At 34.0% G+C, this 121,896-nt stretch overlaps 12 protein-coding genes and 1 pseudogene across 32 annotated transcripts; 3 read left to right on the forward strand and 10 right to left on the reverse strand.

The window, feature by feature from the left end:
- The first annotated feature begins 10,145 nt into the window (after positions 1–10,145).
- Positions 10,146–13,825, forward strand: LOC122276606. 3 transcript variants are annotated; one of them, XM_043086455.1, is made up of 6 exons: positions 10,335–10,477; positions 10,560–10,678; positions 11,427–11,466; positions 11,583–11,743; positions 11,830–12,579; positions 13,222–13,825. In XM_043086455.1, exons 2-6 carry the CDS (start codon positions 10,661–10,663, stop codon positions 13,447–13,449), a joined length of 1,197 nt encoding a protein of 398 aa, XP_042942389.1. In that variant the 5' UTR covers positions 10,335–10,477; positions 10,560–10,660; the 3' UTR covers positions 13,450–13,825. The 3 variants fall into 3 exon arrangements, with proteins under 3 accessions (XP_042942388.1, XP_042942389.1, XP_042942390.1); XM_043086456.1 differs by having other exon boundaries at positions 10,344–10,477; positions 10,571–10,678; XM_043086454.1 differs by lacking the exon at positions 10,560–10,678 and having other exon boundaries at positions 10,146–10,477.
- A 3,799-nt stretch (positions 13,826–17,624) lies between these two features.
- LOC122276355 (RNA polymerase II C-terminal domain phosphatase-like 2) lies at positions 17,625–27,087 on the reverse strand. Of its 3 annotated transcripts, XR_006228838.1 has the most exons (17): positions 26,610–27,087; positions 25,813–26,286; positions 24,938–25,148; positions 24,518–24,675; positions 24,337–24,407; positions 24,129–24,234; positions 23,908–23,997; positions 23,574–23,715; positions 22,965–23,323; positions 22,799–22,856; positions 21,416–21,546; positions 21,269–21,322; positions 20,821–20,917; positions 20,026–20,186; positions 19,784–19,875; positions 18,978–19,051; positions 17,950–18,019 (listed from the first exon to the last, which is right to left on the reverse strand). XR_006228838.1 is itself a non-coding variant. In XM_043085998.1 (16 exons), the coding sequence occupies exons 1-16, from the start codon at positions 26,877–26,879 to the stop codon at positions 17,914–17,916; spliced, it is 2,562 nt and encodes an 853-aa protein (XP_042941932.1). In that variant the 5' UTR covers positions 26,880–27,087; the 3' UTR covers positions 17,625–17,913. The 3 variants fall into 3 exon arrangements, 1 of the variants encoding a protein (XP_042941932.1); XM_043085998.1 differs by lacking the exon at positions 19,784–19,875 and having other exon boundaries at positions 17,625–18,019; XR_006228837.1 differs by having other exon boundaries at positions 19,784–20,186.
- Positions 27,088–35,272: 8,185 nt separating this feature from the next.
- Positions 35,273–38,492, forward strand: LOC122276164 (clathrin light chain 3-like). The gene is made up of 3 exons (XM_043085695.1): positions 35,273–35,773; positions 35,988–36,141; positions 37,919–38,492. Exons 1-3 carry the CDS (start codon positions 35,397–35,399, stop codon positions 38,291–38,293), a joined length of 906 nt encoding a protein of 301 aa, XP_042941629.1. The 5' UTR covers positions 35,273–35,396; the 3' UTR covers positions 38,294–38,492.
- Positions 38,493–38,672: 180 nt separating this feature from the next.
- Positions 38,673–43,030, reverse strand: LOC122276163 (putative serine/threonine-protein kinase). 3 transcript variants are annotated; one of them, XM_043085693.1, is made up of 7 exons: positions 42,732–43,030; positions 42,464–42,607; positions 41,359–41,471; positions 41,068–41,278; positions 40,430–40,667; positions 39,442–39,592; positions 38,673–39,148 (listed from the first exon to the last, which is right to left on the reverse strand). In XM_043085693.1, exons 2-7 carry the CDS (start codon positions 42,546–42,548, stop codon positions 38,792–38,794), a joined length of 1,155 nt encoding a protein of 384 aa, XP_042941627.1. In that variant the 5' UTR covers positions 42,549–42,607; positions 42,732–43,030; the 3' UTR covers positions 38,673–38,791. The 3 variants fall into 3 exon arrangements, with proteins under 3 accessions (XP_042941627.1, XP_042941626.1, XP_042941628.1); XM_043085692.1 differs by having other exon boundaries at positions 42,719–43,030; XM_043085694.1 differs by having other exon boundaries at positions 42,476–42,607; positions 42,719–43,024.
- Positions 43,031–46,889: 3,859 nt separating this feature from the next.
- Positions 46,890–50,451, reverse strand: LOC122277307 (protein BSP1-like). The gene is made up of 5 exons (XM_043087261.1): positions 49,889–50,451; positions 49,710–49,785; positions 48,717–48,828; positions 47,550–48,488; positions 46,890–47,360 (listed from the first exon to the last, which is right to left on the reverse strand). Exons 1-5 carry the CDS (start codon positions 49,977–49,979, stop codon positions 47,115–47,117), a joined length of 1,464 nt encoding a protein of 487 aa, XP_042943195.1. The 5' UTR covers positions 49,980–50,451; the 3' UTR covers positions 46,890–47,114.
- Positions 50,452–50,637: 186 nt separating this feature from the next.
- On the reverse strand, positions 50,638–55,068 carry LOC122277308 (protein yippee-like). Of its 3 annotated transcripts, none has more exons than XM_043087263.1 (6): positions 54,248–55,068; positions 53,863–54,002; positions 52,832–52,875; positions 51,434–51,542; positions 51,293–51,348; positions 50,638–51,217 (listed from the first exon to the last, which is right to left on the reverse strand). In XM_043087263.1, exons 2-6 carry the CDS (start codon positions 53,956–53,958, stop codon positions 51,130–51,132), a joined length of 393 nt encoding a protein of 130 aa, XP_042943197.1. In that variant the 5' UTR covers positions 53,959–54,002; positions 54,248–55,068; the 3' UTR covers positions 50,638–51,129. The 3 variants fall into 3 exon arrangements, with proteins under 3 accessions (XP_042943197.1, XP_042943198.1, XP_042943196.1); XM_043087264.1 differs by having other exon boundaries at positions 53,863–54,033; positions 54,248–55,067; XM_043087262.1 differs by lacking the exon at positions 54,248–55,068 and having other exon boundaries at positions 53,863–54,241.
- A 603-nt stretch (positions 55,069–55,671) lies between these two features.
- Positions 55,672–61,363, reverse strand: LOC122277576 (mitochondrial inner membrane protease subunit 2). Of its 5 annotated transcripts, none has more exons than XM_043087610.1 (6): positions 60,829–61,363; positions 60,591–60,737; positions 58,639–58,842; positions 58,496–58,568; positions 56,985–57,153; positions 55,672–56,052 (listed from the first exon to the last, which is right to left on the reverse strand). In XM_043087610.1, the coding sequence occupies exons 3-6, from the start codon at positions 58,787–58,789 to the stop codon at positions 55,945–55,947; spliced, it is 501 nt and encodes a 166-aa protein (XP_042943544.1). In that variant the 5' UTR covers positions 58,790–58,842; positions 60,591–60,737; positions 60,829–61,363; the 3' UTR covers positions 55,672–55,944. The 5 variants fall into 5 exon arrangements, with proteins under 5 accessions (XP_042943544.1, XP_042943542.1, XP_042943543.1 ...); XM_043087608.1 differs by having other exon boundaries at positions 58,639–58,837; positions 60,829–61,356; XM_043087609.1 differs by having other exon boundaries at positions 58,639–58,837; positions 60,591–60,743; positions 60,829–61,356.
- Positions 61,364–61,921: 558 nt separating this feature from the next.
- On the reverse strand, positions 61,922–66,263 carry LOC122276309 (methyltransferase-like protein 2). Of its 5 annotated transcripts, none has more exons than XM_043085927.1 (9): positions 65,904–66,263; positions 65,374–65,605; positions 64,768–64,907; positions 64,379–64,412; positions 63,826–63,901; positions 63,138–63,315; positions 62,956–63,045; positions 62,714–62,813; positions 61,922–62,382 (listed from the first exon to the last, which is right to left on the reverse strand). In XM_043085927.1, the coding sequence occupies exons 1-9, from the start codon at positions 66,186–66,188 to the stop codon at positions 62,240–62,242; spliced, it is 1,278 nt and encodes a 425-aa protein (XP_042941861.1). In that variant the 5' UTR covers positions 66,189–66,263; the 3' UTR covers positions 61,922–62,239. The 5 variants fall into 5 exon arrangements, with proteins under 5 accessions (XP_042941861.1, XP_042941862.1, XP_042941860.1 ...); XM_043085928.1 differs by having other exon boundaries at positions 61,922–62,370; positions 63,826–63,913; XM_043085926.1 differs by having other exon boundaries at positions 63,826–63,913.
- Positions 66,264–87,983: 21,720 nt separating this feature from the next.
- LOC122276311 (chlorophyll a-b binding protein CP29.1, chloroplastic) lies at positions 87,984–89,191 on the reverse strand. The gene is made up of 2 exons (XM_043085931.1): positions 88,620–89,191; positions 87,984–88,475 (listed from the first exon to the last, which is right to left on the reverse strand). Exons 1-2 carry the CDS (start codon positions 89,112–89,114, stop codon positions 88,116–88,118), a joined length of 855 nt encoding a protein of 284 aa, XP_042941865.1. The 5' UTR covers positions 89,115–89,191; the 3' UTR covers positions 87,984–88,115.
- Positions 89,192–90,977: 1,786 nt separating this feature from the next.
- LOC122276312 lies at positions 90,978–94,794 on the forward strand (annotated as a pseudogene).
- Positions 94,795–96,162: 1,368 nt separating this feature from the next.
- Positions 96,163–106,916, reverse strand: LOC122276681 (E3 ubiquitin-protein ligase AIRP2-like). Of its 2 annotated transcripts, none has more exons than XM_043086564.1 (5): positions 106,478–106,916; positions 104,899–105,138; positions 104,686–104,752; positions 104,340–104,574; positions 96,163–96,575 (listed from the first exon to the last, which is right to left on the reverse strand). In XM_043086564.1, exons 2-5 carry the CDS (start codon positions 105,031–105,033, stop codon positions 96,365–96,367), a joined length of 648 nt encoding a protein of 215 aa, XP_042942498.1. In that variant the 5' UTR covers positions 105,034–105,138; positions 106,478–106,916; the 3' UTR covers positions 96,163–96,364. The 2 variants fall into 2 exon arrangements, with proteins under 2 accessions (XP_042942498.1, XP_042942497.1); XM_043086563.1 differs by having other exon boundaries at positions 104,899–105,049; positions 106,478–106,904.
- Positions 106,917–108,827: 1,911 nt separating this feature from the next.
- Positions 108,828–115,962, reverse strand: LOC122276680 (protein root UVB sensitive 5). 4 transcript variants are annotated; one of them, XM_043086559.1, is made up of 15 exons: positions 115,600–115,961; positions 115,383–115,442; positions 114,891–115,045; positions 114,590–114,690; positions 113,740–113,798; positions 113,492–113,538; positions 113,332–113,410; positions 113,164–113,236; positions 112,863–112,952; positions 112,033–112,092; positions 111,803–111,916; positions 110,165–110,225; positions 109,955–110,073; positions 109,785–109,877; positions 108,828–109,727 (listed from the first exon to the last, which is right to left on the reverse strand). In XM_043086559.1, exons 1-15 carry the CDS (start codon positions 115,758–115,760, stop codon positions 109,485–109,487), a joined length of 1,515 nt encoding a protein of 504 aa, XP_042942493.1. In that variant the 5' UTR covers positions 115,761–115,961; the 3' UTR covers positions 108,828–109,484. The 4 variants fall into 4 exon arrangements, with proteins under 4 accessions (XP_042942493.1, XP_042942494.1, XP_042942495.1 ...); XM_043086560.1 differs by having other exon boundaries at positions 108,828–109,715; positions 115,600–115,960; XM_043086561.1 differs by lacking the exon at positions 110,165–110,225 and having other exon boundaries at positions 109,573–109,715; positions 109,955–110,084.
- A 741-nt stretch (positions 115,963–116,703) lies between these two features.
- Positions 116,704–120,922, reverse strand: LOC122277684 (vacuolar cation/proton exchanger 3-like). Its single transcript, XM_043087773.1, has 12 exons — positions 120,542–120,922; positions 119,965–120,032; positions 119,803–119,831; positions 119,257–119,453; positions 118,923–119,138; positions 118,317–118,445; positions 117,996–118,112; positions 117,829–117,882; positions 117,611–117,727; positions 117,405–117,495; positions 117,242–117,308; positions 116,704–117,117 (listed from the first exon to the last, which is right to left on the reverse strand). Exons 1-11 carry the CDS (start codon positions 120,812–120,814, stop codon positions 117,247–117,249), a joined length of 1,353 nt encoding a protein of 450 aa, XP_042943707.1. The 5' UTR covers positions 120,815–120,922; the 3' UTR covers positions 116,704–117,117; positions 117,242–117,246.
- Positions 120,923–121,896: the final 974 nt, after the last annotated feature.

Genomic DNA, 121,896 nt, shown 5'->3' on the forward strand with positions numbered 1-121,896 from the left:
CTTTGCATGTGAACTAAAGGCTAATGCCCCCAAAGGGCCCACTGCGGGACCCATCCACTCATTTAGCCTTGCGCGAAGGGCCACAAGCAAGTGGCATGAACTTAGATGGCCAATTTTAACATGCCAACTCTTATACTCTCGTATATAAGTAGAAAATAAAATATGAGAGAGTGAGAGAGAGAGAGAGAGAGAGAGAGAGAGAGAGAGAGAGAGAGAGAGAGAGAGAGAGAGAGAGGTTTAAAGCATACAACTTTGTTGTTGTTAAATTGTTGTTGAATACATAACATAGTGAATGGGGTTAGAAAACCAACATAAAAAAAAATACAATAAATCAATGATACTAATTGATAATGATTGATTTACACAATTAACTAAAGATAGTAAATAATAAATTATATTACCATACATATTAGAATATTATGAATATATTATATAATAAAAATGGTAATAATTTAGCATTCCCCCTCAAATTCAAGATGATGATGAAGTCGTCATCTTGAGTTCGTAAATAAGATCACATTGTTGGCTAGATGGATTAGACTTAGGGATTTGACTGACGACCAACAAAACGTGTCTCTGTGGCACGTAGCGCAAGTGCATAACTGGCGGGCAAAAACAAACTTTAGAAGGACATGTGGTGAACAAAAAATAAAATACTAAATAACATGTTGAATATGAGACTTATTACAAACAATGATTCGCTAAGTGCATATAGTAGGAAACATTTAGAGGACGTGTGGTGAATAGAAAAGAACACAAAATAGTACGTTGAATATAAAACTTATCATGAACAGTTATCCATTACGTAAGTGCATAGGAAACCCCTGGAGAACGTCAATTTCTAAAGTTTACTTTTGTGAGATCTATTTACAGATCTAGCACATATTCTTCATACGTAAGCAACTCTAAAGTTGCCCACTAGTCTCCTCTTATTCTGTTCTTTTTTCTACTCTAATCTCCTCATCCTTTCTTTCTTCTCACTTGCCAGTCTTTTAACTTCAGCCAAAACAAGCCATCTATAGCCAAACCAATTAGCCAACATCATATGGCCAGTTGTACATAAAATGTCTTACATATGTTTAGGAAGTCAATTGTAGCACTTATCAAATGAGGAATCATGCATACAAGTACTAGTATATCAAATATGTCGGACTTGTGTGTGTATATATATGTGTGTGTGTAGATGATGATTAGAGTTCGATTGTTGGAAAATATTTCAGTTAATAAGTGATATATATATATATATATATATATGCAAATGATTTGTAAACTAGAGAATATGTAAAGTAACAAGAACAAATTAGAAAGAGAGAACTCAGTGTTGAGGCACGATGTGATTGACACTTTCCTTAGAGTAGATTCCGCCGCCTCTAAATTTAAATATGCACTAGGTTTCTTGACAGTCTACTCCTGAAATACAATAAAATCGATTCCCGTTAATCTCCTTATCGATGCACATGAAAGGAGGAGGTAGTGTTTATCTAATTTTGTAGAGATTTTTTTACTTCTTCAATTTGAAGGTGGGGTTCCCTATTTATTAAAAATGAAATGACACATGTGAAAAGTCATAATTGGAATGAAACAACACTTGCGAAAAGTCATAACTTATTTAAATGAAATTGTATTTGTGAAAAGTCACAACTAAAATGAAGGAGCACTTGTGAGAAATTACTTCTCAAATATTAGAAAATATATTGAAAATGTTTCTAATTCACCAAAGGGTACCAACTTTTATTTAGTTGACAAGCGGTTAAGGCTCCTATTTCCAATAGGCATACATTGGTTCAAGTCACCATGGTACATTTTTATTTAAATCTAGACAACTAAACCGATACATTGAAAAATGATAATGATTCACATTATTTTTTTTACTTAACATTAAATATTTTAATCATTTTTTAAATCTAAAAACCAACAATCCCCCACCTAATTAAAATATTTTAAAAGACCGAATAGAACTAAATTTTCTTGAAAATTAATAGAGGTAGCTTGCGGCTTTGAACATCTATTTAGTGTTAGCGTGTTTCTATCTAAAAGATCAAAGGTGAACCAAGTCTTGAACCAAAATCTTTTAACTTAGGCTTTCCCACACCACACACATAGTACCACATATATCATGTTCCTTTCAAGGTGGTGCATAAAGGTCGTGCACCGTATCTTGGATTCATGGGCGCTCTGGGAAATAGACTAATTACCATAGACTGCGGCCCCACAGTCACACTCACATAGGTGAGTCTTCTAAGGGTACATGCAATCCAATACCTTGCCTTAGTCCTGAACTCATTCAAAGCATTTCGCTTTTCCTTTGCCATTGCATTTGTAGCACTCACACCCTAGGGATGAACCCATAATAATATTTTAATAGTGCTATCTAGTCACTCAAGTAATTTGTTCTTCCCATTGAACCTTCTTCTTGCGATCTCTAATCAGGAAGGCTGGATTACCGCTACCGGAGACCTAATTAATGGGTTTCAGTCCCATCTCCCTTGATGTACGTATAACCTTCAACTTTGCTAGTCCTTATGTCAAAGAATCTGTTAAGTTATCTTCTGACTTTACATATTCTAAAGTCAAGTATCAATTCTTTATTAGATATCTTATCCTAGAATGCCTGATACTCAAATGTCTCAACTTATGATTAAAATGTTTATTTTTACAAACACTTATCACAGTTTGATTGTCACAAAGAATAGAAATTGTTGTCATTGGCTTTTTAGCTAGTGGAATTTTTTATAATAAATTCTTAATCCCTTCTACCTCATGTCTGGTAGTATCCAAGGCGATTAATTTAGCCTCCATGGTAGATCGTGAAATCAAAGTTTGCTCGTAAGACCTTCAAGTTACAATTGCTCCACTAAGAGTGAAAATATATCCACTCATTCTCTTACTATCTACCATGTCAATTATCTAACTAGTATCACTATATACTTCTAATACAATGGGATACCCAAAATAATGGATACCATATACCATGGTTCCTCTCAAATATTTAAAAATTATGTCCAATGCCTTTGAATGAGAATCATCAGGCATACTATACTGAGTTTTGCTACATATAAACACAGTCACACACTAATCTGTGTACCAATACTGATTTATTTATACTTAAAATTTAAATTAACACTGTTTTCAATAAAATCTACTTTTTGACCAATCACATCACATTAGTGCATAGATTAGTGTACAATTGTGCTTGCAACTATATTTTTCCTACTAGTATATCTGTTAAGTCTACTCACAACATATGAAATATCACGTTTGGTAGAATTAACAATATACAACAACGTACCAATAATCTAGGAATATCTCAGTTGTGACATGGGATCTCCAAAATTCTTACTTAAATATAAACAAGGATTAAGAGGAGTACTTATTGGTTTGCATTCAAATCTCTTTATTTTTTTTAAGAATCTTTTCAATATAATGAGATTGATTTATGCTAATACCATTACGAGATCCCATTAACTTAATACCAAGAATTACCTGTACCTCTCCCATATCTTTCATGTCAAAACTCTTAGATAGAAAGTTTTTAACATCAAGAACAATATATATATTAGTACCAAATATGAGAATATCATCAACATAAAGACATAGTATTATGCATGCACCATCAACTATTTTAGTATATAAACATTTATTAGATTCATTTATCTTGAAATGATCATAAGATAAAATTATTTCATAAAACTTTTGGTGCCATTATTTAGAAGCTTGCTTTAAACCATAGAGAAATTTAATAAGTCTACACACTTTTCTTTGCCATTCTAGAACCACAAAACCCTCTGGTTAATTCATGTAGATTTCTTCTTCTAAATCACCATTAAAAAAAGCGGTCTTTACATCCATTTGGTGGACCTCAAGTTTATGAATTGTAGCTAAAGCAATTAAAACATGAATTGTTGTTATTCTAGTAATAGGAGAATACATATCAAAATAATTGATACCCTTTCTTTGTGTAAAGTCTTTTGCAATCAGCCTAACTTAAATTTATCAATAGTACAATTAGGTCTCAATTTCTTTTAAAAATCCATTTACATCTAGGAGGAAGATCACATAAGTTCTAGGTGTCATTAGTCTTAAGAGATTCCATCTCATTATTTACAGCTTCTTTCTAGAAAGCAGAATCAATGGAAATCATGGCATCCTTGAAGGTCAGAGGATCTTCTTCCACATGATAAGTATAAAAATCATGTCCAGAATCTTTTTCTTTTCTCACTTGTTTTCCTCTTCCAAGTTCATTTTCTAATCCAGATGAATTCTTAGGATTAGATATAATGGTAGGTTGACTACTTGTGGAAGGAAAACTTATTATAGGTAAAGATCTTTCTACTTTATTTTTAAAAGGAAATAGATCTTCAAAGAATGTTGCATCCCTAGAATCCATGATGGTGTTGGGATCAATACCTTCGACTTCTGATTTGATAATCAAAAACGTATATGCAAGACTATGTCTAGCATATCCAATGAATACTACATCTATTATGTTGGAACCTAGTTTCATTTTTTTAATTTTTATAACATTATCCTTTGCAAGACAACCCTAAACTGTAACAAAATTAATATTGGGTATTCTACCCTTCCAGAGTTCATACGATGTCTTGTCAAATCCCTTGAATGGTATCCTATTCAAGATAAAATAAGATACAAGTATTACTTCTCCCCACCATTGCTTAGGTAGGCTAGAAATAGAGAGCATGCATTTAACCATATCCACCAAGGTTCTATTTTTTCTTTCAAAAACACCATTGGATTGAGGAGAATATGGAGCAGTTTCCTCATGTATAATACCATTCTCCTCATAGTATTGAAACAATTGATTAGAGGAGTATTCACCTTTTCTATCAGACCTGATAATATTAATCTTTCTCTCCAAATAGTTTTCAACTTCAGTTTTATAGACGACAAATTTACTAAAAGATTCACCTTTTGTTTTTATCAAGTAAACATAACAAAATTTGGACATATCATCTATAAAAGTACTAAAGTATTTATTACCATATTTAGAAGAGACACCATTTAAATAGCAACCATCACTATGAATTAATTCAACTAGTGACGAATTTCTACAACAGATTTAAGTAGCTTTTTAGGTTGTTTCAATTGAACACATACTAAACATGGAAGATCAAACAAGATGCAAATATTGCTTTCCCCACCATTGCTCAGGTAGGTCAAAACTAGAGAACATGCATTTAACCATATCTACCAAGGTTCTATTTTTCTTTCAGAAACACCATTGGATTAAGGATAATATGGAGCAGTTTCCTCATGTACAATACCATTCTCCTCATAGTATTGAATCAATTGATTATAGGAGTATTCACCTTTTTTATCAAACCAGACAATTTTAATCTTTCTCTCCAACTGGTTTTCAACTTCAGTTTTATAGATGATAAATTTATTAAGAGACTCACCTTTTGTTTTCATCAAGTAAATATAAGAAAATTTGGACATATCATCTATAAAATTAATAAAGTATTTATTACCACCTTTAGAAGAGATACCATTTAAATAGCAACCATCACTATGAATTAATTCAAGTAGTGATGAATTTCTTACAATATCTTTAAATGGCTTTTTAGGCTGTTTTGATTGAACACATATTAAACATAGAAGATAAAACAAGATGCAAGTATTGCTTCCCCCACCATTGCTCAAGTAGGTCAAAACTAGAGAGCATGCATTTAACCATATCTACCAAGGTTCTATTTTTTCTTTCAGAAACACAATTGGATTAAGGAGAATATGGAGCAGTTTCCTCATGTATAATACCATTCTCCTCACAGTATTGAATTAATTGATTAGAGGAGTATTCACCTCTTCTATCAGATCTGATAATTTTAATCTTTCTCCTGAATTAGTTTTCAACTTCAGTTTTATAGACAACAAATTTACTAAAAGATTCATCTTTTGTTTTCATCAAGTAAACATAACAAAATTTGGACATATCATCTATAAAAGTAATAAAGTATTTATTACCACTTTTAGAAAAGACGCCATTTAAATAGAAACATCACTATGAATTAATTCAAGTAGTGATGAATTTCTTACAATAGATTTAAATGGCTTTCTAGGCTGTTTCAATTGAACACATATTAAACATTTTTCATCCAAATCAACAGAAACTTTTGGAATAATCTCTAAATCCATCATTCTTTTAACATTATGATAATTAATATGGCTAATCTAGCATGCCATATTGAAGATGAATATGTAGAAAATGCAAATGTATTACCATAATCATATTTGTCGGTTACATTATTTTGAATATTTATTACAAATAAATCATCTCTCACATAACCTTTCTCCACAAATGACCTATATAGTTACAATAACTTTATTGGATTGAAATAACAATGTGTAGCCTGCCCCACTAAGTAAAGATCCACTAATTAGGTTTCTCCTCGCTTCTAGTACGTAAAACACTTCTTCTAGAGGAAGAGTATTTCCATATGTTAGTTTAAGTTTAATTTTTCCCTACTCCAAATACTACAAAGGTGGAGTTACCCATCATTACTTTCATACCACTTATATTGGTTCATCAGTTCCAATAAAGTCAATCTCGGAGAGCACCATATGAGCTTGTGTGTTAGGTGATCTTAGTTGTTCATTGTCTTGGTTTTTCCTCTTCTTATAGTAACAATTTTTGGCCAAGTGACCCAGTTTATTATAGTTAAAATAAATGGGTCTCTTATTATTTTTGTTAATATAAGACTTTGATTTCAAATTGTTACCATAACTATTTTTACCCTCATTGAATTTGGACTTCTAGTGTAATGGATTCTTATATGTTCTATGGCCTTCTACAATATTTGTTTTAGACTGTAAATAAGATACCAATGGTAGGACAGGATCATTTTCCAAGTGTTGTGCTTGGATCCTAATGAAAAAAATTAAGGTTTCTATGGTCATATCTTTAGTCTTATATTTAATAGATAGGCCAAAATTCTTCCATAAAGAAGGCAATTTGTATATTATACAAGCAACTTGAAGATGCTTGGTAATACCCATTCTTCATTGGCCCAACTAATGGTAAATGATAGGAGTGTAACCGGTCCGGTTTTGGATAAAATTTAGGACCGGACCGGTATATACCAGTTGCAAATGATTTTCAAAAACAAATTACGTACCCGCTATACCCTAAACCGGTACGTCCAGTTTTATCGGTTCCAGTCCAATTCGGTTTGATTTTTCAATTTTAATAAAATGCAAATTTGTCATATATAAATATTAGTAATACTATTGATACTAATACTATTAAGTTACTAATACTTAATACTAACATAAAAATTCCCATTATGGAATATCACTTATATCACTTATATGATCATTGATTATATCACTATAGTATCATCTAGTGATAATGGCATTAGTATAATTACTAATGCTATTAAGTTACTAATACTTAATACCAACATATTATGATAGTTAACTATACTTACATCATCCTCACTATATATTATACTATTATAGTGATATCACTATAGTGTGTATACATATATATATATAGTGAGGATGATACTCATGCTATATCATTATGGTGATATTAATGCTATATCACTAGATGATACTATAATCACTATAGTATTATATCATTATAGTATCATCTAGTGATATAGCATTAATATAACTACTAATACTATAATGATTTATATAGTTGTTTTATGTTTATATATAGTGATATTAATGCTATATCACTACATGATACTATAGTGATATCACTATAGTATTATATCATTATAGTATTATCTAATGATATAGCATTAATATAACTACTAATACCATAATGATTTATATAGTTGTTTTATGTTTATATATAGACTTAAAAGTGGATTAGTAGATTACTAATCCTATTATGTATTTATCAAAAATTTAAAAGAATATGTTGAGAATTTATTATGCCATAAAATATAATTAATATATTTTTTGTTATTAACAACATATGACCAAACAAATTACAAATATTCATATTTAAGGTTAAGATCTTATGTTGTAAATTATAATATAAAATTATTTCATATATGATATATAATTGTATATATTATATATAAAAAATTCATATATAATTATATATAAAAATTATATATACATAAAATATTTTATATAATATTCAAAATTATATAAAATTAATTTTTATATATTAGTTTTTTCACAACCGGTCCGGTCCGGTCCCGGAAAGTAGGAAACCGAAATCAAACCAGTTCCGGCTAGTTTGCACAACATAAGAACTGGTTCTGAAACCGGACCAATTATAAACCGGTCAAATCGGGCCTGTTCACCGATTTACAGGTCCAAAATTACACCTAAAGATAGTTAACTCATGGGCTTGCTCTACTACAGATTTGGAATAATTCATCTTAAAGCCAAGAAATTGACTTGTGGTGTACTTATCCATTCTGGCATCTTGTAGACCATATTTTTTTTATCAAAAGTGTTCCAAATCTCTTTGGAAGATTTAATATGTAAGTAAACATTAAAAAGTGTATCACTTAAATAATTTAAAATCCTACATCTACACAAATTATCTTTCTTTATATATGTTTGCAATTCAACAGTATGTACGACATCATGTAAATCATTAGAAGAGGGATAATTTTCAATAACAAAATATAATCCAAGTATTGTAAGAAAGATGAAAATCTTTCTTGCTAATACTTAAAATTGACTCCTCCAAATTTCTCAGGTGAAATAAGTTCGTTTGAAGTCATGATGACAATTAATCGAATAAAACACACCTCTAGTTTAAGAAAAAGGTTTATACTTTAAGATTGTTGGAAAATATTTTGGTTAATAAATTATATATATATATATATATATATGCAAATGCTTTGTAAACTAGAGAATAAGTAAAGTAACAAAAACAAATTAGAAAGAGAGAATCCGGTGTTGAGGCACGTTGTAATGGATGCTTGCCTTAGAGTAGATTCCGCCACGTCCAAATTTAAACAGGCACTGCTTCTTGACAGTCTACTCTCAATATACAATAACATTAGTTCTTATTACTCTCCTTGTCGGTGCACACAAAAGGAGATTCTCAAACCCGAAATAAAATAACCAAAATCCAAAGAAAGAGAGACAAGAGAAGGATGAAGTATTTCTCTAATTTTGTAGAGATTTTTTTACTTCTTCAATTTGAAGGATGGGTTCCCTATTTATAGAGAATGAAATGGCACATGTGAAAAATTACAACTGAAATGAAATGACACTTGTAAAAAGTCACAACTTATTTAAATGAATGGGTATTTGTAAAAAGTCACAACTAAAATGAATGAGCACTTGTAAGAAGTCATAACTTCTTAAATATTATAGAATATATTGAAAATGTTTCTAATTCACCAAAAGACACATCCATTTGTTTGGTTGGCAAGCAGTTAAGACTCCTATTCTAAATATGCATGCATTGGTTCAAGTCATTATGACACATTTTCATTTAAATCTAGACAACTAAATCAATACATTGAATAATAATAATAGTTCACATTATTTTTTACTTAACATTAAATATTTTAATATTTTTTTAAGTCTAAAAACCAACAGGTGTTTCCTAGAGAGTAAATATTGAAAACTCTCACTAGACTTGCTAACAGAGTAAAATAGAATAGTGATATTGTTTCTAAAATTCTCCACGATCACCTCTGCCACGGAAGGATCATTAATTTTCTTTTGGCCATAGCTATTTTTCTGTGAGTCAACCTCAAGCATTTTTTCGGTTTTTAGACTTGAGGAATTCATTAAGTTTCTAAAATTTATTTTTTGGTGGTTAACAAATTAAGAAGAGGCCCAAGCCCATTCATATCCAACCGACACTGCCATATGGGTCGGGCTTAAGTATCAGGACGGGAGGCGAAAGTCTAGGCCCGATTAAAATTTCGGGCCGAGGTTTTAAGCAGCTTAAAAGCCCTGACTGGTCCCTGATAATTTAAGGACTCAGGTGGGACACGTGACGTGACGCCACCAACCTTCATAACCAACGGTCCAGATTCATTGCCGTGTCACCCGACTCACCAGACTGACCTTTTAATTACGCGAAAAGTGAGAGGCCGATTCAACCCATGGCGGTACGTGTCGAAACGGCATGTGGATTCCGGTACGTTCTTTTATTATTTTATTGTCATTATTATATATATCGGCCCAAATCCAATAATGGCCACCAGAAGCAGATTAGCTCTCCAAGTACGCAAACAAAAAACGGACGCACAAAAATCCAAACTACTACTTCTCGAAGTAGCTGGGTTGCTGTTGCTGCCACCGAGTTGCTGAAGAGTTTTGAGCGATGAGAACCCTACCGAGTTCAACCTCCAAGATCATCTTTGACAAGTTGGTTGTTCCACCCAAAGAGTGTCTTCTTCTTAGGCCCGAAACATGTTCCCTGCTGCGGTCGCAGAAAGTTGTCAATTTTGGGTTATTGCATTTGATATCTGTGCGCCACAAGGCCGCACACCCAGTGGCCACTTCTATCTCCTCGGAAACCCAGGTCTTTTTTGGATAGTTGCTTTTGGTTTTACGAAACAATTTTGTTTTCGTTGTTTCTGAGAAGAAAAATGTGATTTTTGAAGTGTTGAGTTAGGTTTGCTATAGAGAGAATGGTTAAATCACCGATCCTCCCTCAATGTAAAAGCAGATAGGATTTCTTGGCTATAAGATATACAAAAACGTTATGCTTTCTTTTTCCCAGGTTTGCTCTCCATCTCCCTCTGGTATCAATGAACAGAAGATCAGGCTTTTTGTTAAAATCTGTATGTATGTTTGTATATGGCCCGCCATAAAATCCTTTCGATCCTTTGCTTTCTCTTATGGTTGCTGGGTTCATAAGATCTTGTGCTCTTTCTACGTTTTAAGGAATCTTATGAACGCTTTTATAACTCGGAGCTTCTTTTTAGTGTTTTACTTGGCAGCAGGGACTAGTTCTTTTATTTGACTCATCTAGCCAGGTAGTCTTTGGCATGGTAAATTGGTGGAAACCTATCAAAATCTTTTTAACAGTGTAGATTGAATGCCATATTGACAAATTTTACTCCTTAGGAAGGAATAAAAATCATCGCAAAATAGAGAGATTGATAATTTGTTTCTTCTTCTTTTTGTGTGTCCGTGTGTGTTTGTTAGTTTGTTTGTTTGTTTGTTGGTGCTTGTTGATGAAGTAACCGACAAACAAGATACTGTACTCGCATGGTTAATACTTTTCTTTAGCATATTCTGTTCTTGTTTGCCCTTTTTCCTCAATCCAAAAAGCTCTTCAGTTAGAAATCGATGAGGAAGACTCAGAAATGGATTCCTTTGGTGGACATTTAAGATTCTCCATTTGCTTTGATCTCTCCAATACTTGAATGGGGGGCTCAATGGTTTCCATCAGAATAAATATTTTGGGAATTACAAAAAAAAATAAAAAATCAATCTGACTTTTGTATCACATTCTCCCTGTGCAGGCAGACTTGGAAAATGCAGAAACTCAGTGTCAAGAAACTTGTAAGTTGTAACCAGTCTGTAGAATTTTCCTACGATCAAGAATCATGCTACTTCCTATTGCTCTTTAGCATTTTGCCACTATGTTTAGACTCTCAATGCCACCTCTGCTGTGCCAGATCAATCAAAGACTGTTCATGTAAGATTTCAGTTACAAAAACGGTGTATATATGGTGAGCAATTTCTGTTAGTAGGTGATGATCCTATGTTCGGCCTATGGGACCCTGCAAGAGCGATTCCATTGAATTGGTCAGATGGTCATACGTGGACTGTTGAGCTGGTGAGTAGAAAAAAAATTAGTGAAAGACTAGAAATATTTTAATTAAAGACAAATTGATGAAGTACTTTGTCATTGTTTTCAACTAGGATATACCTGCTGGAAAAGCAGTCAAGTTCAAGTTCATACTAGAAGAAATTACTGGGAAAATCGTGTGGCAACCTGGTCCAGATCGAATTTTTCAGACATGGGAAACTGAGAATACGGTCACCGTTTGTGAGGATTGGGACAATGCTGAGTTTCAGAAGATAATAGAGGAAGGGCAATTAGCTGACCCAAATGAACACACTATGGTTGACTCGCAAATGATGATTGTTTCTGAGAACTTCAGTCATCCAAAAGAGGAAGTGGCATCTCATACGAACCAGGGATCTGCCATTGCATACAGCGATACAACTCCAGCTCAAAAACCAATTACAGAACCACACAAGGAAAAACTCATTGCCGATAACATTACTCCTCTGCAAGAGAAGCCCAAAGTTATTGTTGCAGATAATATATGCTACTCAGATGAGAACTCCAAAGTGAATGCTAGTAGTAAATTGTTCGGTGCAATAGTTAGTGACCCAAAAGAGGAATCTACAGCAATCCCGAACGAGGTTGCAATAATAGCGGAGGAGCTTCTTGAAAATAATGGCGGAGTTTTGACAGTCGAAAACCCGGGAAGCACACACATTGAAGGAAACCTGATTAGTCATGGAGGCCCTGTTCTGGATCCTGTTTTGACTCCATTGTCAAAAACGCCAACTGAAAAAGCAAGCGAAGATGAAACTGAGAAAACAATTGCATTTGATGCCTCTGTTGGAGCCTATGAAGCTAAGGATGATATTGTGCCAGAGGTAACTGCTTGAAGAGTGTAGTCTTCTTTTCTCTTCTCTTCTTCTACATCTCTACCTAAGCCAAAAATAATACTCCCTTCCCATAAATCGCAACATATTCAGGATTAGGAGATACACGTTGCTGAAGTTGTATGTTCTTAAGATGATAAATGGCAAGGCATCCCTTTTTGTTGTGTCAATATTGAACAATTGCATCTGATTCTTTGTACGAATCAAACTGGTAGGGTCAATTAACAAATTAAGTATTTACTGTATGCAACTAGAGCTTTTAAGCTAGTCAAAGGACCAAGTTTTCACATTTTCAGATGAAATAGTACTATAATCTGAAATAAAAAATTTACTACCTAGAATATTTGTACAGTGTTCTTCATGCATTCTATCAGATTCAAAAGTTTTGTTTTACAAAGTGCACTCTACTTCAGTTACATGAAAATTGAAATGGGAATTAACCACTCAGCAATCCGGTGCATGCTGCCTTATGTTAGTGATTAGATGTGAGACCGTTTTCCACTTTACTGCATTTTAATTTAAAATGTGCAACTCTCCCAAGAAGGAAATTAATAAGCTGTTCTATTGTGGATGCTATTCTTTGTCATCTTGTCTTTGTTCTTCTTCTAAGTACTGAAACCTAACCAAATTCAGTTAGTGGAGAAGCAAGAACCAGATGCTGAATCACCTCAACGAGCACATTCCAAAATTTTCAATGAAGAGGAAGAAAAGCTTGAGACAGAATTTGAACAAAAGCTTCATTTACCAAAAAGAGAAGAGCCGTCTTACTCAGAGCAAATCGACAATGTTGTATTGCAAAATGACATCCAATGGGGTCGCAAAACACTGCAGAAGTTTCTAACTAATTTAGGATTACTTTAGGATCAACTTAAAAGAACTTGGATGAAATCCTTCTTAAAGTAACTCAAGCTTATGACTGTGCTGCTTCGGCTAGAAGATGGAGGCATTATTAGTTGTTGTATGTACATATGAACTTTGTTTCCTCAGCATGGTATTGGTTGTAGGCTATTGTAAGAGTGTGCTGATTTGGTATTTCTTCTACGGTTAGGATGGTCTTATTCATACAGCTATATCTTTTCAGTTTTGCAAATTGAATTGATTATAACTATTTCTTAGGAACCCAAAACTAGTTCTGAATGTCAACATATGTATCTATGAATATCTGTATGGTTCTATGGATGTGATATCTATTAAATATACAGTTTTGGAAGCACGAAGCTTTGCTTCTGTTTATACACCATCTTTTTCTCGACGATATTTGATAACAGTCAAAACTTTCCATAGTCTTGTAATTTCCTAATGCATGCTTTTTGATTTTGACAAATGATATTTGCAATCGTGATTATGTAAGCGTCGTATAGTCTTTTAAAAAAAATGAATTAATACGAAATTCACATGAAAAAAATTAATTTTTTAATCTTAGATTTTATTTTTTTTTTAAAAATGATTATGCGGTGTTTGTATATTTCATGATTGTGTGTAATATTACTTTTTTATTTTTTAAACTTTAACGAGTTTTGGTTTTATACAACTTATGCTACAATACTTGCAAGTTACATTGTTACTGTTGATAGATAAGAGTTGTTTTGGAACACTTTGTAAAAGGATTTTTTTTTTTTTTTTTTTTCATGAAAATGTTATAAGGTTTCTCTAACATATCAAGTTGTAAAATGGACAGCAACACCGGAGACAAGTAGAGGCATAAAGAGAATTGAGATTTCGGTTCTTGTGTTGTAAAATGTGAGAAGAAAACTTCAGTGTCTGTTTTCAGGACATTTGATTTTTAGAATGAATATTTATTACATATTTTTTTATTTTTAAATAATAATAAATATGTCACATTATATATAACTGAATGTCACATTATATATTACCGTATGTAAATAAGAGGGTGACCTAATGTATACCATTATTTAAAAAAAAAACGAGCTGTGCACGCGCTCCCAGAGAATCGACATTTAACCTGGAGACCACGTTACCTTAAAATAAAATTATTTGTTTTGTTTTGTCAGTAACGAGAAAAAATTATATGGACATTTTGGAACATCGTAATTAATGTCAAACGGACCTTGTACGTACGTACGCATCTGCATGCTCACTCACTTTCTGTGGCATCTCGAGGTAAGGTCGGTCAGCATGAAATTCGAGGTGTGACCTTTACCCCCAAAAGACGAAACGAACATTAATTAGTTCCCATTGGGAAACCAAATTTAGGGGCCACTAGCTCCTAATTAATTGCATCGGTCGGTCAAGCATTAAGGCAAAGAGCTATCGCATACCTTCTTGCTCAACATACCAAATGAAATGTGGATACTAATCAATGTGACACTCTTATCCAGATTTTATATCTTCTATGGTGTTGCTAGACTCTTATTTGTTGTAAATGATTTTGATGTTTACTCTGTCTGTGGGATGACCTTCTAGTGGGTTGATTAATGTATGAAGTTCATTTTATCAAAAATTAAAAAAACATCCTTAGATTATAACTCATGAGAATTCATTCCATATATCAAAATTTTTTATTAATTAATCAGAGTAACAGATTAAATACGAAGTAAAATAACAATATCAACCTTATGTATAATTAAAAAAAATTAATAATAAACCCTACATTCAATATGAAGTTTTTCCATAAGAATTATTGGTTTGCCATTATATTACATTCATTATAAGTCGGGGTGACGTTATCATTCTATCCTTAATTTCAGTATAATTCAAGAGCCAATTCACAACCAAAAAAACTTAGATTTAGAAGTGAAATGTCACTAATAATTGTTTTTTGAGTATAATTGAGATCGAGGGGTAGTTTATGAGAAATTTTTGTAATTTCAAACTTCGTTTAATTACACAATTCAAATGAAATTACATAATTAAGATGAAATAAGATAAAATATTTTGTTAAAAACTGAATAAAATTTATTATAATATATAATTTTTTAATATTAATTTTATTTTAAAATATTAAAAAAAATTAAAATTTTTACTATATTTTAAGAAAAATTTTTCAAAAATTATAATAATTATATAGTATGAAATAGTTAGATTTTGTATAAGCCAAACCCATCCTTTCACTTAAAACAAGAGAATATTTTTTTTTCTTGGAATTAATGAAAAACCAGCTTTATTCCAATTTGGCTGTTGCTCAACTCACGTCATATATTCTAATTTGGTCCATAAAACTTAATTTGTAGGGGAAAAGATTTAACTTCCTGCCAAGACAAAAAAAAAATCATCGAGTCTTTGCTTTCACCAAAATCAGAACATCAGCCAAACCTTTGCACCCAGCTTGAACGTTATCTCCATTCACGGCTATAGGAAATATTAAACATCCACCTATATTTCCTTGAGAAAATATTGTAGCAACTGTTTAGTTCAGAAACTCTATGCTATTCTCGCCACCCATCCGGCTATTTGGCTGTTCTGCCAGCTATCTTGTATTTGGTGTTCATTTACATTCTCTTTAATACTTCTTTTTAATAAGAAAGTATTTGCATTAAACTCAAAAAATAGGAATCCAGTAATAACCAATTTATTGAAATTGGGTTGATTCAAGACAAATTTAAATTGAATATTTAAGGGTTAGTTTAAAAAATAAATAAATAAATACAATGCAATTGGAGCATTTAAACCATGTGTACATGAGTTCAACTTTTGAATTCATTAATTAATTTCAATGAGAATATAATTATAATCTGACCTGAAACTTGCTCGTTTCTTTTTTGCCTTCGAATAACACCTTATTTACAAAGAAGATAATACTTTAGCTACCGTGTATAGTCACACATATAAATCAAAATACCCCTAATTGTTTCTCTTCAACTAAATAAAGTAAAGAATTTTAAGTTTACTATCATTATTACCAACGCAAGGATTAAAAAGTTTGTTTTGCTCTTAAGAAACACCGATATGAAATGACTAGAGTTGATTTGAATGATTCATTAATCGGCTGAAATGACCAATTGAACTGATTCTGTGATTGAATGAAAAATATATACACTAGCTTCGATTTGGTAAATTTCTAATTAATTTAAGTTAAATCAACTGAATGATCTTAACCGAATCATTTTTTGGAACCTTGATTCGCATGTCACCAAGAAGAAAAAAAGAAGTTCAATGCCAGACATATCTCTGGGGGTAAGGATCCCTAATATTCAATGGAGTGGTGGGAACCACGAAGAGTCCCTTCTCACTCACTTTCCAACATTACAGACCCCTACAATTCTAGAGCTTATATTGATCTTCCTACACGTTATAGGATATCCTAGCCTCAAGGCTAAATATCCTTTATGATTCATGCCCGAACTTGGACTAGTCCGAGAAAGAATAGCCACATAAAGTAACTGTTACAATATATATGTGTGTGTGTATACATATTTTTATAGGCAAGCTCTTATAATATTTATTGAACATTTGATATTATTTGTAATACTCAATCGAGCAACAATAAATCATAACTTAAAAATCTTAAATCTTCATATGTTTGTGATGCTTTCACATTTTTTTAAAAATTTTAATGTATCACATTGAAGACAAATGTATTATAATTTGTGTATATCATCAATAAAAATATAGAAAATTTTTATATAAGAAGCAACCTTCTAAAGTCTGGTATCAGGTAGTGTTTCAGTTAAATAGCATCCAAATACAAAATTAAAATGATAAATTTATATGGCTTAAAAATTTTCTCTTATTTAATTTATTTTTCCTGTTCATATCAGTTAAAAAGCATGTGTGTAACCAAGGACATACTTGAACAAATCTATTACTGATACATACTGGAAAAAATATTACAAGAAACCATGAAATCTTCATGGAAAAAAACAAGGTAACAGAGTGATATAATCAAACATTATGAGTGTATCGCATAATTCAACCTATATTCAAATTTTGTATCATCAGATTTGTTATTTTTATGATAAAGATGTGTTGTATCCTATGATAGATTCCCATTTAAGATAACGCTTCAATTATATATTGTAAAACTTGCAATTCTAATACTCCAAAGAAAGGAAATCCAGACAGATCAGCCGTCAACGGAACACTGGGGCAACAAAATAATTTCAATTGCGATGTTACTTGGGAAGCCTATATAAAAATAATTCTCCATTGATTTAATATCCACTAAATAAACATGAGAATGTAGGGCATCACACGAAAAAAGAAAATGGAGCCCACCTTTGCAAGCACATTTAATTTCAAGAATTTTTCGCCTCAGCATCAGCTAACGCATGGGCAAAAGAGATGCTGAACTATATAAAATGCATAACATACCTTTGGAGAGCTCAATAACCTTCTGTCCAAAATATGCCCGAGTCTTATGATTTCTCATGATATGGGATGCCCATTCTTCTGTTGTCGAAAGGAGGGTAGGCTCTGTGGACCATGAAATACCTCGTCCTTTGATCGTTTACTAGAAATAGAAGTTGGCAACCTGGAGGATGGAATAACCAAAATAAGAAACCGATAGCAGCCATATTGGCACTTGAATTAAAGGCATTGTTTAAAACATGCGCTTAAGTTATAACACTCTAGATTCATTATAGCCTCCCTGTTGAACCCAATACAAACGTGCATCTACATTCAAGCACAGAGTGAAACGAAATAGAATGAATAGATAAACGATGAAAAATTCATGAAAACGAAATTAGTACAAAGGAAGAATGCAAGTAATGCAATAGCACCTTGGACAAGAATAAGCAGCACTACCAAAAAGAAATAACTCTGGCGAAAGGTTTGCGGGGCGAGATGGACATGACTGTTTAACACTTCAAAGAAACCTACCAACTTTCAAACACCCCTCCATTTTTTTCTTTTACAGGAAGCCTAGAAATTAGAATATATCAACACTTTTACATGATGCACCCCACATTTTGTGCCTTACTGACATCCAGCAAACAAACAATAAAATGTATGCAGGAAAACCATGCTCTATGAAAGTCAAATGGTGGGGCACGAGAGACATTTTACAAATAAGAACCCCAAAAATACAACATTAATAGTAAAGTAAAATAATACTATATTTATAACATCCATAACCAAGCTCCAGACCCTCAAACACCCATCTATTCTGCCCCCTCCTTCCTCTCCAGAGAGCCCATTAATAAGCACAGAGCAATATTCCACGTAACTGTTGTTTTTTGAGTTAAGACAGAGATCCATCCAAGCAAATCAATCAACATCATTTACAGAAAAATCCATAAAATAATTGCTTGAAATTCAGTCAAAAAAATCATAGGTGATACCATGAATCAGCAGGAAACTATCCCTTCCTGGATACTCCAACCCTGGAACACTCAGTAAAAAATGCGCCCTCCCTCCCACACCCTCCTCTTTATTCAGGCATAACTTAATATTGAAATAAAACAAATAAACCGTTTGTCTTATGATACCTTGGGGAATTGGCACGCTTTTGCACTTGCTGATTTAATACATTAGAAGGACACCCAGGTTCACTTTCACTGGCCTGAAAAGCGTTGCCATCAAGTACAGAGGATTAAAGCAGGTCTTCCATGACAAAAACTCTTAACACTAACTGCACCATACATCAATGGTTTTCATTCTTCCATAAAATAAGTCTGTTTAATGTTTGAGGACCATCACTTGGTCTATTAAAAATTGGCTGATCAGACAAGAGGACACCACACTTAGTGTCCACCTGGACACAAAACAAGTTTCAGAAAGAAGATGATAAATTTGATTAACAGAATAATACAACATGTAAACAATAAAATAATTATTCATAATAATATATGAAATTGAATGATAAAAGTATCACTTTTCGAGTATTGTATCATTTGATGGTGCCATGTGAATCACTGCAGGCATAATTCTAATTGTTTTGTGAAGTAGGTTCCATTCATTTTTATTATCAACTACATTTTCTTCCAAATTAATTTCAGATTCATGGTTTTCTACATTTCTAAAATTTCTGGAATCTGTAAGCCTATGACCAAGCCAAGTCGTGACCCCACCGTCCAAGTCCATAAATCGCAGACCAGTATTTGCATGCAAAACTCAGTTGGATGTCTTTTTCAATTACAGAAATTAAAAGATTATCATGAATTCATGCAAATACCAAGTAAACATGATGAATGTTCAATGAAATCTTAAGATATAAATATAAAATAGCTGAATTGACTACAAGGGAGTACTTGGATAATGGGTAGAGACTGGGGACTGATCACCAAGCCCTTACCTCTTTATTTAGATATATTGGAGCCTGGGTAAGGCAGCAATAGCAGACATTAAGCCAGCTCACTTCCCTTTCAGTGATTTTAGCTCTCACATCTGGGTGCAATGCAAAATCCAAAAAAGGAGCGGTTTCTCTCCATGTAACCAATACCCCTCATCTGGAAAATTCTTGCCTACATACCCTTTATCCAAGCATCACCTATGTAATCAAATCAAATATGGAAGGGCATCATCAGAAATTCCCACCTCAGAAGTGCTTTCTCTGGGCAACCCATCTTCTCTTAGGGGTTCATCTGCTCCAGGACTGAAGATATCCCATAGAAATCCATTTTCATTCCCAAGAGAAAGCTTGTCAAAATCTGTGTCCATGGCCCCAGTATGAGGTGCAATGTATGCTACATATTTTTCTGCAATTCATGGGGAAAAAATAATAATTCAGAAGCATAGCATTTATGATGCCATTATCCAATAGCCAGAATCAAATGGCAATAAGTGCTGAGAAGGATGTCACTACTCAATAATCAAAATCAAATGCAAAAAAAAATGACATTAACTTCCTTGTACACCAGAATACTGAAAGATTACAAGTTTATTCTACTTCTCTATCAAACAACAAAAAGGAGGCATGCCATATCCCAAAAACACCAACAGTAGGAGACAAACAAACGTAGCCTTACTTCTAAAAGAACCAGTTACCCCTCACCTCTCACCCAACACCCAATAAAAAGATTCAACATAGATTCACTCACCAATCAAGATCCTCTTCTTTATCTCGCCAATACATTCACACTCCTTATTCCTTAACTAAAGTATACAAATTTCTACTCATCAAAAAAGAAAGACAGAAATTATGAAACTAAATTATACTTTTTTTGTTAAATGAATGTTTATTGATATCATATCAGTAGGCCTAATCTCCACAATTTCTAAGGACACATTTCAGTAAAAGAAATAATTGTTAAGAAAGTATATCTAGTATAAAGTCAAAGGCAGCTTAAACCAGATAACTGCTGCAGAGAATGAAAAAACAGATGATTTTACCTGCTAAGCTGTGAAGGGCATTTTCAGCAGCTTGTTGTTGAGCATCTTTCCTTGTCTTGCCCATTCCAACCCCAATCTTCTCGCCAGTGAACAAAACCTGCACCGTTGGATAAACAACATGAGTTTTTTCAAGTCCAAATACTAGACATAATGTTTCCTTGGACCTACATAAGTTTTAGAAAAATTAAAAATTAGAAATTATTTAAAATAAAAAAGGAGGGAGGGAGGGCACAGATTTTTGCAGCTAACCACCTAGTTGGGACTAAAAGCTAGATGGGTTGAGTTGCATATTTGTGAATGCAAAAACAAGAAATAGAATCTGTTACCATTGCCTACATTTCAATTTGTCACCTTATAATACACATCAATGAAATAACATATATGTATATATACACTTTTTAGTACAGAATCAAAATAAGTTTCAGCAAGGAAACATGGTTTCACTGACCTCAACAGAAAATTGCAAATCCTTACTGGTGCTGACAACAGACCTGAACTCGACCTGCATGGTAGGATAGAATGTGGTGAATAGCACGGAAAAGGAGAAGGAAAAAGGGAGCAATGTATCCCTGGTAAAGCCAGAATGCATTTGTACCTTGGAGTTGCATCTTCGTCCAATCTCTTGCAGTACTCCAATAGATAAAGGAGAAGGTAGCATGTTTGATTTTCCAACTTCAGTTTGAATATCTCTGCTAGTAGACACCTGATTTTGAGATCCAGCAACGTCTGCAAGAAACCTCAATCAGCAAATCGACAATACAAACATGTGTTGACCATTGTAAACAGGGCATCATCCATAATGTTTTATTCAAGCTTGTCATTTACAGAAAAGGCTATAAAGATTGTAAGGGCTCATTTGGGAAGTGAGATGTGATGAGGACTCTGTGAATAGTAGTGAAATAGTTTGAGTTAAGATGTTTTATTAGGTTTTGGGAAATGAGAGAAAAAGTTGAATAAAAATATTATAAAGTTAAAATATTGTTAGAATATAATTTTTTAATATTAGTTTTGTTTTGAAATTTGAAAAGTAGTTTTGTTTTGTGTTTTTATTTTAAGTTTGGGAAAGTTATAATGATTAGATGAAAAAGTTAAATATTTGAAATTGAAAAGTATTTGTGTTTTGAGTGATGTTTGGGAAGGAAATTATGAGAAGTTTTGAGATGAGATGATATGAGATCATCTCACTTCCCAAACAAGCCCTAAAAGATCAGATTGACCCTCCCGCCCCTCTGATGTCAATGCAGGACAAAATCAAATGCAAAAACATTAAAAAGCCAATAGGTTAAATTTCTAAAATATTTAGATAATGCAGCACAGAAGCATAAAGTGAAGTTTAAGCATTAAAAACGATGAAATAACATACAAAAGCAAAATATGGAAACTGAGAAACCATCCATGAAATAATTCATTAGTAGCAAACTGGCATGTTAAAAAAGTCCCCAAAGATCTTTTGGCATGCTGGAGAGGTATTACGGGGACACCACAGATTGCAGCTGTTTGGAAAATGGCCCCTATTTGTATTCTTTGGTGTATTTGGAGTGAACGTAATGAGAGACTCTTTGAGGATCATGAACGTTCCTTGGAAGAGTTTAGGAGTTTTTTTTGGAAGACTCTATTTATGTGGGCTATTGGGTTGGATTTAAATGGGCTTAGTTTTCATGATTTTCTTGTAACTGTTACTAGTCCTTAAAAAGGTGTATGCTTTTGTATACCTCTAGTGTACTTGGGCTAAGCCTATCCCTTTATCAATGAAATATCATATTACTTATCAAAAAAAAAAAAGTCCCCAAAAAGGGAACAGATGGATGGTACATTGAAAAGTTTTTATGGTCAAAAGGAAAGATATCAATGGGTAGTAGCTAAAAAGTAAATTAATGCATGATAAGGTAATATCTTTGGAAGTTTTCATACATCGAGAACCAAACGTTAACCTTGCTTGATGGACAATGTGAACACATGATTTTGCTAGTTCCCATACCTGATAGCAGACTTGCAGATGGAAGATTTTGTTTTAGCATATCATAACTAGCACATGCCTACATATAAGCAAGACAAAAGACGCTTTAGAGTGCCCTCTACAGTAAGAAAGATTGTCAAACTAGATATTAATTCTCATATAAGCTTGAGGGATATCCAGAACAAACCTCTTCAACCTTCACTTGGGATGTTTGTGAAGGTGTAGGCGTAGGCGTAGGCATAGATCCTGGTGTGCTAGGTGAAAATGGCTTTTTATCAGGTTTCAGCACATCAGCTTCAGGAACAAATCCTGAAGGTCGACTATTTAAATGCCCTCGATTAATATCATCTTCCACCAACCAGCCTCCCTGTGGCTGCATCAATGATCCTGATTGTGTAGGCAATCTTGACAAAAGGGGGGGTTCACCTGAGCTTTGAATCCTCGAATCTAGACCATGCTTCATAGTGAGGAGTCCTCTCTTCATATCATAATCACGATCAGAGGAGATGCAATCTCGTCTAAGTGGAGCTCCAAGCAAACCAGGTTCTTCAAGATAATTGAAGGCATAACATGAGATGACAAGAAGAAAATATTGTCAGTACTGTATATCAAACTTGAAAAAACATAAATTTATTTATTTTTTATAAATAAGGCCTAGCCCAAGTACACAGGGAGTATACAAGTGGAAACACCTAGATACAAGCTAAAGACTAGGAGCTAGGAAATGCTAAAAGAAAATCATTTAGATTTTATTAAGGCAAGTACATAAATTTATTAGGATAAAGGAAGCAAATACTCTGAGAAGGCAACAGTGTTCTTGAAGATGCAGGGCCAATGGCATTCGGCAAGATTGCAACAGGTGGCTTAGAGGCCTCATGTCTTAACTCAGAACTATTTGTCAATGAATGAGTAGCTGAATCATTAGCACACTTCTCGTCCTGGAAAAAAACATAAGGGAATGGAAAATGAAACTAAGTTATCAAACTTCCATTATGCTAGGGTACATAGAGAGCAGCAACAGAAAAGACAGTTTCATAAGAATAGCAACAGCCAATCAAAAACTATACCAAATGATTATTTTGTACTCATATTGCTCACACAAACAAGAAGCCAATATACTAGAATCCTACCGTTAGGTTGAATCTGCGTTCAACTTCAAGACCGTTCATTCCTTCGCTTATGGGAGCATTAGTATTGCCATTTGGTACAAATCCAGCATCCTGACATTCAACAATATTTTATCATAAAAATTAAAAAGAACAAAAAGAATACTTGTTGACAGCTAGCTAAAGCATACAAAGAAAATTGGGCGAGTTTCATCAATGGGTTGGGAATCAGATCAATGAAATACCTCTGATATCATGTAGTTGCTAACATCAGGAGCAGGAGGTAAATTTACCACCTCATCCTCATAAAAGATCTCCGAGATTCTCCGTAATAAATTCTCATCAAATTCTCTGAATGTAATCATTACATATATAAAATTGAAACTGTAAGCCAATTGTCATCAATGAATGGTTAAATAAAATGCTATTAGCTTGCAAGGTAACTGCTCTTACTTGAAAAAATAACCTCTGACATTGCATGCAACGTTTCTTGCTACACAGAGGACTGGAACAGCATGGGCGGTCTATTAAATCAATAACTCAACCAATCAATCAAATATAACATTTTAAAAGAAAGGAAATTAAAGAAATTCTCTCAATAAATATAGATATTAAAAAAAACATAATTTAGTACCTCTGCTTGAGGAGCATAATAAGGAGTGAATGCTGGAACCACATGAACTCGCGGTTGGTCCTTATCTTCCCAAACCTTAGAACGGTCATCAATTACCATTGCCATCTTTGGATGGCACATGGCATCTTGGAAGACATTTAGCAAAGATTTCCTGGAGCCTACCCAGTCAGAACCAAGGAAGGAATGTCAAATATTGATGTAATGTCTAAAAAGAGGAGACCACCATGAGACAGCTGAGAATCTAAAGAAATACAACTTCATTTAGCAAAATTGGAAAATGGAAGAACAATGTTCGCTAATTAAACATCCCAACATGTATCACAATATATTTTTTGATGGTGAAAAAATAAGAAAAAAAACAGGTATCACAAAATATAAAGATTCCAAATGTAATGTTCTCGAGATGATATCAATACTTGCCTGATTTGACACAGATAACACGGTCCAAAAGTTGCTTTGAACCTATAAGATGTGCCTCCGGGTCAAGAAGCCTCCACATTTCCAGGGCATAATCTCTTTCTGCCATTGTACACACATAAACTTCAAACCGTTTCCTTCCTTTTGCAGTTAAATAACTTCTCAGGTCCTCCCATGCAGGTCGTAACCTCACAAGCACACTGGTATCACGATTCTACCATACGAAAAAAACAACCAGTCCTTAGAAAAGGAAAATATTACATTTTAGAAAGTATAAAAATAACCATATCAACGTGCCATAAACATATTACAGGTTCACTTCCTATTAACTTCCTATCCATAAATTCCATATCAGTGGATTAGTATTAGTCATACTATACAGGTTCCCAAGTTCTCGCCAAACTAGAAACCTGGGAAACAGAGTGGTGATGGACAGAGCATAAATACAGTTAAAACCACTACGTGCTACCGCAAGAAGCTTGGCCAGTCCAAACTCCCATATCATCCAGCAGATACCATGTAAATGCTTATTTGGGTTTCCCAACACATTGTAATACGTAAAATGGTGTCATTACAGCAAAAGCTCTTAACTCAAAATTTCGTAATTCATAGTGATCTTCTTCTTTTTTTATCAGTAAAAAGAATAATATTGATATTAAATAATGACTTGGGATCTAGTATTGCTATAAGGAAAGCTCATTTTCTATGCATAGGGATCTTCTTCTTTTTTATAGGTAAAGAATATTATAAATATTAAATAATGCATAGGGATCTAGTATTGCAATAAGGAAAGCTCCTTTTATATGAAATATCAATCATCTCGCTAAATGAAAAAAGAATATGGGAACAAACAAATAGAGTGAAAGAGATAATCTTACATCAGGATTGATACGAGTGAGGACAATATTCTTTTCTTGCAATCTAATTACTGGCCGAACAACTCTTTCAAGGTTATCGGATAGTGGTGGAACCTCCTCCAATTGAGCATTAAATGGCTTCCCATTATTATCTACCACGGTGTCGTTCTCTGTGTACTGCTTCAATAGCGCTCGATCATCCATGTACCGCTTCATTTCGGCAGTCATTACTGACGCACGCAACGAATCATTCTCGCGTACAATCCAACTTCGAATAGCCTCAATTCTATCCTCGAACGACTTCATGGTGTTCGCAACAATGAGCGTCTCGTCGAGATCAAACACGATTGCCAGGCAACGTAAATTTAGCATTCCTAAGCTCGCGTCATACAGACCTGCAGGAACCGCATAGCACCAAAAGCACGGAAACTTCTTCTGCTTACTTGGCATTGCCACCAAGTGAATCTCTTCGTCTCCAATCAATACCACCGCCGTCTATATAACCAAATCAAAAAATTTCCAAAACTCGGTTTAGTTTTCAAAAAGTAATCTAGAACATAGAGCATATATTTATTTTGTTTCCAGTATTTCCAGTTTCCAGTTTCTAAAAATGTATAACATAAACCGGATTTAGGTAATCAAAAAGTGATTGTAATAGGTCCATTAAGTAAAGGTTCTAACAAACCAACACTCAGAAATCAGATTTTTCAAACTTTTGCTACATTCTCGGTGACAAAATAATAAAAGGAAATCATTTTATGAAAAAAATTTCTCAACAGGGAAAGAAAATGGTAAATGAAGCAGATTGAGTGGGGAACCTTGAATTCGTAGAAGCAGGAGGCGTGGAGATTGATCAGACGGGACTGTTCGACCGGCGAGGACGACTCGAGCTTGCACCGAACGGAAAACGAAGAAATCGTTTGGAGAATTGAAAGCGGAGGGCATCGTTCACTCTGTGGCGATATATGGTGGATACGAATCTCGTGATTCGGGAACTGGAAATTCTGGTCCTTGACCGGAAAAGCGTCCAGCTCTCCCAAGCATTTGTCGCCGTCATATACCACCGATTTAAACCCTAAACGACTCATTTAAATCAACTTCGATTGGTAAATAAACAAGGAAAACAGAAGAAAACGTAAATGTCTATAAAATGAGAGGAATCGATGGGAGAATTGAGGGTTGATTTTCTGATTATCCTCTATTTTTTGGCTGCTTCGTCTCACTCTCAGAGCTCTTCGCTCTCTCTCTCTCTGTGCCTACGGTTACAAACAAGGCCTTCGTTTGGGAGGCGAAGGGGGTGTTCTCAATTTATAGGCGGCAGAGGTGGGATAAATATATACCAGTTGGTTTGAACGAATTTACGAAAATACCTACTCGATGCGAACCAATCGGCGTTGGCCAGCGAGGGAAGTAAAGACGGGTGGGTCATGCTCTTCGCCGGGGTAATGGGACACACCTTGCCTACGTGGCATTCGAAGAAGGTCAGTGATTTTGAAGAGCCGACTTCAAGCCGTCGGATCTATCGGTGGCTTTGAGTCGTTCGTTGACTTAAGTTTGTGCAAGTTGTACTTTTGAAAATGAGCTCCGATTGGTTATTAAAAATTAAATAATCTCATTTTATTTTTTTTAATTATTATAATTTTTTTAAATTTTTATATAAAATATAATAAATAATTTTTTTTAATTTTAATTCAAAATTAATATTAAAAATTATATTATAATAATATTTTATTTATTACTATTCAAAACATCTCATCTAAACTACGTAACCAAACAAGGCCTAAGACGAGATTTTGATAATCAGTTAAAAGCTCAAATAAATTGAAATTAAAGTTAAATAAAATATTATTATATTATTTTAAAATATTATTATTATTTTAAAATTTTAAAAAAATTAAATTATTTATTATATTTTATTTGATAATTGAAAAAAATTATAATGATTAAATCATATCAGATTAGATGAATTGAGATTAACTCTTAATCTAAACATGGTGTAAAATTTAAAGACATTCCATTTATTTTGAAATACTAGTCAACATTTCTATTTTCCTCTTTACTTTTAGAACAAACTTCCTGTTTCAAGTGTAAGATTGTATTCTTATTGGTCGATCTTGAGATGTAATTTTTTTAGTCAGGCAAGTCACCCAATATATATATTTCAATATTATATATATAATATATTATTTTATATAATAATTATATAAATTATTTATATAATTTTCATCCCAGAGATCACTATTGACTATATATACAATGAAATTATTTAATATTCATTTACCATACAGAAAATGTTAAATATATCACTTAATTTTACTTTTTACTAATTTAATTAAGTTTTTATATTAATTTTTTTGTCAAAAAAGAAAAAAATAGTTATAGATCGAATCGGACCAAATGGACGAACTAAACCGATAGCTAACGATTTGATTTGGCAAAAATAATGGACTAGAATTTTCAGTCGGTGACCTTCCCAGACTAGATCGATTACATCCCTACTCCCTATATGAGGCGATAGAATTTTAAATATTTGTTTAACTATTAATTTGCATTTGAAAAAGCATCGTACTATGCAGCCCCCAATTTGACCCTTTTGACCTTTATATTTTTTCACTTGTCAAAATTTTAAGGATGTAACTGATTTTTAAGGATCTTATTATACAATGGGGTCGGATCCATTAACCTAGAGAAGATAAAAATGGCGTATCGCCTCATGAGGTTGAAGAAGATCCATTCTTCTAGTCGAAATCCAAAAGTCCCCGCTTTTACTAGATCAGATCCCTTTTATTATAGCCCTATCAGTAATAGGTGAGAAAATTAACTTTATATCCATTTTTCCCCTTATACGTTTGACTTACTTACCTCCCTTAGCCTTTGCTTTTTCTTTCCTTCCAATCTCTTCCTCCAGCTTCCTAATGGCACTTTCATCATGAATTGGACTTGAAATGCTATAATGGGCTGATATATCATATATTTATCCCCAACGGAAGATTTACTTGAAAATTGTGGTGTGTAAATTGATTTTTTACATCTATTGATAGATTAATACAATAGAGGGCAGAAAATTCTTATCTAAATTATAACCAAACTAACAAATTAATTAGCATAATTGCCTACTAAATTATGATTAGGATATTTTTTATTTGAATTTTAGAGTCTAAAATGAAAAATAGATAAAGACATAAATAAATTCTAAAATATTTAGTATTGTCCAAATATTCATATAGTCAATAATCAATTTTGTGATATTATTCTTATTAATAATTTTATGAAGATGGTGTAAGATAAAGTGGGACTATCGTGAATATGGCAAAATCATTTTTGTTTTGGACAAATCTCCATAAAAGATGAGGGTACCACGATACATCACTTTTAATGATTAGATTAAGACTAAGCCTCTTTAATAGTTACACATCGATCCACCGCACATTCCCCACTGCAGCAATTCTACGCAACAGCCCTTTACTTTTTTATCTCTACACCTTTCGCCTATTTTCTAGGACAACAACAAAAATAAAGATTTATTTGTTCGAATAATTTTATTTAGCTACAAATCAAATCATGTCATGGTGTGTAATGTAATGATATTCAAATAACACTACTCATTCTCTTCTACCCCCTCCCCCTACCTTCCTTTTTCCCTTTTTGTTCAAATGTTCCAAGCTAGATTTGTAAATCTCGTCCATCTCCTCCACAAAGTCCATCAATCGATTATAACACAAAACTCTACCATGTTACAAGTATACTTGATGCGGTATCGTCACGTGCACGCGTGATTATCCACTTCATCTCTGTCTTTGGTTTAATGGTTCTTTAGACAACATTAACCAATAATCTGTTTTTACTAACATTTGTCTTAAAAAATGGTATTAATGGTACTATTATTTTTCATTTTTTAAAAAAAGATTATTTCAGAGAATTGTTAGAGATACAAATTGATCATACAAGCTAATGTGACACTATGTCACATCATTTTTATTTTTTTCAATCCCCCGCATCTCTCATTCCTCCACTTTCTCAATATCCCTGTGCTGCTAAGGCTTAAATGAGAAGCGTTCTCATGCCCACGAGGCAAAGCTCACAAGGAATGAGGATGCATTATTGCACATGACTATCTCCAATGACAAACAAGAGATTGTAAAGCAACTTATGGACATAAATCATAATTTCGAGTCATTATGGAGAAGGCAAAGAGGCACTTGAAATTAAGAACAAGCACAACAATACTCCTGATTTCCATTGATGACTAAAAAAATGCTCGGACAGAGGTCAGACATCTCCACAAATACTGCAACATACCTTATAATCATCAAAATCTACACAAATAATCGACTAATATAATGGCCAAATGAAGCTGTACAGATCGAACAAGGAAGAATTACATAAACCAAAAAAACCCTAATATTTGTAAATCGAACATAGACGGTGTCAAAAACCCCTACTGGGACTCAACAATAAAGGCCTGACCTTCTCCAATAGAAGACCAATTCACACATGAAGATTTGACAGCCTCCTAATCAGTTGAAGATACCTCCATCTTTGTGGGAATAAAAGGATGAAGCACAAAGCAGACTACCCCAAACAAAAAACACAACTTTATGGTAAGAAAACCACTACAAACATTCCCTCAAGAAAAACTAAGCAGACCAAAGCCATCAATCCAAACCCCTCAATTAACACCAAAATTGTTATTAAAATCCAATTTTCAGACAATAATTCTTATTTCCTGTAAATATACACAACGATAAGGTTATGATTATATATCATTCTACATATACAACAAATAAACAAGAAAACAGTCAAGAAAAACCTTTCAAATAACTAACTGTTGATAAAGAGTTTGAACTTTGAAGGCAAAGATTTCAGAAACGGAAACTCAGAGAGAGATGGACTGATTCTTTAAGACGGAAACTCTACTGCCGCATGGTGGAGATGCTAGTGCACAACGGAGGGAGAGGGAGGATATTGGGCATGCGTCAATGAAAAACTGTAGAAATACTCTTTTTTTTTTTAACCTGACATTCATTTATAACGAAATCAATCAATACAAGTTGTTTTTATCAATCCACAAAGCTTGAGCAACAAATATGGGAACTTCAACCCGCCACATATCTATATTATCAACATTCCAAGTATAACGTGCTAATCTATGAGCCACCTCATTCCCCATGTGATGAACATGTTGAATTTTTACTTCACTAAAATGATGCAGCAGACTTTTAGCCTCCTTAATGAGATTACTATCTACTGAAAAGGATTCTTGCTCCTTTTGCATCTCTTTAACCTTCAGCAAACAATCACTCTCAATAATAATTTTGGATAAATCCAAATGGACACAAAGCTGTATGCCCCTTAATAAAGCCAAAAGTTCAACAGTTGCAGGATCATCTACCTCATTCTCCACCTTACTAGCAGCCATCACCAAACTTCATTTGTCATCTCTAAGCATGACATCCACACCAGCTTTTTGCATATAAAAAAATGTAGCCCCATCCACATTCAACTTTAAAAAATCCACTAGTGGTGGTTTCCAACAACACATTATCTTAGTATTCACTGTTGATGTTATCATGAGTTCAAATTTTTTACAAAGATAAAGCATGATCAATGACTTTAAGAGGCTCAATAAAACTTCTATCAATCTGTATTTTATTTATTCTAAACCAAAATCCCCAAGGAATGAGGAAAAACATAGTCAAGTCTGATTGATTGCCCTTTTCCATCACATATGTAACAGTAGCCAAGAAATTCATCTGTGTATCCATATTCTGCATAAAAGGTAGATACTTCTTCCACAGATCCCTAATTGTTGGATAGAAGATTAAAGCATGTCAAACATCATCTTGGCCTGACTTGTAGAAGTAGCATTTATCTTCCACATTAATATTCCTCTTTTTAAGATTGCTGAGAGTAGGTAGACCATCCTTACAAGCTCTCCAAGCAAAAGTCTTAATTTTTCTAGGGACCTGCATCTTCCAAAGCCACCTCCATAGCTTATACCTCTGCAACTCTCCCCCTGATTTCTTCTGTGTTGTTCTTGAATAAATCTATAAGCACTACAGACATTGAAATTTCCATTCTTCTCTTGTATCCATATCCATTTATTCTCATACTGGTTTAATGAAAGCATGATCTTCAGTATATCGGCAGCAATAATTGCATTGAAAAGAGCTCTAATGTAGTCCACCTTCCACCACCTCTCTTGATCAACAAGTGTATCCATTATAGCTTCCATATGATCTCCTTGCAGTGTATCCATTTCCTACACCAGAGGCTTGTGACTAGGGGATCCATGCATCAGACCATATCTTAATAGCTTTCCCATTACCTGCTTTCCATCTGCCGCCTTCCAAAAGCCATTTTTTTTGCTTCCCAAATCCCTTTCCAAGCATATGAGGGATTTACTCCAAACTTAGATTAAAAAAAAAAAAAAAATTGACCTTGGGGAAGTATTTCGCCTAAAAATTCCGTGTAGAAGGGTATCTTTATTTTGCAAAACCCTCCCTCCTTGGCCAATAAAGCCATATTAAAAGTTTTCAAGTCTTTGAAGTCCATGCCTCCTCTGAACTTCGATTGGCACATCCTATCCCAACTAACCCAATGCACTTTTCTCTCATTATTTTTCTACCCCCACCAGAATCTTACCAACATCCTCTCCAATTCCTTACAAAAGTTAACAGAAATTTTAAAACAACTCATTGCACCTTATGATAACAAATTTTCTTTCCAACTCTGCAATTTATGCCAAACTCTAGTTTTAATCTCAGGAGAGGCTCTTGATTGAGATCTCCCCACCATATTAGGAAGACCTAGGTACTTATCATACTACCGAACATAATAAACACCCCAAAGCATCATAAACTCTCTTTCGCTGTCTTCGAAAACATTTTTAGAAAAGACCATTGGAATTTGCCTCTGTTTATCTTTTGTCCAGAAACAAGCTCATACTTAACCAACAGTTGCTGAATATTTTTGTTTGCATTAACATCAACTTTACAAAAGATGATACTATCATCAGCAAACGGTAGATGATTAATATGTGGTGCTTCTCAACAAACTCGCAGACCTTGGACTGAACTTTCCCTCACAGCAGACTTTAGTAAACTAATTAGACCATCATTGCATAACAGAAACAAATAAAGGGATAGTGGATCCCCCTTTCTTACTCCCTTGCTAGGAAAAATAGGCCCATGTGGCACCCTACTAATCAAAACAAAAAAAGATACAGTCTTAACACAACTCATAGTTAACTAAACAAAATTATGAGCTAAACCTAACTTCAGCATGACTTAAAAGGATATGGTCTTAACACAAGTCATAATTAATTGAACAAAACTATGAGCAAAACCCAACTTCAGTAAGACTTTCTCTAAAAAATCTCATTTTACCTGGTCATAGACCTTGCTCATGTCTAGTTTCAAGGACAAGTATCTAGCCTTCCCTTGTCTCTTCTGTCTCAAAAAATTAACCAATTCATACACTACTAGAACATTATCAGTAATCAATCTCTTAGGTACAAAAACACATTGGGATTCTGATATAATACATGGTAGCATCATTTTGAGTCTATTTGCAATCACCTTAGACACCAACTTATAAATCACATTACACAAACTAATAAGACAATAATAATTAGCAACCATCTCAGGGCATTTCTTCTTAGGAATTAGACTAGTCAAAGTATGATTAAGATCAGTAGGTAACAAACTTAAATCCAGAGTTTGTAGCACAACTAAAGTGACAGCTTTTCCAATCACATGCTAAAATTTCTAATGAAGATGGGGGGCATCCTATCTGGTCCAAGGGCTTTTATTGGGTGCATTTGGTGTAACGAGGCAGCAACTTCATCAGCAGAGAAATTCTTTGTAAGTTTAGCATTCATTTCAGTAGATACTCTGTGCTCAATAACTTCTAAAATGTCTAGCTGTCCTTTTTGCTCAGATGCACAAAACAGAGATTTGAAATATTCTACAACCAATCCAGCTTGTTAATCTCCCTCTTTCCATACACCTCTATCATCTTTCAGTTTTCTGATAAAGTTCTTCTTCAATCTCTGTGATGCTTTTGAGTAAAAATATCTAGTATTTTGATCACATTCCTTTAACCAGTAAGCCTTTGATCTCTGCCTCCACATGACTTCCTCCCTTTCTAACCAAATTTGAACATATTCTCTTATAGAATTAAAACTTTCAATGTCAATCTTTGAAGGGTCTAAATCATGCAATTTGTTTTAATCTGTTTCTAGCTTTGGTCAGTTGATACTTAACATTCCCAAAAGCAGATCGATTCCACACCTTAAGCTTTTCACTATAGCCTTTAATCAAACCCATGACCTCCATCATACTGTTTCTATCAGCAATTTTCCATGAGTCCTTAATAATCTGTGCACATTTTTCCTCACCCACCCACATGACTTTAGACCTAAAAGGTTTCTTTTTCCTATCATCAACACCATGCTCCACAGTATTTATCCATAATACATTTGTATTTTTTTTAATTTATAATCTTTTTTTTTTCTTTCAAAAAGGGTTGGGGCAGCCAACGTAGCAGTCTTCCTTGGGTGTGACCATATGAGCCTCTCTCTATTGCAAAATGTCTGGTTTGAACCATAGCCCCAAGGGCGAACTCATCACCACACCACATCAAAAGTATCCAACTGGTTTAAAGTCTATCTCATGGCCCAAAAGTCATGTTTTACCACCACAAGTGATTTGAACTTATGTCATGACTCAAACTCCCGGTCTCGAAACTATGAAATACCAGCTTGTACTAAATAAACTTATTAAGTTTCATAATCTTCTCAATTTAGTTATTTTTCCATATTCTCTTTAAGAGTTACAAAAGATATAATATTAAAATGTGTAAGTTTCACACACTCCATTTGAAAAAGAATTAGGTTTGTCATTAGAAAAATTAATTTTTTTATGTGAGTCACATATTTATCTTTTTTTAAAAGAGAATGTGAGAAGGTTTGTACTCTTCAAAACTGTAAATATTATTTATCTTTTTTTAAATATGATTTCATTAAATATAAGAAGCCTCAAATATTTTATATACAACGTAGGTAATTATGTTGTATCTTTCGGAGATTTAAATCTTTAGAATTCTCAATTGAAAATAAAGATTTAGAGTGAGAAAAATATAGACAAATAAGGTACGTAAATAATATTTAAAATTATTGAAATAAATTAAAAAAAAAACAAAATATTAATGCATCTTCTCTCCTCACGCGAGCACAGTAGGACGTTTACACTAACTCCCCAAATAATCGAACCAGCCGCCGCAACGGTTAAATGCACAGTCCAGGGGGTGGGAACAGTGAAGCGAGGAGAAAGTAGATGTCTGCGCTACCCCACACCAGACTTTTTCTGTAAACGTGTCAGTGAATCGTTGGCCACACAAAAGAGCCTCTTTGACTCTTTAGCCTTTCCAGCCAGTGGGAACCTTGGTAAAGTTAGCTTTACTGTGGATCTTGTAGCACAGTACTGATTTCCCGTGGACGTACGATTTCTTTAAGAGATTTGTGACGCTTGTGATTAACAGAGACCTTCAGGCGGAGCTAATCTATCGAGCCGTGTCCAAAAGAGAACGTTAACCCGAAAACCATGTCATCGTTCTCAGGGTCAACCCGCCCCTTCGACGACGACGGGTACATTGGCTACGATCCTCGCCTCCCGTCTCAGCGATTCCACTCCTTCTCGGCCTTCGATGCCGAATCGGTCAAAGACTCGGCCGGTGACTCTTCCCCGGTCTTCGCCAACCAATCATACGGTACCGGAGACGACGTTTTTTCCACGCAGCCGATACCGGAGACCCCATCGCCGCCTTCTATGTACTCAACCGGCGGAGGATTCTCGGAGTTATCGCCGGAGCAGAACGGCGGGGGCTTTGATGAAGGCTTTGGCGCGTCGGACGGTCCGATCTTGCCCCCGCCGGCCGATATGCAACCGGAGGAGGGCTTTGCTCTGAGAGAGTGGCGCAGGTGAGTCTGTCGTATCAGTTCTCCGCCACTTCTGACTTAGTCTATGCGATCATTAGGTTCTAGTGAGATAAAAATTGGATTTTGATTTTTCTTTAGATTTAAATTTCTGAGCTCAATTCATCATTATATATTTTAGTTATATTAAAGAGCTGGTCATAGAGTTATCTGGTGGTTTTGATTATAACCAGTGAAATTTTGGGGATGAATGGCGCAGAGAGAATGCGATTCGACTGGAAGAGAAGGAGAAGAAGGAGAAAGAGATGCTGATGGAGATAATCGAGGAAGCGGAGGAGTTCAAAATTGACTTCTATAGGAGGCGCACTGTTACTATTGAGAACAACAAAGCTGCAAACAGAGAGAAGGAGAAGGTGAGTGGCCATAATTCAGTACTGCGAATAGTCATAGAAATCATGTGGTATATGTTGGGATGGGAAAATCTAAAATTAAAATTAAAATGATAATCATAACTTGAAGAACTGTAATCTAAGTTTAGGAAATCTAAGGACAGATTTTAAATGGCAATTAAGGATCACTTTGGGGCAGCATAAAGAACTAGAGCTTTGACTTCTTAAAGATAAATGTTTGGCCTACAAATAAAATTTTCAAAAGCAAACTAATAAATTTTTTTTGATAAGTAAAAGCAAACTAATAAATTGATGAAGTTTGATGTGGTATGTTAGATTATAATGCTCTTTTATATGTTTTATTTTGTAAGATTTTTTTGTAGATCTAGTACTTATCTTCATAAAACTTTAAAGAATTGGGTTTTTACGATGAAACATGACAAGTTGGCTGTCTGACATGTCCGCTCTAAAAACTCTAGACACTCGGACAAGGCTAAATATGTACGTTTTTTCTTTTTTTCTTTTTGGTATTAATGATAGAGAAATTTATCATTGAATGTTTGTTTTCATGCAAAAGAAAGATACCAAGGAAGACAATTAAGAAAATGAAGATTACGATACAAGACTCTAAAGAGGGTTCGTTCATGCGTTAGTGAGAGAATGTAGATATGAATTTGGTTTCTATTATGTGTTCTATCAAGTGTTTGTGTAAACTGCTGATGCTGATGACGAGATGATGGGAAACTATTTCTCGAGTTATTTATTTTTTCCCAATATCTGTGCTTCCTTTATTTGAGTGAATGATAATTTATGTTTGTGCACAAAAAGTTGCAATGTTCTCCATCCATCAAAATTTAATTGTTAAATTGTCCTTTTATATAGGTAAAATAAATTTTATTAATATTAATCAATTGTAAATTGTCCTAAGTGACTTATTTTTCATCCATTTTAAGTGTCATTATTAACCTAGGGGTACATTGTAACTTTTTAATAATTTAGAGTATAGGTTGCAACTTTTTGTAATTTGAGGTGCAAGTTGCAAAATGGGTGATATTTTAGGGGTGCAAAATATAGTTTCCCTTTTCTTTTTGTCCAGTGTTCACTGTGGGAAAGCACAAAATAGAAGATGCGCAAGAGAAAATATAGGACTTGGAGTTGGAGGGCTGCCTTTGTAAGGCAGAAAGATTACAATGCATGTATTGGAGTTGCTAAACTGTTGGCTAGAATGTTAAAGGTATATGCAATAAGCCCATTGGAAAACACAATTTATGTTCTTGATCCTTATTGCTTCAATTATAGTGGAAGCTCATTATGGAATCAGGTGTTCTCAGAGTTGGTGGGTCTATTAAATCGAAAGGATGATAGTTCCAAACAAGTAAATGTGGCTGAGTTTGTTGGGATCACAAAAGTTTTGCATTAGTGGATTGCAGAGAATTACATGCTGAAAATATTTAAATAGGGTACCAGGGAGATTTTAGTGAAGAAGGACAGCAATGTCTTAGAAAGGTTGTGGGTTTGCATAATCATTTAGCCAGACTCACTAGCTACCATCATTTAGCTATATCTAGTGGAACTTATTTCAGTAATGAAGGTAAAGTATAGGACGACTTATGACAAGAACTTGTCTCTGAAAAATGTTTGGTAAAAGATAAAAGAAAGGAGGGGATAATTGCAAGCCAATTTTATTATCACATATATATGGCACTATATCATCTGATAGGATGTACTAAGAATACTCATTTACTCCAAGCTGTGAGCCTACTTGCATGTAATTTTATTGACTTTGGATGTAATGTATCAGCTATTTTTGGCAAGTCGGGAGAAGTTCCATGCTGAAGCTGAGAAGAATTACTGGAAGGCAATCGGAGAACTTATCCCGCATGAGGTACCGGCCATAGAGAAAAGAGGGAAGAAAGACAAGGAGAAAAAGCCTTCCATTGTTGTGATCCAGGGGCCCAAGCCTGGGAAGCCAACTGATCTCTCAAGGATGCGTCAGATACTTCTGAAGCTCAAGCACAATCCTCCTCTCCATATGAAGCCCAAACCACCACCACCACCCCCTTCAACAGAAACCAAAAAGGATTCTAAAACCACCGGTCCCACAGCTGTTGGTGCTAGTATTGCTCCTCCCAAGACTGCAGCTGCAGCAATCCCTGAGGCTTTAGCTGCCGTTTGAGAAGGAAGTGGCGATTTACTCAGTCTTCTTGTGTATGTAAAAAGTATGTTGCTGTGACTCGGAGATGCTGGGTTATATGATGCTAAAAACAGCTATGATAGGTGGAAATGAGTCTTTATGTGCATACTAGTTTGGGAGTCTAGCCAATGTAGAAGGGTACCTGCATTATGTATCTATCTATTCTGCTTGTTTGCTGTTTTGGTGGCGTTGCCTTTTTGAAGCGGTTAATTTTTCTGTGGCGGGGCATGGGTTTTGTTTCTTCAATGTTGTCTGGTAGAGACGATCTGCCTATGCACAAGTCCTGATGATGGGGCTGTTGACATATTATAGACCACTTGCCATGCTCAAAAAATAAAATAAAATGATGAATTTAAAGAGATTTTACAGGTTTCAATCAATTTACTTAATCAAGAAAGAGAAGGTTTTCAATTGGCAGTCGGTCAAAAAAAATATTAGATAACAAATACAACAAGCCAGTACGAAGAATGGGAGAATGGATCATCTTGGAAGCAACGTTGTCTCAGTTTGAGAGCTATATGAGTGAGTTAAATTTACAGAAGGATTTGACGGTTGCTTTTGCTTCTCTGCCCGAGATGTTTCCGAAACATTAATGCCACTCGGGTGACTGGTAGAACGAACCCTAAATGTGCCTGGCTCTGTTAGTGCCTTTTCATTGAGGTGCACTTCCTTGGAAAGCATCTCTACGACTTGCTTCATGGTGGGCCTTTGGTGTGCACCGCCCTGGGTACAAAATAACGCGACTTTAATGAAGCGCATCACCTCAGCCTCTGGATACTCGGTCAGTTCAGGATCAACAATGTCCAGAACTCTTTCTTCTTTTCTCAGTTTCCATGTCTGCAATATATAAACATAAAACTCAGCACATTCTACAAGAATATAACTAATGATAATGGCAAAAGAAATGGCTCCAAATGACTGCTACTATGTTGCAGAAAGACAGTAGACAACTTGATTTTTCACCTTGTCATGAATCAATAATAAAAAAATAAAAAAAAAATGATGAGGCCGGAAACCAAGCCTCATTAGGTGGATGTAACATCGGATCTTCCCCTTCCATTGGGTACGAAAGTCACTCTTTTAAAAGAAACGAAAACCAAAAAACTGGTAATAAAAGTTTAGAAAGATACCCATTCCACCAGAACCAGTAACTCCTCCTCAAATGCTGCCTTATTGCTGCTTCTACCACTAACTATTTCAAGCAAAAGCACCCCGAAACTGTATACATCCGCCTTCCTTGTGAGTTGCCCTAAGAGTGCATATTCTGGGGCGAGATATCCGCTGCATGTACATGGGATTGCTAGTGAGATGCAAAGTGGGAGCAATAATAAACAACACATTACAATTGGCATATCACATGGGCAACTCTCCTGTTCTCCCACTAACTTGAAACAATTTCATGTCCAACGGAACCCTCTCAATCTATGACTACTATACAATTTGGATCCATTCCCGTTATTACATTCTTATCTCTCACTCCCCATCTCTTTTCGTTTACCGGTTAATTACATTCTCACCAGTACAGTTTTCTTTGTAGTAAATTCAGGTGGTCTTTTAAATTTAATTTTATGAGTTCTGTTATATATTATCTTGCCTGAAAAGGTGGTGTGCTCCCCATGTTGACCACAATACAAATTGACAATGCACCAGTATTCAAAGACATGATGTATACAACAACAGATTAAACAGCGCAAGTAATGAACTATCTCATTTGAATAAGACCGATAATGAGCATGGTTGTCAAATTCAGTATTGCTTGTGCATGGAACAATTTCTTGAGAATCCCATCAAACTGAATTTGAGAATTTGAAGTGAAGGAAATGACTACAAATGCTTTCTCCTAATACGTGGAAACTTATTAACGATTTCTGCTACAAGCACATAAATGGGACTGTACCTATAACTTTTGCCTTCCACCTTTGTTTACAATGGAGTAGTCATTTGCCCAGACGAAACTTAAAGCAGCTGATTTATGAAGCTTTACAACAAAATCAAATGTGATGTTTGGATATACTTAACTATCTGGATACTTCACTAAAATCAAGTCTAACAAGTTTCTAAATAAATAACCATGCAACTCACACAGTAAAATAAAATGCAGCATAAAGTAATGCTTACATGGTTCCCGCCACTCGAGTACTAAGATGAGTGACATTGTCTGGAAAAAGCTTTGCCAGCCCAAAATCTCCTATTTTTGGATTAAAGTTTCCATCAAGAAGTATATTGCTAGCTTTAATATCTCTGTGGACAATAGGTGGTTCAGATTCCTCATGCAGAAATGCAAGACCAGAAGCTGTACCCCGGCATATAGCAGCTCTTGTTGGCCAATCCAAAGCAACATGTTTACTTTTTGAACCTGAAATAATTTCTTCTGGACGTTAGCAAAACCCTGAAGAGAGACTAAACCTTACCCCCAATACATCTGAGGAGTTAATTCATCAATCTGAACAAATCCAATAGGTTAATCCAGTTATTTTACAGATAAATAGGTCAAAAAATCCATCTCGAGTAACATACCAGTCTGGTGCTTCAAATCCAATTGTTTAATTTAATTAATTCTGTATTACCTTCCATAGCGTATTCACACCCACTCACCCAAAAATGTGTCTCACAACCAAATGAGATGGGCAAACTTTCATAAATGGTATGAGTTGATAAAGATCAGGCTAACAAGTCATCAAACATCTAGTGGTACATAATTTAAAAAATGTTTAAATTCATCCAATAAACATGAACTCTGAAGATCTGATAGTTACCTAGCAAAGCACTTGCAAGGCTGTTATTTTCCAGATACTCATATACCAATATCCGATGATTGTCCTCAACACAGCACCCAATGAGTTCAACAAGGTGTGGATGTCGTATATTTGATATCATATTAATCTCCGTCAAAAATTCATGAGTTCCTTGTTTAGATCCCGTCGAGAGAGATTTAATCGCAACTTGAGTACCATCTCTTAAAACACCCTGCAATTAAATAAAAGGAAAGTTGTGTAAGAATCCACCAAATAGCGGGGGGAGAGAAAGGAAGAGCTGGTTAATCTCACTCTATAGACAACTCCATAGCCTCCTCCACCAATTTTTCTTGACTGATGGAAATTTGTAGTTGCTGATCTCAACGAGTTATAAGAAAAGCACTTTACATCGCTGGTAAGAATTCCTGATGATGCACAAAAACAGCAAGCAAAAGACACGTTAAATCATGTGGGTAAATTTTCTCTGTGTCCATATATTAAATGGAAAAGTGAGTAAAACCATTAAACAGCATCCAGTTTCTAACATGTTTCTTTCCCCAAATATAAGTAGGGTAAAAAAGAAGAAGACAGATCTGTAAAGGTGCATTTTTGGCTAGCCTGATACATATTCACATAATTTTCAAACTTTCTTAACTGGTTTAGATGGTATCTTGAGTGAATAGTGTATATATGCTCAAAAGTGTCTAATTGCAGACGCGCTTATCATTCTGCAAGCAATTTATTAATTCACGCCGCACCCTTCTGGTTTGGTTATCAAAATTCAGGATTAAGAAAAGTTTCATTCCACAATATTGGCGTTAGAAGTGATCCAAGATATCAGAAGATTTGTGATTTAGGCTAATTCTGGCTTGACTCAAATCTGAAAGAGGACCAGTTATCCAAATCCATGAACACGTTCAAACATTTTGAGCTCAAACATTTTAAAAAGCGTTGATTTAAAGAAAGACGAAATCATAAATATACATCTTGAAATAAGTCCTTTTTTGAATCAAAGCAATCAAAAGTTGAAATAACTTTCCAAAGGAGTTCAAGAAATAGCGGAAGGGGACAGGGCCATCTGGGATGTGTTAGAGAGGTATAAGGACACTGCTGAATCAGCATTTGAATCAACTTTGGATTGAAAATTTTAGCTTCACAAAACTTTATTCTAGCGTTTGGTATATACAATAAGATGCAGCATCAAAACTTTCCTAACCCAAAAGTTGCAAACTACATGCCTAACAGAGCCTTTATGCATCAGCTTGATAAGAGAACCAGAGTCCAAACTGGAAATATGATCATGGATTCTAGATAGATAGTGACCATTAAATTAAAACGGTCCATGCTGCAGAATCAGGAAACTTCTAATAGGGGATACAGAACCGAGATGCAATCAATGAAATGAATTCAATCGTACCTAGTTTCTTACCTTCTACCCGTGTCTGATTTACACCATGCTTTCCTTTACAGCCGCTGAAGGCACCAAACCATCCACAACTCATTGCTAAACACTTGGGGGAGTTCTTACACTAAATTCTTTATCATATCTCCTTTTCAATTCCTAATTCATCCAAAGTAGATTCAGAAAGCTAATTAATCAAAATGTAACGAAGTAAACTCTCAACCCCACCCCCACCCGAAAAGAAAATAGACATGAAAATCAAAGAATTACATAAAAATCTAACATGCACTTAGGAGTGTTACGAATTCCAAAATGCCCGAGCCAAAAAGGAATTGGATGTTCTTATTCTTGTGGGTTTGTAGGAGCAGCAAACGCCAAAATCCAGGTAATTTATTAAGGAAGGTGGATTGGGTCGAAATGAGTGGGGAGGAAGGATGAAACCCATTATCAAAATGTTTTGAAATATGAAAACCACATTTCAAAGCCTTGGCAAGTGGAGAAAGGTCAAAGGTAATAGTTATCTCAAAGGTGATGGTGACCTTTTTGTGCATTATTTCCTTGTCTTGCACTTTGGCTCTACCATGCGAGGAGATAGACATCAACCCCTTGTACACATTGATGGAATAAGAAGTTGGGTGACTTCAGACTTATATTTGCCCAAAAAACAAAAGAAAAATACTTAATGGTCAATATATTTCTTAAGAAAACGGCTATTGGGTTTGCAATCACTCAGTCCGTCGGCTATTTGCCCAAAAAAACCAAAGAAAGAGACTTTATGGTTAACATATTTCTTAAGAAAACGGCTATTAGTCTGCCATCACACGGTCCGTCGGCGAAGAGAGTTGAATATTGGATTGCTTGGACGTCTGTTCATGGTCGGCATTTTAGTGTATTTTGAACTGGAATTCAAAAATGCTAATTGAATTTAGTTTTGACTTTCCGTGTTTCAGTCCGCAATTGGCTCCTGTGAGCTTCCGAGAATTGTAGTTGCAGTTAACGTTTAGAACTGTAGTTGTATACACGTCCGATGTTTTAACGTGGCGGTTACGAGGTGGCAATAGAAAATGACATGAGACAAATTTGTTTTCAATCATCTTCACAATTTATATACAATTTTAAATATAATAACATTTTTATTATATTTAAATCCATTAAATCAAAATAAAATTTAAATTAATATTAATTTATTATATAATTGTAAACAAATTGAGTAACAATTCCATAATTTCTTTTCTTTAAATAGGATTTGGCTTGCCTCCAATTACATTTTTAACATATATCTCCTGTTAAAATTTAATGGTAACTGATCAATGTAATTTATAATAGTAATAATTGTAAAAGAATTTTAATTTTTGTGTAATAGCAACAACTGTAATAGTAATAACAGATTTTTTGTTTCTCCCAAATTTCTGACTCTCACCTGACCACCTCCATCTCTCCCAGATTTCTTTTTCTCCTCTTTTGCACGTGCATTAGAAGCAGCACGGCTACCCGTGGGAAGGATTATATCCCACCAAAAAGTTGAGACCTGCCTGCTGGGTTATAAAATCAAAAGCAACCAAGAATCATAAGTGCTAAGTCTCAAGGAGAATCAGTGCAGCCATGAGTGGTTACAAATAATAGAGAAGACTTTAAAAGGAAATATTATTGTGTTTTCATGATGTGTTCGTAATGTAATGGTTTTTATGAAATAGCCATGCGAGGGAGTTATTCCCAAGGCTGGGCCAAGTCAAATGGGCCCGACCCATAAGGTCCGAACAGCTTGAAGGCCTGAGAGCAAAGGATGGGTTAAGCCATAGTCCAAGAAACAGCTGGACAACACTCGCAAGTCAAGGGTTGAAGGAAAGATTATCTGACACCACTATTGGCCAACAACCCCCAACGTGCAAGTTCAAAGACAACATTTGTCCCTGAACCCCGAAAGCTGGACAAACCTTAGGAGTGGGTGTACCTGACCAAGGTAAAAATGACTGTACGTAGCATTACTCATCATATATATATTTGTTTTTATATAGTATCTTTTATAAAGCCAGTCTGAGCTGCAAAATTTCTTCCAAAAAAGTGGATTTTTGTAATTTTCTAGAATTTTTATCTATATATTTCAAAGAGAGATAGAAACAATATATCAAGCCCTACGTACAATGTTTATTAATATTAGTATCAATCTCGTTGACTAATTAGTCTCTATTATTTAAACATAGAATTTTAAGAATCTTGATTCAAGAAAACTATACTAGAATTTTTATTTATGTCAAGTTGTGCTTACAAACATTAAAAATGGATCGATACTTGACCTCTTCGAAAAATTATATTGCACATGATATATAATATTAGGGAAAGTCACATTCACAGGTGACTTAACCCAACTTGTGACAGATACAACCTCTTGCTTCTGTTTTCATGTGTGACATAACTAGTCTCACTGTTCATGACCCTCCCCGCTTGCCGAAAGGCCGCCATCCAACTTGGACAGCCAAAACAGTTTCGAGGAAAATAAAGAAAAGGGGTAAGTAAGGTTTGGTTGTTAGGAGGTTTAACAATTGATTGTTGTTTTATTCCGGTGTTGCTGATGGAAGACATAAATTTGATAACAATTAAAATATAATGAAAAAAGATTAGGAGAAGAATAAGAGAGAAATTTTGAAAGTTACATCTTGATTATTTATAATGATATAAATACAAAATATAAGTATTTATTTATAAAAAAAAAAATTACACAGGAATAAAAACCAAATCTCTTGATAACATAAAATCCCAGTATATTATAAAAATCATATATTTAATTTGATAATTTAATTTTCATTTTGAAAAATAATATTCGTAGTATTTTCACCTAACATGAAATTATTAGTGAATAAGTAAAAAATAGAAATTACTTTTTTAATCATTTAAAGCCACGTAAGCGGATGATAATAAATCAATGAGAATCAAAATAAGGATAAATAGCATTATTCCTATATTTTAACAACAAGAAATGCTCGGAATCCCGATAAGTATTTCTCTCGATATTTTATTTTTACACTTACCGGAATTCAAATTTAGTCCCGAATCGAGGGCTGTAAAGCCACTCTTTTTACAGCCACTTTAACAATACCCCTTACTTCTGCGTCATTCAAGTATGATATTATACATGAAATGTTTAATCAAAGTGGATTTTGGAACTCATGAATTCTGATGTAATATATCGTGCAAAAAGGAGGTCCAAAATATCCCAACTCATTTTATTTTTTATTTTAGGAAGGACAAGATCGTGGCGTAATAAGGTCCTCATCATTGATTTTAGAAAAAAAGGTGAGATATCTCGTGAGAACGTGAATACGATGAATGTTGTTATCATAACAGGCTGAAGCAGCCTCAGCCTCGTGTAAAATAACACGAGATGCAAAACAGACATTTTTTATACATATATTTAAGATCTCTAATATCTGACTTTTCAACTTTTCAGTCGGAGTTGGTGTCCAAATCCAATGCTCTAGCTTCAACTCCAACTTTGTCTCCAATTTTATAAATATAAATTCAATATTATACATGTGTTATAAAAATATATATTTATTTATATAATTATCATATATGCTAATATATATAGTTAAATCAATAATATATTAGTATGAGCTAATTATTATAAAATAATATACTTATACTATGATATAAATAAACTTATGATAGTTTAGTATATGTGAACATCATAGTATTACTACCATACATAATCAAGTATAGAAATAAGTTAGACACTAATATTTAAGTAAGTCTAGTATAATAAGTTAATAACACATATACTAATTTACTAAAGTATAACAACATGTAATTAGACACTAAAATGTTTGGTATATAATTAAGTTAAAAATAAGTTAGACATTAGTATAATAACAAGTAATAATAATGTATAATAACATATAATTAAACAATATAGTATAAGTGTTGTATAGAAATAAATTAGACACTAGTATAGAAATAATTAATAAGTCTAGCATAGACATAAGTTATAAATAAATTAGACATTAGTATAAAATAATAACATGTAATATTATAGTATAATAACATGTAATTAGACATTAAAAATAATATTTAATACTATAGTATGATATCATGTAATTAGACACTATAGTATAAGTCTAGTATAAAAATAACTTAGATGCTAGTATAGAAGTAAATTAGTTAATGATTTAGTTTTAATTTTTAATTTTTTAAAAAATTTGAGATTTGAAAGCCCACAACAAATTCTTTTTTAAAATGGACTAAATATGAAGCTTAAAAAAAAGTCCAAAGAAAGCCCAAATCCGACTCCGCTATGATAAGTTGGAGTTGGAGTCAAATTTAGGAAAATCCAACTCCGACTAAGTCGGTGCTCACCCCTATTTAAAAGTATAAATACATGTATGTTCAATGTGTTCAGGGTTTTGCGGCATACCTGCAAAGAGCAGAAACTCTTGGGTCTACTTGGTAGATAAATGTGAGGGAGCTCTTCACTTTCCTGTTTTTCAAATTCCGGATACAAGTAGTCCTTTCGAATAATATAGTTTAGATGATAATATGACTCAAATATCTCTGCAATTGTTCATAACAGGTTGTTGCTAAGATATGTTGATAGTTAGCCTACCATGTACAAATAAAACATCTCCAAGCAATGACTAGCATGCACTGCCTTTTGGATTGATGATATTTTGGGTCACTTACCATGAGAGGAATTTCCTCTCTTGCTTAGCTCATGATCGTCTTCAATTTCACTCTCATCTAAACAAAATGATGGATTTTTGGCAAGTGGCTCCGAACTAGCATTGCTGCTACAAGCAAGAGGGGAGTCAACAGCACTAACTGTCATTTTTACAGGTCTTGATCTCACACTGCAGATAGACGAAGCAGGAATGTTTGGCGCAACTGGGCATAGGTCAAATTGGATGCTTCGTCCTATATCCTGCGATACAAAAATCCCAAACCAAACCAGGAATTGCACTTAAAATCATATTCACATCATCAATATATACATGCATTCTGTGGTAACACATTAATAAGCCACCATTTGAAATCATTCAAGATACGCCAATACACCTAGCTAACACGTAAGAGGTGGTATGTAATTACAAGAAGGATACAGGTGCCATACCATATGCCTCAAAGCCATATCCAGAGACTTCTTTGAAAGTGTTCTTCCAAAGCCCGAACTGTCACTGAACAAGGACTTACTACCTTGATTATTATGTGTAAAGCGACTATCATCTTGCTGTGGTGGTGCAAGTTTCCTCATGTTTACTAATCTTTCAACCATCTTTGTTCCAACAAGCACAGGGCTATCTATCTCGCTGTCATTTCTCCTTGATCTACTATTCTCTTGAGTGGTGATTCCATTACTATAGGCACTGCCATGAGAAGCTCGCCCTATAGAATAAGAGCATGATTGTTTTCTCGTTTTCCCACTTGAAACAGAGTTGATAGAAGATGACCTAGCACTTGGAGCTTCCAGCTTGTCCTTAGAAGCTGAAGCTGGCCTCTGTGGAAATGATTTCCTTAAATTTGGAGGAGCCTCAGCAGAGAAACCAGCCTTCTCAGAGGGTTTGCAAGACCTAGATTTAGTTTTTAAAGAACTTCCACGTGATAACAGATTTCTCGAATTTGTGGGTGCTGACTTTGCTGAAGTAGATCGACCAGGAGGAGCAGATAAACTAGGTGCAACTGATGGGGTCAATGGTCCACGGTTTGGTGTGGCTGATCTTGATGTTGACTTCAAAGCTGGTAAGGAAGGTCTGAAAGTTGGTGTTAAGGACCGAGAAGTGGATATAGAAGAAGTCGTATTTCTCACCTTTGGAGCCACATTCTTAGTGGAACCAAAGGTGACTTGCAAAGTAGGTGTGGAGGACCCTGAGGGTTTTGTTGCAGAGGGTAATGTGGGCCGTCCTGTTGGTGTTTCTGGTCTAGGAGCAGTCAAGCCCCCGGATAATGAAGGCTTTTCATTATTGTCACCTGAAGAATTTTGTCCAGATGGTAAATTTGGCTGCTTTGGCGGCATAATGCTCCTTGAAGCAGCTTCTGCTGGGATCTTAGTTAGCTGCATGCCCATGAAATAGAACACAGGGAAACACAAATTTGCAGATCATAATAGAAGATGCGAAGCTATAAAATTCAAACATTAGAGGGACCGGGAAGATATATGCTAAAAAAATATGAAGAGCAAAGTAATGGTCTATGTGTCAAGTGTTAAAGCTGCACATTCACGGTCCTGTCAAGCCAGTTGACAAGGCCCTTGAGCATCCAGAACTAGAATCAAACCTCTTACCCTAGATTTCTGAGCAGTGGGAAGAGTATTAGGAATCTCAATCTGACTCAATACAGTTTTCTTTGAATCCTTCTCCAAAGAAGGAAAAAGTGAGGTTTCCAGCGGTATAAGCCTGAATTTGGAAGAGGGTTGTCATCAATACCAAGAAAAAACAGATAATTCTTCCATAAAGCGACAACATATAACAATAAGGAATATGTCACCCTCTCTCTCTCTCTCTCGCATGTGTGCTTATGCACACATACATGGGAGTGCATGTGTGAGAATATACCTATGTATGCATGCAAAATCTATATGTATCTGTTCAAATTTTCCGTCCTAGATGATCAACAGCCATAGCATGGGTTGAGAAGGTTATTCATTTCCACTGGGGAAAAATCAAGCATTCCACAATCCAAACCAGATGACAATAAAAGGAACTACTCAAGAACCCTGCATACGTGCAGACAGGTCTGCATGAATAAAGCTTAAAAATAAGTAACTTAGTATCTTCTGTATGATACCGTTAGCTTTAGTGGAACTTTAATCATAAAAGACTTTCAACGTGTGCGAAAAGAAAAGTAAGAAAATGCTTGAGCAACAAAGTGACCATACACGACAGGAATTGTTATGACCAAGACTTTCAAGTGCAATCAAGAACCGCGAAAAGTTCGATTGAAATTTTGAGCATAAGATGTACCCTGTTACAGCATTGGCAATTCCGGTGGCCAGTGGGGTCCATCAAAAAACATCATTCATAAAATGGAAATAGGATGCTCAAGTTTGTTGGCTACTCAGCGAGTTATTGAAATCAATTATTAACACGTAAGTGCGTTTCTTTTAAACAGCGTGGTCTAGAATTTAGCGACATTTTGCTCACAATTTTTTTTAATCAATTTGAGAAGATATTGTAAACGGAGTCCCAATTGATGTTTAAGTCTTTGATCACGGTAAAATAAATTGCTAAAAAAATATATTGAAAAGAAATGGAGGAGTTTTAAGTTTAAACATCACCCATCATGATCAGATTTGTCATTTTCCGAGTTCCAGAATTCATCGGCACGGGCCTTGCGGGGCGGTGGAATTGACTCTGCAAAATGCAACATCGTCATCAACAAAAACAAAACAAAACTCCGACGTACAACTTACAAGAAGAATGCTAAAATCGATCCAGAGAGACTAAAAAAAGGGACCTGAATAGTTGTGAGGGAGGAGTAGATTATTCTTCCGATTGTCCATGCCAACCAACACTGCGAGCTCTTCTTCTTTCTCCTTCGTCATCATATGTATCCGGAAAAAGCTTCTCTCTCTCTTTCACCCTTCTGTTTACCGGTCTCTCTGGACACTTTCAAAGTACTCTCTAGAAATGAAGGCTACGAGTAGTACTAAAGCACGGCTATCTGTTTCAAAACGAACTAACCAATCTCAAAAACGAAGACGGATCTGAAGAAAATGCTTCAAATGCAGCAGCTGAAGGAACCCTCGCCACCACAGAGTGATTGTTGACGAAAACGGAGCAGTTGGGAGTTGAGAGTTAAGCCGCCGGGTTTTTCCACGAATGAAACTTTAAAAAATGGAGGATTTGAATTGCAAGTTGTGACCAAAGGAAACGGCTACAGATTTGAGGAGAGTTTACGAAATTGCCATTTCAACGCAATTCAAAGGGACGGCACACTGCCCAATGGAACATCAAAGTACGCGTCGGGATTTTTTCGGGTGCATTCATTCAAAATTTTTAGAAAAAACTACAAATCTTCCTAATATTCATACATCTTTCAAATATTACATTCTTTTTACTTTTTCTTATATTTTTCTTTTATCAAATATTTAATATATAGATAATAAATAAAATAATTTAATTAGTTTAAGAAGAATAAATTCAAAAAAAAAAAATTAAAATGTTAAAAAATTAAAAAAGATAAAAAAAAATTAATGGTTGTAATTGAATAAGTCACAAAGGTTAAAATATTTTTAAAAATTCTAGGAGTTCTTGATCCACTATAAACCCCCGCCCCCCTCTTTTATTTTTTTTCCCTCCCCAAAATGGCGATTGAAGCTCTCACCTAAAGCCCACTCCATGCATATCTCTTGGGCACAATATCAAGCGATCTCGTCAAATTCCCATTAAAAGGACTACACTTGGACATATTATTGGGGAAGTCCAAGTCCAACCCAAGTTTGGAGGCTAAAATAAATACTCTTTTTGGGCCACGATACATCTCAGCCCAAAAAGGAACAAGTTAAATGCTAGGCTATACTTTCATGTTACATGCATCTTTCTTGGGTGGGCCGGACAGAGGCTATACATCCATGATCCAACTCACCCATCAACCATCCCACCTTAGCTAAGTGCACAATTTTTTTTTTTAAACAAAAAAATATCAATAGTAACTAAAGATTTGCAATTAAAAGAGACGGTCACTTTCAATAGGATTCAAGCATCATCAGCATCGCTTCCATCAACTTGAGGTTCATGAATTGACATGTAGTAATTGCTTCCATCAGGACCCAACACCTTAAACCTGCTCAAGCAATAAAAATTGAAAGATCCCTCTTAAAAGTTATGGGTGCAACAAGCATCAACAGTGATTGGTTACCTCTCGAGGATATATTTCCCTTCCTTGTACTTCTGGCTTTTCTCATGTGCAGCCTCCTGAAAATAGGGAGCAAATTTTAAAAGACAAAAACTTGGAAAAACTGGGTTGACAAGTAGAGAGAGATTTCAAAAACAGTCTCACATATTTCCATCCCAGAATTGATCCGCATCCCACACAAAAGATGTCAACAACAGTGTGCAATCCAGTAATCATCATGCGGTCCTCTTTCTCTCCAACTGTGACATTCACGCTGTGAAAGCTAAATGTTACTTGAAGTACTCTGTATGTAAGATTACAAAATGACATGATAGCAATGGGGCAGTTGATAGCACTGTGGTGATAAGACTGGTAGCACTGGGAAAGCAAAATGCATATCTAGGATGCAAGTGATGATGAGATTTACCGTCAATTAGCCCAACCATAGTTATAGAGCATCCCCATCCGATTCTCTAAAGCACTATATTTCCTATAATTTGGAATTTATTTTAGAGTTTTAATCAAAATACACCCAACATCCGATTCCCTATTTTAGGGAAAAGGTTTAAAGAATAAACAGTAAGTCCCTATATTTGGGGACTCACTATCCATTCCCTAAATCATTTTTATCAATATTTTATTCTAATATATAAAATAAATAATTTTCCAATCATCTACACTTTCTCTCATATTCATATTTATTATAGTTTTAAATAATAATTTTAAAAATAATTTAATTAATTACGAAAATATAAAAAAATTAATTTTAAAAATATTATCATATTCACAAAAAAATAATTTAATTTTTTTTTTAAAATATTTACTAGAGTAACAGTTCAAAAAATAAGAAAAAATATTGAGTAGTTAAATTTGTAAATAGAAGTGAAAAAAAAAAGTAATAAAAAAAGAATAGAAAAATGTTATTTAATAGAATAGAGATAAGGATGAGGAATGAGATGTAGAAGGTTTTTGAAAGATGAATAAAATTTAGTGAAAAATTTGAGGAAATGTGATTTTGAGTTAAATTACAGGGATGAGGATGAGGAATGGGATGAGGATGCTCTAAGGGAAGACAATGGTAAAAGATAACGCAGTTACACACGGCATTATTTAGAGGGAAGACAATGGTAAAAGGGAATGTAGCACTGTTACAAAGGCATTGTTTCTCATTCCCACAGGCAAGCTTTTATCAACTCATTGGTGGGCATGGAGTCCTTTTGGCTGCTCATAGCAGGCTGGTATCGCGGGATTCTTTTTCCCGATCAATTAGAGCACTGATTACTGAGAAACAGCCTTTTGGAAAATAGAATGACCAAGCAAAACATTTTGGGAGTGATTATCTATTTTCTCATAGCAAAACCTATTGGTAATTCAAGCAGCCTCTCATACCAAAGTGACCAAATTTTCAGTTGGACCTATACAACATTGAGGAGTGGTTTAATTTGCCAATATTCAGACACTTTATATTCAATAATAGATGATTTATTGCACGTAACAGATGCTACTTCCTTCACATGTGCTTCTTCCTAACTAGTAACGATGCCAAAGTTGAAGAATGCTTACACTTTATCAAAGAGATAAGCCTTTCCATGCCTGCAGTGAAAAGACTGATACAGAAAAGTAAAGGGTTAGAGCATAACAATGAAGGGAATACACGCCAAGTTCAAACAAAGACAAGAGTCACAAGAGACTAACAGCACATAGTCTCTGAAAAGGGTAATTTTAATATTGTCACTGCCTTAATTTGATTAATTATTTACTTAGGAGGAAAACATTAGACCCGTTATTTCAATTATACGTGTAATACTAGACACAATCTTAGAATGTGCAAGTCACGCACACTTCCTTTAAAAAGATTTGAGGTTTATCATTAAAAAAAAAATGATTTTTCCATGTGGGTCCTAGATTTAACCATTTTTTTCAAAGGAATTGGTGAGGCTTGCACATTTTAAAACTGGAAATACGATTTCTCAAAACTAAAACCACTGTTCATGTTTCTGGATTAGCATGGTTAAAGCATGATAGTAGTCACACTGGCTTAACCCAACAAGGTTCTAAACCAGGTTTGAACATTGAGCAGCCATTGCAAACCTTCAGCAATCCAATCTCAAAGGTTTGAACACAGCAAACTATGGCATGGAAAGCAAAATAAGGTAACTGGGTATCTTGCAATTCTTCATATATGAAAAAAAAACAAAAACAAAAAAACAACGAAAAAAAGGAAAAAAGAGTAACACTAATGCAACATCGACACAATATTTCCAAATTAATTAACCAAGTTAAACAAAATCATATTAAGGCTTCCCCTTTTTTTATTTTTGTGTGGGTGTGTGTGCGCGTTTCTTAACCTCTTTTCGTTCCCCTAACAGAGTTATAAGTGAAGGGTCTTCCTTTTACCTGATATCTAATTCCCTATTAGAAAGTTAGCATGAACTCTCGATACAATAATAATAATAATAACAGTAACAACAATAATAATATGTCACACATTAACAAACACGACGTTGCATCATTAAACATTACGCTATGATTATCCAGAAAAGAGCAAATTGATCAACACTGGGTTTGAGACATAGCGGGTAGCGAAACAAAACCTTCGAAACAGTATCATCAGAAAGGGCGAGGTGTGTTTTGCAGTGCTTGCAGCTATAGAAGCTTCCTTCAAGAGTGATCACAAATAGCCTTCCCATCTCTCGATTTCTCACCCGTCACACGCACAATCAGTTCTCATTTTCTATTTTCCGGCGAAGCCATCCAAAGTGGATCTCCATGTTAGACAAAAGCATTAAACCGGAAAAACCCCACAAGATAAAATCAAATAAAGTTCATTAAAACGAATGTAATACAGCACAAAAAGAAAATCAAATAGATGGGTTATCACAATGCAGACTTTTATTTCACGTAGAGGGAAATGGCTACGAAAGAAATTAAAGGAAATTGGATTTCATTTCTGATCTGTAATAGCAGTTACAAACTTACAACTCAGAGGGAAGCACAGAAGCAATCGAACCGTATCATCGAACGGAGGACGTGTCCCCCTCCCCTCTACATGTGTACCATTTTTATACGGTAGCATCAAAGCGAGTGAAATTGGGTTCCTCCATTTAATCATTTCTTCCGGTATCTTTAGTCGATTGGGCAGCATTCTATTGGAATTCTTAACGCTTTAATGTTTGATTTTACTTGTATAATAATTCAGATATCACTTGATGGAAAGAGAAACACTTTGCAACAGTCCTGTTGCTGTAGGGGAAAAACAGTCCACCTACAGGCTGGTTACACGTAAGATAAAGGGGATAGAACGGAAGGCAGCTATTAATTCTTCTAATGGCACAATTGACCTCTTCCCTCTCTTTCCCTTCGAATCTCGCGAAAAGAATAAATTCGAAACCTATTGAGATATTGCCGAAATCTTTCTATATCTGATTTTCACTTGCCGAGATCTTGCTGTCGCTGCCACTTCATGTTACTTACCAATCCGTTCTTTACGATTCTTTTTCGGAGTTATCTGCATCCTCAATTTTGACATCAATTACTCTACTAGAGCTCGACATCAATCTCAAGTTAGAAGTTGGACCGATTAGGGTCAACACTAACCATTTTTCTAGATCCACCTCACATCAATAACTCGACCCATGCCACCTTATCGCAGTTTTAGACAAGTTGTCTTTGACCTGGATCTCTAAATGCCAAGTATGGCTTGTAATGATTATCAGGCAGAAGATGATTCTTTCGCCATTTGAAGCAATAATATATTAATAAAATATTGCCTATCTACCCACAATACCCAGCATCGTAATTTCCATTTTGTCCAAACTGCCAAATAAGGACTTTAATGTGTTGTTTTGTGTAAGGGATGCGATCTGGTGTAGACAAGTGCATATTTAGTCACATAATATACTGATGTGGTAGAATGAAATTAGAGGGCTGATTATGGCTGGAGACTAGACCGACTGGTCACCAGGTTCTGGGTAAGTAATTTTAAAAAATAATAATTTCATATAATACATTAAATCTATCTTATAATAAAATAATTTTATAATTTAACATACCACATCAAACTATATCAATTTAAGAATTTAATTTTATAAAGCCTTTTTATAGCTAAAATATTTCTTTTATATATATATATATATATATATAAGTAATTTCATACACCACATTTTCATCTTACTATAAAATGTGACACATTTATAACCATTAGATAATAAAAAATTATCTAATAAATAATCATTTAATAATAATAAATATATCACATCTTATATTGCGGAATGAAATTAATATGATAATATGCTGCGTAAAATTTTTCTATATAGATATATCGTCAGTTTTGCCACCAATTGGTTGGGCTATGCAAAACAAACAAAAACAAAAGTAAACCCCGCACCATAATCTTTATCATCTTGGGCCACTAATCATGTGCTTCTTGCATTTGAAAATTCTGTGAATGTTTAGGTAACGTCAACGATACAGAAATGATGGCAATGCCACAAGCATACAGCTCACTAAAAGAATCAAAAATTGCAAGGTGCAAATATCAATGATCATTTGGAAAACAATAAACCATTTATTAAAAAAAAAAAAAAAGGCTGCCTTGGCAAATGCCCCAAACGACATTAATTAAAAGAAAAAATAAAGTTTCTCTCACAGGATGAGACTCGGGGCCGAATAATCATTTATAAAGAAGAAACTCTTTCTTTAGGATATCTTCTCTCAACACCACCTAATCTCTCAGGAGGCCACACGATGTGGGTCACCCTTCCTTGAACTAAAGCCAGAGGAATCTGCCAATTTAAACAAGTTAGCAATGCATTATGAAGGTGAAGGGAGATGGGAGAAGGGTCATGTTTGCCACATGCAGATTACAACCTACAATCTAAAGCAACTAGGACAAATCAACGGGCTTGGCTGCATGCTAAACGTTCAATAAAAATATAATCATGATCAAATGCAACCTCATAGAGTTAAAAGACTCAATTTGAGGTATGCTTTAACCCACATACACCTCGAGTTTCTATAAAATTTTCCAAACAATCATAAGAATACTCTGTGCTGACATTAAATACAGCAATAACCCTAGGAAATTGCCAATTTTTGAAGCTGTTTGAAATGATAATATGTTGAAGTGCATTCCCGAGCAATATAATTTCAGTTTCATTGCTCAGGGATCATGCTGATCTAGTCTATCATTACAATATTATGGGTAGTCCCTCAAGGGGGATATAATCTCACTCTCAAACACCAAGTCCGTTCCATAACCCCTGACCTCCCAACTCCAGGCCCCCACCCCACCCCACAAAACAAAACAAAAGCAAGGAAAAACTCTAAGCGGTTTGTAGCATCACCACACTGAATTTTATTAGAATATATTTTCTCAGTTAAGATAAACGGCACTTCCTATGCTATGAACTGGTGCATTACTTCTTTCCCTTGCACACAGAAGCTTGGTCAAAGAACTTTTTATTTGGAAATAATTTTTTAATGCTGGTGTTCCATATAGTAATTAGGAATGTGCAAATTGTACACTGAATTTGTATGAATGGAGTTTGGTGAAAAATGAATGCTATGTGACTAATCATCACAAGGTTCCTATTTTCATATGTGAAATCTCCACCACAAATTCAGAGTAACTCCCTGAGAAAACACAGAAACTAATATAACCTCCCAGAAAGTGAATAGATTCATGCAAACTAACAAATTGGAAAGGATAACTTACCGGGCCAAAAGACCTGGAGTCCATGCTAGAAGCTGAATTATCACCCTCTACCCAGCAATGTCCTTCTGGAATCTTCAGCACATCATAGGAATTATGAGTGGTTCCGATCCAGTCACCTGGTAAGGCAATTATTCTCTTTATGTGTTTCTCCTTGTAATTACTTGGGGAGCTGAAAAAGGTTGCAACTATAACAATATCATGATTCAGCATTGAAATGTTGGCATCAAAAGAACTCTTAAAAAAGCAGTAGGACTTGAATCATCATAAATTACATTTTTTTATCACATATTGTCAATAAAAGCATGGGAAGGAAAACAAAATATCATATGTATAGGAATTAAAGCATAGATGATGTCATGCCCAGTATTGGTTTGAGCCCAACATTAGAGTCAAAGAAAGGGAATGCAAGTTAGATGGACAAGAACTATCTAGGATGCACAAAAAATTCCAATGCAAATCATCTCCACTAGTGAATAGGCTGCTCGTCAGTGATAAATCGATCCAAGTTAAAACTTTGATCTAATGCTTGAAGCATGAGCAAACTAATCAGTTCAGAAAGGCTCATGAGAACGGGAGAAGACCCAGTAGCATTTTAGCCAATATTTAAAAATAACTAATTACCTTGATTTATTCCTAAGTCCAATTATTGAAAACAATAAAGCGTATGCCATGGCCTGGGTTTGAATGTGGTTGGAAGCAGTCAATGAACCAAGTCATGGCAATTGACCTTGGATAGGAATTATTATTTTATTTTTTTTGGATAGGAATTTTCAGCCACACTTAGCACAAACTCAAATTTGCATGAAATATGAGCACACTTCAAGCTGAGAAGACAAACAACCAGTAACCCAAAAATTGCTTGGTCGAACTTACTCCCCAAGCCTAACCCAAAAGAAAATTCAACCTCCGCACATTTTCTCCGAACGCTCTAATGAATGAAATTAAAGGGTACAAAACCCAAGTTCAAATAATTAACCCAAATTTTTCCAGAGAGGAATAAAGATGTCTGCCTTTTCAGATAAGTAGAACAAAGATAAACATGTCTGCTAACTGACATTTGGGTTTGCAAGCTATTATAATATTTGGTTAGTACAACTATAGATAGTAAGTTTTCACAATTTCGGGGTTCAGGATTCTAGGGTTTTGGGTTTTAGGGTTTAGAGTTTTAGGGTTTAGGATTTTGGTTGGTCATGTAAGAATGCCATCATCACATTTGCAAGGGGTGATTGTGTGATGCAATCTGTTACTAGCTCCATTTCAAAGGGCCCAAATCAATAGCTATATTTTGAACTTGACCAGCCAAATCCACTTTGCTTAATCCTAAAGTAACTTTGCAATCTAACAGGCATACCAACTCTCCTCATTCCCACAATTTAATGTCTCACTCAAATCCTTCCATCTTTTGAAAATGTCCAAAAACAAGTTCAATATTGTGCACATTGCACATGCTTCATGTGTGATTGGATCTAGTAGAGCAAAAGAAATATTTCAGCAAAGGAAAATAAAAGTACCGAAAAACTACAACATCGCCATGTGAAAACTTGTACTTTTCGAGGCAAAACTTCTCCACCAAAACATAGTCATCTGCAGCCAAAACCCATGATCAGAAACTTATGCCAGGCACCTTGTTTAATCTTTCTTTTAAGAAATGTACCTGAAATACTGGGTTGAGGATTAAATGCAGGAGACATAGAGCCACCCCGAACAGGAACGATACTTGCATATCGATCAGAAATAGTGAGGCCCACAAGTCCAAAGGTGAAGTATTTGTTTGCAACATTCCACAAAAGATTTCGAGTCCCCATATCCAAGGTACCTCAGATAAATACATATCAGGTGCAAAACCGAACCATCTGCACTAATCGTCAAAATTCAAAAAGTCACAAAAATTCTCTATATTGATTCGGTCACAATGATTCAAAGCCAAAAGTGCCAAAAAGAGCTATGCAAGAAACAGAGGTCTAAAAAGACGCAGATTAATACTAAAAGAAGCAAACCTACATGTCCTAGGTTTTGCCTGTCTACTCACATAGTGATTGGAGAATGCTGTTCCAGGAAACTAAAACAAATTCTGTATAAACAAAATTAAAAGAAAAAAAAAAAAAGAGAGAGAGAGAATAAAATGCATAGAGAATTATTGGTAAACTTACCTAGAAGAGACAATTGGAGATATATGGACAGGAGAGAGATGCTAGGGTTTTACCGTTTGAGATTGTAGAAACACCCACAAAAGGGAGTAAAACCCCAGTATTCTTCCTCAACACTCGAGTAAGGAGTACATCCTACTAGGAGTAAAACCCTCGTATTCTTCCGTTTCGCTAATCGGTGAAACGGAGAAAACAAAGATATATTTTGTAAAAAAGAAAAAAGAAAATTACCATCACCATTAAAGTTTAAGCTAGCGTGAAGTTATAATAAATTGAAACAATTATTTATTAGGTCCAAAGTTTTGAGCATAGCTTTTCTTTTCTTTTCTTTTTTCTTTAATTGAATTCGGTTAAAAAACTCAATGCAATTCACGTCACCTATATCTTATTTGGCACATCATCATTCCTCGTATTTGGAAAAATAAAACCATAAAAATTTTAAAAAAATTACCACTCCTTCAATGCAATTCTTTTTTTATCGGTAAACAAGATTTTATTGATCATAAGAATAGGCAAGAGTCCAAGTATACTGGACATATACACGAGCTACTTCATCAAGAAATAACTGTCCAAAACAAGAAAAATATATCATCTCTAATTTTCTGAAACAAGAAACAACACACTTCACCAAGCGACTGACCAACACAACACAAAACTGAAACAAGCAAGAGCTCATTGAAAATACTCTGGACACAATACATAACAAAAGGAGAGACAGAACGCATTTAATACACACCATAGATTAACAAACAAACAAAAACTGCCCACAAAAACTGAAGAGGTCGATGATACAAATTTTCTTTTATAGATTTTATGTTTATATATACAAGCATAAGCTATGTTTATACATATTTAACTCTTTTCTGGGCAGATTATATTTTAAAAGAATTTGATTAAAAATTAGAATGAACTTCAAAAGGAATCTTTATGAAAACAGAAAATCAGATACTATTTTTTTATAACATATAGGCATGGAAAGCGTAGTACAGAAATGCTTTCAACACCCAGAGACATTAGAACCTATAAAAAAATTAAAAATCATGACAGAGAACATAATGATCAAGTTTTTCCAGAACTTGTCAAATCGTAGTACCACTTATCGGGCAAAGACAAATGGGGTCGCTTTTTTCCAGGTTTTGTAAATAATAAGTGTTAATAGTAAGGCTTTAAAACTTACAAAAATCATGGCAGAGAAAATAATGGCCACATTTGAAACAGATATAACTGCGCTTATTCTACTATATACATGATGGAGACGGGCTCTTCATACCTTTAAGTGCATATCTCATTTTTAATGCTATTATTTTTTGACAAGTAACTTACCCATTCGCACTCACAAGCTACAACATACACAATAGCACAAAAGATACACAATCAACGGCCCAAATGATTTAAGAGCCAACGAAGAAGACTAGGGCATTCAAATAATAAGATATACAGAGGAACAAATGGATTTCACCTTAGCTCCCAACTTTTGGTGAGTAGCGACGGCGGCGAGACGGAGATGCCGAGATGTGGTCGGCGGCGGAAGAGGGGCAGATTGTGGCCCCCGGTGGCTCCGAATTCAGAAATAGGCAAATAGCAACTATAGAAAATGTAAGCCGTACTGTACCTATCAAAAAGAAATTGTTAGGCGTATTGTAAACACAGAGAGAGAGAGAGAGAGAGAGAGAGAGAGAGAGGAAAGCATCGCTTACCGTCCAACACCCACGGCGCATAGCAGTACAACACACGGTTAGAGAGAGAAGAATAGTGTATCAACGAAGAGAGCACGAGTAGTACTGCTACAGAGAAGCTTCTTTATATATTAAGCACACCGCACGCCAGGTGAGGTGTACTAATTATATTAATAAAAAAACAAAACTCGCAGTAAATAAACTACGTTCTTCTCTCTCAGATTCATGAAACAGAAGTGTCCTTCCCTGTAGTTGCTGTTCTTCGCTATTGAGTTCGAATCCTCCGTCCGATCTCTGTAACCTGGACTTTTGCCCTACCCCGACAGATTGTAGTTATAATACAATCTTTCTTCAAAAAAGAAAAGAAAAGAAAAGAAAAGAAATTATAATACAATCGTTTGGCCGATAATTGGGGTTTTGTTTGAACTTTGAAATGTCTAAACTTCTGCTTAAATAAAAAATTAAAGAATTGGAAATGAATAAATGAAGAAGACCATCTTAAAATAAAATCTCTCCTTGCCATCGACCATTTTTATCATCAACTTATCATTACTGCAGTAGAGAAATCATCGGATCTATGAAATTTTAGCTTTTTTGAGATATTTATTGGACAACATTGATGTTTCATGAGTGTCCATTTTAACAGTTCCAATTTGGTTTTCAGATTTTCCTAAAGATTTAGATTCTGCTTGACTCACTCAATTTTTTAGATGAGAATTTTAAATTTTAAAATTAAATATTAAAATATAATATTTTAATATTATTATTATATTGACATTTGAAAAAGTTAAAAAAAATTAAATTATTTATTATATTTTATATATGAATTTGAGAAAATTATAATAATAAGATAAGAATTTTATGTTTGAAATGAAAATTTCTTGTAACTAAACAGTACCTTGTATTGCAAAGATAGGGGATTTGATATTTTGCTTTATATTCAAAAAAATAATACAATACCGCCTAATTTTATCCACTAAATTTGACCGCTTATATATTTTATTTTATTTTTAATTTTTCTACTTACTAATTAAATAAATAACTATTAGTATATTGTATTTTATCTACTTTTTAAAAATGTTTAAAAAATATTTAAAAGAAAGGCAAAAAAAAAAAAAAAGTAATTTGTACTAAAGGCACGTCAAGTGGTCAAGTGGACAAATTTGGGTGGCATGATAGCACTACCCATTTACGTTGCAAAGGTGGCTAAGCATCAAAGCAGCCACCATGCTCTCGACTTTCTCTTATGCCTGACCTAAATTTGAGGCTCCCCATAAACCAAATAATAACAAATAATAAATGTATTTAAACATCACAAAAAAAGCTAAAAATTTATGGATCCTATTTTTATCAACCATTCTAAAAGAACTATGCCAGTTTGCGGCTCCCATAAGTTGTTTCCACCAAAGAAGCCTCTGTCCAGATGTGCCGATCATCCATTCCTAGTAAAATATTTAAAGTCTTGAAAGTGAAGTGGTTCATTCCCCCAAGAAGTCCATCCAGAAGTCATTTCTCTAGCAAATAGTTCTATACATCGAGTAGGCTTGAACCCTGGAAAATACTCTGGAAGCAGCCCTAAACAGAATACAATTGAGTGGAAGTTATTCCATGACCACTAATTATGTAAAATCTAGTTACAGGAGTGACAAAATTTACTTCAGAATTAAAGAACAATATATTCATATTCTCCAGTAAGCAATGAAAGAGTAATGTTACATACCACACTTCCACGACACTAACATCCCATCATCTAAACACATAATGTGCCACTTTTATCACATCATCCTTTATTTTTTAAGAAAAACTCAAAAGTTGATTGACAATGCCAGCTCATCAGTGAGATAGAAGTGCAATATGTAGAATTTTCCTGATTTGAATATTAATAATTCATATTCAAGACAAGTACCTCCAATCGGAGGCTTCCTTGAGTAAGCTCCGGGGATGCTAATAATTATCTGATTATGTTGTACAGGTTTAAATTTTGATAGGCACTCAGAATCCATGGCCTGCAAGGATCATCAGCAAAAGTGACAGACATGAATTTTTTTTTTTTTTTTTAAAATGAGCATAAATGTACCAAAACTAAGCAACCCAGACCCAAAGGCAACACAAACGAATGGCAGGATCAACTGCACTGTGTGCGCTCACCTCCCTATGACAGTGGCCCAATAGAAGACATTCATATGGCCTATGATGAAATAGGTCTAAATCATTAATCAACGAGCCATCTGCTTTCACCTACAAGACTCGAGGAAAGCCATAGTATTGGCATAATAATTCACATATACACTCAAGCTATATTCCCAGGGGTGGAGACAGACAAAGATCACCTTCAACCAATAAAAAGTGGCCACATGCATAACTCCCCAGGCAAGAAATAGCTCTTTCTCAACAAAACCACGCAGTTTCTCCCTATTGGTCACCCACAAAGCCACAAGTGCTCCATCTGCATGCGTAAGTTGCTTGATAGGAAGAGACAGAAAATAACGGTTCGGCAAGGTTGGGTACCTATAATGGCAAGGAAACCACAAAATGGATATAGCGATTATGCACATTCCTTAGTTTAACTCAGAATTTATAAAACTTGATAGAGAAAAATAGCAGCTTTAGACTTTGCATCTTATACCATATTAACAGATGCCTATAACCACTTCAACTTTTATAACCGAATCCCATCCAAGCCTCAATGTGTTAGGATTGGAAAGCCAAAAATTTTCCATAAGCCATCTATACTCCATTTTGATTGCATAGATGGATCTACCAAAATTTAAACATAAGAGTTTTTTCTCCACTTAGATCTGTTGATCAAACAATTCCTTGCATTCTCATAGTTTTCCCTTCAAAATAATGCAATTGGCAATGCTAAGTATCTCTATGCTACATTAAGAGAAGTGCCTTGTTTTTTAAGAGTCTTAATCCAATGAGTGCATTTACAGGATACTCATAGATGAATTTCCAAAAGCATGCCGATTTTGTAAAGCTAGGGAGCATGTATCTAAGCTCAAAGATCTGAAATACCTTGATTTCTGACTGGCACTTCCATTTTCCCATGGTGGATCGACCACTATAAGATTGAAGCCGCAACAAGACTCAGCTGCATAAGAGATTAAACATCCTCCAAAATTTAGTAAGTATAATTGACAAGACTTTCTGCCTTAATTACCAAAAGTCTGATAAAATCTATTGGAAAGGCCAAACTTAGATTATAATGTATAGTGATAAAATGCTAATAACTAAACTAAACAGATGGTAATGGTAGCTAAGAGGTCCAAAAGGACACGATAACATGCTGAGGATGTTCCCACGAACCAATAAATTCCACACGACTTTCAACTCAACAAACCATTGAACTTTTGCAACGTATCAATTGGGCACAAAGAATAGAATTAGAAAAATAGGAAGATGTGTTTCCAGAACAAAGAAGATACGGGTTAAGAAGGGGAAGTTAGCAGGAGAGATAAATAGATGGCAATACAAACAATTATCTTGGAGTTGTTAGCCACAGTTCTAAACCGCTGACACGTTTAAAACATACTTGACAAAATAATTGACTACTTAACGCAATCATTACCAGGAATCAGGCTGTGAATCTGCTCGAGATCAGACTTCCACATGACAGAAAACAAAACATATAAAGACATGTAAGACACTTGAAATGAATCTAAGCACTTAGCAACTAGTAGGTAAGAAACTAAGAGCAAGTTCGCTAGTTGAAACAACACTATATTCATTGTAAGTGAAGATGAGAAACTGTATAGTGTACCTTTGGCTGAAAATGAAAAGGAATTTCATAAAACTAGGTGAAAAAAGGTCAACACTACAAAAGAGATGCTTTTTCATCTTTCCTCAGGGAATAAAAGCTGCAAATGCAAACATAGATATTCCAAAGGCTAACAGAACATAAAATAATTTAGGGAGTATTCCATGTGATAAACAAAAGAGTAATAAGTTAAAAAATACCATGTAGAAGCAACTCTTTCCAGGTATTACAAATCGACTGCTCAGAAATTCAGCCTCCACATCATCACCGGTCTCATTCAGAACTAAGTTATTAAAGAGAGGGTGCAGTTTCTGTTCACTATATTGCATTATCATTGACCCTGAATATTATGAATAGAGCATGAGTTGGCAGAGATTGGGTAAAGAACTTCACGAGTGCAACGGAGCAGAAGATTAAAAATTTAGCCTGTCAATTTCAAAGAGAGGCAGTGCCATAAATTTATGGCCCTTAAGCACTAATGTTCTAGTTCACATTCTTCATAACAAAACCACAACTTAAGAAAATAAAGGCAATTGAATAAATTCTATTAGTTATGCGTATCAGTTAACGCCTATTTGGAAGTTACATAACCAGAAATGGGCTATCTTATAATCAACCGTAAAAAAATTTGTACCCTAATCACTTATCCCTCTTATCATTAGATTGCTGAGAAAATCAAGACAACTAAAAAGAAATATATATCTTATATTGTCCTATTTTATATCATACAAAAGCAAAATCTATATTAGAGAGGAGGAAATGGAATTAAGTACAAATAATGCAACATTTCATGATTAAGAAACCACCTTTGTCAACATTCAGCTTGTCATACTGACGGAAATCAAGAATAATCTCATGGAAAGGGGCATGCCAGTCCTGTCCCAGTTCAACAAAAGATTGTTGTGGAACACTGGGCGATACCAAGTCCCCACCTTCTTGCAAAGACTCAGAATCACTCCGCATATTGCTCATTAGCTCCAAAAGAGCAGTAGCTCTCAGCAGGCATTTATGTGCCTTCAGTAAGAAAGGCCTTGCTTCCTGCAACCACATGCACGGCCAAAGTCACAACCCACAATCACCACCACAACCCTCTAGAAGCACTAACCCACAACTACTTCATCAACTACTCAAGCATGTGTATCTATACGTATACAAAATACGGCATACAATTTCGCATCTTCAACATGCTCAAGGTCTCCAAACTCGAAAATCTAGTCTCAACTAAACCATATTCACTATTCATTAAAAAAAAATAACCACATTCACAATAGCAATTGCAATCAAATTTTCCTTCCAACACTTCCACCAGAACCAAACAACAAGAGTCGATACTTACCTGGTGTCGTTGTTCGGCAGCCTTTTCTCTATCATTGAGAGAGTGTGGTTTCTTCTCCTTCCGCTTTCGTTTTCTAGAATTAGAAGATGATACCCGAGATTCTTGAGCCAAGGGTTTGGATTCGAAGAAACGAGGATAGTATGCAGAAGGGGAAACCCGGAAGTGGGTGTAGGAGCGATTCATAACACGAACTGGGTCGATGAAAACTGCGTTCGAGTTTTCGAACTGGTAGATACCAGAATTCAAAAACGTAGAGAGCCCATCACCCATTTTCGGGTGCTCCATTGATTCGCTGGTCTCTATAAACAGGTAGAATTTCTTCTGTATGATAAAAAACAGAACAATATAAGATATGAAAAAATCTATACAACCTCTTACTATTCACACAACCTATACACATCGCATTTTTTTTTTATTATTTTTTATTTTATCAAATATTTAATATATAAATAATGAATAAAAGAATTGAATTAATTTAAGAAGAATAAACTCAAAAAAAATTAAAAAAAATATTAAAAATTTTAAAAAAAAATAGTGTGTGGAGGTTGGGAAGTTGTGTAACATTGCTCATAAGATATATATTTCCTTTCATTTGTCTTGACTTTCTTAACAATCTAATGATAAGAGGCATAAATGATTAGGGTACAAATTTTTTTATAGAAGATTATAAAATAGCCCATTATAAAATAGCCCATTTCTGGTTAAGTAACTTACAAATAGGTGTTACCTAACAAACATAATTTAGGTCTCGTTTGATTACATAGTTAAGAAAAAAATAAGATGTTTTGTTAAAAGTTGAATAAAATTATTAATTTTTAACATTATTTTTATTTTAATATTTAAAAAAATTGAATTATTTATTATATTTTATGTAAGAGCTTGAAAAAGTTATAATAATTATATGAAATGAGATAATTTGATTTTATGTAACCAAACCAGCCATATTCAATTGCCTTTATTTTTTTAAGTTGTGATTTTGTTACGAATAATGTGAACTAGAATGCTTAAAGGCTACCAATTTATGGTACTACCTCTATTTGAAATTTACTTATTTAAGGCGGGGTTAACATAAAAATATAAACCTTTCATATACTTACTATAGAACAGGACAGGCCTTGGGAGGAATTCAACCTATATTTTCCTTTCACTTTCTACTTTCTTTTCAAAAGTTTTCTTTCTTTGTAAAAAAATTTCTTTCTTTTATTTTGGAAAGTTTATAGAATCTTTTATAACCTAGGTTTTGCTTTGATAGTACCCTATAACGTCCATCCTTATAGTGAGACTTTTAGAAATACTTTTAGAAAATAAGACGGGAATTACTAAACTTTTTAAGATTATCCATTTCCTCCCTAGTATATAAAAGATTCCATAATTAAAAGATAAACATGCTTCGTAAATTTAAAAAAGAGTTTATAGCGGAATTCTTTAAATTAAAGTAGTCATTTTACAAAACATGACTTTGTATATTTATTAAAACATGCCTAGGCTTCTGTCACATTTTCCTTGAGTCATGTCTGTCCTAACGCTTCGTCCTCATTTCGTTCTTGAATGAGACACATATAAAAATAAAATAAATCAAATACTCAATAAACATTACTTCATACTGTATAAATATACTAACATAAATTTTCATTCATGCTTTTATCATTCCTCTACATATTTTATATAAAAAATTTCTTTACTTTGAAAATATTAAAAGGTAAACTTTTATTACTCATAAAAACATTTCTCACCTTGTACATTTATTCATAAAGTAACTAATTATAACTTTTTCAAATCTCTATATAAAATATAATAAATAATTTAACTTTTTCATATTTCAAAACAAAATTAATATTATAACAAGATTTGATTCAACTTATGACAAAACATCTCATCTCCTCTCATCTGAACTGTGTAAACAAACGATGTATAAATTTTTCCATCTAATCAATATTGAATTTTGATAATTTTTTCTACTGTCTCGATCAGCCATCACCGACAGGACATGAATGCAAGGTAAGAGTTGTAACCTTATCTAAAATAACTAGAATTTTGATAATTTTGTTCACTCTCCCAATCAACCATAACTAACTTTTCTAGACAACTCAAGTTATTACCTTATATAAAGGGATGATGAGTGCACAAAAATGTACTTTGAACATTACTTTTACGAGTTTAATTATTAGATTATATTTGTTATTTAGGCATTTTGATTATATTTTTCTAAATTAAACTTTAATTTCATAATGCCCAAATTTTGATTCAGTGTCTAATGATTTTATTACATGAATGAATTTAAAAAAAATTAAACTGAGGTCTGGCTAATAAGTAAGAAAAGAACAATCAAATGAAAATTTCATACATCCAAAGTTAAAGAAATTTGAATCATAAACAAGGAAGAAAAGAACAATTAATAAAAAATATTTGGAATCCGCAGCCTCTCTTAGTATCTATTAATATTATGGTCGTATCTTCCTCTACTGATATCCGATTGAGTCAATTCAAGATGCATTAGAAATATAGCTCAATGGGCTACATTTGTTCTAGAAATAGATACTTTCTAATTCAACCATTTACTAAGTGAAAAAGGACCTAAAATATGCACATGGAAATATGGAGTATTACCTACTGAGTTTGCATGCGATTTTCTTTCTATATTGGGGAAAGCTCATGAAAAGGGAGAAAAATAGAGAGACAAGTGGCAGAAAATAAAAGGTCCTTCTGGTTTTTGGGACAGAGGATGCTAGGGTTTGGAGAAACTTATTTTCCAGAAGAAAAATTCTTCTTCTTTCGAATGGGGAGCTAATTCCTTGGTGAGGCTAGTGATGAACTTGCTTGAATGATGATGATTTCAATTCTATCGGATTCATGTAATAAACTTTTTTATTGATACAATTCTTGTTTATCATCTCTTATAAGTTTTCCTTATATTTGAATAATTTTACAACCAATACTTTTCATAAATTCAGTCACACTTTCTCTATGGGATTGTTGAAGTATTTATTATCTGGTTGTTAATCCTATTGGTATGATTCTCTATTACAGTATTACTATTAAATATATTGTCGTCTTTGAATTTAAATCTAATAGGATAGCAATCTGTGCTTTCAAAAGAAGAATGGTTTTCAAGAATTACATTTAAACAAATTAGTTATAAAGATATATTTTTCGATTAGAGAGTCTGGTGCTACAATCTCTAATTGAGTATCCAATAATTTTATATGAATAGAGTTATCAAGTTCAAGTAAGGGATTCTCGATACTTCATTACTATTAAGTTTGGTCAAACATTTTCATTATTACATTTTGGCTCTTTAATTTATTTATTTTTTCAGAAAAGATTTATTTTACATTGCTTCTTTGATTTTTGTTTTCTTAGATTTTTAGTTTCTTTATTCATTCTGCTATTCTTTTAATTTGTCTCTTTGTGGAATTGACATTCCAAAACTATGCTATAACTACCGTATTATTCTTTGGGTGTAATCAATGGACAATAGTTTTTTAGTTATTCAATGAGACGACTCCTTGTACTCCTAAGATGATTATGCAGTACACATTGTCTCACTTTGTTTTTTCTATTATTCCCAATCCTACATACTGTCAATGGTTATTAAACTATATCATTTTGAGTATTCTTATTTCTTCTCTTTCGGAGAATGTCTTACCCATGTTGACATTTTGAGTCCAAATTCAAAGTGATTAACTATTAGTCAGTTCGCAGGGGCATATTGAGACACGTTACTTATCAGTTAACCAATTTTAAACAAATCAATCATTATGTTATTATAGTGTCCATAAATTGTTAATCAAGATAGGTCAATGCAAACATTAATTTGACCCAACACTTTTAACAATTGACTAATGGTAACCAGCTTGACTACTTAAATGTAAATTTTTACCTTTTTAAGGAGCATATCAAATTTGTACAAATAAAAAATTAATCAAGAATTGTAACCAACTTGACAATATTATCGACTCTCTAATCTCCACACAAAACCATGCTTGTTAGCCAATATAGTAGACGTATGAAATATATTAAACATTTTTATGCCGAGGAAAGATAGATGTACTCTTACCCTACATGTTAATTTTTGTTGGGTTTGATCATGGCCGTCAAGTGCTTGCTTATGATTACATGTATTTCGTCACGCATTGTCCTCATTCCTTATGCAATACACAACCCAATGTCCTTTGTTCTAGCATTCCAAATAGGTTTATGAATTACGAACTTTACCCCAAGAACCTCAATAATACTCCAGTCAAGTGTTTACCTCTCATTTTATTCGAATATCAAATGGTATTATTCATGAATTAATGATCCTAGCTTACATGCATATATAAAAACCAATCATATTTCTTTTTTCGTATATTGTATGTTTAGTCTCTTATTATTTTGTGAAGCAAAAAAATAAAAAAAAAATACTTAAACTTCTCCAAAACCATGGAAGTGATTTGGCCTCCTCTCAACATCATACAATTTTCAAACAAAGTTTTTTAGAGACTGAATGGGCTGAATATGGCACATACCTCTTAGTCACACCACTATAACGAATAATTCAGAATAAACTCACAACAAGAATCTCTTAATCAAAAATAAAATAATAAATATATGGTTGAAATGGGAAAAAAGACTAAAGCAACAATCGATGAAGTTTCAACAACAATAAAAAATCTTATTCATGAATCAACAAAGGCCAATTCAACACCTTAAGATCTAGTTGAGAAAGAAATGACAATAAGTTTGGAGATAAAAGGAAATTGATAAGTTAATGTAAATTCCATTACAGATTTTGAAGAGATAGAAACCAAAGTAGAAAAACAAGATAATGAAATAGATACCCACAAAAATGAAAAGAAAAATTAAGAAATGGATAACAAAGAGATCTAGCTAGAGAAAATTAGACTTGTTCGTGGACATTGTTTAATTAGTATTACATTGGTAATTAAACCTCAAAAGGAAAAACAAAATAAAAAGAAAAACTATACTCCACATATTCCAATATATCACCTACCACGCTATATATATTATTAGCAGTTTGGATATTTCTTGATTAGAAAATATAATTGAGTTTTCAACTGATAACCGTATATAAAGGACTCCAAGGTAAAAAAAAAAAACACATAGAGAGAGAAGAACAAATTATCTAAAGGCAAGAGAAAAAAAAAAGTGATTAAAGGAATACTTAGTCCTTAAAGCAAATAATAGTCCTCTAATACACATAATTCATTACTTCTACTAAAGACTAATTTCCTCTTATAAACATGGAACTTCTTATATGTGGATGGGTCATTTAATGCATCGTTTATTTGCAATTATGATAGAAGGCAGCATAAAAATAAAATAGCAAGGAATTTTTTTACTTGGGGTTTCGTTTAGGCAATATCTTGCTTTCAATAATGGAAGTGCTTACATCCAAATTTGAGAAAGAACACTAATAACAAAAAGAGGGCTTAACTGTGACTTCTATTAATGGCGTCGGGTATGATTTAATTGAGGTTTGTGACTTATTCTATTTATTAAAAATATTAAATATTACAGATCAAGCTTATGACACTAATAGTTATATATATATATATATATATTAATGGACTGAATAGACTAAACATAGCACATGCATTATTTGTGCTCAAAACGATTATTTTCGTATGGATGACTTTTATTAGGGCAATCTTCCTTGGAAACATAACAACATCACTTGAAGCAACATGCCAATTTATATTTTATTAATCATATTAATTTCATTTTTATTAGTTTATCGTTATTATTATTTTGATTACTACTTCTACTACAACTACCCATGCAATATCACTTATTTAATTTATTTAATTTTCTATTTCTAATTTAGGAATTTTTGTTGGGACTTCATATTTGAATAATTTATTATATGAGTGCGGTTGAGAAGCAGTTATATTTAATCTCCAACTTTGCCTGCAAGATAAATAACAATGGGGCTCTGCAAATTTTTGAAATTCAATTTAATTTGCCTACATAAGGTTGGATTGAGCTTCCAAGATTGTAAGAAGATAAAAAAGACCAATTGTATGTTGGTTCAAATGGGTGGACAAATTGTGTTTAAACTGATTTTTTTTCATTTTATATTGTGTGAGATATATGATATATAGTTACAAGATGATAACATTTTGAAGATGTATGAATGCTATTAAGTAGCATAAAAATTATACATGGATACTCTTAAAAGAATTGAACAGACTTGATGTATTAAATATGTTGGTTGTTATAAACTATGAAGAAGTGGTGTATAGATTAGGACCTTGTTATAGAAAATGCATGCTTGCGTTGGATGGTAATTTGGAAATATGTATGTATTGAGGCTTATTGATTGAGTAAATTATTTGTGAAGGTTAGGATCTTATAAAGTTATGAATGAAACTTGTAAAGTTTTGTAATTGTGTTGGTTTGTCGTATGTTATGTGATATATGGATTGTGCATGAATATGGATATAGAATTTAAGAGCATTTTCAGATTTTGTTATGTGAACTTGATAGATGATTATATTGGTCTTGAGGTCAAGTAGTTGTTTATGTGAAAAAAGTTGATTTAGATAGAGATATGAATCAAGGATAATCGCTTAAGATTGAGACTGTCCAAATAAGAATATGATTCCTCTTTCCTAATTTTGTTTTTGGGGATTTTACTTAGTAAGTTAGCTCTTTTTTTATGATTATGGTAAGTTAGTTCTTAAGTATTTCACATTCTTTAATCACTTGATCAACTAAGGTAGTCTTAACTTGTACTTAGTAAGTCACTAATATCCTAATGTATTGTTGAGCAACAAAGCAAATTAGTAACTTTGTAAATTAGATTATGTGTATGGAAGTTTGAAGTGGAATTTTGTGAATTGGTGCCAAGTATTGAAGTGTGTCATGTATTGAATTGACTATTGAAGTTTGGAAACCTTGTATATATGTTGATGATTCTAGTATAGACATATTTGTGTACTTTAAATGTGTTGTGTATGGATGAATCTTGTAAAACCAAATAAGTGCTTTAAATGAATTGTATGTTGATATTAGGTGATAAAAAGGGTAGGGTACTTGTGTAAATTGATTGGTTACATGTGTTGGACATATTTATATACTTTGAATGTATTATGTATGGATGGAGCTTTTAAGAATAAGTAAATACTTAAATGGATTGTATGTTGATCTTATGTGATAAAGGGGTATAGTACAAAGTTTGTTTGGTGGATTGTATATGTACACTCATTTTGGATTGTGTTATGTATTTGTATGTGAGGAAATGAATGAAAACTTGAGTTGATGTTGGATTGGGTTGTGTATGTATGGAGGAAGGGTGTTGTATGAGGAATGATATTGTATTTGTAGTTTGGATCTAATGATGAAGTGGAACTAATTTATAAGGATTGTTGAGTGATGGTTTGGAGATTAAATTAAAGCATGAGAGCTCACTTTATTAGTTAGAAATGAAGTTGACTTTTAGGTTTATAGTTTAGGCTTGGGATTTATGAAAATGGTTATACTTCAAGAACTGAATGGTGACTAGCATAAGTGAAATAAAATGGATATTATGAATACTTAGAGGTGTAAGTTTGTACAATTATGAATGATTTCATGCAATCCATTCATGTGTGTGTCAGATGGCAACCTACATGCATTCATAACTTTACGTCATTTTCTTTTCATTTACATTTTTTTACAAGTATTTCCTTTTCATGTACATAGAACATTAAACTTATAACTTGCATAATAAAACTACTCTTCACTAATGAATTTCCTTCCACGTGATCTTATTATCCAATTGATTCTTTACTTAACTTCCTTCAATTAGACTAGTCATCATCCATATAATCTCCATCAACTATAAATGGAGTCCAAGTAACTATTATATTCATATTATTCTAGAGTTTTCTAAATGTTATGAAAAAGAAAATGAATTGTTTGTCTTTCAGAAAATGTAATAAAATGTTTTTATAAGAAAAATGTTATTTTTATGCAATGAAAGAAAATGAAATGAAATTATATTTAACAATTAATGTTTTAAAATATATGTATGTAATGGTCTTCTTTGGAATCCCCTTTTTATGCATTCTAAAAATAGTTGTATGAATGTGAAATTAATATTATATGTAGTACTTATTTTATTTATGTTCCATGAAATGAAATGATGAGGTTTTATGCTTTATGTTATGAAATGATATTGTTTTATGAAATGAAATGGATTGATGAATGAAAGGAATAAAAAGGAAAGTACTGGAAGGAATGAATGAAAGGAAAGGAAAAGAATGGATGTTTTAATTTCTAAAATTACGTAGCAGTTACGAATGAATGAATGATGGTATCAAATGAGGGGTAGATTGCAATATCGAGTAAATAGTACTGGTAGTGCTCGCAGTGCTATCCCTTGCTAAGGAATTTCCAACTCGCATCTACGAATGGAATGAGATGAACTGAGATAGTGAAGGTTTGGGTAAACAAACGGGGTCATCCATCCATGGATCTAGTCACATATTTTGCTTAAGATGAATAGAGAAGTACTGCTCTATAGTTATAAAGAAATTTCACGAAAGTAAATTCATAAATTGATATGGTTTCTTATGATACGTTATATATATTTTATAACAAAAATAGTTTTATAATCTAAAGTACCACTTAAAGGCATATTGTTTGTGAGTTTACTTCTGTGAAATCTATTGTGACTAAAGTATTTTTCAATTAAATATTTTTTCTAACAAACTACTTCCTAGTTGTAGGGTGGCAATTTGTTAAACCCTAATAAGGCTCATTTAAATAAAAGGTAAGACGATATGACTCATTTTGACTAATTTAATAATTATTTAGAAATGAGAAAACATGACATGACCCATTTCAATTTATCTCATGTAAATTGATTGAATTAACTCGTATAACCCATTTTATCTAAGAGAAATGATATTTGCAGTCATGGTTGTGCAAGCGGCGTGCAGTCGCTTTAAAAAAGTGAATTAATACGGGACCCACATGAAAAAAAAAATTATTTTTATAACTTTTTTTTATTCATTCCGTACAACCGTTTACATCCCGCTTACATGTGCCGACTACATCTAGCAGTTCTGTTTACCTAATTAATATAATTTTGCATAGAAGTGAAAACCTATATTTATCAGTAACTATAATATATAAAGATATGTTTGGTTAACGAGATGAGATGAGATATTTTCAAAATTTCTCACAATTTCCTTCTCAAATATCACTTAAATACAAAATAATTTTCAATTTCAAATTTTCAACATTTTCATTTAAACATTATTTAAACATTACAGCTTTTATAAATTTTAAAATAAAACACAAAAATCAATAGAACATTTTAAACTTTGAAACAAAAATAATATTAATAAATTATTTTCGAACAATTTTTTAACTTTTCTCTCTCATATTCTAAAACTCAATAAAACACCTTAACTCAAACCATTTTATTACTATTCATAAAATTTTGAGATGCGCCACATGTCCAAATAAGCCTAAGACTACCTATTAATAAAAAAATATCAATATTTTTCATATTCTAACATATAATAAAATCCATTTTACAAATTTAACAACTATAAATATGAGCATAGGTCTAAAATTATAATTCATCAATTGAAATATAAACATATTGAGAAATATCTAGGTTACAATCCAACAATAACAAAATTAAATTTTTGAAATATTTAAACGGTTATTGCGGGTTGATTGATTTGTTTTAACGGGTCAACCTATTTTGATCTAAACTTATTTATATCAAACTCAATTCTGCTAATTTCATATCGTATTCATGTTAGACTTATAGATCGTGTCACTTATTGCCACCCCTAGCTATCCAGTTAGCCAAGTTCTTACATTTAATATATTTGATGCCATTCAAATCATTTTTTGATATTAAGAAGTGGTAAAGAAAAATATTTTATCTAAAATTAGATTCTTCCAATTTTTGGTATTCTTCAATTAATGTTATATCCGTATATAACTGACTGTACTTCAGAAAGTACGTATCATCTGATATAAATTAATGGAAGATAAAGTTACCCATGCATCTCGAGAAATATTTGGAAAATATTCTCTGAAACGAAATCATCAAACTAGACAAAACCATGATCACAATCCACACTAGCTTGTTTTGCATCGAAAGATTTGAAACCAATATAGTCTCTAAAAACAGGAACTATTATTGACTTTTGCACTCTAGAAATAAATTAATTAGCCTCTATGAGAGACTAATATTATCCCTTTTAGATTAATGTAATATTTTTAATTAATTATATTGGTTGATGTGAAATATTTTAAATAATTTTTTTATTTAAATTAATGATATGGTAAACCACTTAAAATCCAACCTCTTTTGATATTAATAAATTTTCACAGACTCAATGCCATCAATTTTTAAAGCAATAAGTTCGTAAGAGTTTGATTGACTTTTACACCTCTAAATGATTTATTCAATTATAAACTACTGCATACTTGATTAGGCAAAATATATACAATTATTTAGCTACATAATTCAGGAAAAGATAGAAGGATGATGGCTTTGAAGTAAAAATAGTCTATCCTAACTTCCAACGAACACCAATTGTTTGCCAATTAATATCATAAAAGGTATGCTTGTAAACCAAATGGATTCTAGCATGCATGCTATTAATAACTTATGGTATTGAAAACACGATATTGCTTGAACATTTTGAAGAGATGAACTAGCTCATAGTTGAATATCAAAGAGTTGTGGAGTCCCATTACTATCCTTGTTGTAGGCAAAGTTGGGGATTAGATGAAACTCCGCACCTCAATTGCCCTTCTACAATGAGTTGTTAGGATTGAAATCTTGACAAGAATCCCTAAATTATAAATAAAAAAATAAATAAAATGAATAAGTGCTACTACATGAGTAGTTGTAGTAGTATAGTAATAACAATAACTATAAATCAATAATAATGAAAGTAATGTGATTAATAAAATGTAAACTGGCTTTCCACTTCTAAGGATGCAGTTATGCTTCCAAAAAAGATAGCTCTTATACGAGTCACCCAAATATAATCATTTTTAGTCTAGGTAGTGCAAATCTCATGTTTAGTCCATTCAGCCTCCCAAAACTTTTAGTTTGGTATTCTATTGATCAATTTATGCCAAATTTGATTAATGGTTTGTAAGAGTTTAAAATAAACTTTATCCTTCACAAAATGATAATAAGAGAAGTAAACACTCGACCAAACATACAAAATATGAAGAGGAAATTAAAATTAATTTTGAGATATGCACGTATGCTAAGATCATGAATTCATGAATAATATCGTAGGATAATGAAATAAATTAGAAAGAGGTACCAGAAACTTAATTTGATCATTACTGAGATTCTAGGCCAAAGGCCGTGAATCGTAAAGCTGTTTGGAACATTGGAACAAAAGACATTAGGCTGTATGTTGCAGAAGGAACGAGGCCACTGTATGGTTAAATACAAATAATCATATGCAATCACTTGATGATCATGACCGACCCCAACAACAATTAACACACAAAGCAAGAGCACTTCCATAATTCTGCGATTACAAAATTCTTAATATATTTCTATACTAAGTAAGATAGTAGATGGATATAGTGCATCATTAGACAAGATAGTCGAAGGATATGGTATACTAGACAAGATGGTTGGTGGATATGACTGGCAGGCATGCATGGCTAGCTCTATATAAGCAACACAAAAGACATAGAGAAAATGTCCATAAATTATATGTATTGAAAGGACCCGTCAAAATGCCCTAATAAAGAAAAAACAAAAGAAAATTAACGTGCTAATTATATATACTATGGCCAGTGATATATTGCCACACGAGCAATGTATTTTTAGTTTAGTTTTTTTTTTTTTTTTTAAATTTCTTTTGGTTTTGACTAGACTTTTCAATAAATAGCATATCAAAGTCATGAAACTCTTAAAAATGATTTCTTTCTCTTTATTTTTTTTCTTTAATTACAAACATAGTATTAATTTATGGAAAAATATTGTTACAAGCACAATTGTGTACTAATCTGTGCACCAATGTGATGTGATTGGTCAAAAAGTAGATTATATTGAAAATAATGTTAATTTAAATTTTAAGTATAAATAAATTAGTATTGGTACATAGATTATTACGCGACTATACTTGTATATAGCAAAACTCTTAATTTATTGTTGATTAAACAAGTCTTGAGGTACTTGTTTGTTGTATGCCCTATTCGATCATTTCTTTGGTATCATTTGTAATGTGCTCGATGGAATGTGTTTTGATGAATATAAAATGTGAAAAAATTTTGTAAAATTCTAGGACTCCCTTGTCTCCACAAAAAGAGAGAAATCCAATAGTCCATTTTTTATTAATCTTTTTTATCACCAAATAGTACAAAAGTTGCATCAATGACTTCAAATTTCACAAAAATATTCCCAACGGTCACACAGTGGTTTTCTCAAAATCTTCTTAACTAATCAATACACTTAATTTAGATATCAATTGAAATTCAAAATTGAAATAGAACTAGACTCTCAATGTAGCAAGCTTCATTGAGTTGTAAGGCTAGATAATTCTCCAACCAAGAATTTTTTGCATTTGAAGTTGAGGTTCAATTATTTTTGGTACACCAATTAAACAAGGTCCACAAAACAAGTCCAGTTTTCTCTATTGGATTTCTTTAATGTCTATTTCTTGATCTTCCCTTTCATTTTTGTGCAAATTTGTTTCATTATCTTGCTTTTCCAATTTATTTTGTTATCATACAAAATCATAAATGAATATAATATTATATTCTCGATTTTCTTTTATTTCCAAACTTGCTGTCATTTCTTTCTCAACTAGAGCTTTAGGTATTGAGTTGATCTCTATTGATTCATGAATAAGATTTTTAGTTGTTTTCCAAACTTTATGGATTACGGCTCTAGTTTCTTTTTCCATTGCAATAATTTATTTCTTTTTCACTTTTTGATTCAGGGATTCATACCGTGAGTTCATCCCGAATAATTCTTTATAGAAGTGTTGTTGAGAGGAGCTCATTCATCTAACTAAAACTTTTGGTTTGTAAACTATATGTTGTTGACACTTGGCCAAATACTTCCCATGGTTTGAAAGATTTTAAAATCTTTGTTTTGCTACATAAAATGATAAGTAGCGTAAACACTTGACCATACATATAAAATACAAAGAAATCGAGATTGTTTTTTTAGATATGCATGTAGGCTAGAATCATGAATTCATTAATAATATCGTAGGATAATGGAATAAGTTAGGGAGAGGTACTATAGACTTGACTTGAGTATTATTGGGATTGTGGGATAAAGGTCGTGAATCGTAAAACTATTTTGAAACGTTGGAACAAAAGAAATTAGGTTTTGTGTTACAGATTGCATGGTTAAGCACATATAATCATTTGCAATCACCTGACGTTCATGACCAACCCCAACAACAATTAATTAATATACAGAGCAAGAGGATTTCCATAATTATTCAATTATAAAATTATTAATATATTTATCTACTAGGCAAGATAGTAGATGGATATGGTGTATCACTATGCAAGATAATTGATAGATTGGTGTACTAGGCAAGATAGTCGATGGATATGACCGGCAGACATGCATGGTTAGCTAGCCTTATATAAGTAATACAAAAGTGATAGAGAAAATGTCTAGAAATTATGTGGATCAAAATGTCCCATCGAAGTGCTCTAATAATGAAAAAATAAAAGAAAATTACAGTATTAATTATATATATTGTGGTAAGTGATATATTATCATATGAGTAGTACATTTTTCCTTTTGTTTATTTTTTTTCTTTTGTATTTGAATGGACTTTTTAATATATAGGTGATCAAATTCATGAAATATTTAAAAATAATTTTTTTTAATAAATATCGTCAATTTTTCTACTCTCGTGATCCTTCTTTGAGTAGAGGTCTTGGTTCCTTTCTCTAAATAGGTTTGGTGGTAGTGGATTATACTATAGACAGCGTTAGAGTCACTTTATATTAAAATGTCTTCAACGGGGGAAGAGCAAGAAGAAATTCATGTAAAGTTAAGTTTGATGGAAGATACAATGTTACGTGGAGAGAATTGTTTGATAGTGAATTTGTTAGCTTTGAAGCATTATAATCGAGAGGCCTTTAAACAGACAATAAATAAAATTTGGCGACCTGTTAAAACTATTCATTGTCGTGATATAGAATCAGTTCTATTATTGATGGAGTTTGAATATGTTCGAGATAAGCAAAGAGTTCAAAGGGAGAGCCTTTTGACAATAGTCTAGTGTTTATAAAGAATTTTAATGGCACTCAACAAGTTCATCAAATTCAGATCACAAAAGCCTCTTTCTAGATTTGTATACATAATTTATTGTTGATGGTATGCAATGAGTATATTAATAATTTGATTGGTAGTTCTTGGAGAAAAGTCCTGGAAGTTGATCTGGATAAGGTTGATTTTGCATAGGGAGAGTTATATGAGGATAAAAGTTATTATGAATGCTATAAAACTAACGTAGCACGCTTCTTTGATGTCCATTTCTTGATCTTCCTTTTCATTTTTGTACATATTTGTTTCATTACCTTGCTTTTCTAATTTATTTGTTATCATACAAAATCTAAAATGGATTTAATATTATATTCTCGATTTCCTTTTATTTTCAAAATTGTTGGCATTTCTTTCTCAACTAGCGTTTTAGGTGTTGAGTCAATCTCTATTGATTCATAAATAAGATTTTCAATTGTTTTTTAAGCATCATCAATTGCTGCTTTAGTTTCCTTTTCCATTAAAACAATTTATTTATTTTTCTATTTATGATTCAGAGATTTTTGTTATGAGTTCATCCTGAATAATTCGTTATAAGGGTGTGATTGAGAGGTAAGTGCCATGTTTAGCCCATTCATCCAATCAAAACTTTTGGTTTGTAAACTGTATGTTGTTGAGACTTGGTCAAATACTTTCTATGGTTTGAAAGATTTTAAATTTTTTTATTTTTCTGCACAAAATTGTAAGTAATATAAACACTTGACCAGACATACAATATACGAACAAAAAATAAAGATTGCTTTCTGAAATATGCATGTAGGTTAGGATCATGAATTTATGAATAATAACGTATGATAATGGACTAAATTAGGGAGGGGTAATAAAAACTTAACTGGAGCATTATTGAGATTCTTGGGCAAAAGGTCTTGTCTTATAAAGCTGCTTGGAATGTTGGAATAAAAGACATTAGGTTGTGTGTTGTAGGAGCGAGACTACTGCATGGTTAAATACATATAATCATATGCAATTAGTTGATAATCATGATGGACCCCAACAACAATTAACATACAGTGCAAGTGCACTTCCATAATTTATTGATTATAAAATTCTTAATATATTTCTGTGCTAGGCAAGATCGTAGATGGATATGGTATGCCACGAGGCAAGACAGTTGATGGATATGGGCAACAATAATGCATGGCTAGCTAGTTTTATATAAGCAACGCAAAAGCGGTAAAAAAAAGGTCTAGAAATTATGTGGATCAAAAAGTCTTATCAAAATTTCCTAACAAAGAAAAATAAAAGAAAATTAAGATGCTAATTATATATATCGTGATAATTAAGTATTATAGTACCACATGAGTAGGACATTTTTCCTTTTGTTTTATTTTTCTTCTTTTAAGTTTGTTGGACTTTTCAAGATATAGCTGATCAAATTCATGAAACGCTTAAAAATAATTTCTTTTTGTTTATTTTTTCTTCTTTAATTACAAATATGGTATTAATTTATGTTTATTATGTTAATTAAACAAGCCTTGAGATTCTTGTTCGTTGTATGTTCTGTTGGTTAATTTATTCGATATCATTTGTAACATGCTCGATGGAATTTGTTTTGATAAATGTAAAATGTGATGAAATATAATAAAACATTTAAGAATACTTTTACCTCCACGACAAGAGGAAATTCAAGAGCTTATTTTATATTAACCTTATTTATCAACATATAGTACAAAAGATATTCCAAGGACTTCAACTTTCTCAAAAATATTCTCAACGTGATTTTTACGAAATATTCTCAACTAATGTATACTCTTCATTTGGATATCAATTAAAATTTAAAATTGAAATAGAACCTGACTCCCAATGTAGCAAGCTTATTTGAGTTGTAACACTAGATAATTTCTCCATCCAAGAATTTTTGGCATTTGAAATTGAGGTTCAATTACCTATGTTACACCTATTAAACAATGTCTACAAACAAGTCTAGTTTTTTCTAATGAATTTCTTTGTTGTCTATTTCTTAATCTTCATTTTTATTTTTATGCATATTTGTATTATCACATTCATTTTCTAATTTATTTTTTATCATACAAAATTTGAAATGGATTTAACATTATATTCTCGATTTCATTTAATCTCCAAACTTGTTATCATTTCTTTTTCAACTAGAGTTTTAGGTTGAGTTGACCTCTGTTGATTCATGAATAAGATTTTTAGTTGCTTTCAAAGTCCCATTAATTTCTGCTCTAGTTTCTTTTTCCATTGCAATAATTTATTTATTTTTCTATTTTTTATTTTGGATTTCTTGATTACAAAATTCTTAATATGTTTCTGTACGAGGTAGGATAATAAATAGAAATAGTGTATCACTAGGCAAGATAGTTAATGAATATGACTGGTCAGCATAAATGGCTAGCTAGCTTTATATAAGCAATGCGAAAGAAATAGAAAAAAGGATGAGAAATTTTGTGAATCAAAAGGTCCTGTCAAAGTACTCTAATAAAGAAAAAACAAATGACAATTAAGTTTTTAATTATATATATTGTGGTAAGTGCTATATTGCAACATGAATAGTACATTTTTTTTTCTTTTTTTTTTTTTCTCTCTTTAGGGTTTGATTGGACTTTTCAAGATATATTTGATGAAAATTTTGAAATTCTTAAAAGTAATTTATTTTTCTTTATTATTTTCTTTAATTATGAATATAGTATTAATTTATGTTCATTATGTTAATTAAACAAGCCTTAAGATACTTGTTATTTGTATGCTCTATCAGAACATTTTTTTTTAGTATTATTTTAACACATTCGATAGAAAGTGTTTTAATAAATGTAAAATGTGAAGAAATATAAAAAAAATTTGATCAAATTCGAGGATGCCCATGCCTCAATGAGAAGAGAGAAATCTAAGAGCTTATTTTGTATTAACTTTCTTTACCACCATATAGTTCAAGAGATATAACAAAGACTTCAAATTCTTCAAAAATATTTCCAACATTCGCACAATAATTTTAGCAAAATCTTCTCAACCCATGTATACTCTTAATTGAGATATCAATTGAGATTCAAAATTCAAATAGAACCTCACTCCTAATGTAGCAATATTTGAGTTATAACGCTAGATAATTGATCTAATCAAGAATTTTTGACATATGAAGTTGAGGTTCAATTACTATTATTACACCAATTAAACATTTTTCACAAACAAATCTAGATTTCTCTACTGGATTTCTTTGTTGTCCATGTCTTGATCTTCCTTTCCATTTTTGTGCAAATTTATTTCATGACTTTGCATTTAATTTTTTTATATCATACAAGATCTGAAATAGATTTAATATTATATTTTCAATTTCTTTTTATCTCCAAACTTGCTAGCATGTCTTTTTCAACTAGAGTTTTAGGTGTTGAGTCGACCTCTCTGTTAATTCATGAATAAGATTTTCAATTATTTTTTAAATTTTATCAGTTAATAATTATTGTTGTAGTTACTTTTTTCATTGCAACAAATTATTTCTTTTTCTATTTCTGATTTAGGGATTCTTGCTATAGGTTCATCCATAATAATTCGTTATAATTGTGTGATTGAGAGGTATGTGCCATGTTTAGTTCAATATTCTAATCAAAACTTTTGGTTTGTAAGTTGTTGAGATTTGGCCAAATACTTTCCACGATTTGAAAGACTCTTAAATCTTTTGTTTTTGCTGCAAAATGATAAGTGACATGAACACTCGACATACAAAATACAAACAAGAAATCAAGATTTTTTTTAGATATGCATGTAGGCTAAGATCATGAGTTCATGAATAATGATGTAGAATAATGGAATAAATTAAGGAGACGTATTAGACACTTGACTGGAGTCTTATCAACATTTTGGGGCTAAAGATCCTAAATCGTAAAATTATTTGGAACACTAGAACAGAAGATATTAGGTTGTCTATTGTAGAAGGAAGGAAGTTACTGCATGATTAAATACATATAATCATATGTAATCACCTGAATATCATGACTGATCCCAACCAAAATTAACATACATAGCAAGAACATTTCATAATTTCTCGATTACAAAATTCTTAATATATTTCAGTAAAAGGCAAGATAGTAGATTGATATGGTGTACTGCTAGGCAAGATAGTCAATAGATATTGTCTTTCTTTGAGTAGAGGTACAAGTTCCCTGTCTTTGTATAGGTTTGGTGGTAGTGGAGTATACTATGAAGGGCAAGTTAGAGTCATTTTATGTTAAAATGTCTTTAGCGGGGGAGGAGCAAGAAGAGATTCATGTAGAGCAAAATTTGATGAAAAATGCAGTTTTGCGTGGAGAGAATTGTTTGATAATGATATTGTTAACTTCGAAACATTATAATCGAGAGGCTTTCAAGCAGATAATGAAGAAGATTTGGCGACTTGTTAAAACTATTCGTTTTCGTGATTGAGATAGGTTCTACTATTAGTTGAGTTTGAATATGTTCGAGATAACCAAAGAGTTCAAAGAGAGGGACTTTTGACAAGAGTCTAGTGCTTTTAAAATTTTTTGATGGCGCTCAACAAGTTCATCAAATTCAGATAACAGCTTTCTAAGTTTGAATACATGATTTATAGCTGATGGCATGCAATGAGTATATTGAAAATTTGATTGAGCGTTTTTTGGAAAAAGTCCTCGAAGATGATCTAGATAAGGGTGATTTTACATGGGAAGAGTATATAAGGATAAAAGTTGTTATGAATATTACAAAACCAATGTAGCATACTTTTTTGATGTCTATTCCTTGATTTTCATTTTCATTTTTATACATATTTGTTTCATTACCTTGATTTTCTAATTTATTTTTTGACTATACAAAGTCTGAAATAGATTTCATATTATATTCTTGATTTCCTTTTATCTCCAAAATTGCTAGCATTTCTTTCTCAACTAGAGTTTTAGGTGTTGAATCGACCTCCGTTAATTCATGAATAAGATTTTTTTATTGTTTTTGAAATCTCATCGATTGCTGCTATAGTTTTTTTTATTTAAACAATTAATTTATTTTATATTTTTGATTTAGAGGTTCTTGCCATGAGTTCATCCTAAATAATTCATTATAGGGGTGTGATTGAGAGATATGTGTCATGTTTAGCCCATTCATCCAACTAAAACCTTTGGTTTGTAAACTGTATGTTATTGAGACTTGGCCAAATACTTTCCATGGCTTAAAAAACTTCAAAATCTTTTATTTTTTTAAACAAAATTATAAGTGACGTAAACACTTGACCAGACATACAAAATGCAAACAAGAAATTAAGATTGTTTTATGAAATATACATGCAAGCTAGGATCATGAATTCATGAATAATAAAGTATAATAAGGGATTAAATTATAAAGAGGTACTAGAAACTTGACTGGAGTATTATTGAGATTCTGGGGCCAAAGGCCGTGTCTCGTAAAATTGTTTGGAATGTTAGAACAAAGGACATTGGGTTGTGTGTTGTAGAAGGAATGAGACCACTGCATGGTTAAATACATATAATCATATGCAATCAACTGATGATCATGATGGACCCAAATAACAATTAACACACAGTGCAAGACTGCAAATTCACTTCCATAATTCATCTATTACAAAATTCTTAATATATTTCTGTAATAAAAATGATAGCAAATGGATATGGTGTACCATGAGGCAAGACAATTGATAGATATGGACGAAAGGCATGCATGGCTGGTTAGCTTTATATAAGCAATGCAAAAGAGGTAGAAAAAGTGTTTAAAGATTATGTGGGTCAAAAGGTCTTGTTAAAGTACCCTAACAAAAAATAAAATAAAAAAAATTGAGGTGCTAATTATATATATTGTGGTAAGTGATATATTGTTACATGAGAATACATTTTCCTTCTATTTTTTTTTTCTTCTTCTTTTGAGTTTGATTGGACTTATCAAGATATAATTCATTTTCTTCTTCTTCTTCTTTTTTCCTTTTTCTTTCGACCTTTAAATTTTTTTTTTCATTTCTTCAAACTGCAAATTCATTTTTTGACCCCATTTCAGACCAGACTATTTATAATATATATGTGTATTTATATATAATTTATTCATATATAGACTATTATTTTGAAATATATGTTTATATATATAATTTATTCATATATCGACTATTCTGAAATAGTACTGGTATCAAAATATTTCGTTCCAAAACTTTGATCGGTACGACTTCCAGTATGGTATTCAAAACTTTATCTAGGACACCTTTACCTCCACGAGAAGAGAGAAATTCAAGAGCCTATTTTATATTAAGCTTCTTTACCACCATCTAGTACAAGAGATATGTCAAGAACTTCAAATTCTTTAACAATATTCCCAACGTTCACATAATGCTTTTTATGAAATCTTTTCAACCACTGTATACTCTTCATTTGGATATCAAGTGAAACTCAAAATTGAAATAGAACTTGACTCCCAATGTAGCCAATTTCTTTGAGTTGTAACACTAGATAATTATTTCTATACAGATTGGGAGAGTTCCACATTAAGATTGGAATTGACGAGCTCTACGCTCGCATCTAATGCAGTTGAGCCCATCTCTAGCCTAGTCTCACGCTAAAAAATCTTTATCCTTAATACAAGTGAAACTAATAACTAGGGACCTGCTCCCAGGATTTATTTCTGTACAGACTATGTCAGCTGTATATATTATCTCTAAAGATTTTTAAGGTTTTTTTTTTTTGATCAAGTTGCCCTTAAAAATTGTGGGCAATTGGAGGGGATAAAATATCACAGGCCCAAAGTGGTTTTCCAAGCCTAGCTCAAGGTTGGGTGTCTCATCAGGAGGGAAGAAATAGAGAATGAGGGAAGGGACAAAAGGCTGAGGAAGGAAAATGATGTCAGGAGGAAAAGATGAGATATGACATAAAGAAGAAGAGATATAACATAAAGGAAAGAGGGATAGAGGATAAAAGGGAAAGGACCAGACAACTTTAAGGGAGCTTTTTCCAGACTGCGACTTCGACTTCTTCTTCAACTTCTTCAACATTGCGATCAGAGCACCAATGACAGAGATCTCACCAGACAATAGATTCCTAATCTACATTGTACAACGTAGATGAAAGACTATAAAATAATCATATTATAATGGATTCTCATTTCCCCAAGCCCCCGTGGACGTATGCATTATATCGGAACATGTAAATATGTGTTTTTGTCTCTTTTATTTTTTCTGTATTTATTTCTTGTTCACTATCATGGATGTAGGCACGGACACCATACAGCTATAACGGACCATCATCGAGGGCATTATACCATATTGATCGATGCCCGAATCGTCGTCGGTGGGCCAAGAATGACTCTTTCTTCCATTTCAGCTTACTATACAATTTTTAGACATTAACAGTATATACAAATCCAATCTGACTACCATCATATAACCTCTATCGACGTTTTAGTCATTCCTTATTCTTGAATTGAAATTCCTTTAAATTCTTAAAATGTAATATCCAAATTTAATTTTGATAAGATGAATTCTCAAATAAGAAGTGATACAACCACAAATAGATTCTCTAAAAATAAACCTATAAATTGACATTGATTTATATGATATGTTGGATCTATTTTATAATAAAAATAATTTTATAATCTAACGTATTACATCAAACCACATTAATTTATTGGATTTACTTTTATTTTTATAAAATCCCTTAATACTAAAACATTTCTCTTCTCGAACTCGAGATAACCAAACGGTCGAAAGGTGTAGTCTCACTTAAGATGCACCTGTTAATATAATGTCTATGTTTTTGGATCATGATATTGAGATCCACTTGTGTATATATGTGTGTGATTATAGTTATCAAGTGCACATCTTTATAATAAAAGACACTCAATTTCAAACATACTGCTTATAGCCTAGTAATTGTCATAACATATTTTTACAAGGGAAGTACAGACTATAACTCAGCCAAGTAAAATGCTGGTGATAAACCAAAGGATCGAATTACAGAGAGAAAGGTGCTTGATTAAGAGGTGAAGGCGTCAATAATGGTGGTGTGGAGAGGGTCACTCAAATGGGTTGCCCAGTTGTTGAGAGGGCCTTTTCCGGTGACGGCAGCTTGGACGGCAAAGCCAAGGAAGCCAACCATGGCGAGGCGGGCGTGCTTGATTTCTGCCAATTGGAGGGTGGCCTTCTTCTCTGGGTCGGAGGCCAAGCCTAGAGGATCAAAGTACTTCCCGCCGGGGTAAAGCCTCTTCTCCGGGTCCAGCTCTGCGTTTCTTTGGAACTCGATGTATCCAATTACCAGAACCTCAATCCATATCAACGCGGTGATGGAGAATGGAAGGGGTTGGCCAAGGTAAGAAGAACCTTCAATCAGCTCCACCTGAATTAGTACAAGCACCGATTTATACATTATTTTAGATCAATGTGATTGAGTTTCAAGGCATGCATTGCGCGCACCTGAAACAGAATATGCTTTTCTATGAAGATTGGGAGAGTTCCACATTAAGATTGGATTTGAACGTACCTTTCCGGCGTCTTGCCAGGTAACGCCGGTGAGCGACTCAACAGCGAGTGCACCGAGTGTGGCCAACATGGCCCACCTTCCATGGATGAGCTCGCACTCACGGAACCTCTGCAAGCCGAACACTTCGCTGTAGGGCTGGAACGGGGTCGACTTCACGTCCCCGCCCTCAAATCGGGTGCCGATCACGTCGCCGGCCAAATTCTTAGCCAGGTTCTGGTCCAACGAGTCCAAGTCGAACTGCAAGTACTCGGCGGGCTTGCCCAGTCCGAACGGGTCGAAACCGTAATCACCAACCAAGCTCCCGTCCAGCCATTCCGGAGCTTTGGCTCCCGGATACCAGAGAGGACGATCGGTAGTGGGCTTTACAGATTTCTTGGGCGGGCTTTTCTTACGTCCGAATCCGAATCGGGCTTGGAATCTGCCGGAGTTTGAGTAAACTTCTGGCAGACGTGTTCCAATGAAGGAGGAAGTAGCAGCGGCAGTGGTTGCAGCCATGGCGGTGGGGCTGAAGAGTGGCAGGAGGTTCGAGAATGGGTGATTTTAATAGTTGAAACCAATGGATTATATTTGGTGAAGGAGACGAATAGGTATATTTATCTGAGGTCTTGTGGATAACCAGAACTGAGGATTTTGGGTCATTGGATGGAGAAGCGTATCCATCTGACGGGCGTGAGGCTATAGGCCTTATCTTCGCCTTATCTTTGCCTTATCTCTGAGTGGTCTAGTGGGTCCCTCTGCTCGTCCACGACATTGGACGTCCTCTGAGTTCTCTTTTGTGGTTGAGGTTGCGAGCAAGAGAAAATTCCGAAAAAGAAGGGTTTTTTTTTTTTTTTTGGTTTTTTAATACATAAAAAACTAGAAATAATATTATTGACCCTACTGATTTAAAAAATATTGGTAAATATATGTAAAAACGAATTTGGCTATTTTCTAAATTTGTGTTTAGTTCCTAGTCAGTATAAGATTGTTTAAATTTGATTTACTTATACATTATTTATTTTCATAGATGAGATGAGATAAGTTGAGATAAAATTTAAAATTTTAATAAAATATTGTTAGAATATATTTTTTAATGTTATTTTTATTTTAAATTTTGAAAATTTTAAATTGTTTATTTTTTTTTTGTATATGAATTTAAAAAAATTATAATAATTAAATGAGATTAGATGAGATGAGATAAAAAAATTTGTGAAAATGAACTAGACTTGTTATGTATATTATGAGCTAAGATTGTATAATAAAACCGCATGACTGACCGACCGACCGACCCAACAAATAGATTGGAAAAAAGGAAAAGAAAAAGAGTTTTGGTATATTTTGAAATTTACCCACATTATCTAAATTATATGTTAAATGACGTCGTTAAATTGAAAGTTTGGTAGGCATGATTCATGTCGTTTTGTGCAGCTCTCTAGATCAACTGATCCATGCAGTACTAGTTTAGAATAGATCAATGTCTCTTGTTGCATTTGTTCTCTGTGGTATCAATTGGAGTTGTGCCAATTTCCCTTTGCATAAACCCCAACAAACCCAATCCAAATCATTTATTTCACTGCCCCTTGACATACATCTACCTCATGGCTCATGCCTTGATAAAATGGATTATTGTTTTCTAAAAAATAACTGATATTTATTTATTTTTCTCAAATCTTTATGCATTTTTTATTTTACTATTTTAATTCATAATACTTACAGTTACATCAGTTTATTCATATTCTATCAAATAAATAAGAATTTTGCAATATAATTTTAAGAATGTTACTACTTGGCAATTTAAAATATGTTACCTTACTAAGTGAAATGAGAACTGTTATAATTATAAAAAATTTCAAAAGTTATATCACTATTTTTGTTATCATTTTAATTCCAAGGCAATACTATATTAAATAAAGAAGTACCAAGTCTATACTAAAATTTTATACAATAAAAATGATAAATTCATATAATTTCATATAAAATATTTGATTTATTTTATAATAAAAAAATTATAAAATTTGATCGCATTAAAATATGTTAATTTATAATGTTGAAATTTTTATGTAGATTGAAGAATTCTAATAGATAAATAAATTTTAAAGTTTTTTAATGCGCAAGTCTAGTATATAGTTTTAAAAAAAATTAGATAAATTTAAAATTCACATATAAAAATTATTTTTTTAATAATAAATTCTAATTTTTTTTAAAAATATATATTAATTAAATATTCGAATCTAGGTGATCAGCTCGGTGCGGTGACGTTAGGTCTGGTAAGTTCGAAGTGTCAATGCCCGAGCAGTTCAACATCACAGGGTCCCCCAAATAGCCACGTGTCAGATAATTGGAGCTTACACAAATATCTCCATTGTCAATTCCAAACACAAAAAATTTCGCGCCTCTTCGATGGAAACCGGCTACAGTCCGGTTGACTACCCCATGAAAAGTGTACTGGCTGTTCCGGTTGCTTTACTTTCTTTCCCGGTGTTTCCTTTGCTTCTCTCTCTGATTCTCTGTTTCGTTTTGTATTTTTCCCGTTGCTCGTGGAAGAGTGTCTCCGCCTCTAAGCTCCTTTCCTCAAAGGTACCTGTGTCTTTGTAGATCATTTTCGCCGTTTTTTTCCGTCCTAAGTGGCTAAGTCTCCGTTTGGTTGCTGAGAAAAAATATATATCAACGGCGTTTGTATTTTATTTTTTACTAAACCTTCAAAACAAAGCACAGAAATATTCTTCGGGCGTATAAAGAAATCGTCTTAATTAGGCCAAAAAGAAAGATAGGTATTGAAAGATTGGTATAGGATATTTATGCTCGTGCTCATTTTTCCTTTTTTTTTTTTTTTTGTTTCGGTAGAATCTTATGATCGAGACTCTCTTTATATGTTTGCGTTTTTGTAACCTGATTTTTTTCTGCGTGCGTGCCTATTTTGGATGACTATTTGTCAGGATCAGGATCATGCAGCGCTTCTTGTAACGAGTTGATTGATTTTTTCCCCTTTGGAGTTTTGTTAGATTCGAAGTTGGTGCAATATTCACATCGGAGAGAAAAAAAGAAAACAAAGGATTTAAGTTTATTTTGTTAAGGAAGTGTACTTACCTACAACAGTTGTTTAAACCAAACTGTTCTTAAAAAAAAAAAAAAGTTCAAACCAAACTGCTCGTTCAAGTCATTTTAGATGTACGTCACGTCAGAGCACCATTACATGCGTGGCACTTTTAATTTCTTTAAAAGTTAGAGCACTCACAATAGATTTTATAAAACTCATTTTTATGTAAAATATAAAGGAAAATGGTCTAAAACATGCATCCGGATGCTTTATTTTTTTCTATTTTACATTTGTGTACAGTATTGTCTCTAGATGTAGAAGCAACTGTACACAAATGTAAACATATTTTAATTGTTTTTTATCTTTTTTTGTACTTTTTCATTAAAATTGATTTATTTCATTGTACTTTTTCTCTTATAAAATATTAAAAAGTATAATATTAAAATGGTATGAAGAAAAAATAGATAAGCTGATGTATGATGCATTGTAAAAATCAGTATGTAAAATAGAAAAAGTGAGATTTGGTGATGTATTTTAAAGGATGAGATAAAAAATCCATTGGAAGTGCTCTTAAAACTAGTAAAACTCATCTTAAAGAAACAAATTAAAGGCGAAAAATCAAGGGATTTCTTGGATTTTTCCCATGCACTGCCGGTCTGCCACCAAACGCAGCGGTCGCGTGACCGAGGCATCACTTGGATTCTGCCCAAGTGATGCCTGGGACAAGTCCAGGCATTGCATGGGGTAGGTTGGGCTTGGGAAGCCTGGGTCTCTAAGCGCAATCCAGGCATTTTTTTTTTTCAATTTTTTTGTCTGTTGATTTGTTTCTTTGGGCTTTTTAATGTTTTATTTTTGGTTATATAAAAAAATTATTATTGTTACTTTTCTTACAGGTGCATGTAAAAAAACTTATGATACAATTATTAACAATTTACTAATGACGAGTTAAAATGATGAAAGTTGAAAGCGTAGGGAGCAAAACGTTTAAAAGTAGGTTATGTGGACTGATCTGTCCAAAGGCAAACCACATTATTTTATTGTTTAAAGTCAATGTGGACTAACATTGACGGAGGCAAATGTAAATGTAAACTAAGATTTAGCTAGCAACCCCACTAAATTGTCTACGTTCCGAGAGATAAATGCATTTTTTTTCCCTTTACGCTCTACAATAAATCTACATATTTGGAGGGTTACCGTTTCCCATCTATTTGAATGGAATAGGCAAAAGGAAAAATATGTGATTAGCGAAATTTTACCTATGCCTTTCCTTACACCAATGCTAATGCTCTTAAGAGGTTAAATATATGTGTCTAGGTATGGTGCATTGACTTGTATTGTTGGAACACTGGCATGGCTGCTTCAACCAAGTTTTTGCTTCTTCTCTCATTGTTTTTCAGCAATTGCCTTGCACCCTTTTTAAACATTTGAAGGCGGTGTCACAGTTAACTATGTATTGAATTGCTCCATTACAATGCTATTATTTATACAGGAGATTGAAACGATGAAGAGTAAGGGGGCTGCTAATTACTCAAATGAAGCTTTGAAGCCTGTGGAGGAAAGGTTAGTTCTTCCATGCATTGTTTTAGGCTTAAGATATGCTCTTAAGTAAATTTATTTTAGGATATTGGTTTCACAACCAATCTGCTATGTTATCAGGTTTGTCGATTTCTGATGTCACATACTTAATGGTGTATACAGCGTATACAGGAATATTGTTGTGATGTATCATGTATATTCAATTTTTCAGAAAGGGCGGGAAGCGAAAAGCCATGACAAAGGCTGACAAGAGTGTCAAACAGAAGAAGCAGAGAAAGGCCCAAATAAACCTAAACGACCTGCCAGTGCTTTCTTTGTGTTCCAGTTTGTATCTCTCATCTGTTGCTTTCTCTAGAAAATTTTCTTGATTTTTGGGAGAGGTGAGTTTGAAAATCAGTCTGATACATGTCATGTGAATATAATAGTGAGGAGTTTAGGAAGGACTTCAAGAAAGAGCACCCTGATGTTAAAGCTGTGTCAGCTGTAAGATTTTATTATATATTTTATCAGTATAAGATTTGCCTTGCTTCTATATGATAATGCCATTGTTTCCCCCCAAAAGCCAACTGATTCATTCCTTGTTTGCATTAATTAAAGGTTGGGAAAGCTGGAGGACAGCAGTGGAAATCCATGTCTGATGCTGTAAGAACTCTCATTTTTTTTTTTTTTATCTGTTTGTTAGTAATGACAAAATACCAATATTGGGGATTTTCCGTCCTTTGAAACTGTTTTCCTCTACTTAATAGCCAAACCGTCTGAAAAACTCTTGCAAGATATAACCATGTATGAAAACATTTGATTTACTGCTTGATACCAAACCTCTTTGAAAGTCGTTAATTGCCTGAAGCATTATTGACTTGACATATTCCAAACGATCCATGGTGGTTTTAGCCCTTCAATCCATCGAGGGAGATGGGTGTTTTAGTGAGGTTGATAATGGAATATGGATTTAGTGAAGGTCATTCAGCTATAAGCACATGGTCTTCTGGTGAAAGGACAGTTTTTAGATGAGAGCATTTAGTGGTAGAGAGAGATGGTCCTTTTATTGAAAAAAACTTTGTGATGTTCTTTTTGGATTCGACCGTGTGGAATGAAGCATGTGTTTTTTACTTAAGCTTTATTGCCTGGTTTGGAAGGAAAAAGCTCAATATGAAGCCCAGGCTGCCTGGTTTGTTTACTACTGCATCTTTCATGTTTATATTGATAGGGGAGCACGACAGATGATGGATGTGGAGCCGTACAGGTCAGAATCTGAAGCGAATTATGAAGAGGATGAAGAGGATGAAGTTCTTTGTGATTTTCTTTTAGTTCTGGCGTTGTATCGCCTGTCACGTTTTGTGTTGCCTGCCATGTGAACCCTCTTGGCAAGTGAACTGAAGTGAGGAAGAAGACTCGGTTAGATTTATCTATAATATGTTGGATGTTGGTGGGCCATATGTTTACATGGGCCGGTAGGTTTAATTCAGACAGTGTGGGTTATTATACATGGGCTTGTCCTTAGTTCAGTCGAATTGTTATTAGCTGTAATAGTGGGGCCCATTATCGTATCCAAGGCCACCGTTTTCATTTACTTGCATTTCAGTTATGCTTTTTGTTATTAGTACCGATGGAATGTTCTTATCATGTTTGTTGTGTCTAATGCTTCTTGATTTATTGAAGTCAAAACTCGATTGTGAGCATCGTGCTTGCTTCTTTAACCTGTTACGATGGGTAACTATTTCGTTGAACATAAGCTGGATTCCTGTGAAATTATTCAAAAAGGTTAAGTTAAAGTGCATTGGGTTCGAGCTATGACCTGATTGTGAAGGGAAAAAAAGTGTGGCCCTAATAGAAAATAGGGACTACAATGGGAACTTAGCTTAAACTAGTTAGGTGACTCGTGCAGAAAACCAAGTAGACGTATAAATATTTACATGAAAGGCATATATATGTGACTTAGGCACTGTTTGGATGCTTAGAGCATTTTAGATCAGTTGTAAATAGTAGTAAATAATTTGTGAATAATAATGAATTACTTTTAAATAATAGTGAAGTGATCTAAGAATGGTTTTGTTCCTAAACAGATCCTTAAATGCATCAATTTAAGCTTCATAGTGGTTTTATTTATCCTTTGACAAGTTTGGTTATGGTTGCAATATGTTCTCCCATGTCTAATGTTCAAACCCAATCTCTAGGCGCTACCGGATTAGAGAGATTTTTTCTTTAAATTATTAAAGGTGCACTTATGAAAAACTCTTTGTTGAAAGCCTATACAGTCCCGAAATTAGTTGTTGTTTTAGACACCCGGTACATATAAATTTTTATTTTTTATTGATCTAGCAAAACACTTGCCAACATATTGTGCGTCAAAGCTCGGGAGTCATAGGCATACTGTGCTGTTGTGTCGCCTTTGTTTTGAGTTTCTGAATTCCCAGTCTGACCAATAAGTTCACAGTAATTTGTAGAAATACGGTTGTATATGATTGACGTTGTTCTTTCTTATAAAATAAAAATAAAAGGACAAGAAACAAGAAAAGAAAGTATAGAAGAAGGAGGGGGAGTAGCACTTTGGGCAGTTTTGGTCTTTTGGTGGGTGTCCTAGCGTCTGCAACTACTAAATTTGTAGAAGGGTTAATAGTTGTCTCGAATTTTAGGACAGGAACAAATACTAGATGTACAAACTTCTATTTCTGCCACATCACAGCGTTCACTATGTTTCCGAGGTTCTCTGCCAGAGTGACCACCAGCCTTGGAACGTGCCCTTCGTAATGGCAGTGTGGAACTCCAACTCATTTGGAAGACATGAGTATATAAGCTATATACAAAACCGGAGCAGCGGTTTGGCAGACCCTTCTTTAGGCTTACAGCCACAAGCAGAACACTTTCAAAGGGAGAGCAAAATCACTAATAAACTCTTTCTAAAAGTATTTATATATAAAAAAATTATCTCCATATCTTAAGTGCACAGCTAGAGTATTATAATCACACAAAACTATAATATACTGCACAAAGTTTGAGCTAGGTCAACCTTTTCTATAATGTACGGCAAACTATAAAATATAATGTATATCAACAAAAGAAAAAAAATCAAATATACTTTCGAGGTATGCTGAAAGCAATTTACCTTATCAGCCATCTTGCGGGAGACAAGAATTATGTACAAGTCACAAAATGTTATGTACAAGTTTTTTCCCCAGCCCCAGTATCTAGTCTGTTAACGGTGATAAGGGTCATATGAATCAAATCTGGGCTCCAGAACAATGACAGGCAACTTGTCGATGTACATAAAAAGTCTCTTCACGTTCTCCCTGGAGATAGTGAACAAGTCGACAATTTCATTGTTACTGATGTAGATCCAAAGGTCATCTGTGTCGACTCTTTTGAGACTATCCCGGCAAAAGGGGCATGACTGAGATCGTACACGCCTAAGCAACCACGAAGCAACAAAACATGATGACCAACTTAAAAAGTGTAGTTACTACCATTAGAGATAAAATCTTTACCACACATTTTATCAGGGTGGGGGACGCAGTGAAGTCTTTCTAGTTGTGCACTTATACAGGTAAGAAATGACCAAACATGAAGATACAATTCACTCCAGGCCCTAAATCTAGTTCACTATCACGTTTGGAAGCAATCAACACAAGCAGCAGATTCAGTGCATGGGCATAGACAATATCACAACCAGCAATGAATACATCAATATCGCTAAAGAAAGCATAGTTTCAAGTTTTGCTAATTTAGTTGAAACCTAAAGTTGGCTCCTTGACATAGAGATAATCTATCTCCTGTTCTTTACCAGTTGATATTTGGATGATTAGAGTGTCCATCACTTTGGCTAGAATGCCAAAGATAAGGCCTATACATGCTTCTCTAAAAACAGTGCACTACGGCAACAAAATAAAAAATCCTATCTAAAGATCTCACAGAAATTTGTTTTCTAATACAGGAAAGACGAGATATGTATAACTTCGTGATCTGTTATTTAACAGAAGAAGACTTTTTGACTTGTTTATGAAATGAGGTTTGGGTTTTTATTGTATGAATCTAACATAAAGCAAATACTTAACTTTTGATAAATTCTAACATAGCATAAATGAATACATTTAGCACTTGGAAGTTTGTGTAAAAGATCAGGCCAAGATTACGGTCCACTGATACCGTCTTTGGTTGGCTGTGTATTCCAGAATGAGCAGGCTTTTCTGAACTGCCTGCCTAGGTTCTGAGGATCTTAATTATGAGCAAATGTGTTCCTCAAGCTGATAGCAAAATGTCTTTCAGGGAAAGAAGTACTTAACAGCTCCTACAAATGCGATCTACCGTGATTTCTGAGATGAGTCCTGGAAGGGGCTAAAATCCTCCCATAAAGGCATTCTGAACAAGTTTAATCATCAATCAGGACAAAATATGGTGCATCAAACAGGACACATGGTATTAGAGCATTGAGTAGTCGGTTGGTGGTGGTTGTGCGATGGAGCTAGTGGTGGTTAGTGGCACAAAGTCGTTAGTGGTGGTTAATGTGGTATCACCGTCGTCGTTTGTGGTGGTTAGCGTGGTTTTTTGTTTCTCCTCTTCGTCGTTGGTGGTTAGAAGCTGTTTTCAAGGTGTTTCCGGTGACCTCAGGTGTCGTATCCGGTCTTGAGCACTAGAATCGAGCTCATCGTTGTTGTCTGTGCACACCGATGAGTTTCTGGTCATCATCGGCTGCCGAAAGGCCTGTTTATCGCCAGCGATGTCAAACTCGGGGTGTTTGGTTGCAGTTCTCAACTATCCAATCATCGACTGCGTATGCCCCCAACCTGGAGTAAGAGATTATTCCTATCCGGAATAACACCCATTTGGTAACATGTAAAAAGTAAACTCAACTTCATTTATCTTCGTTTAGGATAACTTATTCCAGTTTAAGGTTAGTTTTGAAGCCGGTACTGGCAATACCAGAAACATACCCAATACAGGCTGATACAATCTGATATATTCCGCTTCAAGCTCGATTAATTCCCGTTTAGACCCGATAGACCTGATACAGGCTGATTTCGAGCTGATACATGCTTGTTTCGATCGATACAGGCTGATTCCACCCAATATAGATCCGAAATTTGGGTTCTTAGTCTGGGTTTCTACTTTTCCAGATTGTATTTCTCATTTTTCATCCACATTTCATATTCTATGTGGATTCTTTGTCTCCAAGTTGAATTGTTGTCATACTTTTTTCTAAGGCAACTAAATTTGATTCACTATCTCTTGCACCAAACTTTAATATGCGTATGACTTCGGTAAAGTTTAATGGAAAAAACTATGTTGTGGTCAAAATCTGTTGAAATGTTTTTAAAAGGCAAGGGTCTTCTTTGTACTCACTTGGTTGATCCAATGCCTGACTCAACTAGTTCTACATTTACTCAAAGGGAGCAAGAAGATGCTCAAATATAGTCCCTGATGTTGACCAGTATTGAGTCTGATATTTGTACCAACTTAATACATTTTGACATTGCTCAAGAGGTGTAGAGGCATCTCAAACAGATGTATTTATGAGTTGTGTCAAAAATTCTTTGGGTTGGAACATGGTGCTTTGGGCCTAAGAGAATATTATTTTCAAGTGATGAGCATATGTGAAGAACTCAAAATTTATCAACCTATCACTTCTGATGTTTCAAGTATGCTAAAACAACGAGAAGAGTTTAATGGTGTTCGGTTTCTTGTTGGCTTAAAACCTGAGTATGAGTCAGTGCATTCTCAAATTTTGGAACGTCCACATCTTCCCTCATTTCCTGATATGTTATCCTCACTTCAGCGAGCCACATTATCTAGACAAGGATCTCCGTTGTCTTATGATCAGAGTAATGAGAGATCCAATTTAGTTGCCTCCTATGTTGTCTTGGTGGGCATGGAGGGGCATGGAGACTGGAGTGGTAGAGGTGCATTTGGGGGACGTGATGCTAGAGGTAATCGCACTCGAGGTCGTGAATCTCGTAAGTGCACCCATTGTAGTCACACTAACCACTTAGTGGACTATTGTTGGGATATTTGGGTCAGCTAATCAAGCCATTTGCCAAAATGCTACATCACTGTCAACAAGCTCCAATCTGACTCCATAGATGATTAGCATATTGAAAGATGAGTATGATCAGTTTTTGGGCTGCACACGGGTGGCTTCATCTTCCATAGCTGCTCTTGCCCATTCAAATACAGCGTCTGCATATCTTGTCTCATCTACTCAAGATCCATGAATCATCGATTCAGGAGCTAATAAACATCTGACCGGTTTGTCTTATTCCTTATCTAAGTTAGATACTATGACATCTCCAAATAGTGTTACTCTTGCTAATGGTTCTCTTGCTAAAGTTACAAACATTAGATCCACTAAGCTCATTAATTCTATATCCTTGTCATATTTCATATACACTCCTAGTTTTCACTTTAGTTTGTTGTCCATTAGTAAAATTACTCAAACTCTTCAACGTTCCGTGACTTTTTATTCCTCTGTATGTATCTTTCAGGATCTCAAGATAGGGAATAAGATTGGTATGGGGCATGAAGCTAGTAGTCTGCATTACCTTGATGTCAAACAATCATCCACTCGAGCCCTCACATCCTTATCATCTGTTTTTGAATGGCATTGCCGCCTTGGACACCCATCTCTCTCTCTTTTGAAACATCAAGTTAGGAATCTTGGAAATGTGTCTTCCTTTCTTTGTAAAGCATGATAGCTTAACAAACACCATTGTGTGTCTTTTATACCTTGAGTTGATAATCGAGCATCTAATCCTTTTGAATTGGTTTACTCTGATATATGGGGACCAATCGACACTATATCAAACAAGTTTAAGTATTTTGTTACATTTGCTTATGACTATTCTCGCATAACATGGTTGTTTCTGATGAAGGCTTGATCTAAACTTCTTTCCATATTCAAAGTCTTTTGAGAAGAAATTAAAACTCAATTTAGACAAAAAATTTAAGTTTTGCGTTCTGATAATGCTAAAGAATATCAATCTAGTGTCTTTGCTACTTAAGTAATAAAGGAATGGTTTATCAAATTTCATGCTCTTATACACCCCAACAAAATGAGGTGGCTCAATACAAAAATCGCCATTTGTTATATGTAACCCGAGCACTTTTACTGCACATGCATGTTCCTAAACGTTTTTGGAGTGATAGTATTCTTACTGCATGTCACCTTATTAACCGTATACCTTCATCAATCATCGATGGTTCCTCTCTTTTCTCCATCTTGTTCCCTTCCTCTCCATCTTTTCTCTCCCTCCAAAAATCTTTGGATGTGTTTGCTATGTCATAACCTTGACCCTGGCTTTGATAAGCTTGATCCATATGTTACCAAGTGTTTCTTTGTTGGTTATTCTTGGACTCAAAAAAGATATCGTTACTATAGTCCTGCTTTTAGACGTTATTTCATGAGTGCCGATGTTACATTTTTTGAGTCCATACCCTATTTCCCGGACACATCTTCGGTTGTTGAGTGTGATTCTTTACCATTACCTACTCTTACCATTTCTCCTGCACACTCATCCACTTTTACCCAACTCTCCTCATTGCTTTCCCTTGATCCTTTACAGGTGTACTCGGGTCGCTTGCGGACCCAGCTCCCATGCTTTCACCAACCTTGTCTCCATCTTCAAATCCCAAGTCACCTAGTGCTTCAGACTCTCCACCTATTGCTCTTTAAAAAAGTACTCACTCTTGTGTTACTCAACATCCGATTAGTAAATATGTCTCTTGTCATGCCTCATCTCCATTTTTTTCATGTTTTACTTCTTAACTTTCAAAACTTTATGTTCCTAAGACAATTTAGAATGCTTTATCTGCTTCGGAATGGAGTATAGATATGAAAAATGAAATTGATACTCTTCACCATAATGGAACATGAGATCTTGTTCCTTTACCACCTGGTAAACAACCTGTTGGCTGTAGAAGGATATATACAATCAAATTCCATCCTAATGGTTATGTGGAATGTCTGTGTTGAACCCAATGTTTTAAGTTTTGTATAATTATAAATCTACACATGAATTTTGATGATAACAAATGAATTCAAAAAATAAAAGAGTTTCAAACTCAAGTTGTTCACACAATGGAGTCAAGCACATTAAGGAACCAAGCATAAGCAAGAAGGTAACAAGTTCACATTAAAGTCATAGAGTAATGTTGTAAATCTCTTAAAAATTCAAAATTAGGATTAAGGTTCAAAATTAATTTTTTATCATAAAACATTAAAATATATTTTTCATATGTGCATGAATATTTTGAAAATTAAATTTGAAAATTTTGAAAGATAATTGATTGTCATCTTTCACATGTTATCCTTCACATGTACATGTTTTATTTGAATATTTTCAAAAGTGATTGATTCTCTTTTTGACTTATGCAAAAGGTAAATGATTTTGTTTGAAAAATTTAAAAAGTAAAGTGTGCTCCTTTTGTCATATGCAAAAAGTAAAAAGATTAGATTTGAAATTTTTGAAAAGTAAAGTGTGCTCCTTTTGTTATATACAAAAAGTAAAAAGATTAGATTTGAAAATTTTGAAAAGTGAATGATGTTTTTAACATGTGGATCTTTTTAAATTTGAATATAAAGTCTCATATGTCTATAAATAGATCACTTGAGAGCTTTCACATTTACAACACCAAGAGCATACAATATTTATTCAAAACTTTCATTCTCTCTTCTCTAAACATTGAGCCTTAACCTTTGTTCATTTTGAGAGATATAGTTTGCACTGTATTATTCTTATTTTACTAATTGAGGAGTGTTTTCTGATAACCTACCTACTATCAACTCTTGTATCTGTAAAAGGGTGTGTATAACCCTTATGCGTGTAGAAAATGTTCTACACAAGGAATAGTTGAATCACCACATGTAAGGTGATTGCAAGTATAGAGGATGTTCTACACGGATCTTTTGTAGCGGTGTTGTTTAAAGATGTAATAGATTTCTATCTCCACTTGAAGGAGGTTGAATAGTGAATTTGGGAATCCTCAAGGGTTAGCTTGAGGATAGGACGTAGGCAGTGGGGCTGAACCTCGTTAACATATTGAGTTTGCTTCTCTCTTACCCTTACTCTTTATATTTACTGCTACTTTATATTTTATTTTTATTTTATATTGTGTATTTAATTTATAATTGTTAATTTTTCAAATGTAACCCAATTCACCCCCCTCTTGTGTTAGTCATCTGGGCAATAGTTTGAAAGCCCACTTGGTTGCTAAGGGTTACACTCAAACTTATGACATTGATTATGATGAGACTTTCTTCCCAGTTGCCAAAATTTCTTCTGTTCAAGCATTGATCTCTCTTGCTAATTTGGATTGGCCCTTATTTTAGTTAGATGTTAAAAATGTATTCCTCTATAGAGACTTAAATGAGAGTGTATATGGAGCAACCAATTGGGTTTGTTGCTTAAAAGAAGTATCAAGGTATTGTGTGAAAGTTAAAAAATGCATTATATGGTTTAAAACAATCTCCTCGAGCATGGTTTGGGAGATTCTCTAGTGCTGTATTGGCATTTAGTCTTCATAGATGCCAAATAGACCACTTAGTATTTCACCTACATAGTGATGTAGGTCATATCATGTTGGTTATATATGTGGATGACATTGTAATTACTGAGAGTGACTTAGCTAGAATTACTAGATTGAAATAATTTTTACATGATCAGTTTCAGACAAAAGACTTAGGCAAACTTAGATACTTTCTTGGAATTGAAATCGGTAGATCTAAAAAAGGTATTAACCTATCTCAGAGAAAATATTTACTTGACCTTCTGGAAGAAACTAGCATATTGGGTGCACAGCTATTGACACTCCGATAGACCCAAATCGTAAATTCTTGAAAGAGAAAGGGGAGTTGTTTGGATATTCAGGTCGGTATCAAAGATTTGTTGAAAAATTGAATTATCTTACTATCACTAGATCTGATATCTATTATGCAGTGAGTGTAATGAGCCAATTTCTACAAACACTCGAGGTCTAACGTTGGAATGCTGTAATCCATATTCTTCGTTATCTTAAACGAGCTCCTGGCCTTGGATTGTTGTATAGACCATATGAAAATCTTAGAATTGAAGCTTTTTCAAATGCTGATTGGGTTGAATCTCCTTCAGATAAAATATCGACTACTGGTTATTGTAACTTTCTGAGAGATAATTTCGTTACATGGAAGAGTAAAAAGCAAACAGTAGTAGCTCGATCTAGTGCAGAAGCTAAATACAGAGCAATGACACACTACTAGTGAACTAACATGGTTGCAACACTTTCTTCAAGAGATTGGGTTTCCAGCTCATGTCCCTCTTTATTTATTTTGTGATAACCAAGCTGTAGTGCATATTGCGTCTAATCCTGTGTTCTACGAGAAGACTAAACACATTGAGATTGATTATCACTTCCTTCGGGATAAGATACTAAGTGGTGAAATTTTTACACCTTTTGTGAAGCTTGTTGATCAACTTGCAAATATATTTACCAAACCACTGTGTTATAATCAATTAAAACTTATTTGTTCCAAGCTAGATTTATATGATATATATGCCCCAGCTTAGCTTGAGGGAGAGTGTTAGAGGACATGGTTGTAATTAGCTAACTTATGAGGGTATAATTTTCATTTGTATGTAGTATGTATATGCAGTTGAACATCAATGAATAATATGAAGTATTCTCTCTCTATGTTAGACTACAAGGATAAAGTACATTCTGCAACACAAAGACCTTAACAATGATGGCAAAGAACATGGTAAATCCATGGAGGCAAGTTGCAATTGAATGAGATAGTGAGTTTTGCGGTAAACAAATCTAGAATTCACAAGCAATAGCATGTGTGTGTGTGTGAGCATGTTGATTAGTGAGAGACCGAGAGAAGCCTCTCTGTTAAAAATCGTTTGTTCCCTCAAGAAAATCCCTTATGATAAAGATCATGGATATGCGCACTCCCTCTGCAAAATGTGTCATAGTTAGTATGCAACAACAAAAGGCCATGAGCCTTAGGTACTCAATTGCATCAATCAACAGATATTTTTCCCCCTTTTCTCCTGTTAAGAAAATGAATGGATTGGTAGGGCTTCATCCCATCTAATAAATAAGTACACGATCTTTATTACTTTCATAGGACAACCAAGTGCAGATGATAGATTGCATATGCATATGATAAAAATAGCCAGAAAATTGTGCAACAGTTAGCATACCAATTTCGGTAGCACTTCATACACATCGAATGGTTGCAAATAGGCAATACAACCTTGCCGTTCATCTCCATACAAATTCCACATTCTTCTTCTCTCTCTAAATCAATTTCAGAGAGCTTTCCTTTGTCCGTCTCATCTTTTCTCTTGTATTTGGCAGCACAAATTTCTCTCTGCTTCCTGTCTTCCACATCAGTGATTCCTCTTTGAAGTTGCATTAAAGAGGGAAATATTACACCTGTTCTTGAAGAAAAAAGGGTAAGAATTTGGATTCCTACACGGTTGGAATTAAACCAAAAAAAATCCAGGAAGCTGACAGAAGAAATTCAATTTCTTTGGAACCTATTACCATAGAACTCTTTTAGAGTGGCTTTCCTCTCATGAATATACATGGTGGTCTTCCCATCTTCATATACCTGTGGCAAACCCAAACTATAACAACCTTCACAAGATAAAGGAGCCTACTGCTCAATTTTAAATAGAAATTATGGCAATCAAAGGAAGACTGAAAACCAAAATACCAATTAATAGATCTGAAAGAATGATAGAAAATGAAATTTACCTTGTATATGAGAACTCTAAGCAATCCCAAGGCACCAGCAAGGTGACAATCAGTCCACTGAACAAGAAAGAGGAAGAAATGAGCAGCAGGACAGTAGGATAATCTCATCTGAAGGCATGTGCCATCGTATTCCATTGGATAATCAGAAGCCCTGCATCAACATGACATACTTTAACTGTTAAAAGCCATCATTTCTAGCAAAACCTGCCAAATATACCTGATGAATTGAGTTACTTCTTTCTGTTCAGGAAAAAAAAAGGACTAATGAGAATATATCAAAAGCAGAAGATTTATAAAATGCAATAAAAGAATGCAAGAGCCTAAAAAAATAGAAATTATGCAATGGGTTTAGAAATGTTCAAATATTGGTTTCAATGAGAATATAGTAGAGCATTGGCATTGGTTAATCTATATGCAAACGCAAACACATATTTGCATAACTTGACCATTAAATTGACTACATTAGATTATGCATATGTAAATTTATGGATGGCTATGAACAGTAACTTTGCATCTTTGGAGATGTGCTGTTCACTCCCAAAATCCTATTTTATTAATTTCTTCTTCTCTCTCTCTCTCTCTCTCTCTCTCTCTGAAAGGTGAAAATTTGGTGTTTTTGAGCACAAATTAAAGGATGGAATTTGTAGTAGGTACTAATTGTAAAATATAAAAAAAAAAATTAATTAGGAAAAAAAAATAATGATAAGAAATTAATAATATTTTTATTATTATTTTGGCTCAAAGATGCATAATTCGATATGGGAGTTTTTCTTGAATGGCAAAGTCAATCTCCAAAACATGTGATTTTGCATATGCATATAGATAAACCAATGCTAATGCTCTTAATCTACAGTCAACCACTTTCTTAAAAAAGATAAAAGGCTTAAAATCTCAGCTCTACGGTGAGAATTGAAAATGGAGCAACACAAGCTTTGACTGATTGTGTCTGACGATGCACACAGTTACAGATCTAAAAAAGGATAGTCACTTCTGGTCAGTCCTCAGGCTTTTGCATTGCCTTCAAACACTCACCCCTCCAATCGAACACATTTAAATATATACGTGTACATGTTCTGAGGGAATCACGGTTTCACACGGTCAAACACAACAAAATACCACACGCACAAAAAAAAAAAAAAACTGTAAAACCGGTGGCAAAAGTCACCTTTGAAATTCAGCAAGGAAAAGAAAAGGCTAAATTCCAAACATAAGTGCCGGAACTCGATAACAGTGATCCAAGATAACCACTTAGAGCCCATCGAATACAGAATCAATAAAGGTCGTTAGAATGAACCACAATTTTCTCCAAATTGGTCATAAACATATTGCACATACAACCGCCATAATTCAATTCTAAAAGCCATTCCTTCGTGGGTTTTTTCATAACATTTTTTTCTTAAAAATATATTCCAATTAAGCTGCGAAAAAATGAAAAAGGGAGTGACCCAAAAACACAGAGAGAAAATTTTCAACAATAAAATTCTCATAATCACAGAGAGAATCCCGAAAATTCGTTTCATAAACTAAAACCCACCGACAAAAGAAAAAAGTGAAATAAATAGGCAAAAGAGAGATTTACAGGGTATTGGCAAACTGAATATCAGCTTCGAGGGCCTTAAGGGAATCCTTGAAAGACTTGCGCATTTTTCTCCGATTAAACTCATCCACCGACGGCTCACCCAATAATCCTAACACACTCCACCACCCATTCACTCCCACCTCAACGGCTGTAAACCACAATACCCACAGAACCAAAATACACTCAAATCAACCTACTCACGTACTTAAATCAACGGCCCAATAGCTTCTGTTTTTTTTTTTTCTTTTTTTAAACCCTTTTCTTTCAGATAACAATATTTCGGGCTTAACAGCGTCGCGTCGTCCCAGAAATTCTTGCACTTTCGAGTGGTTTCGGAGGCAGGGAGAGAGGGATGTGGGACGGACTTGGCTTTGGCTTGGAACACACGTAATAGTAATATAATATATTTATCTTTACATACATACCGTCTGTTTATTATTAATTAATGCGAGGTAGCCCGTGGCTTCCTTAAATGACCAAATTGCTCACCATCAAACCTCGAAATTCCTAACATTATCACTTCCAAGGCCGGATATCCTCTCTCTCGTACATAATTGGACGGTTCTGGGTTGAGCTGAGGTGTCGTTTCGTGGTGAATGTTTCATGGGTGTGCGTGCCTTAGGGGGTGATGAGAGTTGGGGATAGAAAATCTGTTTTTGTATGAACAGAAACAAGTAATGGTGGAAGGTGGCGGCATCATCTATTGACACGTAGAGAGCATGCATAAGTAAGCTAACCGTTACCGGTGGATCCCACAGTTGGTGGTTAGGTCCTTTGAAGGTTCTAGCATGGATTGGTCTCCGACTGGAAACCAGCTGTAATGTCTAGACTTTTTAACTATTGGAAATTGTATGGGACAAACAAGTAGTAGATGTATTACATCATGTGTTTCCTTTTTAATAATTTTTTTATAAGGTTACCTTAAAATTATATTGCCCACTTGGTTAGATTATTAAAGGTTGAATTTGTCAATTATTTTTGGGCCTCAGCTGAAATTTATATAATGTTTTTGGTGTATGGGTGGAACAAAGGACAATGTTGTAGCTCATGGATAAGTATAACTATAAGCTACCTACTCAATCAACTTCAAAAAGGAAGATCTAATCCAATCATGTCTTTTGCATTATTTTCTACTATTTTTTCCTCAATGTAGTGGGAGATTGCAACCCCAATGGACGTTCAATTATTTATTTATTCATTCGAGATGCATGATTGGAGTTGTCGGTAATTATACTACTATGTCTCTTAATTTTATGAAAACTATTTGGATTTAAGAAAGATTTTTGATTCATTAAGTTAGATTCAAACCCAAATATTTTTTTAGAAAGCAATAATTGCTAATGGCATCAAGATCCTCAAGAAATTTAGAACTTTTAGAGTTCTACATATCTTGATCATTCATTTAAAAGACATATAATAATTGAATAAGATTTTAAGGCCGCGTTCAAATCTGTATTCAATATTTCAATTGAAAATCTTTTAACTTCTTCCAAAACTAGTTTGACTAAGTAAAAAAATTCAACTGCGTCGTCTCTCAATATGAGATTCGTAAGTTCACATTGCATTGATTCATTGAATGTGTCAATGCCCGCATGGCATCATTAAGACACTTTTAGATCATGTTCAATGTTCATTCACCTCCATCATATTTATCCAACTCAACGGTACGAAACAAAAAAGTAAATCAGAATAAAACTTTGTAAAAATAAATAGAGCCACCGTCCACCTAAGACCAAAGTTGGATGGTGGGCCCACCCTAAGATCAATCAACCATCAACCCCATACTAAATCATGAGAGGGTTATTTCTCTTTTAAAAACAGGTAAAAACAAACAACGTACCTAAAGTTTATAGGGATTTGATGATTCACCTTAATTATGAAATGCCACGCCGGGTTTTACTTTTTAGGCGCCGACAATGTGGAAAGGAAAATGATAGGCAAACGTAACATTTTACAATATTTTACAAATCAATGTTTAAAAAAGAGGATATTTTTGTAAATTGCCTTATAAAATTAACATCACTTTGCAAAAATATCCTTATTTTACAGCATGTGTAAATTGTTATAAAATATATTGTATATATAACATCTCTCATGTGAAAAACCCTTCTACCTTCTTGGACTTTATGTTCATTTAAGGATCACCGCCAAGTTTTTATGGGGTCTCTGCTTTCCTACTTTAGTGCTACAACCATGGGCTGTTACAGATTTAAGATACAAATAATGTCAGTTGAGGTCAAATTGTTAAGGGAAAAAACGGCCCAATTAGGCTCTCATAAGCATTTAAAGAAATAAAATTTAAAAATAAGAAACAAAAAATTGCAAAAACATAAGAAATAAAAAAGTGAAATGAGTAAAAAATAAATTAATATTAAATTAGAAAACTGAAAATTCTTCAAAAAGACGATAAAGTTTGGGAAAAACAAACTAAAAACTGAATGAAAGGGATGACCATTGTGAGTGATCATTACGGATGGGCTTTGGAGTCTGGACACCCACCTCTTCGGGCGACCCAGAAGAGGCAATCCAAGCGATGGCAAGAGGTGGGTGGCCCAAATGTAAGTAGTAACTCCCATAATTTTTTCCAAGAGAAGAAGCTAAAAAGAACAGAAATCGTACCGTGCTGGGATAGATCATGACCTGACCCAGAACCAGAAGAACCAAAACTTACATCAATTAAAGAGAGAATAAAATCTCCAGTCAAATCGAGACCGCCATTGGCAATCTCTAATAGAGCTGTGTGGATCCTCCCAGCATATTTCCTCAGAGATCAGCAGTCATGCTATTCATGTCACAGTAGCTTTCCCAGCCAAATCTCTCTCATAACTCCTCCATTCCTTTATTTTTGGATAAAATTGGCACAAGGGTCTGGTCGTCGTCGTCAAAAACAGCAATTTGATGGATGCCACCATCATGTCCTTTTTGTCGGAGAGTGACAGACCGCATAACAAGGGCATAACAGTGTAGAAGATCGAACCCCACAATGCAGACATTTTGATCGCATCAATTAAATGGGTGCCACTTCATCGATGGCAATTTCCTTAGGGACCCTCATATTTATTTGATTTGTATCCCAACCAGCTTTATTTAACTGTTGGATGAAATTCTCAAATCTATCTTCCATCTGCACTATGCTTTGAGCAAGCAGATGGAAGACATCATCTGAACTGTCCCAGTTCTCATGAAGCCAATAAGCCTGCCACACACTACGCAAGACAGAAACACTTGTAGCTCCTACCTGCAGTGAAATCTAGAGAGTTTGACCAAGCTGAGCCAGTATATCCTGACAAATAATTTACATGCATACCTTGAATGAGACAAAGACCTCAAATTCCCCTTGCTTTTGGTTCACCGCGAGAATGTATTGCTCCTTTGCATATAATTTCAAAAGTGATTTTACCTGTTGCATTATAAATGACTAGTTAACATCTCTGCTTAATGCAATAAAAGATATTAGAAGAGTAATTAAGGCAATACCGTGGAAAGAGATTTCTTGCCACCAACCATCTCCTCCAAGGACACACCAAATGTAATTAATGGCTTCATGAATCTTTGCCATGATAAAATATTTTCTTCCTTGTTGCACGCAACACATCCTGAAATCAACCTATCATAAAGATTGGTCATTTTTTATAAAGTCAATAAAATGTATGTTGAGCAAAGGACTAAAAATATTTTAAATTTTACCCGGCACAGTAGAGTGCAAAACATGTGATTTTACCAGCAGACGAGCACGCTTCATATTTATCTGTTGAGGAAGCAAAACAGAGAAAACAGCCAACTAATCAAACGGATCTTCCGCTTTCCAATTTGAAGGTTAATTTGGCAAATGCCAAATTTGCCTTGGTTCCAATGTATGTTGCCTAGTGTCCTTTTTACCTATGAAATAACTCGGCCTTCATTTGGGGCCACTTTCAAGGCCAAGGCAATTGAGATAGGGTTATTGAGAAGATTGAGCGTCTGCTGGTTGGCTGGAAGATGATGTATTTGTCCAAGCCATTCTTTCTAATTTGCCTACACGTTCCATGTCTCTTTTTCTGCTTCCTTCTAGTGTGGCTAAACGCCTAGAGAAGTAGCAATGAGATTTCTCTAGGGTGGGTTAGGTGAAGAGATCAAATTTCATCTTGTTAAATTGGACAATGTATGCTATCTAATCTTCAGGCTTGGGAGTTGAAACCTACACTAGTTTGATCATGCACTCTTGGGGAAGTGGCTTTGGCACTATCAAAATGAGTGATAAAGTTTTGTTGAGAGTGATAGTAGATTCCAAATAGGGATGTGCGTTGGGTAGGTGATGGTTAAATGAGATCCATGGGCCTCATGGGGGGTGGGATTACTGAAGAAAAGATTTGGGGAGGTTTTCTAACCATTCTCAACTTGAGGCGAGAGAAGAAGCCAGGATTAGATCCTGGCATGGTATATATTGTGGAGATAGAGTTATCAAGAAAGCTTTTCCAGATATGTACAGTGTTATAAGTGCTAAGAATACTTATATGTGGTGGACGATTGGGAGATATCTAGTAATTTCTCTCACTAGAATATAAGCTTTACCATAGAGGCTCATGAGTGGGAGGTAGATGCCTTCACTGAATTCTTTAACATGTTGTATTCCTCTGGATGTTCAATGTTCATTCCTTCTACAACGTTCTTATTCCTCGTGATAAAACCCATTTCCTTGAAAAGTATCTAGCAGAATAAGGTCCCTTCTAGAGCTGCATTTTTTTGTGCAAGCCTCTCTTGGAAAAACTTTCACCACAAATAATCCAAGGAAAAGGCACATCATTGTGATTGATTGGTGTTGTATTTGTAAGAAGTAGTAGTGAATCCATTCATCATCGTTTACTTTACTGCAAGATTGCCAGTGCTGTGGAGTGAATTTTTCAAATGCGTTAGTTTGGCATGGGTCATAGTGGGAAGACAAGTGGATCTTTACTACTCTTAGAGTGGGTTAAGTGGCATCCCACAAGTTGCAACTGTATGGAAGATGGTTCCTACTTGTTTCATTTTGTGCATTAAATGAAAAGGAACAAGTGAAACTTTGAAGAACGTTAACGGACATTGGAGGAGCAAAAACTTTCTTTTTCAATACTCTCTTCCTTTGTGCAGTTTCTATAGACTTTCATGTGCTCAACTTTCATGATTTTCTTGTATTTGTTTCTCCTCCTAGATTAGTCTCTTGTATATTTCATGTGTACTAGAGTTGCACTTTGTGCTTCTTAATAAAGTTTTATTACTTGTCAAAAAAAGAAAAAGAAAAAAGAATGAGATAATCCAAGTTAAATTTTATTTTTAGAAGATTAGGAACCAAATATAGAGCATTCTTACTGTGTTAAATAGTAGAACTGAAAGCGATTGGTAACGTAGCCAAAGGTGCAGAAGCCGCATGCTCGTCCATGTCAATGCCAACACAGGATATGATCTGAAAAGTCCAGGTGCATCCTGCATTCAGAATCCTAAAATCAATTAAATGCATCAAATCAAAAAGTACGTTACTTTATGGTAAATTGAAATTGCTATCAAGGAAATTCCTGAGCATCTTGAAGTATATAATGTACCAGGAACAGTATGCCCAGACCAAGACCAAGAAGCTGAGCTGCTACTTCCCAAACTTCTTCCTAATTAATCGATCAATCAAGAGAAAAACATTCTCCTTTCAGTAAGAACTTATATATTTATAGAAAGGTGGGAATTTATTGTTATATTCTAACCCAAATGGATATTATTTTCCTCTGTGTGCGCACTGATCTGGCTTTAAGGTAGTAAATGAACAAAAAAATAAAAAATAAAAAGTTCATTTGGTATCAAGTGAAGTCTTATACTTTCTCCCCCAAAACAGAACATGCAAGCAATTATTAATTGAAAACGAGAGGAGATGTCAATTTTCAAAACCTCACTTCCTACACAACAATAGCAGATGCTAATGTTTCCATCTTCATGATATACGAATAAAACACTTGTCGTTCAAAGAAAATGTCTGGGTTAGTTTAGAAAATGGTTACAGCTCTGCATTGCATGCCTCATGATAAATATTGATGGTCCATAGCATGCCCACATATGTCAACTAACAGCAGGAGTTTCCTAAATATTAGGGATTGCTTATTCTATGTTTAGTCAAAGGGAATCAGGGACCAGATAAAGGATTTGGCGGAAAGAGAAACATATATATTCTTGAAATAATGATCCTGGATTACTTATATTGCCTCAATACATAATTTGGCGGCAATACAGAAAATCTTCTCAAAGCTGAGCTACATAATTTAAATGATAATATCAACAGCAGCAAAAGCCTCATCATCAACGCAGTTAAGCAAAACAACATAGTTTATAGCTAATAAATATGATAAAATGAATGACAGAAAAGTAAGCTTCGTTAATAAAAGAATACCTTTGCTGCTACCTCTCCCAGATTTCCTGAGATTGCAAAATGGTTTTGTATTACACGAAATGATGGATCTTTTAGACCTCTAGCCACAGCCTGTTTCAATCTCAAGTAGATCAGTAATAATCAAATCATTCACCAGATAACTATGCTACACTTCCACAATGATTTGGAGATATGGAGAAGTTAAAGATTAAGTTTTCTGAAACATTATTTGAGGCAAAAAAAGTGATTACTAAAGAAAATTACATACTTGGGTTGAGATTGTAGTCATCAGAATAAACAAGTGAAATAAAAAGGAGAATACCTTTGCAAGATTTCCAAGAGATGCCAATGGTAAGAAATAGGTTGGATATAATTGAGTAGTTAGATCAAAGATGCTGCATGATGAATTAAAATAGAAAATGAGTGATCTTGTCAAATAGAATCTGAAAATGAGGTAACCTACATCTAAAAGGAAACTTGTTACACAGACCTTCCTGCACTACCAATGAAGTCAGCATACATGCGCCATTGTTTTGGATCATCATCAAACAGATTTCCAAACCGCCCACCTGGAAAAGATAGTGAGAGTCACTGATAAAATTCAGCACAAAAACCTTCTCAATCTTCTAGCTAGCTTTACTATTTCAGACCAATGAATAAGCGTCCAACAGCCCCAATGCCATCCTTTGACACCCATCTGTAGAAATCATCATATAAATTGCAGTTTAATCCAATAAAAGATTCTTTGATACAGAAAAAAAGTCCATGCAGGCAGACAGCCACACAAAACACATATATGTTTGTGCATTTGAAGTAAACACACACACAAACACTAATTGAAGTTTAAACAAAAGAAATCCTGAAAATGCAATAAAAAATCAATGAATTTAAAATTCACCTGATGGCAGCAGCCGAAGCGGCAGCAGTAGTCCCTGAGAAAGAGGCAACACCGACGGCCTGCAAGGAAGTGCATAGAACAATTTTTGTCAAAGGCAAAAATAAAATTGAATATTCAAATGATCTTCTCCTCACTCCTATTAAAATAGGAATTATAAATGTAATGACAAGCATGATCCATGAATATGATATATATATTCCATAATTATTATTAAAAAAACATATATATTTTTTTATAAGTAAACAAATATTTTATCTCAATGGACTGTTTCTAATTCACCTGCTCTCTTTTTAAAGGAGTCGGTTAATTTTAAATTAAGAAAAAAAGGATATGTAAACTACAGTAAAAATTTAATACTCTTAATCATTCTAAATCTTCTCAAGTACTTCAAACAAACAAATACCTCAAATCAAAAAGTTAGAGGTCATCGATGAGGTGACCAAGTTACCATTGAAAAATAAATACTATCCATTTTAAACTAAGATTTTATGAAGCAAGGAGTAGATAAATAAAAAAAATTCAATTATTATTCATTACAGTTTAGATAATACAAATTTTAACCTCTAGAGAAGTAAACATATGTAATTACACTACAAAGAATACGCTACTTTGATATAATTCAAAAAGAGTAACCTCCGTGAAAATTCATAAGCTTTAAACATCATTTCAGTCAAAGCAAACTCCTTACCAAATAAAAATCTAACTACACCAGAAACTTCAACAAAACAAGAAGAAAGATAAGATCTGCTAAAGGAAGATTCTCCAACAGCCTGACACGATTTAGAACAGTTTCGCTCTTCCTAATAGACATACCCAAGCAAAAGTAATGACCTGAGTTAGACTGACATGCCTTAAGTAGACTTGATGTGACTAAAGCGTGACAGATCCAGGCAGTGACATTGGTAGGGAACTGTAACAACATGTACTCCAAGTACTCATCTGAGACCGATCCTGCATGATATGCAAAGAAGGAGGAAAGCAGACCTTCTCATCAATCAGAAATTCTCTGACAACATTTGCCATTCAAAAGACGAAACTCTTCTATCTCAAAATAGGGATTATTTACTGATGAGCCACTAATAGTTGGCTCACAGAGGGAAAAAAAAAATAAAAATAGTGAGAAACAAATAAAGAACGCTCGTGATCAGAACCTGGGAAACCCGCAGGTAAAATAAAATCTTTAATGCTGTCTGGAAGCCATGATATTCTAGCGTCAGCAGTAATATGCGAGTCCTGAAACCTATTTGTCACCGAGCTATTCTCCTCAAGAAATGTTCGTAATCCATATTCTTTATCTAACATGTACCTGCTTGTGATGCCACGATTCAAAGAGAGACACACAAATCACAGCCTAAGGATTACAAATGTATGACCAATGCGAAATATCACAAGTTTCTTTTCAAACAAGAAGGTGAAAAGTATTCCAGCAAACCGCCTGGCCGCATCATTCAAGAATCATTTTAAAACAGGAGGGCATTTCTCATCAACAATTACATTTTCATTTCCATTATCACACGCTTTTTTTAATGAATTATACTAGCACACAAAACAGCTATGGTAAGCGACCATTAGCTATGGATCTAGAAAATTTTAATAAATTCAAAGATGAGCCAGAACAAAGGAAGAACTGTTTTAGGAAAGACCTCTTAGCAGTGCCATTGCCATATCTCTCTACCACAATCACCTCCGGCCCGCCTTGAACCCTAAAATCCAAAAAAGAAAACCTGGTTATAAAAATCAGTGAAAAACACAAACACAAACTGAACTGAGCCTATCGGCTATCACCATCAGTTTTTAACAACCAGTTTCATACTTGAGGTAAGCTTCTTAATTTTAACAAAAAAGAATTGATAATCTTACTTGCTATGATCAGCCCCGTCTTGTTCTTCATCTTCTCCACCGCGAAGGTTGGGTTGCGAAGAAAAGCATAGAATTTGAGAGCGACGATGTCTTGCTCTCCGAATCTTTCTGGAAGACTCAAAGGCGTGTATGGGAGATGAGAGAAGCAGAGAGCAAGACATATCGATCAAAAAACGAATAAATAAAGAGTTTGGGGGTAATCGGCGAAGTGAGTATAGGAGAATGCGGCAGGGGTTTTGGGTTTTTCACTCTTCTTTTTCCCGTTCTCCTTTCGGCTCCCTCGCTTCGCGCACCGGGAGAAAGCCAGGTGTCACCTATCTTTGCCCTGTGGTTCCGCTTATAGCTATCGTTTAGCTTTGACACAGTAGTGGTGTAGTGGCCATGCCCAACCAACGACAAACATGATATACACGTCATGTGGTCTAATAAATTAATGAAATATTAAAATATTTCGTAAAAATAAATTTATAAATTAATTTAATTTGATATAATATATTATATTATTTTTATTATAAAATAAATTTAACGTAATATTTTTATAGATTTATTTTTATAAAATCTGTTTATCATTGTAACAATTTAGGCAATGGGTTTGTTAGAGAATAACAAATTATCTACAATCCACCAAGTCGGTTGCCTCGTTACGAAGGGAAGACCATTCGGATAGATATATGTGCAAGCAGCAAGACCCCAAAATTTGTCTGCAGCATGCAATTGGACTCTTTTAACGCCCCTATGATATGAGGCTCGATCATTAATGAACAAGGCTGTTTCGCTTGAATTTGACAGGACTTGTAGTTCACTTGAGTTTCTTCATTACCATGACTATCACGAACAAGAGGCCTAGAAATACGTCCAACGTACAAGACTAACCAGCTTTGACTGAAAATCTCGCAGTTTCTATGTTGGTAGTGAGCCATGCACCTAACACAACTCTAAAACGAAGTTGCCAGTAGATGGCACTGAAATTTAGTACTTGACTCATGAAGCCTCTATGATTAACTCCAATCTCATGATCGAGACATGCATTATTGTTGAATGTTAGTCATTGCATGGAAAGCTAATACTTGCAGCTGGAACATACCGTTGAAATACAAAATTGAATTGCAAACCAAAACAAAAACAATTACCATCAATTTATTGATTCTTATTGCAGTACAAAGAGTACTAGTACTAATTAAAGCAAATACTCCAACGTCCCTTGTGCCAGGTGAAATAGAACTCAAAGTGCAAAAAATTATGAGAAATACAAGACAATATTATATATATATATAATTATATAGGCGGCCGTCATCCAGTTTTCGATGGTATCATATAAAATCCATCTCAACTTTAGGCCAAGCATGCATGACGACTTACGGCTTCCATCCACAACCAAAAAACTTGAATCTTGCTTGATTTCCGACTGATGATTAATTTCAATCAAGATCATCAGTGAATGCAAGTCGATCGATCCGTTGAATATTGAAGATCCAATGCATCAATCCTTATCCAGGAAGTGATCCTGGAAGGTGACGCCTGCATCCAAATTAAGTATGCTTAGAACTTAGAAGTTACATATATATATATATATATATTTTAACTATGTTGCATGATTTGGATGCATGTACTTCTTTTTTTTTTTTGAAAAAAGAACCTATACCTTTGTTAAGCTCTGAAGGCTGCTTCTGTTGTCATCTTAATTCCTGAGTTGATTATATTTGCTTGGTCTGGAGGTCAAAAACTCAAGATCGACTTAGATGTTTGATCTTGGACATATATAACGTTGTAAGTATCTCATTAAAAACAAAGTTGCAAGTACTTACTAAATGGTGTTTTGGATACGAAGAAGCATGCTCCAATAACAATGTAGCATAAGAGGAGAACCAACCCTTTGATGTAGTGAGAAGTCCCATCCTATAAAATTTGAGAGTGAAAGATTTCATCATCGATCAGTCTATATATATATGAGTGGTGAACGGACATTTAATGGAGGCCAAAACTTCTGTACTAATTAGGCTAATATTCTTACCTGTAAAGTGAAGGCCGTAGCAATTATAGATAGAGCAAGAGAGCATGTCTCAAGAATATTGAAATCAAGATCCATCTTAATTCCCATAATCCAAGCTACAACCACGCATAATGGAACCTGAAATATTAAGGCCATTGTACTTTTAGTATAAAGTTTATTTTCAAAACTTGACAAATGAAGAAAGCTTTGATCCAGCAATATTGGTTTCGAACTCTCACCACAAACATTGCAATTTGAGCTGCTGACCCTAAAGCAACACCTAAAGTTATATCCTGCAAACATTAATGTGCCCAGAATTTTCCCTTATAATCTTCTTATTACCAAATAAATTAATTGTCAAGACAGAAAAGCGCTAGCACAATATATATAGCTAGCTAGTACTCACCAATTTGTTCTTAAAAGCAAATATGATTGCTCCTGCATGCTCTGCTGCATTTCCAACAATTGGTAACAAGATTATGCTAAGGAAGCTGACAGACAAACCCCAAGAATCTGATGCATCCTGAAATCAAGGGATTGGAGTAGGGATGATAAATATCATGGTATAAGCTAAACAAATTGTAGAGACGTACGTTTTTGTCTCTAAATGGATCTTCTTATGAAAATGATATGTCAAGTACATGATTAATGAAATCGTTTCATACTTAGATAGTGTTCAACCACATGACTGTGACAATATGACAGCATCATGTGTACGTTTACTTACCTCAATTGTAGCCACGACATACTCAGACAACAAAGCTATGATCAGGGTCATCCCAACCAACCAAGTAAATCCACTCCAGAATCCTATCACAGCCGTCTCTTCCACAGCATCACCATCCTCTTCTGGTTCCTGTATAGGTTGCACCATTATTATTGCATTTATAAGTTAGCTAGCCTACTATCTGGTACCGAGAGCGACATATATTATATGAAACTACATGATCAATTAATTGTGAATTTATTTTTATAAAATATTTTTATGTCTGTAATTCTTCTATTCTTATATTGTGATGGATATCATGAGCTTAAGAAAACTACCTCCAAATCAACTTCATCATGTTAATACATTAACCCAAACTAAATAAAATATTACTTCACAAGTACTTGAGGTACTGTTCAATTAATCAAATCTATTTTGTAAAAAAATAATTTTACAATTTAACCTATATATGTCAAATAACGTTTAACTTATAAAATAATTTTTATAAATCACCCAACTTACGTGCATTTTAAAGATGATCAGTACTACTATTGCAAGAAAATATTGCTAATTGCTACAAATACAATCAGCTAGCATTATGAATTGATGATGTAAGTAACTATATACCTCCTGGGCTTCGAACAATTGGCGGTGTGTCCACAGTTGAAAGACAATGTACGCAGCGTATGCAATTAGCATAACAATGCTACTGGCTCTCGACAATTGGAGGGCTGACTCGGCTGTACTCAAAGCATCGGATTCCCCTGAATACCGAAACAACATCGGCAACAAGTGGCACAACAGTGCCAACAGCAGCAGAAGAGAGTTCACGTCTGCTTGTCTCTGTCAATTAAAACAATATATAGATCACATCAATTTAGCACCGACAATTCAGCCATGTAAAGATCAATAATATATATTTTTATATGGTTGTTTCATTAATATGTACGTAATAACTCACTCTGTCGTATTTTTGTTCTTTACTAAGGTTGGCAATACCACCACAAAAAAGAGATGTCCCAAGAACCAGAAGAAGGTTAGAAAGAACGGACCCCAAGAGGGAATATTTGACAACGCTTATTTTACGGTCTTTTAGAGCAAGTATTGCTATAATGAGCTCCGTTGCATTCCCGCAGGTTGCATTCAGGAGTCCTCCCACTGCAAAATCACAGAATCAAAGTAATTATTTCATTAACCTCTTTAATTCAACTTGTTTGTGCATGCAGGGACAAGATTTTAAATCAAGCTCGATCGATCTCTGGAAAATCATCTATCCAGGAGTCCAGATCACAACCTCATATATTGAGGTTTTTCTTTTGGCGTTTATAACAAATAATCACGTCCATTTCAATACATGGGTGTGTGTATATATTAATATATATGCACATATATGGATTGCTACGTGTATATGAGGATACCAACCACGTAATCTCTGAGAGAGAGAGAGAGAGAGAGAGAGAGAGAGAGAGAGAGAGAGAGAGAGAGAGAGAGAGAAGGCAGCTCATACCTGTGGGACCAGTGTAATAAGCAATTTGTCTGCAATTTTTTAGAAAAGAGAAATATAAAAAAACAAGAATCAGCTCGATGAACACTGAAAAATAAAAAATTAAGTATATATAAAAATTGAATTATTTGATATTTTTTTTAGCATATGAATAATTGGTCTTACTCTGTGAGGAAGCTGACACGTTCAGCTAGTGGTACCAGTCCAAGTAAACTCAAAGCGAAGACCCATGGCTGTAATTTTCAAGTTAATTAATTAGAACGTACGGCTATGTTTGCAGAATGGAACATGATTAAATACAAAAGTAAAATATTCCCACGCCTGTTGTTCTTTACAATAGTTTACTCCTTTTGACATGAACGCTAGATTAACTGAATCAATATTAATTATCATTTCTTTTAGGAAAACAGACTTAATCCATTCGTTTTACAACTTATTTAAAAGGGTTGTTTGCAGTCATGAGAAATAGCCAGCTGCAATATCACAACAATAAAAAGGAACCAGGACTCAATCATTAAAATCTCGAAATTATACCATGCATATATGATCTCAATCTAATATTTTGTTAAGCACAATAGATATTGGTGCATGCAATCTTTGATAATTGTTAGTAAGGGCATTCGCCATGATCCTGAAACTCTAACCCGATATTGAAAGTATTGAGATTATTTAGTCTCCGATGATCAATCCTGGACCATATTGTAATGATGGGGATATATATATATATATAGCTGTAACTTACTCTTCCGAAAGCGTAAGAATCTGCGAGAATGGCAAGCGGGATGGCCGGAAAGAGAACAAAAAGTTTAGTCCCAAGAATGACCTCTTGAAGGTTAGCCAACAACTGTCTAAGACATGCATAAGGAACTCTGGAGACAAGAGTAAGGTCGGACTTTTTGCGGAGAGAAGAGGATGACATGTTGTGTGCAGTCCGGCCATGCCGCATCTCCTTGCTCAAGCTCTTGACGTTGCCGTTTTCCAACAGCCATGGTTCTTGGTGAGAGTTTGAAGCCATGTTTTTTCTCACACAAAAAGAACCAAACTCATGTACTTATTACGTTTCTTGGTAGGATATTTCCGTATCTCTAATCGTTATGGGGGGAGTGAGTGAGCGCTCCTAATGTTATAAATAGGCTGCTGGTTAGAGATTCATGATTTTATGCATGCATGGCAGGTAAACTAATGCTAGACACTCACTGCATCTTCCTCGAAGCTTCTTTCCGGGGATCAGCCACGTGTTATGCGATATAATTAAGGACTTCTCCTAATGCTAATTAATTAGGTTGAGGATATAATTAAGGCCATTAATTTTACTCTCTATATATATTGACAGCTCAAGTAATTAATTTCTCCTATGTCCTATAAATCTTTTTATTTTATGGCCTGTCTTATATATGTTCTTTCTATATATATATATGTATGGATGACATGTGTTTTACATCAATTCACAGTACGTAATTAATAATTTCCGATGGAAAAATTAAAGGTCATTAACCTTGCATTTGGTTTCTTCTCCGTTTTTGAAACCGATCCTCAAACTCAAGATCTCCTCCGCCGGTTTCTATTTCTAAAACTGGCGGGCCTGAGAATCATCTAAAAAAGCCTAAAAAAAGAAGAAAAAAACCGAAAACAAAAGCAAATGGCAAAACCCAGCTAGCTAGTGCGCCCCGGGAGGGCAGATCCCAGCAGCACCACTCTGGTGTAAGCGTTAATCTCCCAGTCCCAGGCCAACAAAAAAAAAAGGAAATTTATTAACCAACTGAAACAACACCTAGCTAAGAGATCAATAGATCAATTCAACTCTAATTCTACATAACTGAGAAGTTTAAAATACAACATATATAAATAAAGCACACTCTCTGATATAATATACATTAGATCATTATAATGATTCTGAATCATATTCATTTTTACAATTTTCGAACTATTCTTTCTTATGCACAAATGTGCATTTATATGAATGTTTTATCCATAAAAATATTTTACAAAAGTAAATTCACAGATTCACGTAAATTGTTGTGGTATGTTAGGTTATAATATTGATTTATTTTATTGTAAATAAAATATAACGTATCACATAAAATTATATCAGTTTTT

Source organism: Carya illinoinensis, chromosome 9 (genome assembly GCF_018687715.1).
Source record: "Carya illinoinensis cultivar Pawnee chromosome 9, C.illinoinensisPawnee_v1, whole genome shotgun sequence".
In the NCBI taxonomy this organism is placed as follows: domain Eukaryota; kingdom Viridiplantae; phylum Streptophyta; class Magnoliopsida; order Fagales; family Juglandaceae; genus Carya; species Carya illinoinensis.

Excerpts from the sequence above, each read along its gene's own strand:
- LOC122277576 (XM_043087610.1), bottom strand. The coding sequence starts at position 58,789 with ATGGGGACTCGAAATCTTTTGTGGAATGTTGCAAACAAATACTTCACC. Across the intron at positions 58,569-58,638 it reads TCCTCAACCCAGTATTTCAG|ATGACTATGTTTTGGTGGAG; the intron begins GTACATTTCTTA and ends TTTTGGCTGCAG. Across the intron at positions 57,154-58,495 it reads GGCGATGTTGTAGTTTTTCG|CTCCCCAAGTAATTACAAGG; the intron begins GTACTTTTATTT and ends AACCTTTTTCAG.
- LOC122277684 (XM_043087773.1), bottom strand. The coding sequence starts at position 120,814 with ATGGCTTCAAACTCTCACCAAGAACCATGGCTGTTGGAAAACGGCAAC. Across the intron at positions 120,033-120,541 it reads ATTCTTACGCTTTCGGAAGA|CCATGGGTCTTCGCTTTGAG; the intron begins GTAAGTTACAGC and ends TGAAAATTACAG. Across the intron at positions 117,728-117,828 it reads CTCAAATTGCAATGTTTGTG|GTTCCATTATGCGTGGTTGT; the intron begins GTGAGAGTTCGA and ends TTAATATTTCAG.
- LOC122276680 (XM_043086559.1), bottom strand. The coding sequence starts at position 115,760 with ATGTCTTGCTCTCTGCTTCTCTCATCTCCCATACACGCCTTTGAGTCT. Across the intron at positions 112,953-113,163 it reads CTCTTGGAAATCTTGCAAAG|GCTGTGGCTAGAGGTCTAAA; the intron begins GTATTCTCCTTT and ends AGATTGAAACAG. Across the intron at positions 109,878-109,954 it reads GCAAGAAATCTCTTTCCACG|GTAAAATCACTTTTGAAATT; the intron begins GTATTGCCTTAA and ends ATAATGCAACAG.
- LOC122276311 (XM_043085931.1), bottom strand. The coding sequence starts at position 89,114 with ATGGCTGCAACCACTGCCGCTGCTACTTCCTCCTTCATTGGAACACGT. Across the intron at positions 88,476-88,619 it reads CCTGGCAAGACGCCGGAAAG|GTGGAGCTGATTGAAGGTTC; the intron begins GTACGTTCAAAT and ends GTACTAATTCAG.
- LOC122276163 (XM_043085693.1), bottom strand. The coding sequence starts at position 42,548 with ATGAGTTGTGGATGGTTTGGTGCCTTCAGCGGCTGTAAAGGAAAGCAT. Across the intron at positions 41,472-42,463 it reads GGTAGAAGGTAAGAAACTAG|GAATTCTTACCAGCGATGTA; the intron begins GTACGATTGAAT and ends GTGCATCATCAG. Across the intron at positions 39,593-40,429 it reads ACTCGAGTGGCGGGAACCAT|CGGATATCTCGCCCCAGAAT; the intron begins GTAAGCATTACT and ends ATGTACATGCAG.
- LOC122277308 (XM_043087263.1), bottom strand. The coding sequence starts at position 53,958 with ATGGGAAGGCTATTTGTGATCACTCTTGAAGGAAGCTTCTATAGCTGC. Across the intron at positions 51,543-52,831 it reads GCTTATCTCTTTGATAAAGT|CGTGAATGTCACAGTTGGAG; the intron begins GTAAGCATTCTT and ends TAGCTTTCACAG. Across the intron at positions 51,218-51,292 it reads GGGAAATATATCCTCGAGAG|GTTTAAGGTGTTGGGTCCTG; the intron begins GTAACCAATCAC and ends TTGCTTGAGCAG.
- LOC122276164 (XM_043085695.1), top strand. The coding sequence starts at position 35,397 with ATGTCATCGTTCTCAGGGTCAACCCGCCCCTTCGACGACGACGGGTAC. Across the intron at positions 35,774-35,987 it reads GCTCTGAGAGAGTGGCGCAG|AGAGAATGCGATTCGACTGG; the intron begins GTGAGTCTGTCG and ends TGAATGGCGCAG. Across the intron at positions 36,142-37,918 it reads CAAACAGAGAGAAGGAGAAG|CTATTTTTGGCAAGTCGGGA; the intron begins GTGAGTGGCCAT and ends GTAATGTATCAG.
- LOC122276606 (XM_043086454.1), top strand. The coding sequence starts at position 10,277 with ATGAGAACCCTACCGAGTTCAACCTCCAAGATCATCTTTGACAAGTTG. Across the intron at positions 11,744-11,829 it reads ATACGTGGACTGTTGAGCTG|GATATACCTGCTGGAAAAGC; the intron begins GTGAGTAGAAAA and ends GTTTTCAACTAG. Across the intron at positions 12,580-13,221 it reads AGGATGATATTGTGCCAGAG|TTAGTGGAGAAGCAAGAACC; the intron begins GTAACTGCTTGA and ends AACCAAATTCAG.
- LOC122276355 (XM_043085998.1), bottom strand. The coding sequence starts at position 26,879 with ATGAGTCGTTTAGGGTTTAAATCGGTGGTATATGACGGCGACAAATGC. Across the intron at positions 20,187-20,820 it reads TGCCCTTCACAGCTTAGCAG|AAAAATATGTAGCATACATT; the intron begins GTAAAATCATCT and ends CATGAATTGCAG. Across the intron at positions 18,020-18,977 it reads AAGCGTGCCAATTCCCCAAG|GTTGCCAACTTCTATTTCTA; the intron begins GTATCATAAGAC and ends TCCATCCTCCAG.
- LOC122276681 (XM_043086563.1), bottom strand. The coding sequence starts at position 106,542 with ATGCGCAAGTCTTTCAAGGATTCCCTTAAGGCCCTCGAAGCTGATATT. Across the intron at positions 105,050-106,477 it reads ATTCAGTTTGCCAATACCCT|GGCTTCTGATTATCCAATGG; the intron begins GTAAATCTCTCT and ends ATGTTGATGCAG. Across the intron at positions 96,576-104,339 it reads ATGAAGTGCTACCGAAATTG|GCGTGTACGATCTCAGTCAT; the intron begins GTATGCTAACTG and ends GTGGTTGCTTAG.
- LOC122277307 (XM_043087261.1), bottom strand. The coding sequence starts at position 49,979 with ATGATGACGAAGGAGAAAGAAGAAGAGCTCGCAGTGTTGGTTGGCATG. Across the intron at positions 49,786-49,888 it reads CCTCCCTCACAACTATTCAG|AGTCAATTCCACCGCCCCGC; the intron begins GTCCCTTTTTTT and ends TGCATTTTGCAG. Across the intron at positions 47,361-47,549 it reads ATATGGCTTTGAGGCATATG|GATATAGGACGAAGCATCCA; the intron begins GTATGGCACCTG and ends TTTGTATCGCAG.
- LOC122276309 (XM_043085926.1), bottom strand. The coding sequence starts at position 66,188 with ATGGAGCACCCGAAAATGGGTGATGGGCTCTCTACGTTTTTGAATTCT. Across the intron at positions 63,914-64,378 it reads GATTCACAGCCTGATTCCTG|TCTCTTATGCAGCTGAGTCT; the intron begins GTAATGATTGCG and ends GAGGATGTTTAA. Across the intron at positions 63,316-63,825 it reads AGTGCCAGTCAGAAATCAAG|GTACCCAACCTTGCCGAACC; the intron begins GTATTTCAGATC and ends TTGCCATTATAG.